Here is a 144,179-nt window from a genome sequence, read left to right on the forward strand (position 1 = left end):
TGTACTGGAATGTAGCTGAACACATGGATTTTCAATTACTTGCTTCCTGGAGCTGAGCCGTAAGCAATGTTATGAGATCTTTGAAAAGAAAAATTATTCCAAAAGAATACAACACACACAAAAATGGAGCAGGTTACAAGAAGAGGACCAGTGCAATATACAAGACACATTTCCTCCTCACCATTCCAGAGTTGAATACGTTAAAGTTGCCAAGCTGCCATTGTGTGTTTTCATAAACTTTGCAGGATGAAAACACAGAAGTTCTGCCAAGCGGCGTAAAATGATTGCAGATTGTCTTTTTCTTGCACATTCTGGATTTTCAGTGTAGTTTTCCCCGCTATTGCTAAAGTCCAAGTCATTCTGTACCATGCTGGTAAGTTTATATTATGTAAAAAAATTTAGCAGCAATTACCAAGCTTAACCTCTTAGGCTTCGTATCCTTATTTTGTCATGTAAAGATGGAACGCAAAACTAATTATGAAGTAAATTCAATAGTATCACCTGTAATATTAATCAGTTCCTTACATACACCAGACCAAAACCCTCATAACTTAGATGAGCCAGGCATAGGGGACCAGGAGCTCAAGAGTTGCAGCAGGGATCCAAGTCAAGGTATGAAACCAGATCAGGAGAGCAGGACAGGGTTGCAGGACAAACCAAGAAACAGGACTGAAGAACAATTGATGCTATTTTTCTAGAAAAAGAGGTGCAGGAACTCATCATGAATGTCTCCTTTGTTTTGTTATAATGGCAATGGTGCCCACCTGAGAGGTGCCAGAACTGAGTTCCAGTGAGTTCCAACTAAACATTTTTTGAGAGATTTATTGCCAGCAAAGTCTGCTAATAAATCTTGTGCCCACACGCTTACTCTGGCGTGAGGTTTGCAGGGTACACAATGTCTTTGGAAGCCGATTGAAGTCTGAAGGCTGTCCTTCTGGACAATAAAGGAAAAGACGTCTTGAAAGCTACAACTAGTGTTTATTGTAGTAAACAGTAATAAACACATAGATTAGTAAATACAAGTACAGTGGTACCTTGGGTTACATACGCTTCAGGTTACAAACTCCGCTAACCCAGAAATAACACTACAGGTTAAGAACTTTGCTTCAGGATAAGAACAGAAATCGTGCTCTGGCGGCGCAGCGGCAGCGGGAGGTCCCATTAGCTAAAGTGGTGCTTCAGGTTAAGAATAGTTTCAGGTTAAGAACGGACCTCCAGAACGAATTAAGTACTTAAACCGAGGTACCACTGTACAGAGTGTTAACAACATGTACAGTATACTCTCTCAGCAAACTGCCATTAAACAATCCCTCATACTCTCTAACCACCACAGACAGACAGACTCTCTCAGAGCACAGGTATATATACCTGTATATATAGCTGCTCTTGTTACAGTATAACACTGATTGGCTGAGCTCAACCAATCCTTATCTTACACCTACTCTTAACCAGGACCGGTGCTAGGGTTTCTTGCGCCCTAGGCGAGACCACCTTCTGGCGCCCCACGCCAAAGCCTGCTTTAGTGGGAGGTGGGGGTGGTGGAGAGGCAAACAGCAGTTTCTCCGCTGTAGCGGAGAAGCTGCTGCTCACCCGTCCTGCCCCCCGCCAAAGCCTGCTTTAGTGGGAGCCGGGGGGTGGTGTAGGGGGCAAGCAGCACCTCTCCACTACAGCAGAGAAGCTGCTGCTAGCCCGCCCCACCCGTCCCGCCCAAGCCTGGCCAGCGCCCCCTCCATTTTGGCGCCCTAAGCAATTGCCTAGTTTGCCTTAATGGACGTGCCGGCCCTGCTGTTAACCAATCAACTGGCTGTCTCTGGGCAGACTACTGTCTCTGAGGTAGACTTATGTTTCTGGGCATGCTGCCAAGAATACCTCACAAAAAAAGCCCTTAGAACAACCAAGGGATAAAGGAACACAGCAATACTTGGGAAGAATGTGTTGCTTGGGCAAGACTCAACTGGAATAAGACACCTTAAGATAATCTCTCCAGGAGGTTCCAGTAGACAGCATGGATTGGTGGAGTCAGCCATGGGCCTGAGGGTACTTCAATGCCAAAGGAAGATTGATGCTACAACCTGCATTTGAGTGGCTTACCAGATGCGGCATTGGCACATAGATTCATTGATTGTTGCTTCAAGTTTCTGCAACTCCAGAAACTATCCTATGGATCTCATGGAAATAAATTCCATGAAAACTAATACATAAATTTGTGACATGGGTTGGGTACCCAATGCAAGAGTAAAATATTTGTCACTGAAACATCCTGGAAACGCAACGTTCTTCCTTTATTCTGAAAAGGGAACTCACTTATTCAGAATCTACAAAGAAGAAAGTGAAATTTGCCTTCAGCAGTCGGAATATCACCTTGGAGATACACACAAACTCAAAAGGGGAGATTCTTTTGAGCAGTGTGAACTTTTTAGGAGACGTGTGAACTTTAGAAAAACCATCCCTTTTCGGGAAGTCAAGTCTTTGAAGAGTTAGCTACCCTTTCGGTGTTTATTTATAAAAAGATCCCTAGCAAGATAACACCAGAAGTGTCATGACATCTACACCTCAGAGGCTGCCGTTAATTGACACTTCTTTTCCTTTTGGAAACTTGCTGCCAGCTTTGGTTCACGGGAGTCAAGATTACTATTAATCCCTGGGCTAAGGCTAAGGAAAAATTGCTGCGCCTGGGCATAAACTAATGGATGATTAGATCTGATTTTTGAGTGAACTCTGAAATTATTGTTCAGTGACATTTTAAAGCTGAGAGAACTTCACCGCATACATCCACCTTAATTGGCGATTACATAATGTTCAGTCGACTGTCAGATTTAAATGCTTTCTCTGTCTTACTTCCATCTCCCCTTTCTGCAAAGGTGGGCTGGAGTAAGCCTAGCTCCTGTTTTGTTTCCACACTTGGAATGATGATGGAGGAGATGAGACGGTCAAGATACTTATTTGATTTAAACAATCCTCTTCTCATTTTAAAGTCTATTATAAGCTAATTTGGCAAATTTCACCATCCCACACTCACAGTCTTGCCTAGAGATGGGAAGGCCTAGAAAAAAAACCCAGAATGTGGGAATACACTTCGTGGGTGCGCTTGCACCTACGGTCATTTATATTTATTTATTATTATTTATGCACTATTTGATGTATACTTCCACGTTAAAGGTGAAAGTGAAAGGAGGATCCAGTGGGCGGCTTGCCGCTGGGATCGCTCCGCCGGGACTTTTTTGGCTCCAAGTTTAAACTGTTTAGTGGTCAGTTAATCTGCTTCCCGCCCATTTCAAGGGCAGCAACAGTGTTCTGATTGGTAAAAGTGTTGATCATGATGTTGTTTTTCTTGTCAATAAAAGGCTGCGGCTCCCCGTGCTGGGCGAATAGATAGAACTAAGATAGAACTGAGATAGAACTTGGGGAGAATTGGGGGGACTTGGGGTAGAATTGCGGAAGATCTACGGTGGGATAATTTGGGATAATTGGGGTAGCATTGCGGAAGAATTACGGTGGGAGTATTCGGGGAAATTTGGGATAATTGGGTAGTATTATGGTAGAACCATTGCAGAACTAAGAAGAGTACAGGTGGAACGGACAAGCCCAGAGAGAAGGTTGCGTGGCAGGGTATAGAGAGAAGAGACCGCCCGCACGAGTCAGCCAAAGCCGTATTAAGAGAAACCATGGTCGTCTGTCTTTATTTCATTTTAGTTTAATTTTTGCCGTTTACTAGCTTATTATTTGGCCGCCGTTTTGGCCACCTTTACTTTAATTCCTTACTTTTGGGAACAACTTAAGAGGTTGCAAGTGCTTGCAGATTCTTCTACGAGGCACTCGTTCATCCGAACAACTCACTCATCCTTCAGATTCAGCCTGGCGGACAAACTCCTTCATGGCGTGGTGTGAGCTGGGCTCCAGAATTACCGGCCGTCCCGTCCGCAGGCTTGGCCGGTGCTCCGTGCAAGGACGCACGTGAGGCGCTGGCCATAGATCCCCCAGCAACTGGTATCCCGCGTGCAGTTGACCTTGTCCTGTGCGCGGGAGGCTCCAGCCAAAGAATCCCCGCACCAGAAAAATTGGGGGGGGGGGACAGGTGGGTTCCCCCCCCATTTTTTTCATTTACCCCCGTTTTTTTCCAAAGCCGTTTTTCCCCCTGGAAAAATGGGGGGGGTGATATAGTTTGAAAATTCCACATACTTTTTTCAATTTTTTTCTGGGGGGGAAACAGCTTTGGGGGAAAATGGGGGGCTGCCCCCCATTTTTCTGGGTTTTTCCAGGCCTTCCCATCTCTAGTCTTGCCCTATCCAATGCACAGATTTGACTCGGGAATGGCACTTCAAATGTTAATACTAAGCAAGCGTTCAAAAGCATACTGGGTAAGCATGCTGGGTAATACCAATCATGGACATGGTAGGACTATAAAAGAGAAAGAAAATAGCATAAATATAGATTTTTACAATACTGAACAGATGCAATACTGAAATACACATTTTCAAAGAAAGCCCAATGAAAGAGAATTCACATCTTATTGTAAGGGAAAGAATAAGGGGGACAAAAGATAAGTCATGGATGAGGAAAATGAACAGGGGAAATGTTAATTAAAGCTAAATCCAGATGGATTCATCCTTTGCAGGGACTATATTGAGATGGGGTGATGATGCAGGTCTACCAAATACCTGCATAAGCCTCAGTTTCTTCAGTTCCCCATGATGCCTAATTTTTTCCATGTCTGCAATATGTACAACCTTTTTTGAGCCGGTTCTCGATGGCAAAAAACGAACCATCTTTCTATCCCTGGGCTATAACAAGGTAAGTACAAGATGAAGGATAAGTGGTTTTAATGTGACTGAGGAGTTCTGGATGTTATTATTAATGATTAAGAGCTCTCTGGAAATGCACATGGTGCTTTAAGAAACATTATGATAAAAAACAGGTCGTGTGTGTGTGTGTGTGTGTGTGTGTGTATTCCAGATGCAGAGAAAGAGAGAGAGAATATTCTCTGACTGAGATTCTAAAGCCAGTTTTCAGGACAGCTTACAAGAACTTTGACACATACATATGAAATATTTAGCATTGCACAGTTTTTGAAAAGGTTAAACAACACTTTATGTATTTTAATTCAGTTGCATGTGGTGGAGTTAACCATCCCTGCATTCTTTCCTTTGGAAACTCCTGGTGGCTGTTTTCAAAGTGGCTTGCAGGTTTGATGTAGGTTCTTCCAAAGCAAAGACTGCATATGTGTCAGTTTGCACTTTAATTCCCGAGTTTGCATTTGAGTGAACGTGCTAAATGCTCTTATGATGGCATATGAATCATGACCCTACTTTAAACCACAGGGAGAATGGTTTACTGACAGGACAGGGACAGGACAAGCAAACACAACAATATAACTGGTATAAATCTGCAGGTTTTCAGACTCATATTTCTATATATTTAGCATCGTGACTCTGCTGAAATCTCACAGGCATATTCACTCAGTAAATCATGTCAGTTTGAGAAGCATTGCTTTAGTGGAAATAATGACACATAGTGGCAAAAAGTCCCCAGGTATTGTAGCTGAACTGCTACTTGCCACAGTTGTCACAGCTCTGAAAAATGTCTAAGCATAAAGTGAAGCACAAAAGTACTAACTGTTTAGAAATTGCTGAACACACACACACATTTACCATGATATCTTATATTTCTACTACTACACACACACACACACTATTGTGTTCAGTTGGGTTTATGGATTATGGAAGAATATGTAGGGCAGGAACAAGTGTGGTTGAGATTTGGAGTGAAACTTTTTTTAAAAATTGCTTGAAATTTTAGTTGTTAGCATAACCTAATGTACCTGACTTTAATCCGAAAAGGTTATACCACGTTCCACTCATAAGTCCACCCATTAAAACATAAGTTAGTCTCTGTACTAACTTCACTACCTCTATTCAGAGTAGGACTAGCATTTGCAACCTGAAGGGTTTACAATCAATCAATCAATCAATCAATCAATACAGATATATAATGCTTTATATGTTCTTTAATGAAAAATGAAAAATTACAAGTGCCAAGAGAATGATATAATGCAAAAAAGAAGAAACAGGAAATAGTACCGATGTAGAAAACAAAAGAGAGAACAAAAAAAAGATATTGTGTACATTATAAAAAGGAGGGGAGGGGACTTATTAACCTTCTTCTTCTTCTTTGGCAATCACTCGTAGCTGAGTAAGATTGTGTTCCATGAACACGGTCTTAACAGTGAGTCCAGACCGTGACTGTGGAGGCCAATTCTGGATTGGGGACATTCCTCAATTCCTCAGTGGGGACATAGGTTTCTGGGTGGGAGTTGATCATGGTGAGGGTTTGCCAAGCGTGGCTTCCTCTTAGTATATTTCTTCCTTTTGTCCTGAGTTCTAGCATCTTCAAAGTCCATGGCACCTTTGGTAAAGGCTGTTCTCCAATTGGAGCGTTCGCAGGCAATTGTGTTTCCCAATTGTTGGTGTTTAGACTACATTTTTAAAGATTTGCCTTGAGACAGTCTTTAAACCTCTTTTGTTGACCACCAGCATTACGCTTTCCATTTTTAAGTTCAGAATAGAGTAGTTGCTTTGGAAGTCAATAATCAGGCATCCGAACAACATGACCAGTCCAATGAAGTTGATGTTGAAGAATCATTGCTTTGACACTGGTGATCTTTGCTTCTTCCAGTACACTGGCATTAGTTTGTCTGTCTTCCCAGGTGATATGTAAATATTTTCAGAGACACTGTTGATGGAATTGTTTGAGGAGTTGGAGATGGTGTTTATAAGTGCTCCATGTTTCACAAGCATACAGTAACGTTGGTAGTACAAAAGCTTTGTAAACAAGCATTTTGGTTTCCTTCTGGTCCTCAAACACTCTACACTTCAATCAGGAGAAAGCTGCACTCAAAGAGCTCATGCGATAATGGATTTTGGCATCAATATCAAACCTTTTGTTAACCAGACCTTAATTATAAAAATGAATTCCAAATACAGTGGTACCTCGGGTTACAGACGCTTCAGATTACAGACTCCACTAACCCAGAAATAGTACCTCAGGTTAAGAACTTTGCTTCAGGATGAAAACAGAAATCGTGCGGCAGCGACGCAGCGGCAGTGGGAGGCCCCATTAGCTAAAGTGGTACCTCAGGTTAAGAACAGTTTCAGGTTAAGAACGGACCTCCAGAACGAATTAAGTTCTTAACCCAAGGTACCACTGTATTGTTTAATTTGTCCATGACAAGTCTACATTTGTACACAACTTGTTCATGTGTAACCAGTTTGTACATATCTTTAATCCAATCGTTTGTTGTTGTTGTTGTTCAGTCGTTCAGTTGTGTCCGACTCTTCGTGACCCCATGGACCAGAGCACGCCAGGCACGCCTATCCTTCACTGCCTCTCGCAGTTTGGCCAAACTCATGTCAGTAGCTTCGAGAACACTGTCCAACCATCTCATCCTCTGTCGTCCCCTTCTCCTTGTGCCCTCCATCTTTCCCAACATCAGGGTCTTTTCCAGGGAGTCTTCCCTTCTCATGAGGTGGCCAAAGTACTGGAGCCTCAACTTCAGGATCTGTCCTTTTAGTGAGCACTCAGGGCTGATTTCTTTAAGAATGGATAGGTTTGATCTTCTTGCAGTCCATGGGACTCTCAAGAGTCTCCTCCAGCACCATAATTCAAAAGCATCAATTCCTCGTCGATCAGCCTTCTTTATGGTCCAGCTCTCACTTCCGTACATTACTACCAATCGTTAAAGGGAGCTGAATCTTTATTTTTCTAATTCAGCAACACCAATCTTTTTGTCATAGTAAGGGCACAGAGAGTCCCTTCATACTGTTCCTACAGATATATAACTTCTACTAGAATGTGAGAGAGATGAAAAGCTAAGCGAGGGTCACATTTGATGTGGATTTAATGAACAGCGTGCAGCTACACAACCTTTTCCATAATAAATCACTGGTGCAGGGAAACCCAATTACTACTGTGTAGGCACCGTGCAGAAAGGGGAGGTTTGTGTGTTCACTCCACTCTGAGCTTGGAACGGAGAGTTCTCCCCAACCCCGATTCCCTGTCCGGCTGAGATTGTGTCGCGCTGAAGGGTGGGCTTAAAAAACTTTACCTAAAATTGGCACAAAATAGCTGCCTGCTACTGACTTAAGTACACATGTACTTTGGCCCCAAGTGCCTCATTCCACTGGGATCTCTGAGGATTTCCACACCTCCGCTGTTACCTGTAAAAATCGCTAATTGAGTGGAGGTGGGGAGGGAGCGCAACGATCTTTGTAAAATTAAAGAATGTGAATTTTTTTTTTTTATTTTTTTTTTTTTGCATTTATTAAGTTTATTTACAACACATAAACATACACTCGTCAAACTCAACATAGAGATAATAATACAAAATCAAAAGATAAACAAACAACAATATAAACCTTAATTATTTACATAAATCTACGCATAACCCAAGTCCAAATTAATACTTGCATCGCTAACAAATTCAAGTACATAAATACATAAATAAATACATAAATAGACTTCCTGTCTTTCCTGTTGTGTACTCCTTTTCTACTTGTGAAGATACTTAACAATTTTTTTTTTCTTTATTTATATCCAAAACCTTCTACATTACCGAATACAGCTTCTTTTTCTCAAACTCATTTTCATTTTCATTTTTTTCCTCCAGGGTTATTCAAAGGCCGCCACAGACTTTATACCATTTTCAATTCCTTGCAGGTATTTTTTATATCTCTCCCATTTTTTAACAAACTCCTGTCTATTATTTCCTCTCAGGCTGCTGGTTAGCTGAGCCATCTCTACATATTCTTGAAATTTATTTTGCCAATCCTTAAATCCGCTCTTGCCACTTATTTTCGTATTAACCCAGCTCAGGTCAGTTTAATACCTTAAGAAAAAATAAAAAAAAGAAAAAGGAAAAAAAAAAAAGAAAGAAAAAAGAAAGAAAAAAAAAAAGAAAAAAAGAGAGAAGAGAAGAGAGAGAGAAAAAAAGCGCTAGAAGAAGAAGAAGAAGAAAAAGAAGAAGAAGAAAAGATAAGGAAGGGAAAAGGAAAAAAAAAAGGAAAGAAAAAAAAAGGGGGGGAGAAATGGGGGGGTAGGAGCGCTAAGAAAGAAAGGGGGGAGATGAATAGAGCTACAGAAAAGGAAAAAATGGAAAGAGAATAACTAAATAAGAAAGGATTAAAATAGCATAGAATAAGAATAAAAAAAAAAGAGGGAGAGCAGAAAAGAAGAAAAAAGAATGAAAAGAAAAAATAGAGGAGAAGGGGATAACAGTATAATATATTATTATTCACTACGGCATAACCAGATTTTATAACATCGAATCAACTTCTCACTAATTTCAACACTGTTCCTGAAGGAGAAACTCCAAAGTTAAGTTCTCTATCAAGAGTCTGAGGTCACGTTATCTACAACCTATCTACAACTTATAAATTTTTCATAAACCTTGAGTAGCTTGAGATGATAGGTAAATGAATATGCACACACATAAAATAAAGTAGATTTCCAATAGTTACAATTCCAGGGAAGTCCACTAGATGACCCCTATCGCATTGCTATATTCTTTCCACCTCTTCTTAGTAGCAATATAGCATCCCAATTAGTTACAGTTCCAAGGAGGTCCACTAGGTGTCTCTATAGCGTTTCTATGATCTTCCCATCTCTTCTTTGCAAAATACTTCACTTCCTTTACCCCCTACGCTTAGATTGGATGATTCAGCAGCTTTTCTTAAAGTGTTCAGGGTTAGATAATCTGCTGTCTTTAATGTCCTTTGCTGTTTTTTAATCAGCTTGCCATAAATGGTGTAGATATTGATGACCCAATGTATCTTCCCTTCGATTCCAGACGTTTCTCGTAACATAAGGGGGCTCAAGGTCCGTGTCTGAGTCAAACTATTTTCATGGCTTGGGAGTGGAAGGACGGAGTATTGCTCTTACCCTCTTACCATCACTCCTCCAGCTCTTTTTCCTTTTTAAAGTACCGTCAGTAAAAATTCACCACACTTTAGAGTTTAACAAACAAACTCTTCTCTCACGGGGTACTAAGAGCTGGATAATAGGTCCACGGAAATAACCAAGCAGTAACAAAAGCTGTCCTTTCCGATTTAAATCCTCCCTTCTCTGCGGGCGCGAGAGGCGCGCGAGGCAATGGGAGCTTGATAGATAGTATCTCAGCTTCCTCCTTGCAAGGCAGTAAAGGTTACAGTCTTTTCGATACTTTGTATGTGTTCAGCCAGTTCCAGAGATTGTTTATACCTTCTTCCGGACCCCGTTTCTACCAGGCTGTTAGGTTCTAAACACAACAGGGAGGACCCCCTCTCTGGCTTGTCTTCACACCGGACTGTAAGCAAGACCTTGGTACACTTGGTACACTTAATTTCAAAGTTATTATTATTAGCCTTCCGGATTCTTTCGTTTTTTCGTTCCGGGCTTTAATCTAGGCTAATGGTCTTGCCACGTCCCATCCAAACAGTGGAAATTCAGCCGCTTAGGTGCCTCAGATTCGGGCTTTCTCACCTGGGGGAGGGATCGCCGTTTAATGGCGCCCAGGAGCTCCTCTTTCCCAGTCCTCGACTCGGCTTCAGATGCTCCTTTCTCGCGCCGCGGCAACTCCTTGCAGGTCCAGGACACCCTCCTGAGCCTTCTTGGGGGCCGTGAAGCCCTACAGCCCCCGTTTCACCCCGTTGGTGAGTGCGCGTTTGCGGAGCGGGCAAGACGCGCGTCTGAGAGCAACCTCGCGGTAAACCGGAAGTCTAAAGAATGTGAATTTAGAGGAGTCGGTAAAATGACCAAGGTATTAAACAAGAACTTAGATATATTCACAGGAGGGCCTGCTGAAAACCTTGCCTTAAATATTTAATTCCGCATTCGGCTTCCCAGCTGACAGACTCTTATTAGAGAAATGAAATTTAGATTAACTTGGCGCAAAAAGCAAATGGATATCACTTAGGGGTTTCAGCAATAGAGGGGAGGAGATGGAAAACGCAAAGAACCATTTGCAAAAAATAATAATAAAAAGACGGCATTTTGCCCGAGGATGCATAGTTAGCAATCTTAAGAGGTCACAGCGTACATATAAATGAGGAGGCGGCTTCACTTCTTCGGATCTTTAATGAAGAAGTGTTGTCTCTGGATGCTCCTAGTCCTCTCATGTGATGCCTCCTCATCTCATTCAGAAGTTTGCCGCATGCTTCCTTCTACCTAGACAGTGGAATTACTGGATGCCTGGAATTTAAAACAGAGTAACGCTGAAGGCCAACTCATCCTAAGTTTTGTTGCTGATGATGATTTATTCGATTTTCCGCCCTGCCCTTCACCATAAGATCCCACTGTGAGTTATATAAAGATACAATAGTAAAACTTGTTAAAAACAATTTAGTTAGAAGAATTGGATGGAGATACAAACGCTCTCACACACATAGTGTCAAAGTGGTATTGGCTATAATGAATGGGAATCACAGACCTGCGCAGCAGTCCTCACAATAGATTCATTCAGAGATTACTCTCTGGCCACACATGCAGAAGAAAACACTATTCCAGGACAACGATAATAAAAAGCAAGGGTTCAGATCTCATCATCTCATATCCTCTTGCTCAAACAAACAAACAAAGTTTCTATTTTTCAAAGATGGTAAAAGGATATTTGGAGAGCTTGGATTCAAGGATCCAAAAGCAATAAGATTCTGTAGCAGCTGTTTAAGTGCAGAGACAAGGGAGGAAGTATTATGTCAATAACTTTTTGTAAATCTTAAAAGGGAGGCACACAAAGAAGGGCCTCAGAAGATGATCTCAGGGTCCAGGTAGGTTCATATGGAAAGAGGTGGTCCTTGAGGTAGAGTGTTTAGTTTCTGCTTCAAAGTACAGTAATACAATAGCTGATTCTCTCTCCCCACCCCACCCCCAGTCTGCACCTGTCCTGGAACTGTTTTAAATATGTTTTTATTGTATTATTACTCAGTGTTTGCCATCCTGGGGTACTTAGGGAGGAAGGCGGAATATTGTTTTAATTATTTGATATATAAGATATCCCATGGACTATTCTTATTACAGGGGGGGTGATGCTCCTTTACACAACTCCACCCTTTTGATGATAATGGAAAAGAGGCCAGTGAGTTGCAAGCAGCTAGGCAAGTTTACCGTATTTTTCGCTCCATAGGACGCTCCGGACCATAGGGCGCACCTCTTTTTAGAGGAGGAAACAAGGAAAAAAATATTACTAACTTACGCAAACTTACTCAAACTTACTAACTTACGCAAACTTACTAACTTACGCAAACTTACTAACTTACTAACTTACGCAACCTGACTAACTTACGCAAACTTACTAAAATTTACTAACTTACACAAACTTATTAATTTACGCAAACTTATTAATTTACGCAAACTTACTCAAACTTACTAACTTTCGCAAACTTACTAACTTACGCAAACTTACTAACTTACGCAAACTTACGCAAACTTACTAACTTACGCAAACTTACTAACTTACGCAAACTTACGCAAACTTACTAACTTACGCAAACTTACGCAAACTTACTAACTTACGCAAACTTGCTAACTTAGGCAAACTTGCTAACTTAGGCAAACTTGCTAACTTAGGCAAACTTGCTAACTTAGGCAAACTTACGCAAACTTACTAACTTACGCAAACTTATGCACTTACTAACTTACGCAAACTTACTAACTTACGCAAACTTACGCAAACTTACTAACTTACGCAAACTTACTAAAATTTATTAACTTACACAAACTTATTAATTTACGCAAACTTACTAACTTACGCAAACTTACTCAAGCTTACTAACTTACGCAAACTTACTAACTTACGCAAACTTACTCAAACTTACTAACTTACGCAAACTTACTAACTTACTAACTTACGCAAACTGACTAACTTACGCAAACTTACTAACTTACGCAAACTTACTAACTTACGCAAACTTACTAACTTACGCAAACTTACTAACTTACTAACTTACGCAAACTGACTAACTTACGCAAACTTACTAACTTACGCAAACTTACTAACTTACGCAAACTTACTAACTTACGCAAACTTACGCAAACTTACTAACTTACGCAAACTTACTAACTTACGCTAACTTACTAACTTACGCTAACTTACGCAAACTTACAAACTTACGCAAACTTACGCAAACTTACTAACTTACGCAAACTTAATAACTTACTAACTTACGCAAACTTAATAACTTACACAAACTTACTAACTTGCGCAAACTTACTAACTTACGCAAATTTACTAACTTACTAACTTACACAAACTTACTAACTTACGCAAACTTACTAACTTACACAAACTTACGCAAACTTACTAACTTACGCAAACTTACTAACTTACGCAAACTTACTAACTTACGCAAACTTACGCAAACTTACTGACTTAATCAAATTTACTAACTTACGCAAACTTACTCAAACTTACACAAACTTACTAACTTACTAACTTACGCAAACTTACTAACTTACTAACTTACGCAAACTTACTAACTTACGCAAACTTACTAACTTACGCAAACTTACGCAAACTTACTAACTTAAGCAAACTTACGCAAACTTACTAACTTACGCAAGTTTGAATAATATTTTTATGAATCTGGACAATGATTTCTTCCAAAAGGAGGAGTCAGTTCTTAAGCTTCCAGTCGCTTCAAACAGTGCAATATTAATATCTGCAATACCTGAGACTTCTCTTTTGTGGAAACAGACTTTCATCTTGCAGTGGTTGGTGACAGGTGCCCACTTGCATAACATAGTTGGCTGTAAATATAAAGAGTTGCATGAACCAACCGCATGAGAAGCTGGTCCGTAGTGCCTGGTCAAGAGACGAGATGAATTTTACCATGCGCCTCCGATCTGAAATGCAAGGCAACAAAGAGTAATGAAAATGTGCTTCCATGTGGATCTGGATGCTACAGATTACTTCTCCCCAGGGCTTCCACATGTCTCCTTCTAGTTTACAAGTAGGTACCATATGGCTGGTAACAGTTCTCTGTAGCCACTCCATATTAAACCTTGTGTAACTGCTTATTAATAGGATTGCCTGTAACTTTTCGCAGCTGCAAGAGAAGCAGGCTTTCAACATATGTTGCTTTCCTAACCACTGCATCTCTATGACAATTAAACAAACAAACCAACAGACCCGCACCTATTGAATTTTTGCCCTTTGCACAGCTATTAAAGGCACAGAACTTCAATCACGATTAACTGCGCTGCCAATGCAGCTTTCACCCAGGCAGGCAGGCAACGTTAAGCTTTAAGTGATGTAACCATGTAATCAGCTATGAACTCTGATTTTGATTACTTCAACTGCAATTAGGTGCTGCCACATCATCTCACAAATATCAACACAGCATGTGCATTATGTTCACTGGCATAAGAAATCTCTGGCATATTGTCTGCAGGAGATATCATAAAACAAAGTCATATTTGCCTTCATCACATAAAGACAGCAGGATGACTACGTGATCTCAGGTAGCATCAAAACATTACACACTTCTTGGTATATTTGCTCATTTGCAATGTGTCTCATGTGTGGGTGGCATATTGAGTCTCCTGCTTTTCTTCTCAGAAATTCAGTGATAGCTTGGCTACGTTAGATGTAGTGCAGCTCAAGAGAAAATTATTTGTCCACCAGAGCAATTTTCCCAGTGGCTAGAGTGTCTGGTCTTATAGATACCATCTCATTTTCCCCTATGGTTTCAGATGGGCCCCACAATTTAAGAAGGATATTGACAAGCTGGAACATGTGCAGAGGAGGGAAACCAAGAAGATCAAGGGTCTGGAAACCAAGCCTTAAGAGGAACGGTTGAAGAAGCTGGGTATGTTTGGCCTAGAAAAGAAAAGACTGAGATGAGATAAGATACCGTAGCCATCATCAAATATCTCAAGGGCTGTCACATGGAAGATGGAGCAAGCTTGTTTTCTTTCCTGCTCTGGGGGGAAGGACTCGAACCAATGGCTTCAAGTTACAAGAAAAGAGATTCAGACTAAACATCAGGAAGAACTTTCTGACAGTAAGAGCTGTTTGACAGCTGAAGGGTCTCCCTCGGGAAGTTGTGGGCTCTCTTTCTTTGGAGGTATTTAATCACAAAACTGTATTATTTGCACTTCTTGCTGTGATGTAATGCTCTCTTCTGTGTCTCGTGTTGCTTTTCATTGCTGTTACTCTTGCATTTTGTGTTACTTCAGTTGTATGATGTTTTTACGGATGTTGATAGGTGAGCTGTGTTGGGTTTGATGTGAGATATGCAGAATACAAATTATTTACAGACATAAAAAATAAAACTCTCTGGCTTGTCAAGAGAAGAAAAGAGCTGATGCAAATTCAGTGTCCAGCTTGTCTTACAACCGGAATAAAACGAGATCTTAAAGCCAAAGGACTGAACGATCCGTATAAATCATGGAGATGGCTCCTGTTTGTGATATCAAGCTATTTTATTTGTATCAGTCCCCTTTCTTTGCTTGTCCATGATGTTTATCAAACCAGGCCCATGTCTAAGTGTGAATCATGGCAGAGGACAAAATGCTTTATCAAAAGAGATGCCCAAGAATGGTCTGAACTAAGGTGCCTGTTAATCCTCAGCAGTAGACTTCAGCATTTTCATACCCAGAACCCACCTTTAACCCATTCCTTAATTTTTATCATATATCTGTCTGGTGGTAGTGCTGATGTTGAGACTCACATGACCTGGTAGTCTGTCCTGAATCAACCGTTGATCTAGTGCAGGCATGTCCAACAGGTAGATCTTGATCTACCAGTAGATCACTGGACGTCTGCGGTAGATCACTGGTAGATCACTGGCTCCCCCAAAGAAGCTGAACAACTGTGGTTCCCCTAAAAAAAAGCTCAATATTTTACCTCCTCCCTGAAAAAACTCAACAACTTTGACCCGAACCCCATAAAAAGGGGGTAGATCACTGCCAGTTTTTAACTCTGTGAGTAGATTGCAGTCTCTTGGGAGTTGGCCACCCCTGAAAGTGTTTGGTGGAATCTGAGTCCCATACTCACAGAGTCTTGCCTTTCCACAACAACTTCAAACCCAGGTCTATTGTTTCTAAACTGGAGGGGAGAAAGCAGCAGTACTCACGTTGCCCTCACATTCCTGCACAGACACAGGGAAGGCCTCAAAGACAGTTGGGATATCAGTTTTGCTCCCGAATGAATATGGAACACTGTAAACTTTTAAAGCAAACACAAAGTGCAACTAGTAAGTTATTAGTGTGCTGACAACAACACTTCAATACAAACCGGAGGTTTCTGCCTTTAAAAAAACCGCACACAACTACCTAACCTCTATATGGAGTGCAGTACAGTATGATGCAATTGCAATTATAGTGCAAGGTGTCTGAGCTTGCAGCTATCCCGAACGAGCTATCATTACTATAGGGTGTTGTCATGTCAGTTAAACATATATGACTTCTTCACAGAGTTGGAAGGTAAGCTCACTGGCGGCTGCTAGCAATAATAGCAACATTGCCTTTCAGAGACAATGTGTTTCTGACTGCCAGATGTTGAGGATTAACAGTATGAGATAGATATTGCCATCACGCCCTGCAGGCGAACCTCCTTGAAGCTTCTGTCTAGCCACTGCCAGCAGAGCGGATGTTGAGCTAAATAGACCATTGTTGCAACCCAGCATGCCCCTTCACAAAGGTAAAGGTAAAGGGACCTCTGACCATCAGGTCCAGTCATGTCCGACTCTGGGGTTGCGGCGCTCATCTCGCTCTATAGGCCGAGGGAGCCGGCGTTTGTCCGCAGACAGCTTCTGGGTCATGTGGCCAGCATGACAAAGCTGCTTCTGGCAAACCAGAGCAGCGCGCGGAAACGCCGTTTACCTTCCTGCTGGAGCGGTCCCTATTTATCTATTTGCACTTTGACGTGCTTTCGAACTGCTAGGTGGGCAGGAGCTGGGACCGAGAAACGGGAGCTCACCCCGTTGCAGGGATTCAAACGGACGACCTTCTGATCAGCAAGCCCTAGGCTCTGTGGTTTAACCCACAGCGCCACCTGGGTCACCTGTGTACAAAGGAACACAGATCCAAATGTTAAACCACAAATCCTATAAAACGGAGACATCTGATTTAGATTTAATTTAGATTTCTCTTTTTAAAGCATCTCTAAGAATATAATTCCTAGACAACAGTGCCACCCAGAGGCCAGTGAGTCACAAGTGCACTCCCCCAAAAGTTTATTTGACTAATTATCCTAAACAACAGTGCCACCCAGGGACCAATGAGTTGCTAGCAGGTTTATTTAAGTATATATTAGAAGAAAATTATATGAATTCCGAATAAAGCACAGTAGCCTAGTCTCCATCCTAAGCAGTATGAACTATAAGCAGCATGCAACTTGCATTGCACAGCAGTGCTGCTGCTGTCAAAGGCTTTGCATTTGAAACATCCATATAAACATTTACAGTATGGCTTGTATCCAAAGTAGCACGCAGACAGTTGTTCCATTAGCAGGAGAATTTCTGCTTTTGCAGTGCAACTTCCTCTCCTCCCCCTGCACTCTCCTAAATCTGTTCTGGAGGTTCCTCCAACCCTCTAGAGCAGGGGTAGGCAACCTCAGGCCTGGGGGCCAGATGTGGCCCAATCGCCTTCTCCATCCAGTCCGTGGACGGTCCGGGAATCGGCGTGTTTTTACATGAGTGCAATGTGTGCTTTTATTTAAAATGCATCTGAGTTATTTGTGGGGCCTGCCTGGTGTTTTTACATGAGTAGAATGTGTGCTTTTATTTAAAATGCATCTCTGGGTTATTTGTGGGGCATAGGAATTTGTTCATTTTTTCTTCTTCAAAATATAGTCTGGCCCAACACATGGCCTGAGGGACGCTGGACTAGCCCACGGCTGTAAAAGGCTGTTGACTCCTGCTCTAGAGCTTATTTAGGGAAGGTGTGGAGTGCATGTGGGAGAAGGAAGTTCAATTACACAAGTATAAATCCTTGTGCTAACGGAACAACTGAATGCTACTGGCCATTGTGGCTTAAAGAGCTGAAAAAGGCAATATATGTCGGCAAAAGAAGTGAAGGAATGCAAACGTTTGCAAATGAATGTAAAATGTCTAGAATTATAGAGCTTCAAGAGCCATAGGAGAACAGCCTTTACCAAAGGTGTCGTGGACTTTGAAGACAATCGAACTCAGAACGCAGGGGAGAAATGTACTAAGAGGAAGGCACGCTTGGCAAATCCACACCATGATCAACTCCCACCCGGGAACCAATGTCCCCACTGTGGAAGAACGTGTGGGTCCAGAATTGGCCTCCACAGTCACTTACAGACTCATTGTTAAAACTGTGTTTATGGAAGACAATCTTACTCAGCTACGAGTGATAGAAGAAGAAGAAGAAGAAGAAGAAGAAGAGGAAGAAGAAGAAGAAGAATTTATTATTTATACCCCACCCATCTGGCTGGGTTTCCCCAGCCACTCTGGGCAGCTCCCAACAGAAAATTAAAAACACAATAAAAAATCAAACATTAAAAACCTCCCTAAACAGGGCTGCTTTCAGATGTCTTCTAAAAGTCAGATAGTTTTTTTTTTATTTCCTTGACATCTGACATTCCACAGGGTGGGCGCCACTACCAAAAAGGCCCTCTGCCTGGTTCCATCCAATCTCACTTCTTGCAGTGAGGGAACCGCCAGAAGGCCCTTGGAGCTGGACCTCAGTGGCTGAATGATGGGGGTGGAGACGCTCCTTCAGATCCATGCAGACCTTTTCCTGTTACATATTTTCCTAAAGGTGTTGTCACTTGGCTTCACCCTGGGCTGCAATCCAAACCAAGTACACTTGGTTGAAGTTCTAGTCCCATCGCACTGGATGAAACTGACTTCCAAGTGGACATGCATGGGATTGTGCAATGATGGGTCTATGAAACATCTCCCCGACCACACTTTTTTAAACACCCAACCCTTTAATTAATATATATTATGTGATTTCAGTTAAAAGAAATAAAGTGATACAGAAAAAAGTAGGAAAAGTGAGAGAAATAACAACAACAAAGATACATATAAAAACAAAAATATATACACACAAAAAAGCAATATATGATATTCCCATATGCCCTTATCTGAATTGGTATAGCATTGTTGTCCTAGTGCTTATGTAAATGCTAATAGCCTACAACATCTATATATATAAAAATGTTCCCATTGCGTGCGCGCGTGACACCACCTTGCTCCGTAACTGCTGGACCAAAGCGCATCAAATTTAGGACAAAGCGTAACATGACCATCGAGGAAGGATTTAGCATAATAATTTTTTAAAAAAACCACACCTGCCATGCCTAAAATATAGAATAAAGGCAAAAAAATGGTGCACACATTACGTGTCACCAGCAACTTCCAGGCACATGATGTGTGATGCTAATTATTTCCCCCAAGAGTTAAATGATAACTGATCACAGGCAGCTACCGGAGAGCTATGAGATTCAGGTGAGGGTCAGATGACTTGTCAATCCCAGTAGGTATATAAGAGGACGACCCGGCCTGCAAAATGGTTTCCGGGGGGGGGGGGAGAGATAGTAAATCTAGGGAGCATGGGTCCACTGTGGGGAGCGGAGCGCATTTCTTGCACACAGGATTTGTGCTGCGGAGCTGTTGTGGAAAATGCCAATGTGGTTGTGTTGACAGGTGTGCAAAGGATTTGTGCAGAAGCTAAAGGTATCTGTCTATATGGCCTTTCCAAAGGCCAGATTGTGCAGTCAGCTGGGTCCTGTAAAAAGCCAGGCCGGGAGCCACCTTAAGTTGAGGCTGCATAGGCCTTGTGGTGCATGTGATTCAGATTCTATTCAGTTGAACTTCTGGTTACAAAGTTGACATTTTTCTTCATCTTTTTATTTCGAGGCAGTGCACACCTATGTTTGTGGAACTGCAAACCTTTCCGGTCATGTGTTACTCCATGTGATTCCTTATTTTCAAATCCGAAACTTGACAGCTATGCTTATTACGATCATGATGATGTATTGAATTTATATACTGTACCGCCCTATACCCGGAGGTCTGAACCAGAAAAGAGAGAGAGAGAGAGAGAGAGAGAGAGAGAGAGAGAGAGAGAGAGAGATTGCACGTTTCTTTGTCAACATAAAAATCTTTAATAAAAATCTTTAAAAAAAAAAAAAACAGAACTGAAGCGGACTCAAAAGCAGCCAGTTTGTCCTCCTAAACCATAGAGGATGCTGTGCAGAGCGGCACCCGGAAGGAGCGCGCCGGAAGGCCGCACGTGCACGTTGTTGTTTCGCTCGCGTCCGTCGTGAGGAGAGACGCGAGGGACCGCGAGGGTGTGTTGGGGCGCCGAGCCGTCCCTTCCGCGGAGCCCCGGTGCGCGCGATCCGAGGGGAGGCGATGGCGCTGAACCTCAACAATGAGGTGAGCGGAGGGGGGAGGCGCCCGGCGGGTTAAGGTTGACGGGTCGGGGAAATGAGCGCGCGCGGGGTGGGCCGCGAAACGGCGCCCTCGCCCAAGGGAATGGAGGGCGGGAGCTCTGCTGAGTGAGGATCAGGGCCCTCCCAATACACGCCGCCTTCTAAGGGACTCCTTGCAGGGGGGTTGGACTGGATGACCCTTGGGGAACCCTTCCAGCTCCGTGAAGCTCATCCCACCGCTGGGCAGGAGATGTCAAATTACAGATTTGGGAGTGGGAACTTTAATTATTGGCTTCGGCTGAATTGCTACTGTGTCCTTTCTTCCAGCAGATCAAGATAATCAGGTGACAGCAAAAACTGCAAATTTTTTAGCAGGGGCAATTAGAATAAGATCTATTATTATTTTATTATCGTTGTAAACCTCCAGAATGTATTTTGTATAGTATAGTTTTTACCTCTATCTTCATTACATTTTATTTTATTTTATTTTATTGCTATGGCTAGTGGCTTGCTCAGTGTCCGTTGCCCTGCAGATATCGAGAGCAGTGCCCATTTGGTTCTCCGTAGAGTCATAGAGTTGGAAGGAACCCGGAGGGTCATCTAGTCCAACCCCCTGCACAAAGCAAGGATTTCTTTTGCCCAGCATGGGACACGAACCTAAAAGTCTCAGGTTCTGCTGACTGAGCTATCCCACACAACATTTCCCGGGTGCCTTGTCTTCCTCTTAGAACAGCTGCAGCCCCATGCCTCTGCATGTTTACCCACAGAAGTAGACCCTGCTAAGTGCTTGTTGTTGTTGTTCAGTCATTCAGTCGTGTCCGACTCTTCGTGACCCCGTGGACCAGAGCACGCCAGGCACGCCTATCCTTCACTGCCTCTCGCAGTTTGGCCAAACTCATGTTAGTAGCTTCGAGAACACTATCCAACCACCTCGTCCTCTGTCGTCCCCTTCTCCTTGTGCCCTCCATCTTTCCCAACATCAGGGTCTTTTCTAGGGATTCTTCTCTTCTCATGAGGTGGCCAAAGTACTGGAGCCTCAACTTCAGGATCTGTCCTTCTAGTGAGTACTCAGGGCTGATTTCTTTGAGAATGGATAGGTTTGATCTTCTTGCAGTCCATGGGACTGCTAAGTGCAGTGGGGCTTAATTCCAGTTAAGGGTGCAGTGAGTTGCAGTATTGACTTTCCCTTTCGCCACCCACCCCCGAAGGGTCACATCCACAGCATACATTTAAAGCACTTTTCTAACACGGTCATGGCTATCCGCAAAGAAGCCCGGAACTGTAGTTTCTTAAGGGTGCTGACCTCATACTCCTACTATTGCCAGCACCTTTAACAAACTATCGGGTTCTCCATGGCTGTTAAACTGGTATAAGAACACTTTAAGTCTACGGTGTGGGTGTGGTATTAGTCTTTTACAGCAAAAACAACCGAGTGTCTTGTCACACCTGAAAAAAACAAATTCATCAAATTTATTATAGTATACTTTTTTCCCAACTTTTCAAAGTGCATGTTTATATTGATTAAAGGACCTGTGGTCGGCAAAAGTTTACGTCTTAATACTCCTTCTGTCGACCCAACATTTGGTTGAAACATTAACTTTGCCTTTCCTCCATTTCTGTGACTTTCTTTTCTCCTCCTTCCTTTCTTTCACACACACCTGTCTTCATTATCTTCTTTTCATAGTTAGTTTTGTGTTTCACGTTCTCCCACATCCTCTCTTTCCCTGTTTCATAGTGTTGCTGTGCATTTTTTCTGCAGAAGTAAAAGAGCAATCCAGCTCCCTTCCCTGGCGGGCTCTGCTGAAAGCACGAGTGGGCAGGCACTACTGCCAGTGATGGCCTTACTGGTGGCAGCCAGCAAAAGCCCTAAAAACAGGGAATTGCGGGAGTAGAGAAGGTGTGGAACTGGGCCTGTTAAGGATTTGCTGGTTCAGCTACTGGTTGGGTCTCTATGCTGCACCAGCATGGATTGGATGCAGTGAAAACTGGAAGCTTGTGGCCATAAATGGTAGGGCTACAGATACGTTGTTCTGCACTGCTACTTCTGCTTGGGAGTTAGACTTGCTCCCTAAGGCTTACAAAATACTTAAGGACACCAGTTGTGAAGGAGAAGGTTGGATTTCCTAGTACATGTGCATCTCTTTTGTGATTGCGTGGAACAGCATCATGTCGTTGACACCTGAAGAAGTAGGTCAATTTCTAAGACTGTAAATGACAGAGCTGCTCTGCACTCTGGTGTCCCACTGTAGATCCAGTTAGATACCTTGACATTCAATTCTTAAGATTCTCTTATTTGACAACTTCCAGTGAGATCACTTTGTCAGTCTGTTACACCAAAAAACAAAGCAGGTGAAGTAGACAAATCCATGAAAGTTTATGCCATAATAGTTTTCTTAGGCGTTAAGGTGTCACAAGATGCCTTCTTCTCTTTCATTGGGTGTTTGATATACAGGTACTGGATACTTGAACCAAGTTTACCCTTGCTATCTTTTATGCTTTTTTAATGCTAGTTTTAATAGTTTTCATAGTTGTCATGCTTTATGCTGATTTTAGTTGGTCTAGTTGGGGTTTGTGCTTTTGTTGTTTTGCTGTTTTTATTGTGAATTGCATTTTCTGTTTTAGGTTTAGATCTGACACACTTTCAAGTGCTAAAAATACAAGAAGTGGTAGAAAATGTTTAAGGTTACAAAAGGGATAATACATTCTGGCAATACACTTAATTTTGCAGTTGTTTGAATATCAGACATACAATTTAACACTGGTTAATACTATATTATTATTATTATTAATAAGTACATATTATACTGCCTCTTTATAGTCTGCTTCTCCCTGCTGTCCAACTTGATCATATAGTACCACAGCTGCAGTTTGTTGTGAGTTCCCTTTTCATATCCATGTAAAGCATTTTTGGATCGGAGATATTGTGTAAGAACTGCATGAGTGTCTGTTGCTGACTAGGAATCGGGAATAGGGAGAAATACGTATTATTTTATTCAATTTCTAAACTGCCCTTCATAATCGGTTACGACCCCAGGGCTGTTTACAAAACCAACGTCAAATTATTAAAACAATGATGTTCAACCAACAGTTATATTTTTAATCAGAACAGCAGACATCACTCATAATCACTTCACAAATTAGTTTCCCCAAAAGATCTGGGTGATGAGGTAAGTCACCAGCTGGGTGCCAATAATGATATCACCAGTCATACCTCCAAATGAAGTTTCATAGACAAGATGCCAACACAGAGAAGGCCATATTGCATGTCATTGTCACATGAGCAGAGTTAAAAGCAATGTGTCCTGCAGATCTTAATGCACAGGCAGGATAATATAGGAACATGTAGCCACAATTGAAGAAGCCATTGTGCTGTATGTGTGTGAATATTATTGATCTCATTCAAGTCTCTGAACTGTTGGGAAAAGAAAAATAATCTATTCATACATTGGTATGAAGCAGGCTTCATTTAAGTTTAGTGTTGGAGCAGGGAATGATCCCGATTTGCAGTTATGCGTACGATCTGGAAACAACCTTTTCCCAGAGACCTAAACAATCAGTGATGCATTGTTAATTTGTAAAATAGAATTTTGTTTCTTCTGGTCATGACTTTTTGGCAGAGAATAATCTAAAGAAAAAACTAAGATGAAATCGTCACATATTTAAAAAATATACACGTAAAATAGCTTTATGTGCAAAATATACTTGAAAATGTTGCTAGGTGGCAGCACAAAATAAGTAATAAGCTCCTCTTAACCACCATCCCGGCACTGCTTGTACAAGTTCTCTTGCAAATGTGCTTAATTTACAAACTGATTAAAGGCTTAAATATATGTAGTGTTCCAAACAGAATTGTGAGATGTATTCTTTTAGGACAGAATCCCCGGCCCTTCAATATTTATGTATATACTTTTAATAGCACTTGGGTATTTGGGAAATTTCAGGACTTCATACTGCTTTCCTATAGCCAGTATGGTGCAGTGGTTAAGAGCGGTAGACTCATAATCTGGGGAACCGGGTTCGTGTCTCCGCTCCTCCACATGCAGCTGCTGGGTGACCTTGGGCTAGTCACACTTCTTTGAAGTCTCTCAGCCCCACTCACCTCACAGAGTGTTTGTTGTGGGGGAGGAAGGGAAAGGAGAATGTTAGCCGCTTTGAGACTCCTTCGGGTAGTGAAAAGCGGGATATCAAATCCAAACTCTTCTTCTTCTTCTTATAGATGGAGCATAGCAAAGCCCTCTCACCTATTTTGTGAGGAATTTGCTCTAGTGGAATAAATACTACCGCTTTGTTTTTCCCATTGCATCTATTATATCTAAGACCACATAACAGTCGTCCTGAAAGACCTATGTTGGCTCCCAGTACATTTTCAAGCACAAATCAAAGTGTTGGTGCTGACCTTTAAAGCCCTAAACGGCCTCGGCCCACTATACCTGAAAGAGCGTTTCCACCCCCCATCATTCAGCCTGGATACTGAGGTCCAACTCCGAGGGCCTTCTGATGGTTCCCTCACTGTCAGAAGTGAGGTTACAGGGAACCAGGCAGAGGGCCTTCTCGGTAGTGGCACCTGCCCTGTGGAGCACCCTCCCATCAGATGTCAAGGAAATAAACAACTATCTGACTTTTAGAAGACATCTGAAGGCAGCCCTGTTTAGGGAAGTTCTTAATGCTTGATTTTGTCACTTTTTATTATTAATATTCTGTTGGGAGACACCCAGAGTGGCTGGGGAAACCCAGCCAGATGGGCGGGGTATAAATAAATTATTATTATTATTATTATTATTATTATTATTATCATCATCATCATCATCATTATCATTATTTTTATTTTAGTGAATCAAGCGTAATTGTAAACTAGGTGTATCAAAACAATTTGTGTATATTGTTCAGTGGGGCTTACACTGTTGGAAATATATTTAGGACAGTATCCATTGGTCTAGTTTACATGTGCATAAGCAGGTAGGTTCACATGTCACACAAAATCATGGCTTTGTGAGGCACGTGTTAGCAGGAACAAAGTATCAATAACTTAAAATTTGCATGCTCCCTTCTCCTCTTCCTTCCTTGCAGCTGCAACAAGGACTAAGGCGGGTTTTTTCCTGCTTACCCTGAATCCTGGAGTGTCATGTTATCCAGACCAAGGATCATACTTTATACAGTAACAAACTTTTGTAGGTTTTAAATCAGGCCAATGTCAAACTGTGGTTTCTGAAGCTCACTTGTTTAACTTAGAGTTTGATAGGAAGCACGATCCTTGGTCTGGACAGCACACGAAGTTGACTTGGTAATGGAAAGCAAAATTTAAAAGCCACCCAAGTTATCCTCCCAGCTGCAAGGAGGAGAAGCGGGAAGGATGGTGGTTTCTTCCTGCTCATGCACTTCTCAGAATACCATTTCTAGGCCATAGAAGTCAAATCTTGAAAGCAGGTTTAGAACCAAAAGGTAATTTCTTAGCCCTTATGGGTTGTAGCTTGCAAAAGAGGTCTGGAACTATGATGGCCAAAATACTAACGGATCTGAAGTATAGAACAAAAGACCTGTCTTTAAAGTTTTTCAGAAGCCAAAGTGCATTTTTCCTTTTGCAAATTTCAAAACAATACAGTAGGCTAAATACAAAATTTGCTCTATTGGTAGTTTTGTAACTGTCCAGAAAAGCTAAGTGTGCCTTCTTCTTTGTGTGAATGGAGGGCTTCAGGTTTCCCGTCCTTGACATATATTGCCATCTTCTTTCTCTGTGCCTAAGCTGGATAGAAGTCTTTAAATTTTTGAGTTGCACTGTTAGTAGTCATAGGGTGGAGTTAAGTGTTGTGATGCAACAAACGTTCCTTATATACATGCATTTCAGCTTGCCAGACTGAAGTGTCTACGTCTCATCCCCCAGCACACTGGTGTAGTGGTTAAGAGCGGTAGTCTCGTAATCTGGTGAACCAGGTTCGTGTCTCCTCTCCTCCACATGCAGCTGCTGGGTGACCTTGGGCTAGTCACACTTCTTTGAAGTCTCTCAGCCCCACTCACCTCACAGAGTGTTTGTTGTGGGGGAGGAAGGGAAAGGAGAATGTTAGCCGCTTTGAGACTCCTTCGGGTAGTGATAAAGCGGGATATCAAATCCAAACTCTTCTTCTTCTTCTTCTTCCTCCTCCTCCTCCTCCTCCTCCTCCTTCCCCTACAAAGCCAATTTCAGGGTGTGATGGCATGCAAGAGGAAATCCCCATTGCAGAAGCACCTGGTGGGACTCATTAGGTGAATCCCACCCATAATACCTAAGCAACTGAGCCAGTGGCTCTGGAGATCTGTTATGTGAGACCTTGGGGTATAGGGTGGTATATAAATTCTAATTATAATAATACTAACTCTTACAGCTTAATGCTGCAACTGGTTTCAACTAGGGATGGGCAATATCTGATTTTCATCCTCACAATATATCACCAGCTAAACACCATGATATACCAATATTTCACTGTCTAAAATAAGAATGGAGCTATTTGGAGGCATTGGCTGGCTTCACGGTTCTTCCTGCATCGTGATTTTTGCCGGCACCTGCTCTTGTGATTCTCTGCCCCCTTGCAGGAGACGGGGACAGTTGAGCCAGCAGAGTTAACAAGGGCTGCAGGAATCATGAGAAGCATTGGCTGGCTTCTCGGTTTTCCCCACATTGTGATTTTTGCATAGCACACACACACGCATTATGATTCTCAGTATATTGCCGGGTCAAAAATGATAAAACCCAATATCACGATACGGATTTCAAACCATTTTTGGACGCTCTATCGCCCAGCCCTAGTTTTAACAACATAGCCTACATTTTTCAGGTTTTATCTGTTTGGGAGGAATTTGGGGCAAACTACTATTTGCAAATGTATATATATTAGAATGGTGATAACAGTGCTATTAGTAATCAGTATATTAAAGTGTCTTATTTTATTATGTTGGTTTGACTATACCTTTGTCCTTTTCAAAGCTGGATTTGACTTTTGAATACAGATGTGCTGTTCAGTTTGTGCTATTTAATACATGGTGGCTTGAACCATGGTTCTGGATAGATATTTGCTCAGAAAAAGCTAATAATTATTTAGGGAGAGTAGCTGGCCACAAACTTCACACACACACTTCCCTCTGCCCAGAAATAGGCTGATTTCCCCCCATTATTTTCTAAGGGTAAGAATGATGAGCTAAATTTAGACTATTATAGTAAGTTGATAATTCTACACATCTACCAAGTATCTGCTTCCTAGAACTTTGTCAGTGTTTGCTAGAAGGCATTGGCAGATTGTATTCAATTCAATTTAGTCTTTTTGTCCAAAGGCATGAATGTGTAGATTGTTAAGAAGCAAACCATTCTTAGGTTCCCCTAATCCTTTCTTCATTCTTTGAGAATACGTGTAACAAGTTTGTCTCTTGTTTAAAATAGTTTAATATTCTCTAGCAAGTTCTTCAGTAAGAATTTCCTGTGATGGATTGAATTCTGCTGAAAAAAATCTCTTGACATTCTTTCATACCATGTCAGTGTTCTCAGCAACCATTCCGATAAAGCTTATGAAATTTCCAAGCTCAGCCTCTGAGATAGAATTTAGAAGAACATTTTCCCCCCCTAGGAACTCTTCCAGCAGCTATTATTCAAGTTTTGAGTTGCCACATCATCAGTTGCAGAACATTAAAGGCATACTGTGACCAGCAGATTCAAGCACATTTGCTTGCAGCAGATTATGAAGAAATTAAAAATGCAAAAGCAGCCTGCGTACTTGTTGCAAGCTGAGCAATATTAAATGAATGTAGATGAAAATGAGATTTTGCCTCCCCCTTCTGCTCAGAGTGGTTTGTGTGAAGTGCATTTGGTTGGGCCACGTAGGCTAGTTAGAGGTTGCCAGAAATAAAACATGTGGCTGCTTACTTGGGCTGGTGCGTAATAAAAAAAAAAAATGCAAGCTCAGTCATGGGAGCTTGCTGTAGACTATATTTAAAGGAGCTGTAACATAGCTGTGATGAAAACACTGACTGGTTAGCTGGTAAAGCTACAGGTGTCTAAAAGAGATATTAATTGTACCAGGTGACTTTTAATCAGAACTGGTCATTCATATTAGTTATTGCACATGACACCCCTTCATTTTCAGTCACTCAACTGTTGAGCACATAATTCATTTTTATTTGTAATTGGGATGGGGCTGTTTTTTGTGTGTCTAAACTCTGAATGTCATTCCTAAACCTGAACAACCAATCACATTGTGTATAACTAAACTGATGCATACAATTCAATTTAATTTAGTGTTTTCCAGCATACGAAGGGAAGATGCAGTGTTTCCCCCCCCTCCCCAGTCCACTTCTCAGTCTCTCTTCTGATTCATTGACCCCCCTACTGCATGTAATGCATCACAAAATAGACCCTCCTGAACCTCCTTTGTAGAAATATGAGAAATATGGCAACTTTTGCCTGCCTTCTCCTCGCCAGGCTCTGCACTATGTTTCATTTGTTTTTTTATGGTTCCCTGCTCCAGTTCTGCTGGCGAAGGCTTTGCAGCATTCGTGGTTAGAATTCTTTTTGTTTAACTTTCTGGTCCTGTCAAAAACAAGAGAGACACAAACCACAGCTTACACTCTCATGGTGTAAACACTAATTTGAACCACTGAGCTTATGTATCTTAGGACCTATGACCCTGAGCTACAAGGATCTCTTCTTTCGGCTTAAATGGAGCTACATGCTCAGTATCCGATCCTCATTTGTGTCCTGCTTTGCTGTGCTTTTCTTTAATCCATAGCAAATATTGACCATAGTCCCTCCCAACCATGACACTCTGCACATGTCTAGAGACCTCCTTGCCACTTACTGTACCCAGGCTCCACAAGTAAATTGGGACATTCTGCCCCTCCCCTATACTTCCCCAGCTCTATTTCCATCTCTCCATATATATTTTTTCACAGCTCACCATAAACTAACAAGGAAAATGAATAAATTAGTTTTGAATTCTCTGCCGTGCATTTATCTGATTGTCCTTTGCTTTTGAAACACTTGCCTGTTTGGTTTAGGTTGCCCTGGGGAAGATAAAACAACTAACAAATTCTAATTATGATGATGATGATAACAACTTGACCTCATTCATTTCTCTCTCAGCGCCACACTCTACCCATGTACAGTGTGGGAATATCATGCCAACATGTATGTCTTTTATGTCTGGAGCATTTGAAATGTGCCATTTAAATGCTTTCTTTGCATGAAGCTAGTTTAACCAGGCCTTTGGCTGATTAATAATTCCACAGCCTTTTATGTTTGCAGGTGGGTGGTTACTATTTTGTTGCTTCCATTTTGACTATTTATTTGTGCCTTGAAGGGAAGTATTTGAATCAAACAAACAAATACATGTGGGAATGTTGTAATAATGTGTAATTTATAATTTGAAAAGAATGTGAAGTGTGACGTTGGTTCTTGGTACCTTTCTTCAATGTTTCTTCCACATTAACAGGGATTTTGTCAGTCTTCAAGATACTTGTGAACAAGTTGGCAAACAGTGCTGTTGATAGTACCAGCTAGGTTCACAAGTAAAAACTTTTGATTTTTGTGACTTGGCAAATAAGACTTAACATCCAGGTCACTCCATTCCCATTTTATATTTCCTGTCATTTTAGGAGTGTCAGCTGTTACAAGTTTTGGTTATGAGACCATGTATTTGGCATAAGAAAAAAAAAAATTCTTTCTTGCAGCAACTCCATGATAGATGGTGGAAAATAGGTGGCCAGTATTAAGTATGCAAGGAATGCCAATTGCTAGAAATGGCTGGGAGGAATAATGGTACACACTACCCTAGAATGAGGTATAAGTGCAGCTGTTAACACAAGTATGCCACGCTGCAAGAGTCATTATTGAACTTATGGATAATGGATATTTCCTTCCCAATCTTGGTTTCTTTTTGACATTTAAAGAAAGTACAGAGTGGAGAACCAGTGGATGTGGAGGGGAGGTGCTTAAAACCTTTCTGATCATTACAGTATTTATTGATTTGGATGGGGGAAAGCTACACAGAGGAAAGGGTTGCAGGGAATAAGCTGTGGTGGGAACAGGTTAAGTACCAGTTGTTTTCTGCTGCTTCTCCTTGCAAATGTGTAATTCTACTTTGTATATCTGAGCCAAGCACCAAACTGGGAATCCTTAGTTGGGCGCTGATATTTAGTTCCAATCTTAGTTCTGTTTTTTTAAGAAAAAAACCACAGCGGGTAATGGATTGGTATCCATACCAAATTAGATGCACTTAAATTCCCTTTGCAGTCATTGGGACAAATTGCTCATGACTTAAGTCAAATTGATTTCAGTTCATTAACTTTTTGCTCTGCAGTTTTCTAGTGTGTTTCTTTTTGTCTGTAGCTTTCTCTCACTGTGATGATTATGCTAATTTGTAAGTGATTATACCGACTTCCATATTATAATCCAAATAAGTTTAGCCAAGTGAAGCAATTTAGTCTATATTTGGTCTTTGTATTCCATCCAAATTGGATTGGTGGCTTATCATATTTGAATTAAGGCAAGCCATGAGAATAAAGCAAAGAAGAATCCAACAAGTTTGAAAGGGAACTTACAGCTTAAGAGAATTGTGGCCATAGCATGTGTGTTCTGTATAAAGCTTGCTACAGCTGTTTTCATGTCAGTTAAGGAGGCCTGAAAAGGGGGCTAGAATCTAAAATTCAGAAATTCTCTTTATTCTCTTAGAACTGACCATTCAGAAATATTCATTTTATTTATTTGTTTTTATGCAAAATGATTTAATCTGCTAAAATACATCTACTACTCATTGAAGTGAAGGCTTTCCTTTGTATATGATTTTAAGTTTGCAATGCCTACAATTGTGGCAGCAGTTTTTTTGGGGGGGGCGCACTGCTGCCAAGTTTATCTGTGTACATTTCTTCACTCAATACTCTCTTCATGCAGGAATGCTGAACAGTAGAAGAAATATTGTTTCACAACAATTCCACAAAATAGACAGACATTTTGTAAGGAAATACTTCTCGCCTCCTTCTTAGTTTTTAAAGTATTTTTTTTTCAATTGAAGGAGGGAAATCTGCTTGTCATTGAAATCACACACCTCGTACCCTAATTTATGTCACAAGTCACTGGTTATTAGTCTCTATTTTCTAATGGTTCCACAGACCAACTTGAAAAGCAGGTGCAAAATTTGATGCTTGCTTGAGTAGCAGTTGCTCTTTGGGCAAGCAGGTGAGCGGCTGCATCTGTCATTCATCAACACCACCACCTTCCAACATGAAAAAGCATGTTGCTGTTAAAAGATGTGTCTGGCATCATCTAAACTCTCCCTAGGGGCCAGTGAAGCTGAGGATGCTGGCAAGACAAAGCTGTTTTAAGGCTAAAGATTGCTGTCAGTCCCAAGGCAAAGTGTCTGCCAGTTGCAGTTTGCAAGATGCTTAAGGAAGAGTGCATAATAACGGGTACAGAAAAGCCAGTGCTCTTAAATAGATCGCCCAGGTAAGGATGTCCAGGGGGAAGAGGAAGGAAGTGGGGATTAGCCCGGGTGGAGCAAAGCAGAGCAACTTGAGTGAGAGAAAAGTTTTACTTTACCTGATGCCAGATCACTTATTTCTTTCACTAGTTTATCTTGCTCTACAGCCCAGAAAAAAGAAAAACCCACCCCCATAGTGGTTTACAAATTGTCAGTGAGAAGCCAGTCCCAGCCCTCAGGCTCACAACATAGGAGACACAACATGAAAGGAGAATGGACAGGAGGGGAGTAGGAAAAATGAGCTCAGGCACTAATCCTTAGTTACAGAGATCTTGTGGTGAATTGCAGGAATGGAAAAATTCAAAGAGGAAGCCAAAATTTTGCCAGGCTTGAGAGAAGCCGCTCTCACATCCTGATGCAAAGGCTGTTTAGGGGCGAATTCACACTGTGATTGCTGATGGTAGCCACTGCCATGTGCAAAGTTAAGCTTTGTGCATGACGTTGAATTCACTTGAAAAAGTGACCTTGGCAACAACATCCAGCAGTTGGATGGTCACCGATTGTTGACGTCTTGTGGGCTCAGTGGTCATATGCCTTGAATCTAACAGAATTGAGGTGCAATAGGAACCCACTGAATGGCTTCCAAGTTAACATTGTTAGAATCATAGTCAAACCTGCGTTTTAAGTTGTTTTATAGATGTATATTCCATCTAAGTGATTTAATAGTGTCCTTTGGCTTTTACTATAAATTCAGTGTCAGTTTTTCTTGACTCTTTTTTACTACTTGGGTGTTCAAGAACAGAATGTAGCTCTCATCCTGACACAGGTTGGTGTTAATGTTTTCATACTTTGACCTACCCACGGTGATACGCCTTAAGCTATAGATTTGTACCGTTCATGAGAGCTCTTTCCCCTTTTGGTCAGACTTTCCTATGAATGTTCTTAAATTCTTGGCTGTGGATTCGCTTAGGTTGGACCCCTTCTCCCTCTCCAGATTTAAAGCAAGCCCCCAAAGTAGCCAAGCATAACATTTTATTCTAATGTAATATTTCTTTCCAATATTTGCCACCCCTTACAAGGTCTTTACAATGTATAATCTTTGGCTATGATCCAGCAAGTCCTTTTAATACACCCTCTTGGCATTCCATCACCCTCCGCAATCTCTAAAGCATGCCTTAAACTTCTCTGCAGTTTGTTAGTTGACTGAACTCTGCTAGCTTTCTTTCTTAAACTCACTGCACCACAGTTGTCATGAGTGGAATAATCAGATGCTTGGGATTCCATTGGGTGTAGGAAAGGAAGCAAGGAAGTGTATCTGATTAACATTCTCAACTAAGTTGAATCTGTAAGCCTTCTCGAAGTTGGGTTTATTTTGGCTGCATGGGAAAACATGATTACAATTGAGTAATTACATGAGAGCCAAATGAAGTGATATTTGAAAATGACGCAAGAATGACCTACACTTGTGAATTTGCTAGAGGAAGCATGGTGGGCACATGTACCGCCAAAGTGCTGCCATTCCAATTTTCAAATTCAGAACATGAATCCACTTTTCCTTTTTTCTTCGTTCTCATCTGGCTCTAATCCAGATCCAACCTTACCTTGCATGATGCTCCCCTTCCTCTTCCCTCCCCCTGCGATGCTCTGAAATTGCTATGTTAACCATCTTTAAGTATCTTCAGTTCCAAGCATGGATTTCCCAAACATCTGCTACATATTTCCCCATACCCAGGTCAATATCTTGCATTGTTAAGAAAATAACGTTTACATTAGAAATATTAATGTTTACATTTCAAAGCACTGCGGTCTGCGCAAACATCCCAAGCCCAATGTGTTCCCACCATGTGCACAGTTGATATCTATTTGCTTTTGCACTTTACCAGCCCCCTTGGATGAATAGGGTCCTGGCTTTTGCCCCAAACCACACAACAAAGGAAATTGCATGTAAGTGAAGAAGTAAACACTTGTTATATCAGCCTAGCAATACAGACTCGGTAGCTAGGAAAGAGCTCTTACAAAGGCAGACGAGCAGCAACGAAAAATTCAGTCCAACAGCAAAGGCCAAGGTTACTGGCAAGAGCTCCAAGACTTCAGGAGACCTGCTATGTTGCTTCAGTAAATTTCTCTGCCTCTCTGCCAAGCTTTTAAGCAGGGAGAAGAGGCAGATCAGTAGTGAAGTCCATAGACAATTACAGTGGTACCTTGGGTTACAGACGCTTCAGTTTACAGACTCCGCTAACCCAGAAATAGTACCTCAGGTTAAGAACTTTGCTTCAGGATGAGAACAGAAATCGTGCAGTGGAGCGGTGGCAGTGGGAGGCCCCATTAGCTAAAGTGGTACCTCAGGTTAAGAACAGTTTCAGGTTAAGAACGGACCTCCAGAACGAATTAAGTTCTTAACCCAAGGTACCACCTTACCGTGTTTTTCCGTGTATTGGACAAGGTTTTTTGACTCAAAAATTACGTCAAAAAACTGGGGCCATCCAATACACGGATATTGGCATGGGGGGGGGGAGAGAAGCGAAGCGTGGCTTCCCCCGGCGCAGCGAGCAGGGAGCAATCTAGGGGGTGTTTCCTGCCCCCAACTATGGGGGGGGAGAGAGAAGCTGCGCGCCGCCAGCCATCTCGGTGGGAGTGCAACTTCCCCCTATGCCGCTGGATGTGGGAAATGATCTAGGGAGTGTTTCTTGCCTGCAGCTGCATGTGGGGAGAGGCTCGACAACTTTGGGCCATCTCCCCTCATTTTCCTAAAATTGAGTCCCCGAAAATGGGGGGGGGGGGTCTTATACAAGGGGCCATCCTATAGATGGAAAAATACAGTATTTCCAGGACTCTGAGGGCAGTGATAGGATCTGCAGAAGCTGGTTGGTTTGCCAGACACATTCTAGTCCCTTCACATTTTCTTTCGGGCCACCAGATACCCAAGTCATTGCATGTAAGGTTATATATTCTACAAGAAAAGGTTATGTATTGCACAAAAAACAGCATCGTTGACGTGCCTGAGCTCATAATGATTCAGGAGGCACATACATGCGCAGTTAACAGCAGGTAAGCCCTCTCACATGGAAAGGGGAGAGTCTTTGGCTCTTTTCCCTTCTGCTATTTCCTGCAATTTGGTGAGCACAAATAGGTCTTGCAGTTACAGAATCATACTATTGTATTCATACCATTTTCACTGTATTCATGCTGTTAACCCAGAAGTGGCTTCAGCTAACACCCCACCGAAGCCAGTCTTTGAGCCAGTCTTTAACATCTAAATGCAAGGTCAGATCTAATAGGTCTGTCAGGCTGTGGGAAATCCCAGTAATTTAGTAAACTGCACTTCCAGAGAACTCTGCCTCCATCTTGTCTGGATTGGGCGTCACTTTATTACCTTTTCTCTCTCTCATTGCTGATCCAAACACGTGTTCAGAAGATTAATACCCTGAGTAAAAAGGAAAAACTAGATGTTGGAAGCATATTGAAGAAGAGTTTGGATTTGATATCCCACTTTATCACTACCCGAAGGAGTCTCAAAGCGGCTAACATTCTCCTTTCCCTTCTTCCCCCACAACAAACACTCTGTGAGGTGAGTGGGGCTGAGAGACTTCAGAGAAGTGTGACTAGCCCAAGGTCACCCAGCAGCTGCATGTGGAGGAGCAGGGACGCGAACCCGGTTCACCAGATTCCGAGTATACCGCTCTTAACCACTACACCACACTGATTGAAATAAGCTTGCTGGAGACATTGGGCAGCAGCTGATTTTTCCACATTATACTGATTTGGACTAATGTGCCAAATCAGTATAAGATAACACGTCCATATGTTCTTACGCCACAGGGTGTGTCCTCTTTCTTGCATTCATTGCCAGCAGTTAGTTGACCTTTGGTTAAATGGGTTCCTAAAAATATACTGTGTCTCCACACACAGTCCTGGAAAGAATAAATTAAATATTGGATAGGAAGTTAAAAATATATGTTTGAGTACGTAATGATCTGCTGTGATTCTCTAAATTGTGGGCCTTGCTTGCGCCTGGTTGTTGTTGTTTTTTTATTATAGCTTGTGAACTTTTCATCTATATCAGCTAACATATCCATGAAAGTAGGTGGGTTTGCCGTCTGTTTGCCAGATCTGTGACACGCAAGAATTGAACTTGTGCAGCTATTACTGCTAGGGAGAATGTATTAATAGTTGCAGACATGTCAAAATCCAAGGCACAGTCCCTTGTTGGGGAGCAATGTTGTAGTGACAAGTCAGATGTACAAGTCTGAGCACCTGATTCCTTAGGAGAATGTTGGAAATCTGGTGAGAACAGGTTGGATGAGCCTTATTTGGTCCTGAATTTTTGGCAGAGAAACATTTATATAGGGTGGCCAAAAACAACTGATGGGAACCCCAAGTTTAGTTTGAGTACTTGTTATTTATAAACTCCATTTTCATATCCGTACTTAAAAGAGTGGCTTAGTGAGTTCCGATTACAATATTTTTATTTTTTACATGATAGTTTATTTTAAGTTGTGTGCGTTGAGCCTTTTTCCCTTACAAACACTATCAGGGATAATATTTATGGACAATCATTTGCTATTACAGGCATCGTTTATTTAAATTTTGACTCTGCAGAAGTATTTTTGCAAGCCACTGCTTCCTGTTTGCACGGTAGTAAGAGGGAACCGTGGCATGACATGGTCACTCTGGCCAAATTTCTAATTCGTGACCCAGTTGGTTTCAAATATGCAAACACTTCTACCTTGCGGTAAACTGTTTTTAAAGGATTTTAGTTTTAGTACCATTTTTTCATTAATATTTGTTCCACATGTGGTGCATTTTCACAGAGGGAGGCTGTCTTTTTTGAGACTGTCACCAGGAAAAGGAAAACACGCCTTGCATATTCTCTTGACTCCTTTCCCCCCAACCTTAAATAAGAGGTCATGCTGATGGTTTGGAATTGGCTGCTACACTTATCCTTCCCTCTACTAAACAAATAGGAAGTGTCTACAGAGTCGGAATTTGAATAATAAACTACCCCTCCCGTAGCAAGTAATATTAATAAATATTTTCTCAGGTCTTAGGGGAGGAAATAGTGACATTTCACTTATTTGTTTTTTATTAAATTTCTAGCCTACGCTTCCAAGGACAGCAAGCAATATAATTTACAATTTAAGGCAATGCAGTTCAAAATAAAAACATTTAGAGCATCTAAAAACATTTGAAAGCAATACAATTTAAAATAAAAGCTGTTTTAAAACATGTAGAGCATCTAAAAACATTTTAGAGCAATCACGTATCTTCATAGTTGCTAATTTCAAGGTTGCCATGGTCAGTAGTATCCCATCCAATACCTGGCTAGAAATAGATGTTTTAAATTTTCTCCTGAAAGTCAGCAATGAGGGAGGCAGAAGCAGCTCGCCAGGGAGAGCATTCCACAAATGGAAGCACCCCCTAACCCAGTCCCTGGTCAGTGCCAATTGGGCAGCAGCTACAGATAGCACTGCCAATCGTAGAACCTGAGATAGTTGACATTGCTGTAGTCACTCCTTTAGGTACTTTGCTTTCAAACCACTGAGCCTCTTGGATTGACAATCAGAAGGTTGGCGGTTTGAATCCCCACAACGGGGTGAGATCCTGTTGCTCTGTCCCAGCTCCTGCCAACCTAGCAGTTCGAAAGCATGCCAGTGCAAGTAGATAAATAGGTACCGCCCCAGAGGGAAGGTCAACGGCATGTCCGTGTGCTCTGGTTTCTATCATGGTGTTTCCACTGTGCCAGAAGCAGTTTAGTCCTGCTGGCCACATGACCTGGAGAGCTGCCTGCGGACCAACGCCGGCTCCCTCGGCCTGAAAGCGAGATGAGCTCCGCAACGTCATAGTCACCTTTGACTGGACTTAACCGTCCAGGGGTCTTTTACCTTTTACTAACACCTTGAATTGGGCTTGGTAGCTTACTGAAAGCCAGTACAGCCCATTCAGGACTGGTGGCACACAGTCCCGTCGGGCTGCTCCGCTTACCAATGTAGCAGCTGAATTGTGCACTGAATACAGTCTCTCTAAGAGGGCATTATAGAAGTTAAATGGTCACTAAAACATAGGCAGCCGAGGCCAGGCTATCCTGGGCAGACTAGAGAAGAGCTCGGAATGTGCATTTGACTGGGAAATAGAAAAGAAGAAAAGGATTTGATCAGATATCTAGTTAAACATAATCAAATGATGGTTGACTAATTTAAAATCATTAACTTTATTGGAATAAGAAATAAGATACTTTTTAATTGTCGACTGATCTGATCTGCATGCTAATTTAAACAAATTAGCTGCAGTAGGGAAACAATGAAAGTAACCTTAAAATATGTGACTTGTTACTTTTAAAAATGTTACATACATTTTCTGTAAATATTAATGGCAGCTTTTATCTTGGAACATCAGTGTCGGCTTACAATTAAAATAATAATAATGCAATTGCTACCGCTGACTGCTTGCATTCCTGTTTCATCTTGGACCTTTATTTATTCTTATTTATTTAATTCATATACCGCCCTATACCCAGAGGTCTCAGGGTGGTTCACAGGAAAAAATCAGAATATAAAACCACTATATATATATATATATATATATGTATATACACACACACACACACACACACACACACACACACCAGGTATATATATATATCCCATGAACTGCAAGAAGATCAAACCTATCCATTCTGAAGGAAATCAGCCCTGAGTGCTTACTGGAAGGGCAGATCCTGAAGCTGAGCCTACAATACTTTGGCCACTTCATGAGAAGAGAAGACTCCCTGGAAAATACCCTGATGTTGGGAAAGATTGGGGGCACAAGGAGAAGGGGACGACAGAGGATGAGATGGTTGGACAGTGTTCTCGAAGCTACCAACATGAGTCTGACCAAACAGCAGGAGGCAGTGGAAGACTGGAGTGCCTGGCGTGCTCAGGTCCATGGGGTCACGAAGAGTTGGACACGACTAAATGACTAAACAATAACAAGGATGTCAATCAAAGCAACCCAAGACCTGGTTAAAAAGGAATGTTTTTGCCTGGTGCCTAAAAGTGTATAATGAAGTCGCCAGGTGAACTTCCCTGGGGAGAGTATTCCACAGATGAGGAGCCACTGCAGAGAAGGCCACCCTCCAAACCTCTTGCTTTGCTGTACTACTAGCTCCCAACCCCTCAGACCATTGTAGCGTAAATCCCTCACTTCTGTCCTTATTAACAAATGATCCTATAACTCTTATTAAAAACAGAAGGTGGCATTTTTTTACTTAATTGGATATTTCATTGTCATATAATAAATAGGAGGACGGTTGGCATTATTTGACTGTCAATTAACTGATGTACCAGTTTTCTGGAAGCCACTTGCTTCTGCCCACAGAGGCCTTCCCTATCTTCCCAGAGAAAGGGAGAGAGGGGGTCAAATGAGCTCCTTGTTCTGCTTCTCCCTGCAGAATTGGCACCAGCAGCTCTCCAGGCAAGTAAATAGAAATACGAAGTAAGCTGAAAGGGCTACTTTAAAATGCGTTCCAAGTTCCTTTCCTGCGTTGAGTCTGTGAGGTAGGCTTCAAAAAATACCGTCATATCCAAATCGGCTTCGATCATGGTGGAATTAAGTTAGTTACACACACGCATTTGCACATTGCCACATAGCAGCTTTTCACTGAGTTGGATCCAAACTTACGTTTTTGTGAATGGAAGAGCTTCCATCTGTGTATGGCTTTTGATCCAGCAGAGGCTTCCTATTAATGGAAGGGGACGGAGAGACAGCATTTACCAATCCTCCCTACCTCAAATCATTCCTGAGTGTCTCCAATAGAGGGTGTGATGGGCTATAGGCAGTGCTGTCAAGTATCCCGTTTTCCCCGGGATTCTCCCTTATTTCAAGCAGTTTCCCGCTGCTCTCCCTTATTTTTTATTTCCCTTAAATTTCCCGTTTTTAATGGAAGCAGCTCCTCCCCTGCTGGCTAGGGACTGGGTGGGAAGACCTCGCCTACTTGGAGAGAAAAGCCTCAGCCCTCAAAGCAGGGAGTCGTTTCCCATGCTTACAGGGGGTTGTATTCCTCCCCCTGCATCAGCCCCTATCCATTGCCACCGAGCCCCTCAGCCAGCCAATAGGGTTAGCTGGCAGGCGGAGCCTGGCTGCCTTTGAGCAGCTGCTGCTTCCTGTCCTGTTTTGATGGGATCAGACAAGAAGACGATGGGGCTCCATTGCGTGGAGCACATGACTGCCCTCCTATTTGCTCCGCTCCAAGCCCGAGCCTGCTTGGAGTTTACATTGCTGCTCCGCCCACTTTTGCTTCTGGCTCCGCCCACCACTGACATGTGACTGTCCCCGGGATAGGTGAGACTGCTGATCCCTTATTTTCAAATCCGAAACTTGACAGCTATGGCTATAGGAGAAATTGGCATGTCACCTCTGTTCATCCATCAGTGAGAACAAAGTATAGATCTGGTGTTGTTCTCTGGTTAGAATTTAGTGTTCATATACAGTTGTACCTTGGAAGCCAAACGGAATCCATTCCGGAAGTCCGTTCGACTTCCAAAACATTGAATAACCAAGGCGCAGCTTCCGATTGGCTGCAGGAGCTTCCTGCAGCCAATCAGAAGCTGCACCGGACATTCGGTTTCCAAAAAAAGTTTGAAAACCGGAACACTCACTTCCTGTTTTCGATTGTTTGGGAGCCGAAATGTTCAGCATCTAAGCTGTTCAAGATCCAAGGTACGACTGCCACATTTCAGGTTCTCGAAGCAATTGACCTGATCTCAAGTATGACACCCTTGTAAGAGAGGCTAGTGTTGCTATTTTTGGTTATTAAACATGCTTTAAATAACTTGGGTAGGCTAGCATTCCATTTTTAACTTTGGAGTGTGGTGAGTTCTGTCTTATTTTATTTAAATGCGTTGCTTTTTTTAAGGCGTTACCCCTGTCTTCGTACTTCAATTGTTTTTTTACCTATTTATTGCATGCTGACCTGATGTTGTAGGACATTGTGGAAGTGCTGTAGGAATTTATAGTGTTGCCTAGAAATGTTTGATCTAAGATAAAATTTGGGCCTGGGGCTTCTTGACTGTCAGTGCCCATTTAGTCCATTCACTGCACCAGAAAACAGTCTATTTCTCTGTGAAATGGAATTTGAAAGAGTGTTTTACCAAAGAATGAGTCAGGTTTGCATTAACATCATCTTAAATTAAATCATTCATGTGGTTAACTGAAGGAAGTCTTGTTCTGTAGAAGGCTTAGAAGAAAGTACAGGTGTTTTGTGGTAGTGTGAGTACATAAATGAACAAGTAACACAAATAAGCCGTCTTCACCTATAGCCAAGCCTAGGTCTAAGAAAATTAAACATGACTGCCTAGGAATGTCCTGGCTATTTCATGGCTTGTTTCTTTTCAGAACTCAGACATGTTTTGAGACTTGCTTTGTTCCTCAACTGGCTGGCTGTTTTTGGAAGCAGTTTTGGCTTTTAGCAGAAAAACTGAATTCAGTCTTTTGTTCAGCAAGGGAGCTAACTATGCTCAAAGCTGTTTGTAAACTTTGAGCATAATGCAAAATATGCTATCGGTGGTGGTTGTTTTTTAAAACGCATTTTCTTTCCCCCCCCCCAAAAAAACAGGTTGTGAAGATGAGAAAAGACGTGAGGAAGGTCAGAGTGCTGACAATTCGCAAACTAACAAGACATATTGCAAAACTGAAGGCAAAAAAGTAAGCTTAACAATTATTCTTTTTATGGTTTTCTGCAGTCCCAGGGCAACTGGTAGTAGGAGTTAAGGGCTCTTTCTAGCAGGAAGGTGGGAAGCAAGCCTCCTGCCCTTGCCCCTCTCTGGCCAAAAAAATTCCCTCTTGCCATGATGACATACTTCTTCCTGCAGCCACCCCAGTGGTCCCAAGTCTCCTGATTAGTAGTGAAGGTCACATTCTTTCAATTTCTATAAAGTGTTTTAGAATTTCCAGGTCAGTTTGGTAGCTAAGCCAATGCACTGTCCAAGCCAGGAATCATGGTTAAGGAACCTCCTCCTTAACCAGGGGCATAGTGTGGGGAGGGCCAGGGCGGCCGTAGCCCTGGGCACAGATTTTTGAAGGCACGACGAGGGGGCGCAGCCAGGGGTCTTCATCAAGTTCAGAGCAGTGAGAAGGCAAGCCAAGCTGCACCTGGTCCAGGCCTTGCGGGCTGGGGCAGTAGTGCCTCCTCCTCCTCCTCCTCCTCCTCCTCCTCCTCCTCCTCCTCCTCCTCCTCATGGCTGGTGAAGGGCCACCTATGTATGCCCCACCCCTGAGCCAGCCGAGAAGGAGGAAGGGGGAAGGCATCACCACCGAGAAGAGGTGAGTGGCTCTGGCAGCCATCTCCTTTGCTAACAGGGGTCCTCGGCCCTCAGGTCTGTCCTCATAGGGCAGCTTTGAACCTCTTTCTTCCACCCCTCCCCTCGCTCCACCTCACTTGCTGCCGACTCAGACCGCCGTGGCTCAGTTGGCGGTGAGGGCTTGGGCTGCCCCTCACACACACACACACACCCCGGGCGTCAACAGCCCATGCTACACCACTGTCCTGTAGCCAAGCTAAGTCAGACCTTGCTTTAGCTGCCATTCTGCACTCCTATAGTGTTCAAGCCATTCCACTATGCTCCCAGTGCAACTTTGGCATTTCCTAACTGTGGATAAGAGATTGCAACAAAGAAAAGGGGGGGGGGGAGAGAACTGCACTAGGCCTTGGTAACTATTACCATGAATTATTTTACAGTGAATAATAACAGAACATAACATATGTAGTATTGCAACATTATTTAAATACCTTCCTCTTTCAGGGGCACGGAAGATGCCGTATTGAAAAACCATAAACGTGCTGAGAGGTTACTGGAAGAAATTCATGCCATGAAGGTAACGCTTTGCATATGCCTTTGAATATCTAGTCTACAAACTGCTTAAATTACAAACATCTGTACAGGTCTTTTTTCTTTTTTTAAAAAAAATCCACTTCAAATAAATTTGTTTCAGATTTTGTATGGACTAGTTTTGGCTGTAAATAGAACATATGGGAAAGCAACAGACCACAAACGTGGTGGGAGACTATTTTTAAATTTATATTTTACTTTTTATTGGTGTAACTGTCAAGGTGCTAGACTAATTTGAGTTGTACATGTTGCCAAGCTAAACTAGCATTTGTTTCCAACAGACCAGTGTGCCTCAGTTTTTAATTCCTGAACTAAATGATGACTGTTAAGTGCCTCTGCTGCTCAGAAATGCGATGGACGTTTTGGTGGTTGACATCATAGTTCCTAGTCTTCCCACTTGCCAACTCCTTACATTTTTCTGCAATGCTGTCACTGCTCTAATGTGCAAAGCAGTAACTGACAAAATGGATTGAAACCAAAGTATTTTTTTCTCTTCTGAAGCCAGGGTATTCATTAGCATTTGCAAGGCTCTTTTACTTCTCTTACACTGACATGCTGAGCCAGTAAATGTCTGGCAGGCTCTTGAATAACAGATCTTTTTTTGTAGCAATGAATAGCTTAATTACAGTCTCTTTTCTTCGTACAATATTTATAATTTTAAATGTCAAAGTGCAAGACTGGTCTTTCAAACTTAGCCCTAAGATTAAGCTGCAGGAATGCTGTTTTGCCCTGCTAATGAATGCGTAGTTTACTGTTCTAAACAGGTGAGCTATAGTAATTTTACACAATATGCTGGTTCTTGGAAGTATTTAAGAACTCATTATTAAGAAAAGTCGATTAAACAGCTTCCACTTCGGTGCCTATAGAATTGCCTTAAAATATATACAACGGTTTTCAAAGCACATAGCAAATGCACTGGTCTTTGTATGCTTATAACTTTAAAAGAGGGGAAATAAGGAAATGTTATTTTAAGTCTCTCTAAGACGGGCTACAGCCAAAAAACAAAATAATAGCAGAACTGGGTTGGATCCAGAGTTTCACTGGCACTGGAACGAAGAAGTGATTTTAGTTTATTTGTCCTTTTCTCCGACAACCCCTACACCTCCTGAAAACGGCTCCATAGGGTTGGAGTCCTGCAGGAGCTCTAGAGACAGCATGGCAAAAGGGGAAGTCAGTGGAAATCATCTTCCATTCCTCTGGACAGAACCAGAACCCAATGCCTTCTATGAATGAACTCTTCCATTGAAGGAATAGCCACTCTGGATCCAACCCTTTGTCTTTTAGCTATCTTACCCTTTCTTCATTCCATCAAAAATGAAGGCTTTTGGTATCTGTGGAATTGCAGGGCACAACTAAGTTTTTGGACAAGCAAACGGACTTGCATTACAGAAACGTGATGGTGTGTTTTAGGTATCCAGCTCGCTGCAGAAACCAGAAATACTGATTACTTGTGCCATTAATATAGCTATTCCTATTCCCTTCAAGTTCACCAAAAAAACTCCCCGTATAGGAATTTTGGCATGTTGCTATCCTTGAAAAGGGTCAAGCCTTTGAAACTTTGAAGCACTCCTAAAGTGAACCATTGCAAGCTTGCTTTTGGAGTACTTGCAGAAAGCTTAGAGGACACACACAAAGCAGCCCCTGCCAAGATTGTCAACCTCCTTTCCCTGCTCCAGGGCCTGGAAACTTTCCTTGGCGAAAGGAGGGGAAGTGGCTGAGGCAGAGAGTGCGCCTTGGGCTCCTCTGGTTGTCTTCTCCTGCAGGTGATGGGACTGAGACTACCAGACCCAAAGTGCCCTAAAAGGCTTCTTTGCTTGTGGAAATTATGTGTTAAGTACCGTTTTTTTTTTGCTCCATAAGACGCACTTTTTTCCTCCTAAAAAGTAAGGGGAAATATCTGTGCATCTTATGGAGCGAATGGTGGTCCCTGGAGCTGAATTGCGCAGGGGCCAAAAGAGGATCATGCTTTTTATTTTACAAAGAGAAAAGGGGGTGTTGAAAGGACCCCGCTGAGCAGCTGATCAGCAAGAGATCGGGAGAGAGATAAGTCCCCGGCTCCCTTTCAGCCCCGCCCTCCTTTGTTGAATGTGCTGCAGAGGGAGGTCGTTTGTTTCCCCAGCTACATGTGACTGGCTGATTAGATTATCTGTCTGGAAACTGTAGAAAAGGCTCCCTTTCCTTTAGAAGCTACAGAAATGTGAGCTGAACCCCATAAAAACGGGGCTATTCCTCTTTGCTTTTCCCCCTTTGCAAAAGGAGCTTTGCTTTTCCCCCTTTGCAAAAAAAACTGCAAAACTTTTAGCTGATCCTCAAAAAAACAGGGCTTTTTCCTTTGCAAAAAAAGCTGCAAAACTTTTAGTTGATCCTCAAAAAAACAGGGCTTTTAGAGGAGGAAAACCAGGGAAAAAAATTCTTGTTTCCTCCTCTAAAAACAAGGTGCGCCCTATGGTCCAGTGCACCCTATGGAGCGAAAAATACAGTATCTTTTTCCTACCAGTGTTCTTGGACTTGGGGTCCAGTATCATCCCTGGCAGGAAAACACTCTCTGCCGTGGCCTGTGAAGCATCCAGTTCTGCTGTCGTCGTCGTCTTGTGCCTATAGTACATTTCAGAGTTTGGGGGCAGTTCACAGGATTTAAGGGATTGCTTGCTTCAGCTCAAAAGATTCTGTAACTCCTATTGTCAAGCTCAGGCATAGGCAAACTCCCATCCTCCAGATGTTTGGGACTACAGTTCCCATCATCCTTGACCACCTGTCCTGTTAGCTAGGGATGATGGGAATTGTAGTCCCAAACACCTGGAGGATAGGAGTTTGCCTATGCCTGGTCAAGCTTTTCTCTAGGTGAAGTTCATTATGTTTCTACCTCTTTCATATGTAAACATGACGTTTCTTTGCGAAACAGATTTTGAAATGGGATTCAGGGGCAAAAACAGCTTCAGCTTAGAAAATAAACCATTTCTTTTTTGCAACTTAACTGGCATTATATGAAATTTGAAATACAGACGGCTGTGTGTCGAGCACTCTAATCTCATGTCAAGTTGGGCTGTGAGTTTACCTGGTTTTTTTATTTTAATGTAAAATACTTTTCGGGGTTAAAACATTCTGCTAGGTGCTAACAGTTACATATGAAGAATTGTTCGGTAGTCCCTGTATATAGTACCTGATAAGATTTAGGCACTTCCGCTTTAAAAATGAATACCAGCCAGAGGGTGGTATGTATTTGGAAGTCCTGTCACTAAATTTTAAAAAGATTAAAGTTTTTCTCTATGGCAGATTTGTTCTTAAAGTATATTACTGTACATCAATGTGGTCTGGTCCAAGGAGCTTTCCCCCTTGATATTTGCACTTTATATTTATTAAAAAGAGGACTAATGGGCATATGTAGTAATCAGATGATTCAGTAATCCCAAACATTCCAAACTCAAAAGCTAGAAATATCCTCTTTGCAGGGAAACAACATTGGTTAAAAATTCTAGCTACGTGGATGAAAAAACTGGGTTAATTGTTTGCAGGAGTTCTTGAAGCTATTGGAACAGAAAACTGTTTTTAGATTCTTCAGGCTTCATTTTGCCAGAACTGTATAAAACATTTATTTTAAAATACAGGAAAGAGACAAAGAACGCTATGAACCTAGCTAGTTCTTCCTCGGTACGTGATTTATTTTACGGATGTCCAAACTGGACGTATAAGATGTATTTGTAGAAAAAGAGGATGGATTACAATAATACTGTCATTTGGCCTTCATTGATTCAATTTATTGTATTTCACAAAATATTTATATCGCGTGACATGTTACAAGTTTTCATGTAAACCCGTGACACTGTTCTGAAATGAGCATTCTGGGCCAGTGTAACAGAGTTGGGGTGATGCCCAGCTAATCCCTACTCACGGTAGACCCATTGAAATCAGTGGATTTATGTTACTTAAGTTCACTGGTTTCCATGGATCTGCTGTTAGTGTGGATTAGTTGAATGTTGCCTATGATCCACAAACCATAATTAAGAAATTGGGAACTTGCTATAAGATTCCATGGTCCCGGCAAGGAACAAATTCCCTCTTCCTGCCTTAACAGCAGTTAAGGCACACATCAGTATCAACACAGCTGACAGTTAAAGCTAAAGAAATTTCAAGAATAATCTGCCTGCTATAGTTCGAAGTTGGTTATGAATTTGTCTGCTTTCAAATACAGTGGTACCTTGGTTCTCAAAACGCCTTGATACTCAAGCAGCTTGGAACCCAAACACTGCAAACCTGGAAGTAAGTGTTCCGGTTTGCAAACTTTTTTCCGGAAGCCGAACGTGCTCCGTTTTGAGTATTATGCTTCCGTTTTGAGTGTTACGCTCAGGCCTGTCTGGTTTTGCTATTTATTTTGCGTTATTTTTGCGGCTTTTTTGTGACTGTGTGGAACTCAGGTCAGCTACTGATTGATTGTGTGACTGCAGTACATTGTTTATTGCTTTCATTTTATGGATGAATGGTCTCATTAGTAAAATTCATGTTAAATAGCTGTTTTAGGGGTTGTTTTTAAAAGTCTGGAATTGATTAATCCATTTTGCATTATTTTCTATGGGAAAGCTCGCCTTGGTTTTAGAAAGCTTTGGTTTTGGAACAGACTTCCGGAATGGATTAAGTTTGAGAACCAAGGTTCCACTGTATGGACCTTATAGATATAGGCAGTTTTCTAGATAATTTGTTTATGTGTTTGTATATCAGCAATAGTTCTTTGGAGTTGTTTGAGTGTGTTTCTTCAAAGGGTGGTGTCAAATGACAGCGCATTGATCGAATTGCCCTGTTCATTAGCTACACCTTGGATAATAGTTTTACTTTAGCCACAGAGGAAGTGGGGAAATCCTTCAACACAATAAAAATGGGGCTGAGCTATTATGGCCAGTTCTGAACAGCAGAGGAGGGGGTTCCCTTTGTTTTCAGACACGATTGAGGCAGTTTGTTATCATTAGTAATTTCTGAAATAATCGCCACACACCAATTAACAAAACTGGATATACGTTATCGCGTCCTCTTTCATCCGCAAGTTGTTTGTTCTTCTGTAACGGAATCAAGTCTTTAGGGATCAGTTGCCAGAGAGGAGGAGGAGTGAGTTATGTTGAAATGTGATCAGTCAGAGTGCTATTCGAGGATGTCAAGTACAAACTCTTACGAATAATACGATGACTGTTTGGGGACAGTACCTGAAGAAAAATACCCAAAAGAGACAAGGCCGCCCTTGGTATTTAATTGAGGTGTGATCACTCCTTGTTCTGTTCGTTGTCTCCACTCTCATCGATTTACTGCCTCCAGGACTGCCTTCCCCCACCAGCAGCCTGTTAATCTTAAAAAGGAGGCATTGTGTGTATTCAGGAAACAAAGCACTGCCTTGCTTTCGCAATACAGTGGCACCTTGGTTCTCAAACTTAATCCGTTCCGGGAGTCCATTTGACTCCCGAAACGGTTCGAAAACCAAGGCATGGCTTCCTTCACTCAATCGGAATCCACATCGGACATTCGGCTTCCGAAAAATGTTCACAAACCGGAACACTCACTTCTGGGTTTGCCGCGTTTGGGAGCCAATTTGTTCAGGTGCCAAGCTGTTTGAGAACCAAGGCACCACTGTATAAGTTTTCTTGCAACTCCCTTGCCCGCTTTAGAGTGGCTGCAGAGTTGTACATGTATGCATATTCACTGTTTGTGCCTATAATGCGATACATGCAAGACAAAGAAAGATATGGAAGAGAGTTGCATTTTTAAAAATGTTTCTGGAATGAGTTGCAAGTAGGGGTTGGGGTATCTGTGTGCTTCTCTCCTCCTAGCAAGATGCATACGTTCCTGGCATGAAGACTCTTCCTTCTGTTTTTTTGAAGTTGCCACAAGTTGCCTTTTTCTATATGTGTGCTGCTGCAGCAGGATGGCAAATTATAAGCAGATTAGAATGGCTATGGCAGCTTGAATTTGTGCTTTGTGCAAGGAAGAGGATTAACATCACACAAGAAAAGAACAAATGGCTTCAAGATGAAATTTTTATGCACCGCATTGTTTCTTCTGAAGTCAGTTCAGGGAGCAGGGTCATAAATAATGTTTGTTTTTCCTAATCATTGGGTAATGACAGCCAATACAATCCAAAGCAGCTTAATGGCTTGCCTTGTGCCCAAAATGGAATTTTAAAAATCTGCTCTGTGTTCAGACTGCTTTTTCTGCTTTTCTCTTCTCTCTGCTTGAATCTCAACCATTTTAAGCGTTCTTGCAGTTGTTATTCAGCGCCTGTGCCATGTTGGTAAATATGATTGCATGAAAATGGCTTCATTTCTATATTTAATAAGTACTTCTTGAACTTGAATTCTAAATTTGCTACCAAGTGGAGTTTAGAGTTTTCCTAAAGAATTTATAAAGCAAAAAAGGAGATAGAACTATGTACTGCCTGTGGATTTACAGCTGGATTTTCAAGCAAAGGATTTTTTCTATTTTACTTTTACAAAGTGGCATGAATATTTTATAGAATGTACTTGTAAGAGCAGTGGCTAGCTAAATTACAGTTATACCTATGTTAGTGAAATAACATAACATTTACATTTTAGGACTTCCAACTGCAATACCATTTTCTGCCAGAAAGGGTTTTAGTGGACTGTTCAAGTTCTAGGTCATGATGAGTATAGATTGGCTTTACCTTCAACTCAACACTGAAAAGATAAATAACAAGTTTTATCCGATCTGAATGTCTGATCTGTCTTTACAGAAATCTGGACAGGATGTTTATTATGAACAACATTGTAGTTCTGGAAGGGTGTACAGTCAACAAATATTGGCACAGTAGCCATTTTTATATTGAGGAAGAGCAATTGTATGATCCCTTAACAATGAGGTGGAAAATATAAATGCAATTGCAATTCAATGGCAAATGCAATTCAGTATAAACAAATGTAGAGTGAGGCATGTTGTGGCACTTACGTTGTCTGACCAGGAGGTGACTGATCAGGAATGAGACCTTTGGGTAGTAGTAGATAGCTCAGTAAAGATGTTGTTCCAGGGTGTGGCAGCTGTGGGGGGGGGGGGCCGAGAGACAACTTCCATGCTTGGGTTCTTTAGGAAAGGAATTGGGAAGGATCGTAATGCAGCTATCTATACAAATCTATGATTTGACTGCATTTGGAATATGGTGTACAGTTTGAGTCACCTCAAAAAGGATATACAGTCGTACCTTGGATCTCGAACGGCTTAGTTGCCGAACGTTTTGGCTCCCGAATGATCGAAACCTGGAAGTGAGTGTTTCAGTTTTAGAACGTTTCTTTGGAAGCTGAATGTCCGACGGGTCCTCCACGGCTTCCGATTTGCTGCAGGAGCTTTCTGCAGCCAACCAGAAGCCGTGCTTTGGTTTCTTGAATATTTTGGAAGTTGAACAGACTTCTGGAATGGATTCTGTTCGATTTCCAAGATAAGACTGTAGTAGGGTTGGAAAGGGTTCAGAAAGGGACAGTCAAAATGATCAAGGGGGTGGAGCAACTCCCCTATGAAGAAAGGTTGCAGCATTTGGGACTTCTTATTTTTGAGCAGAGTCTTCCAAACTTGGGTCTCCTGGTATTTGTTGGACTACAAATCCCATCATCCCAAGCTAGCTGGACCACTGGTTAGGGATGATGGAAATTGTAGTCCAAAAACAGTTGGTCACAGTTTGTTGTGATGATGCCCATTCTCCTTTATGCACTGTTTTATTACATTTACAGCCCATTCTGGAAGTCCGTTCGACTTCTAAAATGTTCAGAAACCAAAGTGCGGCTTTTGATTGGCTGCAGGAAGCTCTTGCAGCCAATCAGAAGTCATGGAAGCCCTGTTGGACGTTCGGGTTCCAAAGAATGTTTGCAAACCGGAACACTCACTTCCGGGTTTGCAGTGTTCGGGAGCCAAAACGTCTGAGTACCAAGGTGTTCAGGATCCAAGGTATGACTGTATTTGAAAATTAAAGAGAAAACTGCTTATGATGATAATAACTACCTAAGTACATGCCCACATATCAAAACTAGGAAAGCTTAATATTTCTTATAATTGAAATTTGATTTTGACTTTGGGGAAGATGATGTGGAACACATTTCAAGTAAAAATTAAAGGATACTATCCCAAGCGAATGCTGACATACATAACTGAAGAATTGCTAAGGAAATGGAATGTTCAAACATTGCAATTTTGGTTTTTGTGATTGCCCCACTGAATGATGTTATGACCCAGCTTTTTCCTTTTGTCCAACTTGGTTTTTGTAGCATCGATAACCAAAATACTTTCTGCAGTAGCTGGCAAAGAGCAGTTGGAGAGCTACTGCTTTTTAAATCACCACAAAATTACGGTCTTGCAAACGAATGTTTTCATCCTAGAGGAAAGACGGTTAATTATATTTCCCATATGTGACTACTGACTTGAATGGCAACCATGGGGCTGAAACCGTTCCTCTAGTTACACTGTCTAAAATGCTCATATCATAGTTTCCAGTTTAAACTTTAAGCTGAAGTCATTGCTTCCATTTTGTCTTGGAAGCCTTTTAAAATCATGAAAATAAGTTTAGGAACATGTCATTGCATTTGAAAAGTTAACTGTACCAACACTTTTGTACTTATGAAGTCCGAATCATGTCTCACTGATTTCATTGTTACTTTCCCCAAATACAACAACAACAACACTTTATTACAGTTGTAACAACCACACTTTATTACACTCGTAGAAGGAGAGAGGGGTACAATCATTTAAAGCCATTTAAAATCTAAAAAAACAAAACACTAAAAGGAGTTAAAACAGTATATATATATATATACACACATATATATATAATCTCCAAAAGAAGCTTTTGGGGACACACATACATGCAGCAGGAGATAAATTTGTGTCAATTTAGTACATTGAAATAATGCCATTGTTATCGGTAAAAATACCAGTGCATGAGTTTTCTTCAAGATTGAATTTCATCTTAAATTTTATGTAATTTTAGACTATTTTATATTTTATGAAACTTTGGTAAATAACAGCTCTTGTCAACAGAGCAAAGTGTTTTAGCAGCCTGCCTACATCCGTCTACTTTGTGTGTAAAGATATTTGTGGGTTTCTTTTCTTTACACCTGTAGACTAAGATTTCCCTGGGCCCATAGGGTTGCATTCCTTACCATAGGAGTGGGAAAACTCTGCCCGGCAGCCCTAACTAGGCTCAGCATGGGCCCCATTTGGTCTGTGCGGTAGTTTTCCCCAACCCCCCCCCCCCGCCCTGTACTTAATGTCCTTTGTGACATCATTTGCGGGACAGGTAGTGACACAACTGCCAAGGAGCAGTCAGTAGTCTTAAGGTGCACTTCACAAGGCTTCCAATCAGCCTGTCAAGAACTCCGTAGCATAGCTAGCCCCTGCCAAAAGTGAGGCTTGAAGTCATTGCCAGTCAGCTGTAAGGTACTGAATTTTACCTGGCTAGGATGGCTGTATTGTAGAGTTCCCGATGGATAACTTAGTATCGCAGCTGCCCCTGTTGAAAACAAGGCTTGAGGTCCGCTGCAATCAGCTGATCGACACTGAGTGTATGGATTGGTTGGGTGCTCCTTGAATTCCAGCCACAAAGGATAGATTGTGATGTTAGGGGATGGGCAGATGGCCATCCCTTCTGGGCATGGGGGAACCCTGGATCTAGCCCACCAGCTACAAAGGGTCCAGCCTTGCCTTATCCATTCTGTCACAACTTGTCTAAGCTGGCCATTCTCATTTTACAGAGAAGCTTGGAAACGTAACCAGAGAGATTGTGACTTGGCTCAGCCAGCTCTGTTTGAGTTGTGATTTTAGGCCAGGTCCACTGCCCAACTTTATCAGTTACACACTATTTCTGTGCCATCACCCAAGATGCACGGTCAATGCTTCTTTGTTGATTCAGTGTTGGCCTTAAATATGAACCTGGAGATACAGTCGTACCTTAGAAGTCGAATGGAATCTGTTCCGGAAGTTTGCAACAGACGTTCGGGTTCCAAAGAACGCAAGCCAGAACAATCACTTCCGGGTTTGTGGCGTTCAGGACCCAAAACATTTGACTCGCAAGTCGTTCGAGATCCAGGGTACGACTGTAGTAGGTATCAAGTTCAAATTAGTCTTAACTAATTATTCTTCCAGTTACAGGTAGGTAGCCGTGTTGGTCTGCCATAGTAAAAACAACTTAAAAAATTAAAAAATTCCTTCCAGTAGCACCTAGAGACCAACTAAGTTTGTTCTTGGTATGAGCTTTCGTGTGCATGCACACTTCTTCAGATTCTACTAGAAGGAATTTTTTTATTTTTTATTTTGTTTTGATTATTCTTCCTTTAGGTTAGGTGGAAGAGGTGTTGGTGTTGGAACTCCTTGTGGGTGAAGTTTATTGTAAAGCGGGGTGTGTGTGTTTTCCCTCCGAAGGCATGAGGATGTTTTTCCCCAATTGGCACCAAAACTTCAAATGACTTTCCCATCTGCAAAACCTGGTGTGAATTTGACCACAGTAGCTATCAGACGGCTGGAACTTTCATCACCTTGCTATGACCAAAAGGGGGGGGGGAGAAATCCCCTTGCTATTTTAAATGTGCAATTCCAGATGTGATGTGTTACTTGCATTTCTTACCAACAACCAGACAATAAACAACAAGTTTTAAAATAGAATACTGGAACGAAAGTCCAACAAACTGAATTAGCCTAAGCCATTCTCCTTATTGTAAGCATATTTTGGAAGAATTAAGAACATTTTTTTTATTTTTTTAACAAAAATTTATTGGTTTTCCACAATTAAAATAAACAAATACAACACATCATAAAAAACAACAAATACAACACAAAAGAAAAACAAAAATAAAAGAAAGAAGATACATACCTACATACATACCTAACACCTACACCGGAACACACCAATACTTCATTAGTTTAATTGTAATCTTATTTCAATATAATTAGGGGGACTTTCCCCGTTCTCTCCACTGCTTTCATTTCTAATTTACTTTAGTGACTTTCCATATATCTTAACAATTCCCTCACTTAAGAACATTTTAAATGAAACTGCATAAGGATACTCTGTGAACTGCATGTTCAAGCCTCTGCTCAATCCATTACTTGAATTGCATCTTGAATGGAGTTGCCAAAATACAGAAGTACACCAGGGTACCATAGGAGCCAACTCCCAGGGGCTGTGGGGGCTTTGACCCCCATAATGAAATATTTTGGGGGAAGCGGACCCCCACAAAGTTGATGGGCATTCCCATTCAAATGGTGTGTGTGCACTGTATCATGTGATTGATTATGCGGGGTGGGGCTTACCTGCCTCCCCCATATTTTATTCAGGTTGGCACCCCAGCATTATACAGAACATCACTAAAGAATGCAATGCTCTATATCCATTATAAATCATTTACATTTCCAGGTTGACCCAAAGTGGAAGCTGCGTGGATTGTTTTTTTTCTAAATCTAGACGATTCAAATGCAGATTCGTAATTTTGAATTTCATATCCAGTGGTACCTTGGTTCTCGAATGTATTCCGTTCCGGAAGTCCATTCGACTTCCGAAACGTTCAAAAACCAAGGCGCTGCTTCCAATTGGTGCCGGCTCCCCAGAAACAATAGCCGACAGCCGCATCGGATGTTCGGCTGCTGGAAAAAGTTCAGAAACCAGAACCCTTACTTCCAGGTTTTTGGCGTGCGGGAGCCGAAATGTTAAGAGTACCAAGGCATTTGAGAATCAAGGTTCCACTGTATTTCCTAAATAAGCATGCATACTACCTGTTAAACCAGCTGCTGTTACTCTGTATTGTAACTCTACCTCATAACTGTACATTGTATTTCTACCTAGTGTAGCCATTTACATATCACCGCCCCCCAAAAAAGGGAATTGCAACAAAATAAGGCTATTGTTGCCAACGTGCTCTGAAATAAAACTGTACAGGTGGAGAACTGTAAATGCCGAGTGGTTGAAATTTGTGGACATTGTTTACTGCACTATGCAGCTGGCGTTATTCTAGAAGGGCTGTGTTATAGGTCAACTTGTGTGTATGTGGTAGATTTGTTTTATTTTATTAACTTACAAAATCGAGCATAAAACAAAACCATCACAGAAAACAGATATGAAATATCAAAGCAGAAACAAGAAGGAGGCCAGAGACATCTGTAATGCCTTCCAGATTTTTGGTATAATAGAAATTACAACAAGTCTATAAAAAATAACACACCATTAACATAGATATCTCTTATTTTTCAAGAGGGATGAGCTGCATTTCCAGTTAGATTTTAATCTAAATTAGATTTTAATCCTGTTTTGCTAAACAGGGGGAATGGAAGACTTTAGCTAACTCTTTCTCTCTCTCTCTTTTTCCCCCCACAGGAGATAAAGCTTGACCACGTTACCAAATTAGCACTCGAAAGAGAAATTAATTTTGAGGTTGTTTGCAAAAAGGTAGGATTCTTTGTACGTTTGTGTTAAATCATCATGTAAACATGATTGCGGGAAAGAACCCACTTTCGACCAGAGCAAATATATTTACAGCCACCCCAAAGGTTTGTCACAGGGTTTAATGTCATGTTGGTGCTGATGGTGTATGTCATTGTAGATCCTTCAGAGCACTTTTCTAACGTTCTGACTTTTCAACAACAAAGGCATGTGCAGATGCCTGATTTGGTCATGATGGATGCCTTGATGAGATTTCTGCTCTCAATTACAAATGTCTCTGTCCTTCGTTTTTTTCGGTGCACTGCAAGTAGAAGAAAAAAAAAACTCCATACATATCTCATGGAGCTCACCTCCCACCTCAAAAGCAAAAGTGTTGACAATCTAAATAGACTACAGGAGTCTATTTAGATTGTCAACACTTTTGCTTTTGAGGTGGGAGGTGAGCTGGGGATTTGACTCTAGATGTTTTTGTAAGGACCTTACAGCTGATCTGCATTGTCCTATTTTATTTATAAACTAGCATTATCTCTGCGGATGCCAAAATAAATTTTATTTCAAATCTCATCTCTGGTGCAGTTGATTACATAGGTTTTAGGTACAGTTGTCTATCCAAGAAAGAGGGCAAAAGTTGCTGGCTGGCGTTTTGAGATTCATTTTGCAGATTTTACATTGGGTGACATTCAACCCCGTCAGACACTTGCACAATGGACTTCTGTTCTCCCTGAAGCCCTTCATATGTCCCTAAAATCTGCTGCAGAGGCTTGGGGGGAAATCCAATTTCTTCCTTTGGAGAAGAAGTCCCATCATGTTAGCTGGTGCGACATTGGACCTTACCTTGCTCATTTATTTTTTCTGGGATTGTTTTTTCCAGGAAAAAATGGATTCGGCTGCAAGTTCACCATTTGCAATGAAAATTTTTGTGTTGTAGGTTTGTCATTGCTTGAAATGGTCAGCATTTGTTTTAAAAATTGTATATTTCCTACGGTCAATGAATAACTTAATAGCAAGGATATCTTATCACAGGATGGAGCAATTTATTTATTATTGAGATCCATCTTGTTAGTTAATGGATATAGTTGGAAAGAGCCAAATTTCTTGTGCCTGCCAGTGTCCAGCTTACAGCTGTCTTTGAAAGGGGGGAGTTCTCAGATTTCTACCAATGCTCTAGCTTTCCTTTCAGACTTTGCCAAAGCAGAATGAGCCGATGTAGGCAGATTTGCTTACTCTGTGTAATATAATTTAAGCATGTAATGTGAGTTTCTTTGGCGGAATTTCTGCTTCTAGAAAAACCACAACATGCATACAATTCACCAATATGGTAGTTTAGGGTTTGTTGTGATCTCTTTTTGTTGTCGTTGGTTGATGTTTTAAAAGGAAAAACCAATTTATTAATACAAGGTACAGGAAGCAATGGCATTTCTCCTTTCGGTGCTGCTCAGTGCATTTCGTTTTGGCCACCACGTTTTAACTAGTATACATACATTAAAAGGAAGCAGATATTATTTTCAACGCTTGGGGAAGATGAAGAATTAGAACGTAGAATAGAGTATGTTTAAGTGGAACAGCAGATTGTGGTCAACCTAGCACAAAGTTGGCCACAATGTTCTGCACTCTCCTCCCCCATGTGCCCCCTAAATCTTTTCTGGGAGTTCCCTCAACCCCTCGGAGCAGATTTCAGGATGGTTTAGGGCCTGTCCTGGGGGAGAGGGGGAACCCCATTGTGCTAGTGCTGTTCATTACGTCAGATATTTGTGGGGTAGGGAATCTGCTTTAGAGAAGTACATGAAGGGAGAGTTTCTCTCCTGTGCCCCTCAGTAATGGGGAACCTGTGGCCCACAGTCCTTATTAAGCAGGCCAGGCTTCTCTGTTTGGGTCGTGAGGTCGTTTCAGCTAAGTCACACCCACCTGTACTATACCTGATGTCACAGATGACTGACAGGTGGATGGCTCCACCCACCTGTCAGACACGGCACCTAGTGGAGAGGAGAGGAGACTCCAGCCCACGGACTAGACCTAATTTCCCCCACCCTCCATTGCGGTGATCTTATAAGGAGACCCTTTCTCCATCATCAAAAGTGTAAAGGCAAGAGTTTACTTGGTCCAGATGTGGAACACTCTGCCTTGACCACCACTGTTTTTGTATTTATTTATTTTTAGATGGGTGAAAACAGGTCTTTCCCCAATATATATGCACCAATAGATTGACAGTTATTTGGGACTCAGTATAACTTTGGCAAGCTATTATGGCTAATGATTGGATAGTATTTTATTGGTAATACTGTTACTGTGTTTTTTGTGAGCCATTTATGCACTTCAAAAATAATATTAAAAAAAATACTTAAGCAATGAATGCATGAGAAAGCCCATTGCTTTCATGCAGTGTGCATTACAGCCACTTGAAATTTATTGATTCAGAAGTTTTGGAATCAAAATCATGATGTTTCTCTGCTGGCTCAAGGCCATTCACTTTGAAAATGTTATGTTTCCTTCATGCTAATTATACATTTATGTTGCTTGACAGAAGATGCTGGCATTTGTTACGACATTAATAACAGAACACATAATTACTTACTTGGATTTTTAACATTCTTTGCTTTATTTAAAAATCAGTTCTGTGTGCAGTCCTTAAGCCAAGAAGAAACAAACTTCTGTGAAATCTCTGCTGTCATTTTTTAGCTAAATAAGTCTTGGTATTTGTTGGTGACATCTTATACTTAATGTGTACTTTGTAGGAAGTGAGTGTTTGGAATTCTGTCAATATGCGTCACATCCTAAAGTCAAAAGATACATGTGGTGAGCAGGTATCGTTGCTTTTGTGATCTGCACATCTTCAAGGGCCAGACCTTATACTAAGATATCCCAAATTACTGCAGTGGGGTAGCCCTGTTAATCTCTTGCTGCAAAAAAACAATCTAGCCCCAGACTGTTGTAGCCCCTTAAACGCCCATATGGCATTATCTTTTGTGAATTCAAACCCACCTTGTCAATTCACTCTGCTCAGTGAGGCTTTTCTAGTAGATTAAAAGGCTGCTCTGAGTTCCCTTGACACAAATGTAGTAAGAAGCAAGTTTAATGTTTCTTCGTAAGGCACAAGATAAGATATCCTAGGAATAACCTTTATAGAGCCTGAACAGTCCCCCGATTCTGTCTGAAATGGAATTGACTGTGGGTGTTTAAAAACCACTGTTTCCTGATAAATTTCCATGGCAAACAGATGCTAACTTCAAACACAAATGGTTGTGGTTACTCTTAAGAACATTGGCGATGTGGGAATGTTTCATGAAGGTGTAAGATTTGTCTCCCTGTGACTAACTCCGTTCCTGTAATGCAGATGATTCAGCCTTGTGGTCTTCAAAAGATTTGTACGTTTGAACTATGTTCTTAAATATTTTCACAGCCTTAAGAATTTGTTGTCTAGCTTAACGTCTCCTCGGTGCCAAAGGTACACTGTCTGCCCGGTGATTTTGGCTTTTGAATGGAAATGAACTAGCTCAAAAATGGTTTCAAGAGTTAATATCCAGTCCTGGTGCCCAACAGTGTATTTTTTCCTGTTGGTCTACCCCTAAACACTGCGCAAAAGCATAATGGATAGTTTCCATGTGTACTATAGACTGCCAAATGGCATTCCCCATCGCATAGATTATTTCTTCACCACCAGGAGCCTGAGGGAAATTTCAATGAGAACAATCCATTTAATGGGGTTTTCTGTGGCCACCATACAGAACAGCTGCTACAAATAAGCTGTTTAATGGAGCTTTGCAATGGCAATGCAATGCTGAGACCCTGAGAATCCTGAGAAATGAAGGGTCCCCTCCGCTCCTGACTGCAGAGGAAGTGAGTTCAGTTCCTAAATCAACGTCTTACGAATTTTGTCTCATACACTAGTCCAAAATCCTGCCTCATTGTTGAGTCTCTTACTGATGCAAGGCATGCACTTCATACAGTCACTGTGGGAAAGACTTTAAAATATTTTTGTTTTGTTTGGCATTTTAACATCTATGAATAAGCGAGCCTAGGATAATTGTTATCCACTATGCAGCTGACTTTTTAAAAAAAATTTAAGCTAAGCTGGAGAAGTGAAAAATTAATGCAACCTATACATACAGTGGAACCTCTACTTAGGGACGTAATCAGTTCTGAAGGTCCGTCCGTAAGTCGATCCCGGTCGCTGGTTGGAAGCACCGTTGTGCGCAGGCGCATTCGGCGGCGGCAGGCTTTTGCGCATGTGTAGACAGCAGCAGCCGCTTCTGCACAAATCACTGCAAACCCGGTATTTACTTCCAGGCTTGCCGTGGTCACAACTTGGATCGGGCCCAAGTAGCGGTGGTCATAAGTAGAGGTTCTACTGTACTGACTTTGGAATAAACCCCAATCAACTTGGTGGAATGTACTTCTCAGCAAAAATACAGGGCACCAGCTTTTAACTCGATTTATCTATGCATGCAATCCTGTATCTGCTCATCAGAAGGACATCTTACTGAGTTCCATAGGATTTAGGATTGCAGCATATATGTACTATGATCTGCATACCTTGGATGCTTTGAAAAACTTGGGCCAATTTTTTTGGCATAGTGTCATGGGCATTCTTACGGGAAAATACAACTGCTACCATCTTTTGCCAGGGTTTTATGTGCAGAAAAATACTAGTAAGCTATAAAAATGTGGGCGCCACATTGTATGTTTAGTGACCCTTTCCCTCTCAACTGTAACTTTAAATGGGAGGAAATTGAATTTGTTGTAAAATGAAAGATTTTAGTGTTTTCCATTCGTGCATGAGCTAAAGGTATTCGGTACTCACACAGAAGCTATGACTGCTCTTTGGTCACGTGAAAGTGTTTCCTAGTCCTGCAGGTTGGCAAAAGAAAGTTAGATACCGTATATTCTGGCGTATAAGACTACTTTTTAATCCAGGAAAATCTTCTCAAAAGTCGGGGGTCGTCTTATACGCCGGGTGGAGAATCTGCGGTTGAGTATATCTCAAACTCTATATTTAACTGGAAAAGTTGGGGGTTGTCTTATACGCCGGAAAATACGGTACATTTTTAGAAATACAGATTCCAGCTCTTCCTGAGTCTCTGAAGATAATAGTATTTGATCTTCAAATGTTAGTGTTCTGTTGGAAGCCGCCCAGAGTGGCTGGGGTATAAATAAATTATTATTATTATTATTATTATTATTATTATTATACCACTGCCATTGGTAACCTTTCAAGCCCCTTATTACAGGATATGCAGATTTAATCTTGATAGGGTTGGTTTTCTTTTTCTCCTTTTTGTTTTGCCACTCAACAAGATGTTTCGCCCTTTTTCTAATATAGCCTAATTCTACAGTAAGAGAAAGAGCCATTGCTAGACTGACAACGCACCCACTGCTGAAGACAAAAATTGCCAATATTAAAGGTAAGCCAAAACTTGCCCAGCTGGAGCATGTACAACTTTTTATCATCATTATCATTGTCTTAAGCTGCAGTGTGTCTAGGCATTGATGACCTTCTCAAACTGAGCATTTGCAGTAGTCTAGTAAGCTAAATGTATTGTATTCTGTGTACCTGAAATAATGGGGGAGAGAGATCTCAAAAGCAGTGCATCTACAGATGCCTAGCACGCTCCTAAGCCAAATGTTTCTGGGTGTGTCTTAGATTTACAGGGCTATTCTACAACCATGTGCACTATTGCACCTATGTCTTGTTACTCATACCACCAACAAGTTGAGGGGTTGCGCTGAATCATAATTACCACTCTTGCTATTTCCATAGTTGCTAAACTAGTGAAATTAAACAATGATTCAGGGGGTTCTGGTAGAACAATGAATACATACTGTTAAAGCAAGACATGTGCAGTTCAGTTTTTATTTAAAGGCTTTGAGAATGAGACCCTGATGAACTGCTTAAGTCTGTGTGTACTTGAAAGTAATCTCACTATGCTCAATAGGACCTGTGACTAAGTGTGTCTACTTTTGCAGCCAATTTTTCTTGGTAACTTACCTTTTCATCTTGTTGCCATCTACCGTATATTGCGGCGTATAAGACGACTGGGCGTATAAGACGACCCCCAACTTTTCCAGTTAAAATATAGAGTTTGAGATATACTCAACCACAGATTTTCCACCCGGCGTATAAGACGACCCCCGACTTTTGAGAAGATTTTCCTGGATTAAAAAGTAGTCTTATACGCCAGAATATACTGTACTTGCCAAGAGAAAGTCCCATTGAATTTAATGAGAGACTTGGGGCCATCCCATGGAGCCACTGAATAAAAAGTCCAAACACTCCTTTACAATGCTTTAAACTGAAACACTTCTTCGATGTGTCTAGATCCAGGCTTAGTAGCAGGTATGACTTTGGGTACAATTGCCAAAGGTGTTGGATGCCTTATACTTGATGTAAACATTCCTCTAGAAAACTGCCTTCCCTAACACAGATCCTGTCTGGACCATGTATTCTCTACGCCCATCGTTCAGCCTGGACACTGAGGTCCAGCTCCGAGGGCCTTCTGGCGGTTCCCTCCCTGCAAGAAGTGAGGTTACAGGGAACCAGGCAGAGGGCCTTCTTGGTAGTGGTGCCTGCCCAGTGGAACGTCCTCCCATCAGATGTCAAGGAAATAAACAACTATCTGACTTTTAGAAGACATCTGAAGGCAGCCCTGTTTAGGGAATTTTTAATGTTTAATGCTGCATTGTGTTTTTAACGTTATGTTGGGAGCCGCCCAGAGTGGCTAGGGAAACCCAGCCAGATGTACGGGGTATAAATTATTATTATTATTATTATTATTATTATTATTATTATTATTATTATTATTATTATCTTCCTGCTACCAGATACCCTCTTCATGTGAGGTGCCACAGAAAAATATATATATTTTTTCTACCACTGCACTACGGGGCCCCACTCCAGCACCCTCCACAATGAAATGAGTTTACTTTAGAACCCCTTTTATCATTTCTGTGTTTGTATTTTTACCATTTATGCTGCATTATTATTATTTTTTAAATGCTTTTTTTTAGCTGCTGTAAAAGCCTTCAAAGATGCGAGACATAAGCCAGCAGGGCCCATTTCTTCAGAAGAACACAAATCGGAAGAACAACTTACCAAACAATCTGAGCTAACCCAGCATTCCAGTAGCAGTCTACATAACAAAACAATTAAACAAGCTGGAAACCAAGACAAAATAAAGGTGAAAGAGAAGCCAGGCTCTGACATGGGAAAAGAACAAATTTGTGTGAGAGAGAAGCTGAAAATGGCAGACGGTGAGGAAATGTGTGTGTTGGATGATGTTACAGTGCAGGCCGCAGAGCATCATAAATTAGCTCCTCAGGCTCAAGCAGAAAAGTCAGTATATTCCGAAGTTACAAAATGTTTGGATGACCTCCTGAGTAGAACAGAACTTGATGCATCTGATAGAGTGACAAGTGAGGAAGCTGGAATGGAGAAGGAATACTTTGATGACAGCACTGAAGAAAGATTCTGTAATCAGTCTTCTGGCTCTGATGAAAATGATAGCGATGATGACTTCTTCATTGGCAAAGTAAAGAGAACGAAGAAAAAGAAGGGAGCAGCTGATATTTCAATACCTACAGACCAGAAAGGCAAATGTATCCAGCTCCAAAAGGGCTCGCAGTCTGACACGGCCCAGGACACAGACACAAAAGGCAAAAATCAAAGCTCAAAAACAATGAAGCTAGAATCCATGTTTTACTCTTCACTGTCAGACACAAATAAGTCCAAATCAGTGAAAAGGTAAGCCATCAAAACCCTCAATCTAGTTTGCAACCTTTTTGGACAAATGTTTTCACCCTTCAAGTGGCTTTACACGCTTTGAGAAGTCTTTGCATGTTTTCTGACTAGTCTTCTCTGTTGAGTCAATTCTCGTATTGGCTTTCCCTAGAAGAGCTACCATTGTCAGATTCAATAGGTTTAAGGAAGTCATGGAAACTGAGCCTTACTGGCCCAATTGTGTGAGATTCTTATCTTCCTCAACTCCGTAGACCAACTGACAAGTGGGCAGGATCACTGCTTGTCAATCAGCTAATGTAAAAATGATGCCCAGTGAATAAAGTGGGCCTGCAGAGGTTGGGACAGAGAAGTCCCCATGCAGGAATGAACTCTCACTCATCAGCATATGGACAAAGGGGTTCAATGCAGTTTTCTTCAAGGAAAGCTTGCCTGCCCTCCACCTCATGTCACATACGATGTCAGATGTGGAGTAGGTGGGTGTGGTTTGGAGAAAGTTGCCTTGTGGGACAAATGAGGAGGCCTGGCTGGCCATATTTGGCCCATGGCCAGAGGTTCCCGCCCCAGATATAGATAATTCTCAGGTCTATTTATGTGCTTTAGGTTTCACAGATATCATGTTTGTTGCAATCAATAATGTCTTGACTTCTAAAAATATCACTTTTTCTGTTCTAGAACTGTAAAAGACCACCTTCCCAGAAGTAAAGCAAAAGGTAAGTCAAATTGATGTTGCTACTTGTATTTATGCAGCATCAGTACCAAATCTCATTTTGTATTTAAATTATAGCAGTAGTTTTTCAAATGCATTTAATTGTATTGATTTTTTTTTAAAGCATTGCACTTGTACTGGCCCTACTCCAGGTCAAGCAATCACTATGATTTTACTGAAGTTTGGAACAATGTGCTATCCTTGTTTTTTATATTTTCCAAAGGGGTTTATAAGGCACAGGAGTATCCTCTTCATATTGTATTCAAATTTCGGGAGGAATTCAGTGTTGCACTAAGAAGATCATTCCATCAGGGAAAGAAAGCACTTCGGCTTCCCCAGCCACTCTGGGTGGCTTTCAACAAAATATTAAAATACAATAATTCTTCAGACATTAAAAGCTTCCCTAAAGCTTCAGATGTCTGCAAGTTCTCCATGCCCCACCCCAGGGCCAGTTTGGGCCTCTGATAGCCCAAGAGTTTATCAGTGTCGCATAATTCAGTACTGTTTTATATACAATCAGAAGAAATTACTTTTGAAAACCACATATCTCTGTACTATATTTTGAAGTTTTGCTTGTACTCCAAAACTACATGAAGTTCCACTTTGCATTGTCATGCCTGGAAGCTTTCCATAAGATAATTAAAAGAATGTCCGTGGCTTCTGTTTAATGTGTAAATGTAACCAGGAGTGTTGCATCATAAATATGTAATAAATAATCCCTAAAGCACATAGGATAAGGTAGCAATCTCCACTCATCTTTTCCCAGGTGCCCCCTCAAATGCTGCTCAGGAGGGTTGGGAGACATTCTGAAACACCATTGGAGGTGGTGCTGGGGGCTACACAGGGAAATGGGAGAAAATTACAGCTTCACCCTCTTTGTATATTGAGAAGTCTACTGCATCCTAGGTGGGAAATATCCTATCTGTTCGCAGAAGAGCAAATCAGGATCCAGCTTCTTATCTCTGAGGCACCAACTAGAAGCTGTATACCTCTATGGTGTGTGAATTGTCAATGCTCTCAATATTCTATGAATTCTTGTGCAGGTTTTGAAAGAAACCGTCCACACAAACAGATGTCCAAAGGTTTGAGTATGAAGCAAGGTATCAAGAAAGAACAATTGGAACAGCCACTTCATCCTTCCTGGGAAGCGAGCAGGAAACGTCGAGAGCAAGTATCTCAAATTACAGCATTCCAAGGGAAAAAAATTAAATTTGAAGACTAAGGGGGTGTTATTTCTTCTTAAGGACTCTTTTCTTTTCCTCCCTTTTTATCACATCTGTTGACAACTTGTTGACACAGCTGTATAAAGACATTTTCATTTATATATTTCCAACATAAGTCTAATAGATAAAATAAATTGTTGATTTTTGAAGTCATTCGTCACAAGAGGCTTTTTTCTATAGAAACTATTCTACGTTTGTCGGGAATAGCTCCATTTGCCATGTTTTTAACTTCTTAATGGGAACTTGCATGAAAGATCATGGGTATCGACAATTGGTGAAGATGCACCTCTGTATCCAGGCCTTAGATTCAGTGGAATCCTTTTCTTGCAACTTGAATCTATTGGTTCGGGTCTTAGCTTCCAGAGCAGGGAAAAGGAGGCTTGCTGCGTTGTCCATGTGACAGCCCTTTAGATATTTGAAGATCACTATCATATGGCAAATGGGGATACCATTCTATGCACCTTGGTGGTGTTTTGTTGCTTATTAAGATGCCGCAGGGCTTGGCTGTTTTTGCTTAAAATGTCAGAGTTTGTATTGAATTACTAGTTCCGGAACAAATGTATAAACAGAAACCACTGGAAAACAGCATGTGTCTTGCAGTGTGAATAACTGACATATGCTATCCAAAAAAGGAAGACTTTACACCAGAGGTCAGGAACCTGTGTCCAAATGTTGGATTCCAGCTCTTGTCAGCCCGTCAGTATGGCCAATGGTCAGGGATTATGGGAGTTGTAGTCCCAACATTTGGAGAGAGACAAGTTCACCATTCATACTCTAAAGGAATGAATCTGGTGTTAAATTGTATGTTTACCTCCTTACTACAGTGGTACCTTGGTTGTCGAATGGCTTGACTCCCGAACAAATTGGCTCCCAGTTTGCGAACGTTTTTCGTAAGCCGAACGTCCAACACGGCTTCCGATTGAGTGCAAGAAGCTCCTGCAGCCAATCGGAAGCCGTGCCTTGGTTTTTGAACGGTTCTGGGAGTCGGAACAGACTCCCAGAACAGATTAAGTTCAACAACCAAGTTATCACTGTACTGTTAAATGAAAGTCGAAAATTTGTATCTAGAAATACTGTCCAATGATTTCATTCATTTGTATTTTGATATTCTGAGATTAGAAGGCAATTTGACAGAATTGAATGTCATTATCTATTTTCAGATCAGTTAATTCCTTTGTTTATCTAGAGTGCATTAATTGAAAAAGTAGGGTGAAGTTGTTTGCTTATAATACTGCAGGATTTGTCTTTTACATCCAAAAGGAATTATTTTCATATGGTCCTTCATTATTCTTGGGATTCAAGCTACGTGTTAACAAGCTGCAACCATTAGTGGCTCCACTGCTTTAAAAGCCTTTCTCCATTTTTTGTGCATGTTGGAGAAAAATATTACATATGTTAATGCTAGCCCAATAGTAGGTTTTCCTATCCCTTTATTATTTAGTCTCTCATTTTCCTGAATTTACAAATACTGCACAACATGCCCTGAATTTCTCTAGTTGATAAAAATCTTTCCATTGGGGAAAAACAAGTTGTGAATGGCTAAAGAAAACTTGCACACTACATACAAAGAAATAAGATAACGCCTTTTCCTGTTTTAGTTGAAAATAGAGAAACTTGAAAACTTTATAACTTGGGTAGCATCTCTTTACATGTCTCTGGACTGCCAAGAGTGCTTAGTTTTTCTTGGCAATTGATGAACAGGAGAGAATTTCTTACTGCTATAACTTATGACCCTAGCAGTATTCCTATGGGGTGTCTAGCACATCAAAGCATTTTTAAAAGTGCTGGATTTATAGCAAGCTTTTGATCTAAGAAACAAGCTATGTAGACTTTGTCTACATAGGAGGGCAATACCAGGTGAATGTAAATCACTTCTCTCATTTTCTTCTATTCTGATAAACCAGTATTTTTAATACAAGACATACAGAGAAGTAGCACCAGTTGAAAAGCACCAACATAGGAAAACCTCTCAACCTTAAAATACATTATTGAATGTTTTTGTTTAGCGGCGTTTTGGATACATGGCGGACTAGGATTCAGTTGTGGTAATACTGTATTGATACAAAAGTCTCAGAGTCTTGTATTTTGTAGAAATTGAAACATTCTGAACTCAAGGATACATTTGAACTCAAAGTAATTTTCCAGACAGGCTTACTAAAATGGTGATACAGGAAAATAAACTAGCCTACTGAAGACCTGTTGACTATCTGTCTAGTCTTGTGGCATGGTCCTGATCACGAACATCACTGTTATTTTTATCCTGTGAGCTTTGTCCCGTAATAATGTTGTAATAAAGCATAATTAGTAGCATTTTTACAAGCTTTCCCACTGGAAAGTAGAGGCAGCTCTGTTATAGACTGTTCTCCAAGCTCGATATGGTCTGTCAGCTATTAGCATTAGCAAACTCTCTGCTTAGATAAGTACTGTGACTGATACATACAATTTTCCATATCCATGTGTGGTGACTTCTATAAACTCCTTTAGCTCTTTTAGGTTGACCCTCATTTCCTAGCAGGGTAATTACAAAATTATCTAAGGTTTGTATATGAAGTATCATGTTTGTATTTTTTAGAGAACGAAATGCTTCCCCCATAGAGAAGAATGATACAATCATGTATATAGAGATTCCTCTTAACCTGTAAAAGATTTTGGTGAAAGCTGGAGAGACGTTCTGAGCATTTGAAAAACAAATTTATTCAGGTCATTTTCACATAACTCTGCAACCACAATACAAGAATTAAACAAGAATATGGAAGTGCAATGAAGAATACAAAGCTAGTGTATGAATAATTATAAATAACTTCTCAGAGAGAGATGCAAAGATTTTAAAAGCAAGGCTCTTTGAAAAAAAATGAAGTAAATATTAGAATTCCTTGCAAGAAGTTAGAGTGGCTCTTCACTAAATTTGTAACATTTGGTTGCTTATAAATTTTCTGACAGAAAATTCTTTATTTCAGTTCAAGTTAAAATATGTAAGCACCTTTGTAGTATCTGGAATGTGAAAATGATGTTTTTGATGTAAGGCACAGGGTAGACCACTTGTGAGAGTATAGTACTTCAGTTATCTCCAACTAAACCTATGGGGAGGTACAAAAAGGGTGACTGGGGGGGGGAATCAGTTTACCATTAAAAATCCCTTTGATCTAAATGTAAAATACTTGAATTAGAAACATTTTCTGAGCTATAGTCCGAATAAGGGCCTGCCAAAAAAAAAAAAGTGAAGAAAATCTCTGTCATGGAGCTGGAAGGGGAAAGGATTAGTTTCTCGCAAAGAGATGTAGCCCATTAATTCCTTGTGTGTTCCAAAAACCACAAGAAAAGCTTCCAAGCTGCCATGAATCTTCATGAATTAGTACCTTTCTTTGTTAGAACTGATTTTTGGCAAAGTGAATCTTGGCTGAGGTCTGAATCCAAAAGTGTCAGATATTCCAGTTCACATCATATGTAACGGCAGATAACCTGCTTCCCTCCGATAAATGAAAACACAATTTTGTAACTGGAAACGTTGCTAAATGTGGGATAGTGGTCCTATGAAGTTGTTCGGCCCTATTCCTTGAGATCCCACCGTCCAGCCATCAGCTTTCCTGATCCCCTGCTCTTCTCAGTAGCCACTGGCTCCCCAATACCAGCACACAGTTTTTCCTGCTGCTACTAAAGCATTTTTAAAAAGAAAGAAAAATTTCTACATATAAGCAAGCAAGGCTGCTTACACGTGTATCATGTGGATAGCAATTGTTGACGTATGAAAGGGTATTTTGCTTATGCTCATGTGTGATATTGGACATATTACACATGGATAGTTCTGGTGGATGTTGAAATCATCAGTCCTAACCAAGCCAAGGGGAAGGCACTGGCAAGCGAAATAGGCAGAAACAGGTCTTGTCAGCCTGGACAGACAGTGGTGTGGATGACAAATTTTTGTTTAAATTTCCAAAACAAATTGTAGTACTAAAAGTGGAGGAGCTTGAGAGTCTTCGAGACAATCTGAAACGCGTATTCCAAGCCATCAAACGTCTCCAAGAAATAGTCATTGAAAATGTCCTAACATTCCCCAAGCTCAATGTATAGCACTTCTTTCATATTTAATGTATGGAATGCACTCAAAATGCAGCAAGTTTTAGTTCTAACAGCTAGAAAGCGTGGCCAACAACTGAATATTTATAGGGCCTTTCAGAAAGCTAGTAGTGGGAAGAGAGACTCCCATCTGCTAGAAATTATTTCAGAGTTTTGGGGGGTGGAGAAAACCCATCAATTTCACTTTAGCCAAAGGAGGAATGATTCTTCTATCTCTTAACAACCAATTGTCAATTAGGAGTTGTAAATAATTCAAGTGAAGAAAATCTTAAGTTTGCCTATTGTATCCTGCATATGGCAGGTATTGTCATCATATAATACAGTACTGCATTGTTTAGTATGCAGCCTACTGAATATCCTGCTAGTATGGGTAATAAACCTTCATTCTTTCTGACTGCCTACAAGGTTTAAAATACAGTATTCATTGAGAACATCTATTAGCTCCTTGTGAATCAATATTTTAAGCCTTATTTTGTGATGCTACCAAACTATATTACACCAAACCTTTTTTTAAACCATTAAAGTTTGCACTAAATAATGGAATATATTGAGAAATTCCACCTTTGTAAATAGACTTATTTTTTTCTGCAGAGCGTATAGATCGGCTTCAATCCAGGTTACCCAAATTCTATTAAGGGAGAATAGTTTCTAAATAATTGTAATTAAAAATCTTTAGAGCTGTACGGAAAGAAGAAAATGTGCAAAGCAATCTGCAGCGAACATTGGAAATGGGTAATTCACTATTTCGTAATTCTTCTGAGAAAATGGCTTGCGTCAAAATATCAATAGGCATCTGGTTTAAGAAGATACTTGCCCACTAATACGTCTAAAATGCAAACACATCTGAAAAGGTATAACGAACAGCCACTGCTACACACTAAGCATGAACAGTTCTTAAAAAGTGAACGATATGTTTTGTCCCAAGGATAGAAAAGTATCATGCTGGGTGTTTAACTCTTGGAAGTTTCATTTCCCCAGGGTTTGGTCCAGATTTTGCCCCATGACCACTGATTTTTCCTCTCCCTCCCCCTTACCCTCAGTATTTATTATATGGCTGCAGACCAAATAATTGTGAAATTAGTTCCATGACCCTTTGAACACCACTGCCCTGGCCACTTGCCACATAGCAATAAACTTCCAAAGAAAATGAAAATGTAAAAAGCATAGTTTTGATACGGAGGGGTTGGAGTCTGTTAAAAAAAAGTAAAATGTGTAAGATTCCATTGGGCATATATGAACCTAAAGTAACTCTTTGAATCTCAGCCTCTTTGAATATCCTTTAAATTGTTCCTTAAGCTCATTCACAAATAGCATACTGATTTTCCAGTAGTCAGAGAAAAGGCATTTCTGTGAATGGGTTAAAACTTCCTGTAGAATTTGAAATACTGTATATAAAGCACCAATCTTTCACTGTCCTCAAAAGTTGAACACATGAATTGAGTGACAACATTCATTCTGAAAGAGGTCTTAATGCTTCAGAGTCATTAAAATTCTTTTTGTATATACTCTGGTCCTTTTTTTTCGTTTGCTTTCAAAAGTTTTTACATCCTGTCTCAAGTTTATAAAATAATTTCACCTCAAAACCTTGGGCACCATTGCATAAATTTTCTTTCATCTTAATACCTATTAAAGAGAAAAGAAGTAGTTGTTAAGTATAACATACATCAAAACAAAAGTACTAAATAGACCTTCAGATATCGTCACATGATTTAAAATTTAAGCAACATTAGCACAACAGTTTTCCTCTGCTTAAACTGCTCCTATTGATTGACCTAAAAGAGGTGAAGTAAAAGGCAAATCACTATTGACTGTACCCTTGCACAGGTCTCCAACATTAACAAGTCTTGTTAAGAGTTTAAACACTCGTGCACTTTGACAACATTTCATTACTTCCAAATGGAATTGTGCCAGGTTCTTAAAGAAAAGGGGCTGTTCCCAGAACGTCATTTTAAACTATTTCTTAGCATAGTGAGAAGCTGTGACAAATTCCTCTTGCTGCTCTGCTAATGTCACAGCTGACCTCTTAAGAATCCTGCTGTTCTAGCTCTTGGGCTCTTAGAAACTCACACTTGCAAGAATTCATAAAGGCCTGTGGCGAGGCCTCTTAAACTTGTTGATTCTGTAAACCTACTGCAACTTTGGGCTAGTGGTGACAAAAATAAGTTCAGTGGGTTGTTTGGATGAATAAATACAATTGCCTATTCTTAAGGCTAGCACTGGTGCTGGAGTTCTCTAGAATGCATCAATGCAAGCTGAAGAATAAACATAGACATTGGAGTAGGGGTATTAAAGACAAACATTGCATTGTTATGTATAGATGAGCTCATGCTAATTACTGAACACCAGAGTTGCAACTTCCTCTGAAGCACAGATCCCCACCCACAACAGATATCTCCATGCAACCATGTTAACAATCCTATCTCCCCCGGCACACATTTACATGGAAAAACAGCAAGACCAGATACAGTGACTCCTATAATAGCTGGGGAAAGTCTTGTCCAAAAGACTATTGGCAGTGCTATCCGGTGTCCAACATAATCCATCTATTTATGCAAGTGTGGGCCTGGACGATAGACCAGACCAACTGTATATGGTCAATCCCCGAGGACAAAGTCTGCTTGGATTTGTTTGAACTTCCTTAGCAATGTTCTCAGCGCTTTTGTAAGGATGTCTGTATGTGGAATGCATAAGCAGTATCCGGAAAGTTGTGTGAGCCAGAAATAACAGCTGACGCTAAGTCCTACTGCTGTAGGAATGTACAAATCCCTTTAAATCCTCAAAACAAGATTTCTAAAGAAGTATTTCAGAAAGAATCTGACTTGAGTGTCTTGTACTGGCAAGCAATTCAACACTTGCGTTACTCTTAAGTTCATTCTAGGCCATTCAATCCTATAGATTTTATGAAAAGCCAAAGAATAAAGCACATCATTTCACTATGAAGAGGTCCAAATCTGAAAGCAAAACAAATGAGTCTAAGAAAAATGACATAAACTGGCCATGTTCACACATGGTAAACCATGGTTAATGGTTTACTATTGACACTAGGATTTTTCCTGCTTTGCTCCCCTGCGCCTGTATGAATGGGAGCAACAAACTCCAATCCCTGACCTAGGATTACGCAGGAAGGAGGGATCACGTTACAAAGAAACGAAGATCAAACCTCAAACTAGCAATGGTTTGATTGGAGTAAAGCAAACCATGGTCCTTGATCTATAGTTAACACTGAGCCAGGGATTGTGTTCACAGTAACTATGATTTATTGTGATACATGAATACAGCCATTGTTACAATGACAGGAAGGGAAGCATGCATTTTATAGAATGAGCCTTTTTAGTCAATAGCACTAAACTATATGTTAGAATAATAAGCACATAACTCAGAATTGCACAATTCCCCCCTCCAAGACATTGGAAGCATCTGCTCTCACTTTTAACTTAACCATAGTTCCCTGTTACATTTGAACTCAGGAATTCCAATTGGTTTAAACCATGGTTTGTTCAAACAAGTGATGGTCATAAGCCACGGTTTGATCCTAGCTTGCTTGAACTAGCCATTGATCCCCTGTGATTTGAAAAGGAACTCTGTTAGTTTAAAAGTACAAATGAATGCTTCTTATGCTCATCATTCTACCAGATGAGAGGAAGAAAGGAGGGAGGCTTTGGGTGTGATGCTAAGCCCGGTATGGCATGTGGTTGAGATAAGACCCAAAAAAGGCTCATTCTGTAAAATACATGCTGCGCTTCCTGTCATCGCAACACATTTTTGGAAAGGCAATAAAAATGTGTAAATTCTTGTGTACAAATGTGTAAACAGGAGATTACTTACGGTGAAATTGTGCAGCCAGACGCATACGCGTGGTGACCTGTATAACGGATGTCGCAACGCACTACATTGTTGGAGTAGTCTGATTCTGGTACTAAGTAGCTTGGGTTTACACTAACCTGAAAAAGAAACGCATGCTGTACTTTGCAAGTTCATATGTCAATGTCTTATTTATTAGTTATTATTTTTATTATTTTTATTAACTTTAAAATGTAATTTTCATACCTTTAAGATGTAATTTCCAGGTTTAACATCTGTGATATCAATCCATTGGCAGTCTATGTCAGCATTGTATGTGTCGTAACACCCAGGGCTCAATCCCTAAAATTGAAGTGTAGCAGGATAGTGAAGTGAAAGTCTTAACTTTATTTTTTATATAAAAAAGTACAGTGTTGACAAATGCCAAAAAGCTTGCCTAGATAGTTAGCATTTCTCAGTGATTCATAACACCTTACTGCCACCATTACTTCCATCAAAATGATTGCTCTCCTGCTATATGAATAGAATGACCCTTATAGAAAAAGGTCTAAATTCTAGCAAAATAATTTTGCCTTCCAAACAAACAAAAGATCCAGTATTTTCCCATTCAAAAGCAAAGGAGCCATTTTCATGAAAGACAAGGATATCAATGGCTACTAGACACAATTGCTATATTCTTCACACACACACACACACACACACACACTATATTCTCCCCCCAGTTGTTGCAAGTCACAAGGACAGGACCTCCTTGTGAGCTTCCCATTAGGGTAACTTGGTAAAACAGAGAACTTACATTAGGCTCTTTCCATGTCTCATTGCTATTTTGCTAGATTAAAAGGGAGGCTTGACTTTAGGAAACATATTTTTGTCCTGAAATGACAGCTCCTCTTAAGCCATGAACTCGCAGCCCTTTAGGTCTACGTAATATGTGCGGTTCAGTTCCTTTCCCTACCCTGAAATCATTCTGAGTGGTGTCTGGCTGCCCCTACGAAAAGTACCATGTTTTGCCACAGACTGTGTGTCACTTGGCAAGGGTTGCGTACTTGCTGTGGAGAGAAAGCTCATGGGTATACTGAGAGCTGGCAGCTATGCGCATTTTTTAAAAATAGGATGCAGTCTTCATTTGCTGAGGAAAATACTTTGCAACAAGCACAGGTCTCGAAATGGCAGATGAAGCTGCAAGAATTCTAAACAAATTCATAGTAGCAATCAGATGCTATAATACTTGAGAGACTCAGTTAGCCAGTTTGCAGAAAAGTTAGGAAAGCATTCCAGGAGCTAAATCTATAGGGGCTCACAAAAAGTTGCCAGTTGCCTCTAAATTTAGTTGTACCCCTTGCAACCAATACAGTATAGGGATCAGAGCTGGAAGATATCTCAATACATTGTCTGAAACTGGTTTGAAGTTCAGATAGTGATACTGGTTTCAATGTCATTATCCAAGGGACTGCATTTCTACATCTCTCTGTGAATACTGAATAAAAGACCTTGGTAAGAGCTTCTTGTCTTTCCATTACTGGCAGCCTGCCGTGAGGAATGGGGGACAGATTCCCTGAAGCCTATATGGTGCTGTTGTTTCAGGGTCAGTCAAGACTGATGTTTGAAATCCATCTATATTCTGACAGCAAGAGATGAAAAATTATCAGCGACTACCTTACCTGCGTATGTGCTGTACACGCATACCTTCTATAGTATCCATAATCGCAGGACGTATCTTCAAGACAAAAGCTTGCTTTGTGTCCTTCAGCTACTCTCCTTTGGGAGCTTGCTTCAAGCAAGTCATAATGGCTGAATTCATCCATACTGTGGTAGTGTCTGTTAAACCACAGGCAAACTTTTTTAAATTAAGTGTTAACAACAACAACAACAACCATTATGGCCCAGCAAGACAACGTTGGCATATTGCCTTTCAACCGCTGTTAATTATTCCAAACTAATGGGCTAATATTTTGTTGCCCTATGATACTGTTCTTCATATAGCTCCATTATTCAACAATTATATTACAAATACAGCTCTTGAGAGTAAATTGTTGCATAGCATTTAGTTTGTTTAAAGACTAAGCAAAATCGTTGTTCCATAATTTCCTGCTGCAAGAAGTAGGAAGCACCTAAGTGTCTATATCGGAGTGTCCAATTGTTACCCTTGAATACTGTTCATCTGAATTAAAAAGGCTTACTTTGTATACTGTAAATTCCAAGGATACTATGGATTCTGATTCTTTTTCTATCAGCGGCCCCCCAAGTATTTACGCAAAATATTCTGAGCATTTACTTTAAACTCCACTGTGTTAAATATGTTCTAGTTTTACACACATTGCCCCAAGGCCTGTTCTGTTGCTACATTATATTTCTCACAGTAGAGTAGCTTGGGGGGAAATAGATTCAGGTAGGTAGCTGTGTTGGTCTGATGAAGTCAAAATAAATAAATAAAAATTGTCCAGTAGCACCTTAGAGACCAACTAAGAATGTTCTGGGTATAAGCTTTCCTGTGCATGCACACTTCAGATAGCTTCTTGTGTGCATGCACATAAAAGCTGATACCCAGAACATACTTAGTTGGTCTCTAAGGTGCTACTGGACATTTTTTTTATTTGGAGGGGAAATAGGTTAACTTTAGACAGCCACCTCAACGTCTTCTCTCCATTGTATTTCCAACAGAAGATGGAATCAAAGCAACACGTTTCAACACAAATGTCCCTCTTTGGGTCTAAAGGTGCCTTTGCAGGCCCTCCCAAGCTGATGTGAGTTGTGGTACCAAACATCTGGAGGGCGCCAGGTTGTCAAAGGCAGGTCTAAAATCAACGAAGGTAATATTTGCCCTATGTGTGGCCTAAACAGCTGAAAACCAAAGGCTACCTTCTGTCATATGGCAGTCTTCAGATCATAGAAACCATACCTATGTTAGCACATCTTTGAATCCTTCTCATATGCAGGAAATGCTCATTGAGTTCAAGAGCTCGGGGACCAACATCACCTTGAGTCAACCGATTTCACCCACCTAACATTTCCACTAATTACTGAATAAGTATGCTCTGAACGTCCAAAATCTATACATGGAAGATGAACAAGTTACATTTTTCCATCACATTGGAATAGCTCCTATTTATTTTCTACAGTGGAACCTCAGTTTTTGAACGTCTCGGAAGTCAAACGTTTCAGTTTACAAACGCCGAAAACCCAGAAGTAACTGCTTTGGTTTTCGGCTGCTTTTTGGAAGTCGAATGGCTTCCGTTTTGAGTTTTCCGTAAGTAAATACTTCTGGAATTGCATGCTTTGGTTTTCGAACGTTTCGGAAGTCGGACCGTCTTCTGAAACTGATTACGTTCGAAAACAGAGGTTCCACTGTATTCCTAAAGCAGGGTCGTAAACTTGAGTTCAGTGGGTAAGGGTTCAACTCCTGCTATTTTCTGCATGGCTGCAAGAGCAGGGGAAGGGAGTGGAGTGGAGTGGAGTGGAGGAAGCCACATCACAACAAACAAATAGCAAGTGAACATAACTGGAAAGTACCATACTGAGCCCTTCACTCACTGATGACAACTGTGCCACTCCCAAGAGTATCGTGGTCGGCTTGGCAAGAAATCCGATGTGCCTTGGTTTTTCACTCTCTGGGGGAATCTCAGAAGCATTCTATTATCATAGTCTCTGACATCCGACCTGTAAGCTGAGCTGCAAATATGTAAAACATACATGCGCATGAAATAGGCTTGAAATTGCTCGTTAAACACACTTTGCCTTGTTGAAATCATCTCTTGGGGCTTTTTAGAGAATGCAACATAACGAGAACTGAAGCTGCTTAACAGTGTCCAATGCAGTATATATCAGTGTTTTCCCTTCTCTACGGACCTTCTCAGGTGTTAAGATCGGTAGAGGGGGCCCTCTTGGTAGTTCCCCCACCCCTACTGTGAGAGGAGTAGACTGAGAGGGAGTTTTCTATGGCAACTCCTAAGCTGTGTAATTCCTTCCTCATAGAGGAAGGAATCTTCATTGTGCAGTTTCCATCATATGCTGAAGATGTGCCTCTTTACCCTGACCTTTGACACCTGAAATATATATTTTAGGAACCACCCTATACTATTGACTTATTTGTTTTAACTGATTTTAATATTGTATTAAATTGTTGAAACCTGTCCTGAGACCTCATGGGTAAAAAAACAACAACAATTTACTATTGTTACTAGTCATTATTATTATTATTATTATTATTATTATTCCACTTGCTATTAATGTTAACGTTAGACTCCTTGATTATGCCCAGCACATGCCAAGCTGATGAGCATAACCAATTCCTCTCTTCATACCAGAGGAAGTATGCATTATTTCAATAAAATATTTAGGATTAAAAAAAAAAACTAAGAAGATGTAGGCCATGGCTGAACATCAGATAAAACATATCCCATGCCTACTTTTATTTACTGAACTTCTTTTTAACTTCCCCTGATGGTATCCTATGAAAGGTGGATTTTCTGTTGTTTCAATAGGCCAAAATTTGCTTTGCGTACTGGGCCACCAAGTCCATTTTTTTTACCAGTTTTTTTATGTCTGATGAGTTAGAGTAGGCGTCAGTTCCTCTTCCTGCTGATCATGTCCTTGTGCTCTCCACTTCCTTCCTCTCCTGCCAATTTCAGCAGAGTTTCTTTATTTCCACTTTAAAATGTCAATATGATGGAGTTGTGTAACATTAGCTATTTTTCTATCATCCTCAAGTGCAATATACAGTACTCTTAATCAATTTGCTGGCACTACTGCAAGTGTAAAAAGCATATTACCAAATCTTGGCTGGCATTGCTATGAACTAATTTTTAGAGGCTGTTTTGCATAACAGTATTCCATCAGATCTAAAATACATTTTTCATATGTTAGTATCCTCACAGCCTCATCTTATGCATATTTACAAAGAAGTCTCACTGAGTTCAATGGAATTTTCTTCCTAGTAGATATGCATTAGTTGAAAAAGCCATGGAATATATAATAATAATAATAATAATAATAATAATAATAATAATAATAATAATCAGAAAGTAAGTGGTTTATTAAGAGTTGATTGCAAATTGCAATTATCCAATAGCAAGATTTTGCCTTAAAAAAAAAAACCAACTTATTTCACAATTTGTAAACAATGTGTTCAAGGGGGACTTGTTTTCAAAAATTAGCAAAGCACTGACTTAATGAAAAACAGACACTTGTTAAGGCAGTAATTCCCAAAGAATAAGGGCATGGAAGCCTTGTAGTTTGGTCATCCAGCTCTCAGCAGAGGGTAATAGAAACAGTATGTTTCATCAACTGAAATGGAGGCAGAACTCTCCACTACTTTTGAAATCAACTCCTCTTCCCTCTTGTTAAGCTGCCAGTGTGACATTTTGACATTTTTTGTCAGTGTGTGCTGAACTGTGGTGTAAAAGCAATGTTGTGGTTCCACACAAAGTTAGTCATGCTTTGGTCCTATTGAAAGCAACGGTACTTTTAAGGCAATAACAACCAACTTATCCCATCGAATTCAACGTGACATTCTGAATCTAATCCGGTGGGTGCCTCTTTTACAAACCCTCGTTCTAAGACTCCAGATCTTCCCATCAGATTCAGTTAGGAATCCGATGCCAACATAAACCAAGGGGCAGGAGTGACTCCTGTTTACCTTGCTAGGCAGTTCTCTTCAGCAGCGCACCTCAGGTTGTACATGGAAGTCCTCTGCACATAAGTGGATGCTTGGATGTAGTACGGATCTGGTACCAAGTCTGGGAGACCTGCAGTGCATCATGCCACAACATACACACACAAAAAAAAACAACAGATCAAGCCCAGAACATGTTTGCTAACTTCATTTTGCCTAACTTGGAGAAGTCACAAACTAAATCTTCCTAAACACTACATACAATCCACATCTCTCACACCCATGGCTGGTTTACAAGAACCAAGAGTCATTTTTCTCAAGATCAAAAGGGGGGGGAGAGAATATGAAAAGACAACGTGCCTTGCAGATTGGCAGATACTGTGAAACACAGCACTCTCCAAAGCAATTTTTCTCATAAATCTTCAAGGCATTCTTCCTCATAAGGACACCAGCTGAGGAGTACACTTAAGTCTGCCAGATCAAAATACCAGAAATGTATCCGACACCGTGGAGCTTTGCTCTTTGTTATATGGACCTGCAGCTATGCCGAAACAAATGATGCTGGGCATCCATTAGGCAGGTTGTGGTTTGAATTAACCCCGTTCAAAGAGCCTAAAAGATTAAGGGCATCTTCCAGCCTTACTTTAAAGCAAAGAGACAGAGCACTGGTGCAAGATTCCTTTGTTCATGGAGTGGGGAAATTAGGGGGCAGGAGGTGCTATAACCATAAGGCTTCTTTCTTCAAAGCGTGCAGCAGGGGTCTTAATTGATCCATGTTTCAGCTCCAGCAGTTTGTGCACAGGAGCAGATTTAATAATAACAGTGCCTCTGAGCATGTGCAGAGAGCTTTTTTGATGGCTGGTGAGGGGCTGGAGTTAAAATGCCAGTGCTGCAGTAGGACAGAACCCCACTCCCTCCAGCATAAAGGAAATGAACCACCGCTAAGATAACAGAACTTTTGCCCTGAAAAACATCCTTCCCACTCCAGCGCTCTGCACTGAATTGTACGAGAAAGTTGATCTGTGGGTTGGGTTGTCGCGGGTTTTTTTTAACATTACTTTCTAAAGTAGAGAGAAACAACCATTGTTGAAAAAAATGTTTAAGTTTCCAGTGAATAAGGGATATTCTCGTGCAATAAGTTCCAGGCTGACAACAACGCAGACACGGTGAGGGGCAAAGGGGGAGAGCTGGAACCAGATGGCGAATAATGGCAGTGGAGCCGGCCGCCTTGCCAAACGCTCCGTGCTAAACGTGCCGTCTGGCGGGGAGGGCAGGATTTGCCACGTGGCTGCGTCGGGGTTGGGTTATTGTTATTATTATTTGAATTTATATACCGCCCTATACCCGGAGGTCTAAGGGCGGATGGCAGAACAAAATCAAAATATAAAACAACAAAATATATAATCGAAATAAAAACAACTACCCAATACCCCCCCAAACCACCACGTTTTAAAAGGGGTGGTTGGTTGGGGCTTTTTTTGGAGGGCGACTGCTGTTGGCAGCCCAAACGGCCAACTCCACGTTTAGGTCACTGTAGGGGGCGCAATTCCTCGCCACGCTTTCTCTCGGAGAGGCAGCGCCCGTCGCGTGGCGAACTGCGCGCTCTTACCGTACTGGAAGTAACCGGTGCCATAGCCGGGCCGCTGCCGGCTGTCGGGCCGGGGCCGCTCGTACGTGTCGTAATAGTTATAGTACGGGTTGTCGTCCGAGTACTTGTACGGGTTGTAGGGGTCATCGCCCACCATACGGTCAACGCCGCGCGCCCGAGGGAAGTTGCTCAGAGGAGGCGCGCCGCTGCTGTTGCCCGGCCTGGAGGGGGCGCTGGCGAGGGGCGCTCGCCGAGAGCTGCTGCTGCTGCTGGCAGCGCCGTCGGCCCCGCGCCCCCTGTCTCCAGCGGGCTGCTGGTAGCCGGCTTGGAACCAGTGCTGCGCCTCGGGTCTCCGGGTGGTGCCTTCGGCGGCGACCGTTTGCGCCCTGCGCGGAGCGGTGCCATTGCCCCGGAGGAGCAACACGTGGCCGCCGTGCGCGGGCTGCTGGCTTGCGCGCCTCCGAGGCGGCTGGTACTGGGAGCCCACGCTGAGCAGGCTGTATAGCTGCCCCTGGTTCTCCCACTGAATCCTTTGCCTCCACACGGCCGGCGGCGGCGGGTTCCTTGGCGGAGGCAGCGCGCCCGACGGCGCGCACAGCAGGCAGCTCCAATAGACCCACGCCTGCAGCTGGGCCACACGCAGCAGCAGCGGCGGCGGCCGGGTGGAGAGGCGCATGGCGGCGGCGGCGGCGAGCGGGGTACCCCTTGGCACCCCGGGTCCTGGAAGGACCGTCGAGCCAAGCAACAGCCCGACGGCGCAGAAGCAGTTCTTGCAGGCGCCTGGGCGCTCTCTTCGTACACAGGTGGCAGATTTCCCCTTTGCAACAAGCTTCCCCTCTCCTCTCCAAGATTGCTAAAAGGAATGCGCTCGGCGCGGGACTGAGCGAGCCGCCTCTCCCTCTTGCTTTTGCTGGTGTCTGGAATGAAGCGGCAGCGGAGGGAGGGAGGGAGGGGCGGAGGGTAGGTGGGTGGGAGGAGATGAGGGCTTTTTAAACTTTTCTGGCACGTTCGCAAAGTTACACAAGCCCATTCTGGCAGGCGGCTCCTGCGCTATTTGTTCGCGTAATGCGCTTCAAAACGTGCCGGCTCCACAGTTCCCGGTCCGCTAAACAAAACAACAAAAACCCTCTTCGCATCTCTGCCTCCTCCGTCAGGCTTCCAGCCTCGTGCACTCCTAAGGCTGCGTTGCCACCTTTGTTTGGCGAAAAAACAGGACCAGGCGAGGCGGGGCGGTTGGTGAACCGTTCTTTCATCTGTTGCTGAAGGGGCTTCAATGCGTTACAATCTAGCTCAGTCGGGCAAACACAGCCATGTGTTGGAGACCCCAGTTGGGAGAAAGATTCCTGCATTGCAGGGGTTGGACTAGATGACCCTCGTGGTCCCTCCCAAATTCTATGATTCTACGATTACAGCCTAACAGGATGGCCCCTCTGGAACTGGTCACACACACATGGATTTGTAAATCTGTCTGTGCTTGGCTACCCAGAGTTTAAATACAGGACCTTGCCATTCAAAAACATTCATTTCGAGAGGATCCGTAACTTGGGCACAGAGAGAGAGATGGAGAAGGAGAAGACCTGAAGTACAGGACAAACAATACAGGACGTAGCGTTTTACATTGAAATATGGGGCAATCTTGTATTATACAGGGCAGGGCAGGTGGCATACCAGGTTTTGTTTTCCTCTCTCCGAGTCACATGATGAAAACCCCGCGCGTCTGGTGGAGAAGAGGCTCACTTCAAATCGAGTTCTCCCATGGGGAAGGCTCGCAGTGCCCCATAGTCTTGAGTATATCAACGGGGCAAAACGTAAGGAGCGGAGAAGGGGAGAAATTGGGTTCTCACTTCTCCATCCTTCTTTAGACAGAAGGGTTACTTACCCCAGGATATGAATCGAGATAACCTGGCCCATGTACGTAGCCAGAATTTAGGTTAGGGTCTGTCTGGCTCTGTTTAGCTGCAGATTCAGAATTAAATGTCTCTACAACAGTTGCTTTATTTTGACCCCAAGGGCTCAGGAAAATCTGTCAAAATATTTCTATGATTTCTACTTTTAATCAAGTATTTTTATTTATTTACTTGATGGGAGGGAGCAGCTGCTAACACCCATGACCTGACTGCACTTCCACCCACCCCCCCCCCACAATAAAAAAATTATTAAGTACAGACTCCAGATATTTTTTAAGTATCTGCATCAGGTTAAAGGATGTTTGTTAATGAAATCATTGAAAAGGGAGTATTGCAGACCCCTCAGTCTTTAAGCAAAGCATACCCAGCTCTGGTTTAACCCAGTGGCTAAACCACAAAGCCTAGGGCTTGCTGATCAGAAGGTTGGCGGTTCGAATCCCTGCAACGGGGTGAGCTCCCGTTGTTCAGTCCCAGCTCCTGCCAACCTAGCAGTTCGAAAGCACGTCAAGTGCAAGTAGATAAATAGGTACCGCTCCGGCGGGAAGGTAAATGGCATTTCCGTGTGCTGCTCTGGTTCACCAGAAGCGGCTTAGTCATGCTGGCCACATGACCCGGAAGCTGTATGCCGCCTCCCTCGGCCAGTAACGCGAGATGAGCACTGCAACCCCAGAGTCAGACACGACTCGACCTAATAGTCAGGGATCCCTTTACCTTTACCTTACCCAGCTCCCACAACTGGTCATAAGGGTTTGGTTTCCAGACTCACTATCACCTTGATCATTCTCCTCTGCACATGTTCGAGCTTGTAAATACCCTTAAACCTTTGTGCCCAGAACTTGGCACAGAACTCTAGAATCATAGAATCATAGAGTTGGAAGAGACCACAAGGGCCATCCAGTCCAACCCCCTGCCAAGCAGGAAACACCATCAATACATTCCTGACAGATGGCTGTCAAGCCTCTGCTTAAAGACCTCCAAAGAAGGAGACTCCACCACACTCCTTGGTAGCAAATTCCACTGCCAAACAGCTCTCACTGTCAGGAAGTTCTTCCTAATGTTTAGGTGGAATCTTCTTTCTTGTAGTTTGAGTCCATTGCCCCGTGTCCGCTTCTCTGGAGCAGCAGAAAACAACCTTTCTCCCTCCTCTATATGACATCCTTTTATGGGTGAGATGCATGGGGTAAGGTGGGGTCCAACCAAAGTAGAATAGAATGAGACTATTACTTTCCTTGATCTGGACACAATACTTCTGTTCATGCTGCCTAGACCTCTAGATCCTATTCACATGTACTGCTGTCAAACCAGGTGTCCCCCATCCTATATTTGTGAATCTGATTATTCCTGCTCAAGTGCACAACCTTGGCATTTGTTCCTATTGAGATTTATTTTGTTAGTTTGGCCCCAGTTCCCCAATCTGTTAAGGTCATCTTGAATCCTGATTTTATCTTCTGAGATATTAGCTATCCCTCCTAGTTACGTGTCATCTGCAGATTCAATGAGCATCTCCTATATTCCTTCATCCACATCATTTATAAAGATGTTGAACAAAACTGGGCCCGGGACAGAACCCCATGGCACTCCATTTCCCCCCAGAAAGACAATGAACCCTGGGTTTGGTCCGTCAACCAGCTACAAATTCACCTAACGGTTACGCTGTCAAGCCCCCATTTTATCAACTTTTCTGCAAGAATATCTTCGGGGACTTTGTCAAGGCATTACTAAAATCAAGATACATTGCATCCACAACATTCCCCTGATCCACCAAGCTTGCATCTCTATATTTAAGAAAGCAGTTTAATCTGACATGACTTGCTCTGGAGAAAGCCATGGTAGCCCTCAGTAATTACAGCATACTTTTCATGTGATAGCAGAAAAGGTGGGTGTTTTGGTCCTAATAGGCAAGTGTTTTGGTTCTATCTAAAAAGTAACACAAAGTTCTTGTCTTGATCAAATTAAAATGCAGGGGCGATGAGGCTTTGTAGAATTTGAGTGCGCAGTGTATAGGGGAGTTGGGCACACACTATTCCATTTCAACAGAGGGAGCCAACTGAACCTGCAAATGTACTCTATCCAAACATGCTAGACCTTGCCAGTATTCCAGACAAAATGGAAACTTTTGAGCCAAGTTTATCCTGGGGTGACTGAGAACAGAGAATGGAGCTCTTTGGCAACACCCCTCTCCTGTCTGCAGTTTGAAAGCATGCAGGTGTGAGCACTTACCCCTTGCATCTCACCCACAATGTGCTATTTTATATGCAGCACTGAAGCCATTCTGCTCCTTTCCTTGGTCAGCCTCACCTCTATTTTACATATCTGGAAGAAGAAGAGTTTGGATTTGATATCCCGCTTTATCACTACCCGAAGGAGTCCCGGATGTTAGCCGCTTTGAGACTCCTTCAGGTAGTGAAAAGCGGGATATCAAATCCAAACTCCTCCTCCTCCTCCTCCTCCTCCTCCTCCTCCTCTTCTTCTTCTTCTTCTTCTTCTTCTTCTTCTCCTTCTCCTTCTCCTTCTCCTTCTTCTCCCCCACAACAAACACTGTGAGGTGAGTGGGGCTGAGAGACTTCAAAGAAGTGTGACTAGCCCAAGGTCACCCAGCAGCAATCTTCCCTCTGGTCCGCTCCCAGCCCTTAAAAATGCTACCTTCACCATCACAGTCTTTTGGAGGTGCATTAGTTGGTTGCTGCCTGTAACCAGGTTCTTATTCTTATCCCCAGGAAAGGAACGTGGGTGGCACTGTGGGTTAAACCACAGAGCCTAGAGCTTGCCAATCAGAAGGTCAGCGGTTCGAATTCCCACAACGGGGTGAGCTCCTGTTGCTCAGTCCTAGCTCCTGCCAACCTAGCAGTTCGAAAGCATGTCAAAGTGTAAGTAGATAAATAGGTACCTCTCCAGTGGGAAGGCAAACGGCGTTTCTGTGCACTGCTCTGGTTTGCCAGAAGTGGCTTAGTCATGCTGGCCACATGACCCAGAAGCTGTACTCCAGTTCCCTCGGCCAATAAAGCGAGATGAGCACTGCAACCCCAGAGTTGTTCACGACTGGACCTAATGGTCAGGGGTCCCTTTACTGCAGTAGGAAAATCAGAAACCCTTCTCGACTGTCAAAACCTTATTGCTATTGATGACGATGTAATAATAATAATAATAATTTATTTATTTATTTATTTATTTATTTATTTATTTATTTATTTATTTATACCCTGTCCATCTAACTGGGTTTCCCCAGCCACTCTGGGTGGCTCCCAACAGAATAATAATAATAATAATAATAATAATAATGCAATAAAACATCAAACATAAAAACTTTGCTAAACAGGACTGCCTTCAGATGTCTTCTAAAAGTCAGATATACACTACACAGTAAAATAAGCACTATCAATCCTATACTAATATATTGCTTTCAATAAGTGTGACAACTCCTGTTTGCGGCATGTATACTGACTGCAAAGACTTCCTTCTATTTTTTTTTTCCAGATACGGCATCACACGTCCCTAAAACTTTTCCATTGCGGTTACTTGGTTTTGTTCTTCACCCTGTGTCCCTAAGAGCAGCAAACAATGAATAAGTCAGAGGAAAATGGAAAAGTCTGGAAAAGCTGGAAAACATAGCCATGAATCAAAGGAGCCCTCTGTCTTTCTAATCTTCACATAAATCTCACTAGCTTCACAAAAATAGCTTGTTGTTTCCCAACGTGTGATATTAGAAAATGTTTCCACACACTATGGGAATCCTGCCATAACTTTTTTGTGACTTTCTTGATGACTTTACTGTTTTTATGAAAACGAAAAAAGCATGAACTGAGGACACTGCTGCCCACTAATCGGAAGAGCACATTTTTACCATTTTTACCCAATGTCCTTTGTGTGATGTGTTTTTAATTAATATGGACTTTCTGAGTCACAACAGTGCTAGGTCAACAATCCTGAAGACTGAAGTATTCTAGTGAAGATTGGGTTTATTTGTTCATGCAGTGCTTCTAATCTTTGTGGAGTATTGCCAGTTGGAAGGAGATAGGCTTACTAGAACTTAGTATAGAAATCGCATCCTCTGCTGTATTTACATAATGAGATGCTTAATGCCAAAAGCAGACCAGACTCAACCTGACCACTGCCACCACCACGATGCTCGGAAGAGCCAACAAATGGTGGCTTGCACTTTCCATATTTCTCCCAGGAGATCATATGTGACTGGCTTCCTAGTGTCTGGGGCAGTAGAGTGACTTCGCCACCAACCCTCTGGCAGCATGCGCACATGGAAGTGATCACAAGAATCAGGGAATCACAGGCATCTACTGACAAAGGTATCTGTGGATAAATGCAAGGTTGCATTCTTTACAGCCAAGCCACTTTCCCTAAGAGAGATGAGATATTGCAACATGTTCTCCTCCTAGGTGTGAAGGAAACACGAGGCTTCAAAGGAGGACCATGCCCTGGAGTAGTAGTGGTAGCAGCAGCAGTAATAATAATAATAATAATAATAATAATAATAATAATAATAATAATGTATACCCTGCCCATCTGGCTGGGTTTCCCCAGCCACTCTGGGCGGCTCCCAACAGAATGTTAAAAAAGCAATAAAACATTAACATTAAAAACTTCCCTAAACAGGGCTGCCTTCAGATGTCTTCTAAAAGTCAGATAGTTGTTTATTTCCTTGACATCTGATGGGAGGGCATTCCACAAGGCAAGCGCCACTACCAAAAAAGGCCCTCTGCCTGGTTCTCTGCAACCTCACTTCTTGCTGGGAGGGAACCGCCAGAAGGCCCTCGGAGCTGGACCTCAGTGTCCAGGCTGAACAATGGGGGTGGAGACGCTCCTTCAGGTATAATGGGCCAAGGCCATTTAGGGCTTTAAAGGTCAGCACCAACACGTTGAATTGTGCTCAGAAACGTACTGGGAGCCAATGTAGGTCTTTCAGGACCGGTGTTATATGGTTTCGGCAGCCACTCCCAGTCACCAGTCTAGTTACACTGGGGGCAGACATATGTCATCACTATGCTGGTAGAACAGCTGCTACATCATATTTATTGATTCAGTCATTGAGTCAGACATTTATATCTCACTTGAAGACCCCTCTGGCACACCTGATCTGGCTCCATCATACTTTTAGAGGTAGCTAATGAATTCTACTTTAGATGCAGTGACTACTTAAAGAGTAACTAAACACTCCCATTAGAAAAGGAGCCACCACTTCTGACAGACTTACAGTTTGCATCTGGAACTAATCAACAAGACAAAGACACAGATCTACCAGGGCTGGATCTACACTGATTGTAAAAACACTGTAAAAACAAAATAAAATCCCATAATATAGCTGTCAATGCAATTTTCCATTGACGAATGGATGGCCACTCTATAGTGCCCTCCGGTGTCACATTTTTATAATGTGTTTTTAATGTTATAACTGACCGGTGTAGATTTGCCATCGGTCTATGTTTCAATACCCTGTTGCACGGCAGTGAGATCTGGCTCAATTCTAGCTGAGGAGAACACAAAAGCACCAGCTCCAGCCTTCTCTGTTTGTGTATTACCTGGGCAAAACAAGAGCAGTAATTTAGATATACATGTCCAAACCAATGTAATAAACATCCTCACTCCATTGGGATAGGAGGGGGAGCGAGAAAGAGAGATCTCTCGATGGCCTGGGTATGTCCCCAACTGTTCAGCCCGGACACTGAGGTCCAGCTCCGAGGGCCTTCTGGCAGTTCCCCTCACTGTGAGGAGTGAAGTTACAGGGAACCAGGCAGAGGGCCTTATCGGTAGTGGCGCCTGTCCTGTGAAATGCCCTCCCATTAAATGTCAAGGAAATAAACAACTAACTGACTTTTAGAAGACATCCGAAGGCAGCTCTGTTTAGGGAAGTGTTTAATGTTTGATGTTTCCTCATGTTTTTAATATTCTGTTGGGAGCCGCCCAGAGTGTCTGGGGAAATCGAGCCAGATGGGCAGGGTATAAATAATAAATTATTATTATTATATCATTATTATATGTGCATCAGTGAATGCATACAAAGCAGTACATTTTGCAGTGAGATAGCCAATGCTAAGAAACTCTTAGACTGCCGAAGGTTCATGATATAAAGCTGTTTGGCAAGCAATAGGAACATCTGCTCTTGTAAACCCTGTGTTGGCATACCCATTTATGACCAGAACAAGCATAGGCGTACATTAGATATATGCCAGGTCATCTTATTGGTCCACGTAGCCCAACCTGGTCTACTCTGAGTAGAAGCTGCTGTCCTGGATGTCAGGCAGAGGCATTTGACAGAACCTACTAACTGGTGTTTTAAATTGATTCATGGAATTGTTTTATCTCTGGGGGATGTTTAATTAACGTTTTCCTGTCTTTTTGCATTCGTGTTCTGTTGTTTTTAATAATGCAGGCTCTGTTTTGGTTAATTATTATTTTGAAGCTCAGAATCAGCATATATTATTGTGTATGAAGATAGTATTAGAAGCCTGGGCTTCGCCGCTTCAGCATCACATTCCCTTTGTTTTTTCATCCATATGCTACACATTACAAATGCTTTGAAATTTGCTTTGTTGATTTAGAAGAAAGATAAAGTAAATTAAATAGGATGGAATAAGTCAGAGGGGGGAATGTTGTCACTGATTTTTCCATTCCAATAGCTGATAAAGAGAGCCCATCTATCTCAATAAATGGGTTGTTTTGCTGATCAATTAGTGCTCTTTTCTGGTAGGTTATTTTGTTCCTTAAGGAGACTTCCCATATATTCTTCAGTTAGAGTTTTTATTTTGCTTTGGAAAAGTTGAGCAGTCCAGATTTTTTAAGCTTTGTGGAGAAAGTCGTAAGCATTTGTCAGTCTGTATTTTCAGCCTCAGATTTTAACACACATAAAAGTCTTGTTTCGGCATTTCTCGATATATTGTGGCCTATAATTTATTGTACTACTTAAAGTACTAAATTACAAACATTGCTTGTTTCCTTATAGTTGTAGAAGATACAGATATAATCCACTATTAGCCTTCTGTATCTCCAGCAGATTATATTTGTCTGGTATATCTTATTTGACTGCTGTGGGGTGAGATACAACTGGGAAATGGATTTAGATATTTTTCTTTATGTTAGCACTTATCAGTAGTCTTGGTACTGTCTTAAACAGCTAATTCCACTCTGTTGTACAGAGAGGTTGTAATAGTTTAGATCTTTATCCTGTTTCCTTTCATAAACTGGCTGTATTTGGGTTAGATCTCTTTTAGAAAGCACTGCATATTTTTCACTGATTCATTTCTTTGGTGAGGAATTTACAAGGAAGGTTTCAAATGGCATATATAAGCTCTAGGCACCCAATATTGGTTATTTGTTTGATGATGTATCTTAACCTGGGGGTGGGGATAGAAGAGTGGTGATCTGATCTGATTGAATTTGGGGCTGAATTGATTGTAGGAGATAATATATCATTCACTGAAGCAATTTACATAATACAGCATTTCCCCCCAGGCTGAGACGTTTATACAGCTGCAAAATCTGACGCCTGCAAATTCATTTATTAGAATTGAGGCTATAGTTGAAAAGCTTGAGCTATCTTTTGTGAAAACTTATTCTAGAGAACCTTGAACAGAGATTTGATGGAGGTTAATAAATTTGGGTTTGAAATGTGCCTTCCTGGTCCATAACATAGGGTCCTTGAGGATAATCTTACTGCAAGAAAGTGACGGGTAATATGAGATACCCCCAAACCTCTCATATATATATATATATATATCAGTTCCCTTGGGATGTTCTGTGTGATTTGTTGGTCTAAATGAATTTGTTTCATTTCTTTTGCCACTCTATTACACTGTTTTGTCCAATTTGGAAAAGAAATGTTGATAGCAGAAACAAAGATGTTTTTGAAATATAGTCATTGCGATGCTGGAAATCCTTCCCACCAGGGCAATGGATAATTCTGCCAACTTCCAAGTTATTTATCTGTTTGTGCTACTAATATCTCAGTGAGGTTCTATTGTTTCTAACCTATCATTGTGAGCTGTCTTACTTTGTACAATGACTGCGCTTTTCTCAAAGTTTAGCATGGGGGAGAACCTGGGATATAAATCTGGGGCCAGTCCTATCATTAGGCAGAATGAGGCAACTGGCTCAGGTGGCAGATTATCAGTGGCAGCAGCAGGAACTCCTGGCTGTTCCTCCTGAGCCCCCTTCCTGCTATCCCTCTTGGTTGCAACATGAACTATCCTGAGCCCCTGCGACAAACCCCACCTCTCAATTACTAAAATTGTGTCCACAAGGGTACAGGGGTGAAACCAACCCCCCTCCACTTGGTTCACCTCAAAACAAACCCCTCTTACTTCAAGGGCTTAATAATAATGAGAGTCTTTTTCCAGCTTTCGTGGCCTGATATCCTCACTACTCTGGGTTACTTAAATGAGCAACCTCTTGCCTACAGTAAAGGTTCTCCCTCAGCTCGGATCCCCACTGTCTCATTTTGCCTCAACACTGGCAACTTCGTGGCACTCTGGGTTTTCACCATCTAACCCTTTTCTGTGTGACTCTGGGACACAAACTATCACCTCCGTTTCCTCAGGTAAGTTTTGCCCTTTCTTCAGTCCACACCTCTGTGAGATTTGATACTCTGCTGGACCAATAATGACGATTCCTCCTTGGCACCAAAAAGAACTGAACTTTATTTTCTTGAGAACATAGTTGTTTTAAAGATTCATGCATTCACAATCTTAGTTGCGGTAATACAGAAACATCTTTCGATTTATAGTTCCATGTTAAACTAAACCTAACCTAAACTGCCACTATCCTGGCCCCACACCCTTCTTCTTCCCTGTCTCCACACACACCCTCCCTCTTCTCAATTGTCAAAACGGCTGTTCCCTCCTTTTAAACCGGGGACCGCCCCGCCCCCAAAGGATGAACTGTCAGTCAAGATGAAGGTGGATTAACTCCTTCTGAGCTGGGAGGTAATAACTCCTCCACCCTAGGGCCAATCTGTCACAGACACCAAATAAGGTAAACGTAAAGGACCCCTGGGTGGTTAAGTCCAGGACGGTTAAGTCCAGTCAAAGGCCACTATGGGGTTGCAGTGCTCATCTTGCTTTCAGGCTGAGGGAGCCGGCATTTGTCCACAGACAGCTTTCTGGGTCATGTGGCTAGCAGGACTAAACCGCTTCTGGCGCAACGGAACACTGACGGAAACCAGAGCACACGGAAACACCGTTTACCTTCCTGCTGCAGCGATACCTATTTATCTACTTGCCCTGGTGTGCTTTCGAACTGCTAAATTAGCAGGAGCTGGGACACAGCAACGGGAGCTCACCTCGTTGCGAGGATTCGAACTGCTGACGCTTTTGATTGGCAAGCTCAAGAGGCACAGTGGTTTAGACCACAGCGCCACCTGTGTCCTAATATTGCTAATATTGCTGGTTTTCTCAGTGGTGGCTGGTGCTAGCCCATCACCGGTGTTGATTCTACCGTCATCCAGTAGGCTTCTGTTTGTGAAATTGAGAGGGGGTGCCATCTCATCCCTTAACCCAGGTAGTGAATATCTTTATCAGAATCATGTATATTTGTTTTGTATCCTTTCAACTAGAGATGCCAGGGATCAAAAACAAATACCTTCTACGTGCAGAGCAGAAGCTGAACTGCAGTCCTTCCTCAACAGCACTGCTATTACCCAGTATACATCTCCACCCCCATCGTTCAGCCCGGACACTGAGGTCCAGCTCTGAGGGCCTTCTGGTGGTTCCCTCCTTCTGAGAAGTGAGGTTACAGGGAACCAAGGAGGGGGCCTTCTCGGTGGTGGCACCTGCCCTGTGGAATGCCCTCCCATCAGATGTCAAGGAACTAAAGAACTATCTGACCTTTAGAAGACTTCTGAAGGCAGCCCTGTTTAGGGAAGTTTTTAATCTTTAATGTTTTGTCGTGTTTTTAATATTCTGTTGGGAGCCACCCAGAGTGCCTGGGGAAACCCAGCCAGATGGATGGAGGTATAAATAAATAATAAATAATAATTATTATTATTATTACTATTACTATTATAAATACTATTACCATTATGCTAAAGATTATAGAGGTCAAGTGTCCATCCAGTCCTTCTGGTTTAGTTAGGTCTCCTCAGTCAGAAAAAAATAGTTATTTAAGAACGAATCCACCTTCTTATAAAGACTGATAATTTGCCATTTTTTGACCTACCTAGAGGTCAGACTTGTAGCAGCCAATCAATCCCACTTCTTAAGCCTTTATGAACCCAATGTTGCAATAAAGAAAATGGTATGAGAAACAAAAAGGCCTTTAAAACATGCAGACGTCACCGGAAGGAGAATAATTTCTTGATGAGGTTCTTCAATAAGATGCAATTTGGCTTGATGCTTAATAGCAATTTGGTACTGACCAATCAGGGTTATTATGCAAATTCAATATGAATGTACAAGACCAAGTAAAAGGATTTTGCCTTCAATGTTTTATAACAAAGTGGTTGATTTATGAAGAAGAGCCCTTTGAGTGCCTCAGAAGATGGAAAACATATTTCAGTTTCAAAATCCAAAGCAGCAGGACCAGAAGCTTAACAGATGCATCTGAGTCTCACATTCCAGATGGCAGCTATAGAGAGAAGAGTATATTCTCTCTATAAACACATGGATGTTCAGGTAAGCATTTTCCAAATGTTGTGTCCCCATTAACTATGAAACCGCTTACAAGAGATTCTGTGGGAAGCGATTCCTAAATGGAATAAAATGAGCAAAGTAAAGAAATAAATAACTGGTAATGCTTATGCACAAGAACAGATCAACGCAAAGGATAAACTTTCAAAAGCAGGCCAATAATTCTAATGTATTTCTTTGCTGAATTGAATGAGATGAATAGAAAATGTGAGCCCTTGCAACACTGTATAAGAACTTCCTCCTTTAAAAGTCCTATGTTTTTTCAAACAGTTCTGACCATTTGTACTGCACTGATGTACGTGGTAACACATATGTACAGGGCCGTCTCATCCATAGGGGCTAGTGGTGTGCCGCGCCAGGGTGCCGCCCCCCCCAGGGGTACCCCTGCGAGCCCGCCGGCATACTGGGCGCCCCCTTCCCAACCAGCCCCTGCCCCCACGGGCGGGTTCTCGGCCGGGCGCTCGCGCGCCGGCGGTGCAGCCGTTCCCGCCCATTCCGGTCCCGGGCTTTGGCTGCCAGCCGGCCGCCCTTGCCTCCTGTCCCGGGAGCACTGGAAGGGTGCGCAGAGCCCCACGCCGCTCCAGCCCTACACCCCTCATCCCCCGCTCACCCAACCCCCCTCCCGAGGGGCGACAAGCGCGGGAGGGAGGCGGCAGAGAGGCGGCACGGCGGGGGCGCCGGAGGGATCGCCGCGCCACGGCGGCCGATCTCCCTAAGACGGCCCTGCATATGTAGTAGCACTGAAATCAATGGAATTGATAAAAAATAATATAATAATAATTTATTATTTATACCCCGCCCGTCTGGCTGGGTTTCCCCAGCTACTCTGGGCTGTCCCCAACAAAATATTAAAAACATGATAAAACATCAAACCTTAAAAACTTCCCTAAACAGGGCTGCCTTCAGATGTCTTGTAAAATTCAGATAGTTGTTTATTTCCTTGACATTTGATGGGAGGGCATTCCACAGGTCGGGCACCACTACTGAGAAAGCCCTCTGCCTGGTTCCCTGTAACTCCACTTCTCTCAGGGAGGGAACCGCCAGAAGGCCCTCAGATCTGGACCTCAGTGTCCGGGCTGAACGATATGGGTAGAGACACTCCTTCAGCTATACTGAGCATACCTGGGCAGATAATTGTAGTGAGAATAAGAACAAAGAGCCTTGAAGTTCTGCTGCTTAAAACGGGAGAGGGCAAGAGCGCTGCACTGCCTGCTGTATGACACCTGCTTTTCAGCCAGTTTCATTTCAGACATTGATAAAAGCATAGCAGATGCTCTCTCTTGGTTTCAGGATATTCGCTTCCAAGCTCTGGGGTACAGGGCTCAGCAAATACCCAGAAGTCTTGTGGATAGTTGGAGACGCACCATAATGCAGGGAGCATTAAAGTCTGTTGTACCTTCAGCAGGGTATGAATAACAACAACAACAACAACAACAACAACATATTATTATTATTATTATTATTATTATTATTATTATTATTATTATTATTGCTCTGACCAAGGCAAAAGCAGAATCTATCACCAGAATGTCACTTTGACCAATACAAACCAATTTATAAATATCCACTGCACTATTAAAAGCTTCCTTAGTGTGAAATGTAAAACTGCACTTAACAAACACATTAAGACATTCAGTTGCTTTCAGAACAGAGTTATATTTCCTTTCATCACCTTCCTTTTTCTATTTTCCTTTTTTTAAACTGCTGGGTCTTGGAAAATTATAAGTTATGCTGCCTGTCTAAAGGGAGTTTCCTTCTGAAGGAAAACAAAGAAAATTACAACCCTGGGTCCAGTAGAACTATTTATTGTTGTTTACGTCTGTAGAGAGCCTAGAAGTAACACCATGTCCAGCTTTGTTCATTTTATTCTGGAGAAAATGTTAACAATTGTAGCCCCCTTTCTGTTAATATATTTTTGAGATCTCACCAAAAGGTAAAGAAACTTTAAATAACTCCTTACAGAAAGGGCAGGGATTGGGAAAGAAAGGGAGAGGGATGTGCTTATGTTTTTGGGACAGTGGGTTCCTAAAAATGCACCAAATACTTTTGCTAAGTACAAATTCTTCCATGGAATTTAGTCTGGGACACTGTCCAGTAAAACACTTTCTTCCACATCTGCTCAAGAGGAAGCTCCCAAGAGCAACCACTGGGTTGCTTTACGTTCTTGCATCTAGAGAACCTGTCTTCACATATATGCATTAATAATAATAATAATAATAATAATAATAATAATAATAATAATAATAATAATAATAATAATAATATGACAGGGTCTTTTAGTTCACAGCCAGAAGTGAAACTTAGTATGAATGAACAGGGAAGACCAGGGAAAATGTGAATTGTTGAAGTGAGGACAAGGTTTAAAAAACAAGCAAGCTAAAAAAGGGCACAGTTCTGTAGTTCCTGCTTTGCAAACAATCACAATTTCATTCATTGGGATTCACCGCCCTCTCGTGGTTCCGGATTGTAATATTTCTATTTGAAAGGAGGTTAACAAAGCTCACGTGGAGCTACAATGAAAACAAATATAAGGAAACCCAGTCTAATTCACAAAACGATTGTGGTCGCCAGAGCTTAAAGCAAAGGGACATATGGCTTTTCTAAGGAGTTGTGGCTAAGCTATTGAGTTCATCACATGGTAGACTCCTCAAAGTATTCTGCATTCACATGGCAGTTTATTCCATTTCCCCAATCTTCCCCTAGCTCTTAATTTCCACGTTATAAACCACTGAGCCTAGGGCTTGCCGATCAGAAGGTCGCCGGTTCGAATCCCCGCAAAGGGGTGAGCTCCCGTTGCTCGGTCCCTGCTCCTGCCCACCTTAAAGTTCGAAAGCACGTCAAAGTGCAAGTAGATAAATAGGTACCGCTCTGGCGGGAAGGTAAACAGCGTTTCCGTGCATTGCTCTGGTTTCGCCAGAAGTGGCTTAGTCATACTGGCCACATGACCTGGAAAAACTGTCTGCGGACAAACGCCGGCTCCCTCGTCTTATAAAGTGAGATGAGCGCCGCAACCCCAGAGTCATTTGCGACTGGATTTAACTGTCGGGTTCCTTTACCTTTTTATGACATAAAAACCATTTGCAGAACCACAGTGGAATATAGTGCAAGTTTAGTGCTCCGTTGCATCTTATTTGCAATTGATTTTTTTCTTCTTCTTCCTGGAAGCATATAACAGTGAAAAGAGTGCTAAACTTGTGCTATATTCCACTGTGGTTCCGGAAGCGACTTTTACATTGTGCCAAAGCTCGAAAATAATGCGGAAACTAACAGCTAGGGAAACATTGGGGAATCAGAATAAATCCTAGAGCAGGGACCATGCTGTGCACAGTTTGCAGAGAGACTTAAATCACAGCAGATGTTCCCATTGAATTTCTGCCCTGCTCCACAGAGTACTTAGCATTATGGTTAATCTAAGCCTGTTTTCGCCATTTAGATTGCTCTCTCTTCAGTAAGGAATTATTCTTCAATCAGGTACAATCCAATTAATGCCCAGTAACTTCATTTCAACAAGTGCTATGGCTTCACAATTGCAGAGAGCCATTGGCAGAGAGCTAACGCTGAAGGCTTCCAAGTGAGTGAGGATTTTAAATGCTGCTATGTAAGCGCTAACTATATCCTGGTATTTTTAGTTTCCAGCACCTGGGGCAGGCAGGTGTACAGAACTCCTTGGTCCTAAATGGGATAACTGTGCCCCGAAGGACCAGGTGTGCAGCCTGGGTGTCATTTTGGAGTCACAGCTGTCCATGGAGGCGCAGGTCAATTCTGTGTCCAGGGCAGCTGTCTACCAGCTCCATCTGGTACGCAGGCTGAGACCCTACCTGCCCGCAAACTGTCTCACCAGAGTGGTGCATACTCTGGTTATCTCCCGCTCGGACTACTGCAATGCGCTCTACGTGGGGCTACCTTTGAAGGTGACTCGGAAACTACAATTAATCCAGAATGCAGCAGCTAGACTGGTGACTGGAAGTGGCCGCCGAGACAATATAACACCAGTCCTGAAAGACCTACATTGGCTCCCAGTACATTTCTGAGCACAATTCAAAGGGTTGGTGCTGACCCTAAATGGCCTCGGACCAGTATACCTGAAGGAGCGTCTCCACCCACATTGTTCAACCCACACACTGAGGTCCAGCTCTGAGGGCCTTCTGGCGGTGCCCTCACTGTGAGAAGTGAGGCTACAGGGAACCAGGCAGAGGGCCTTCTCGGTGGTAGCGCCTGCCTTGTCGGATGCCCTCCTATCAGATGTCAAAGAGATAAACAATTCTACGACTTTCTAAAGACATCTGAAGGCAGCCCTGTATAGGGAAAATTTTAATATTTCACGATGTTTTTTATTCTGTTGGAAGCCACATAGAGTGGTCGTGGCAATCCAGTCAGAAGAAGAAGAAGAAGAAGAAGAAGAAGAAGAAGAAGAAGAAGAAGAAGAAGAAGAAGAAGAAGAAGAAGAATAGAAATACTAACAACCACTTTGTTTAATTAAACTGAGAAGAAGATGCTGAAGACTGGACCCTGATGAACAATTTTAAAAGCGACAGCATATTAGTAGATCTTAGAATTCTGAGGGCAAACAGTCATACAAGAAGCGTTGGAAATTATATATGAGTTTACCACAGAAGGTCTTGACATGCTCCCCTTGTCTCAATTTAACTAGTCAAATGAAACTGAAACGCTATTCAGTTAACTGCCTAGGACACTTCAATGAAACGCTGGAGGGAAAACTGAATTCCTAAACCTTTAAAATGACAAAATTCAATAAAATTACAATGCCATTGTGATTAGGCAATCATCTATAGCAATCTGCAGTACTTCTGGAAGTAAGGACACTTTGCTGTGAAACAAAAATTGACATACAAGAGTTGAGTAATTAAATTTTCAGTGGATGTTTAGATAATTACTAAATTAATCGCCTCTCAGTAATAAAGGTTGAGTGAGGACTGCAGATGTCAACTCTAGAGCACCAGCTTTCTTAGAGCACTACAGAAACCAATGTAGATGTTAACTAAGGCAGGATGGAAAAAATTGTCATACAGCATGTGTCCATGGCAGTGCTCAAACTACAGAGTGGGCCAGGCCCCCTAACCTTTTGCAACAACATCCTTCCCTACTGTTCTACAAAGGCTACAGGAAGTGTGATGATTTGACAAAAAACAAAACAAAACAAAAAACACAGACGTAGTCATGGGTAGATCTTGTGAGTTGGGTTGGGGCATTGCTTAGCTTAGCGGGTCTTGTTATTAGTATTATTACCCAATTTTTAAAATGGTTTACAAGGGTTTTTCACTGCTTTTCAACGCGAATGTTTCAAATTTGAGGTTTTTGCTGTTTGTCAATTGAAAGGTATGGTGTGGGAGATGAAGCACGCCAGGTAAGGGGAACATGGCACAGGTAGTCAGTGACTGTGTTGTGTGCCAGCCCTTCCTCTAACCTGGGGAATTGTGGTTGTTCTATCAGCCAGCCCTCGGGTCTGCAGCTGCTGCTGCTGTATTGAATTATTATTATTATTATTATTAGTAGTAGTAGTAGTAGTAGTAGTACTTTTTTCTTTAAAAAAATGTTTAGGGGTACTCTCATTTTCCTACTCATATTGAAATACTGCCCCTCAATGAGGCCAAACTTACCGGTAGATCCACAAAATGTTTAGGGGTATGTGTAACCCCTGCGTCCCCCCAGAAAAAATGCACTGATTACTATTATTATTTTATTTATATACTGAATTAATATACCGACTTATACCCGAAGGTCTCAGGGTGGTTCACAGAACAAAATCAAAATATAAAACCACAAAATATATACTCAGAATAAAAACGACAACAACCCAATAACCCGCCCCCCACAAAAACCCCACATTTTTAAAGGACATGGGATGTCCATAAAATCAACCAAAGGCCCGGTTAAAAAGGAATGTTTTTGCCTGGCACCAAAAGGTGTATAATGAAGGCGCCAAGCGAACTTCCCTGGGGAGAGCATTCCACAGACGGGGAGCCACAGCAGAAAAGGCCTGTTCTTGTGTTGCCACCCTCCAGACCTCTCGAAGAGGTGGCACACGAAGGAGGGCCTCAGAAGATGATCTCAGGTAGGTTCATATGGAAAGAGGCGGTTCTTGAGATATTGCAGTCCTGAGCCATTTAAGACTTTATAGGTCAAAACAGCACTTCGAATTGGGCCCGGAAACTAATTGGTAGCCAGTGCAGTCGGACCAGGATCAGTGTAATATGCTCAAACCATCTTGCACCGGTGAGCAACCTGGCCGCTGAATTCTGCGCTAGCTGAAGTTTCCGAACCGTCTTCAGAGGCGGCACTATGTTGTATAACACATTGCAGTAATCTAACCTTGAGGTTAGCAGAGCATAGATAATAGTAGTTAGGCTATCCCTGTCCAGATATGGGCGTAGCTGGGCCACCAGCTGAAGCTGATGGAAGGCACTCCAGGCCACTGAGGCCAACTGAGCCTCATGTGACGGCAAAGGATCCAGGAGGACCTGCAAGCTACAAACCTGCTCCTTCAGAGAAAGTGTAACCCCATCAAGAGCAGGCGACCTCCCACCCATCTGGTCTAGGGAACCACCCACTAACAGTGCCTCAGTCTTATCTGGATTGAGTTTTATAATGTCATGTATTGCTTTATAAAGTTGTAATGTTTTAACAGTCGTAAGCCACCTTGAGAAACGCATATGCAGGATATACATTCTTGAACAACAAGCAAAACAAAAATGTATGTTTAGACCAAGAAAATAATTCTTTTTATGGAAATACGACAGATTACGCACACTGAGGAGTTTGCGCAAAAAACAGAGGTTAGCTTTGTTCATTGTTGCAGTATGCTTGTGACATCATAACATCATCTTCTTTTCTCTGAATGGCTCCTTGTTACTTGGAGACACCTTTCCCCACAACCATTTGATCTCATGTATTCTGAACAGATGTTAGGTAAAGGTAAAGGGACCCCTGACCGTTAGGTCCAGTCGTGGACGACTCTGGGGTTGCGGTGCTCATCTGGCTTTATTGGCCGAGGGAGCCGGCGTACAGCTTCTGGGTCATGTGGCCAGCATGACTAAGCCGCTTCTGGCAAACCAGAGCAGCGCACGGAAATGCCGTTTACCTTCCCGCCGGAGTGGTACCTATTTATCTACTTGCACTTTGACGTGCTTTCGAACTGCTAGGTTGGCAGGAGCAGGGACCGAGCAACAGGAGCTCACCCTGTTGCCAGGATTCGAACTGCCAACCTTCTGATCGGCAAGCCCTAGGCTCTGTGGTTTAGACCACAGCGCTACCCACGTCCCATGATGTTAGATAGCCATAATTTAGGATTGTCAACAATAGAGGCTCTGGAAGACACAATTCGTGTACGTTGAATGTATCCATATTCTGTTACTCACTCGGCTTCCTCGCCCTCCACTCGAAACCACGGTTCTCTCCCCCAATAGAGACGTTCATCTTATAATGCCCAATCTCTGTTTTTGAAATCGAACCTCTTTAATATAACCCAAAACATCAATGCTCTTGTTTTTAACCACATTTTATAGAAACCACAGTGTGCTTCAAGAAGTGCATAGTTAAATGTGATACCCTAATTTTTCAGCTGGTTGCACCTAAAGAACGTTGCTGTTCACTGTAACTGTGCTCTATGCATGTTTCCATTTATACATATTAAGCTTAGATGCCAGTGGCTTCCTAAAAGCAGAACCTGATCTTTCCTACTCATCATCGCAACAGAGTGCATTTCCCCCTTCATCTTCTTGTAAAGACAATCCTATAAAACACTAAGGGGCAATTAAGAGTTACAAGCCCCAAGAGTTTGGTCTTAGCTTTCAAGTAAGCATTTGCCTTCAAAATTCCTTCCAATAAATTATTTTTTAAAATGTAACCTTAACCACATGGAGGCTTTTCTGGGCTGTGCTACAACCCATCAGCCTGCTTTCCCCAACCTGGTGCCCCCCATCAGCATATGCTGGCTGTGGCTCTCGTAGCCCAGAATATATCTGCTAATAATAGGGCTGTGGTTCTTTTTGAGTGTCTAATAATAACCTTTCCAACTACTGATATTCATACAAAGGTTGCACACTACCCCCAATCTCTACTAAGAGGTAGCAAGAATCTAGCGGGTTCTAGGTGCTCACCCAAGGTGACGTTTCCATTGGGAATCAAGTCATGGTGGAGACTGTTGTGCCTTTAAGAAAAAATATTTATTTTGCACCAAGAGCTTTCAATGGAGGAAGTGCAGAGTTTGCAGCATATTCATCTCAAGAGGGACCTGTTGCTCCAGCAGTGCAGCACTGGGTTCCCAAGGCATCCTGAACGACATACTAGGTGCTGTATAATACAGGACTGTTCCGTATTTCAACATGGCATGCCATGTCCTGTATTTATTCAGTGTAGGATGCTTTTTGCCCTGTATTTCCATTCCGCTGATACTCTCTGTCTCTCTGTCGCCAGGGCCGTCTTCACCCAGGGGTGCAAGGGGTGCGGTGCACCTGCGCACCGAATTCTGGTGGGGTGTCCGATGCTGAAGCTGCCTAAACTCTTAACCGCGCCCCCCGGGTGACTGCAGTCGATGGGTCATTTCCATTCTCTTTTGCGTAAGGGCTGCAGAATCAACGTATCCAGCAACGCCCCCTAGTGGTGTCTTTCATTTTTGCATGATCTCAAAGACAGAGGGAATTATCACTGCTGCTTTTTTCCCCTATTAGTGGTTTTCACTATTCCCCACCTTAAAAGTTCAACAACTTTGACCTGCTTCCCCCCCAAAAAATTGGCGCTGGGTGGGTTTTTGCACCCCGTCACCACATATGCTAAAGACGGCCCTGTCTGTCTTCCCTATACCCTCCAACACTTTGAAGCCAAAATCTGGGGCACCGTCTTGCCAGATGCCATTTTGCCGTTTTGGGTCGGGACAGCATGGCAGCCATTTCGCACCATGCTCCCCCCCCCAAGGGCTATATCGTGCACTGCACCCACAAATGTGCATTTGGGGGCCCTGTGCAAAATTGCAGCCCCCCGTATGTTTCTTTTTTGGGGGGGGAATTGCACTGCAAAATTGCATGAGATCATGGCAACCAAAATGGCTGTCATGCTCATGCAATGAAAAAATGGGATGTCTTGGTCCAGGACACTTGTGGGGTATGCAACCCTCCCCCTCCCGTCTTGTCCTGTCAAAAGGTGACAATCCTAGCCATATCTTTGCCTTTGTCCCAGCATGCCAAAATGGATCTGACCTTCAGCCCCTGCATGGGGGGGAGGTTCTATTTCTTGCTTCCCAGAAAATCCCTCACTAAGCAACTCCTCTCCTCCTTCCTGCTAGTTTTTAAAAGTGAGAATTTTCCTGTGTGACATCATACCCGCGTTGTCCTGGAAACCTCCCCCTTAAGTTACCTGTAGGGTCTTTTGTCTTGTAGATAGCTTAATAGCAGGGCCACCATCTTCCTCTGCCTCTCTGTCTGGCAGGAAAACAAACTCAGCCTGTCAGCTCTGATTATACCCCAGCGTCCAAGAATCTAGAAGGGGAAATCTGGCACCTAGGGATCTGGGGGATCCCTGTTCCCCCATGAACCTGTAACAATATTATTGTCTTGATTTCAATTTGTGACTTAATCATTCTTGCACAAATACTGCTATGTAAACTGTCTCAATCACTGTTTGTAGAAAGATGTTTCAAAAACTTAATTTATTTTGTACCTACATAAGGATGAAAATATTGATAAAATAATAAGCCCTCCATGCTACAACATACTAATAAATGGCTTCCTCTTCTTAGCCATTTAAATCCTTTATTCTCATCTCTACTCAAACATCCTGCTTCTACCTCCTACCAAATGCTTCTTCCGAGAGGAAATCAGAGATGTTAAAATCAACAAGGGACTGCAGTGTTTATCAGTTTATTGCTTCAATGAATCAATTTTTAAAACGAGCCATTTAAAAGCAATGTCTGCATTAATGGCATGTAAACAACATTGTAAAACTTTGATGGTATAGTACTAACTATCCTATTCATTGTTTTCAGAAAGGTTGCAGATGCGATGAAGGAGCGTTACAATATTTCAGATACAGTAGATGAGGCAGCACACACAAATGACACTGTACATAAATCAATACTTTGTTTGAGTGATAAAAGACTTATATTAAACATACTGCCATAACCCTTAATATAAAAGAAAGCAAACATAATGAATGATACAGTCCCAAAAAGTCTTGTTGACTCAGCTGGAGGAAAGCATTCAAATTATTCAAGGCTGATGTAATTTTAGCAAATGAATTAATCGGGGTAAGTTGCCTTTTATTGTAAGTCAACAGCAGGAAGGAAGAAATTATGACATCAATTGTCCATAGGTCCTGCATACATTATTTGGCATTATTCTGTCTGTGGACAAACGCCAGCTCCCTTGGCCTGAAAGCAAGATGAACGCTGCAACCCCATAGTCACCTTTGACTGCACTTTACCGTCCAGGGGTCCTTTACCTTTACCTTACTACATTTAGATTCTCCTATAAACCCTGTGTTAAAACAGGGGCACCGGTTGTACGTTAATCTTCAAGGCATTCACATTAATGTTTGAAGCCCTAAAGAACTTAGGTCACAAATACCTGAATGGTGACCTCCTTCCCTAAGACCCTCTCAGGTACAGTTGCCATATTTCAAGAGGTAAAAATCTGGACACAAAAAGTTGCACTTTTTTCGGGCAATCGCCCAATAGCCCTGCCGCCGCCGCCGCCCATGCCAGAACCAGAGCCTGATCCAGAGCCTGGGCTGCCCACACACATTTTTAAAAAACCAAAATCCAGGACATTTGCTTTTAAATGCCCAGATGGTCATGTAGGATCCCCAAAAGAAGACATGTCTGGGAATTCCCGGACATGTGGCAACCCTATTCTCAGGTGTGATGATCAGCAGAGAAGGGCCCTCTTGGTATTTCTGTTGCCCTCAGATGCTTTTGGAAGTGGCAGTCTGGAAGAGGGTATTCTCTGTAGGAACCCCTAACTTGTGGTATGTCTGGCATTTTCATCATGCAGTTAGCATTGTATGCTGAAGATGTGTCTCTTTACCATAACCTTTGACACCAGAAATCAATGTTTTCAGGAATCATCCTATTCTTATTTTGTTTTAAACTGTTTTTAATACTGTATTTTACATTTTTGTAAACCTGCCCTGGGACCATATGTGAAGGCAGGTAACAAAATAATAATAATAATAATAATAATAATAATAATAATAATAATAATAATAATAATAATAATAATAATAATGGAATACTGTCAAACTAGCCTTTCAACTGTTTTTGAAAGGATACTAACGCACGATTAAAATCAGCAAGAATTCTGCTACTGCATTCCATGGAAATAGGATTTCTGTGTTTTACAACACACATTTATTTAGAGATAGAAAGACACAAAGGCAAATAAAAAGTACAATCCTTATTTGATTGTCGAACTTCCTAAGAGGAATTTCCAGGCAAAACAGAACCTTAACTTTAAGTGCTTCAACATGAAATGCCCTTTTAAAATAATAACAAAACTGTTTCTGTTTTAGCCCTTACCGCAGCTCATCCCAATAAAAAATATCCAATAGAAATGTCATTATATCTCAGTAGGGAAATAAAATGCCCAGCATATGGAACTTAAGGATATATGATGGGAAACATCTTGCAGCTTGACTTTTCAAAAGAATAATAATTTGCAGTATATTGTGCCACCTTTGAATGGATCCAGTTTTTAAAACAGGCTCGTTTGATTGTTCATTTCAGTTTCTTTTAAGTGGCGACCTTCACGCAAATCTACATGGAAACATTTTGATTCTACTCCCATTTAAATTACGACAGCCATGTTGTATCTGTAATGTCCTCTCTTTGAAGCATTATTTGTAGACAATTAGAATGCACTGCAATTTCCTGAGTTTTAGTATTCGTCTTATCCGCTAATGACAGAAAATCTTCTAAGATAAGCGCTCCCTTTCATTGGGTTGAAAGAACTGTTTGTACAGATACTAGGTACCTAATTTTTCACATATGAAATTTAGAACTCTTTGCTTCACCATATTGTAAAGCATGCCACCTCCCTCGAAGGGGGAAAAGATGGTTGTGATTAAATGAGGGAGCACTGCCCAGTCCTCGTTCATTGATCACTTTCACTTCAGTGACAGATTGATTCCAATATGACAGTTCCAGACAGTGCAAGTATGAATTGAAATCCTCCCGAAATACGTTTTGCGGCTGCTTTCATTTACATGCTTTGAGGGCTTAGCCCTGGTTTAGCAGTCTGCGTGAGCCAGGAGCTGTGGAGTCAGTGCAGCCGTCTGGACCAACTACCTAGCAAATGAAAGACCTATTCTTATGATGGTTTAAGTATATGTTGATAGGAGTTTATATGGTGCAGAATCCCTTTGGTGCGTCTCTGATGCATACAGGCAACCCCCGATTTGTGTGGTAGTTACCGGTACATTCTGGGTCATGGTGCGCTTGCGTGAAATCATGCACAATTGAAACATGCCATTGCACCCCTGCCCCGCCCCATTCCGGCCCCCACCCTGCCATTTTAGTGGCGTCTTTTATTACATTTCCAGGTCATTTCGGGAATCAGTGCTGTGCCCGTATGTGCAATCTCACACATACAGTGGTGCCCCGCTAGACGAATGCCTCGCTAGACAAAAAACTCGCTAGACGAAAGGCATTCGCTAGCGGAAGGCTGCCCCGCAAGACGAAAAAGTCTATGGGGCTGCCTCGCAAGACGAAGAAAAGAAAAAATTTCGTCGCGGAAACCGCTACTTGCATTGGTGCTTCGCTAGACGAAAAAATCGCTAGACGAAGATACTCGCAGAACGAATTATTTTTGTCTAGCGAGGCACCACTGTATTGGTTGTGTCTAAACAGGGGTTGCCTTCCTTCAATTCATACAAACCAAACAACTTATCAGAATCTCATTAGCTAGTACATGCTTAAAGCAACACCAAACATACATTACACAAAAACGCACTTACATCATTATTATTATTATTATTATTATTATTATTATTATTATTATTATTATTATTATTTATTATTAATATTAATATACTGCCCTATACATGCAGGTCTCAGTGCAGTTTACATACACATAGGGTCCTTATAGATAAAAGCTGGAGGTTGTATGATAGATTAGAGCAGGTTTCCTCAACCTCGGCCCTCCAGATGTTTTTGGCCTACAACTCCTATGAACCCTAGCTAGCAGGACCAGTGGTCAGGGATGATGGGAAGTGTAGTCTCAAAACATCTGGAGGGCCGAGGTTGAGGAAGCCTGGATTAGAGCATGGAAAGTTGATCTGTGGCCCTCCAGAGGTTGCTGGACTACAACTCCCATCATTCCTGACAGTTGGCCACAGATTCCCCATCCGTTGACTGGAGGCATCATGTTCGTAGTGTAAAAACTCATTTGGCCCAACCCCTTTCTGTTTAACTTGGGGACCCCCCCCAAAAAAAACCAGATTTGCATGTATGATTGTGAGTATAGCACAAATTGAGTAGTTTCTGGCAATTGTGTAGACTAGAGCAAATTCAGTTGCCTGTTCAGATCAGTCCTATTTCTTGTCAGCAGCAGTTGTTTCGAGCATCAGAGTTCCATTTCTCTAGAAAAAGATGTGCCAGAATCCAGCATGAACAGCTCCCTCATTGTATTAGAATGGCAATGGCGCCCACCTGAGAGGTGCCGGAACTGTGTTCCTGTGAGTTCCTGCTGGGAAAAGCCCTGATTTTACCACTGCAGACAGTGTGACAAGTTTTTGACAGAAGAAAAACATCAGCATAACAAAAATTGATGCCTTCTTGCATCCCTCTTACCTATTATGGTAGCCTATCCATTTGCAGACATTGTTCTTACTCCATTGTCTTTCTTTCATATCAATCTTTCTGACTTAAAAAACAACAACCCAACTTTTGAGCCATTCCCTCTTCTACATGTCCTAACAAACTAGCGTATCTTTTCTTGTCCAGTGTCACATACTGATCTTGCTCTACTTTCTGTTAGCCTTAAATCAAAAGATTTTTGTTGTTGTTAAAACAATGATAAAATTAACACCTTTTGGGGGGGGGTGGGGGGATAATTTGTAGTTTGAAAGGGTGATAATGTCCAGACTTTGGCACACAAAGCAGAATTTTGACATAAGCCAAAAGATCTTGTTGGTTCAGCTGCAGCAGTGCTCAGATGGACAGAAATCCTTCAAACTTCAAAGGAAATGTGGCTTATGAGCATTTCAAATGTGTTTTGGTTGCAATGTGATCATCCCGATCTGCTGGGTAGCTTTATTTAATATCCTGTCCACCTTCCATTCCAAATCTGTGATGTCTAGAAGTGACAGCCCTCCTTATTGTAACCCTGGTTGCAATATCTACACATCTGTGTAAGCAATGGGAAATGAATGCACACAAGACAGTGTCTACAAGAGAAAGTCGGCAACAGCAGATGAAACATCGCAGATTCAAGGAGAAAGTTCTAAAGTAGACAGGCAGCAACTGAGAATAACTCTTTACAAGTTCGAGCAGTTGTGAGTCCTGCAGACAGCATTATTGAGCACTAGCTACAATTCTGTTTTAAACTAGCATACTGGGATATATAGCAGAAAATTGGTAACCCCTTAAGAAAACAAGTAACCCAGCCAGGTAACAAAAGGATTAGTCACACAGCACACCTCTCTCTTCTTGACTTCCTTCATTGTTTGACCAGATTCTAAGTAGGACTGCTCTGCTAGCTTTTCGGCTAGCAGAAGCACTGGATCATTCCCCCATATGGGATAGATCCACATGTACATATTTGTAACTAAGTCTGCCTTCAGGGATCCAAATGTGAACTGATGTAAGATGTAAGTAAACTTATTTTATTGACTTTGACTAAGATTGTGGCGTCTTTATTCTTTTTAAGAGGGATTCAGGGGAACTTACCAGGAACGCCAATAAAGCGAGATGAGCGCCGCAACCCCAGAATCATCCGCGACTGGACCTAATGGTCAGGGGTCCCTTTACCTTTTTTACCAGGAACGTGCAATTCAATCTGAGACAGATTGAATTGTATAATAGTGAGAGGCTTACACAAGCCTGCAACCAGCTATCTGCTGTGCTGTTTAAAGGGGAATGTGCCCTGCTAAGTAAAGGAAATTGCTAACACAAGTTAGGAAGGATATTAATAAACAATATATCCTCTCCTGAACATTCCCACATGTTTCCCCTCAGTTTGAGGGAAGGCTACAGCATTATCGGCTGCCCGGTCTTCTTCAGCATGAGGGTAGGCAGCTCAGATCAGCAGCGTTATCAGCTGAGATCATTGTGCAATATCGGTGGTACCTTGAAATCGGGTGCCCTGCTCTCCCTCACGCAAGGAGCTACATATCGCTGCTTATTGCTGGGTCAAAATCATCATCGCGGTGTGATTTCAAAACTGATTTTTGCCAATATATTGAAAAATTGCACAGCGCTGCAACAGACCATAAAATTTGTAGTTACCATGTGAAAATGACAAAACAATTAGTGATATGGCAGAAGAAGAAGAAGAAGAAGAAGAAGAAGAAGAAGAAGAAGAAGAGGAGGAGGAGGAGGAGTTTGGATTTGATATCCCGCTTTTCACTACCCGAAGGAGTCTCAAAGCGGCTCACATTCTCCTTTCCCTTCCTCCCCCACAACAAACACTCTGTGAGGTGAGTGGGGCTGAGAGACTTCAGAGAAGTGTGACTAGCCCAAGGTCACCCAGCAGCTGCATGTGGAGGAGTGGAGACATGAACCCGGTTCACCAGATTATGAGTCTACCGCTCTTAACCACTACACCACACTGGCTCTCTGCAAGGGGTGGGGTTGCAGACCCCCTGGGTGCGTTCCGCAGACCTCTAATTGGCAACCACTGCCTTAGTTTGCTTGAACAGCGAACTAGTAAATGCAGATGGTTAAAATAATTTTTGCTTAATGTATTTGGGATAAAAGAAGATGTATACAGAGAGAAGAGGGTCAGAAAAAGAATACAGCTGTGTGGGAGACAGGCCAGAGTGGTTTTTCTCATGGTGGGAGGCTGAGAAAAGGGAAAGGCTTTACTAGGTGAGAGCTGCTAAGACTCATGTCTTAGTGTGTGAATTAAAGATCAAGATAGAACGGTGATGGAAGCTATATAGAGATGAATGTTTCTTTTTTCCTTCTCTTCTCCCCCCTTTTCTTGCTCTTCTCTCCCTCTCTCTCTCTCTCTCTCTCTCTCTCTCTCTCTTTCTCTTTGTAGTATTTTCTTTATTATTTTGTATTAGATTCGTTTCATTATTATTGTATTATCTGTCGCAAACCTTTAATAAAATTGTTTTTTTAAAAAAAGAAATAGTTGAAAAAGATGGATTGACAGAACGTTGAATCTGATTGATTGAGGTAAAAAAAGGAGATGATGGATGAGGTGAAAAAGCAAAGCCCTCTAGAGCGTAGCTCATAATGGCAGAGAACATGGCCAGAGGTTCTTTATGAAGAGAACTGGCCAACACAAGGCCGTAGCATTCGATCTAGGAAAAACTAATCAGTTCACAACAACAGACGATAAGGCCTGGTAGTTGCTAACAGGGGTCCTCAAACGTTTTAAACAGGGGGTCAGTTTGCTGTCCCTCAGACACTGTTGCATAGCTGTTAACCCTCCCTGCTGTTCCCCACTGTTGGGGTCCGGACTATAGTTTGAAAAAAATGAACTTTTATACCTCCCAAATAACCCATGCAATTCGTGTTTGGGCAGCACAAGTCTACCTACTACTATTCTACTCCTTCCCACACCACTTTTATTTTTTGGGGGGTGTCCAGCAACCAGCACCCCAATATTCGGGAAAGAAGTCTCCCCCACTCCCAAGCCCCCTGCTCCGCCGGCAGCTGCACCTGGGCATTCAGCTGGTTGAGCTGCTGCAGGTCGGCACTCAGCATCCGACACGTTCACTTCCCCTGGCCGCCGTCGGCCAGCTCCTCCCCACAGCGCTCTGTCCCTGCCGGTGCAGCCGCTTCCACTTCCACTCCCCGGGCCACTACTACTCATGAGTAAGCCTAGCCGGGATGTCTCTGCCGAGGAACGTGCGCAGGAGTTGGCGGGTTGGGGGTGGGTGTCAGGCCTTGCGGTCCTGCCCTGCCGTCGGATTGGGTCTACTTGGAAATAAGCCCCATGGGTTTTCTTCTGGCCGCTTACTTCCGAGGTGAGGGTCACTTGGATCATGTCTAGTCCACAGAAACGCCTCGCCTCACCGGGTTTAAATCGCCACGCGGAGATTGACTGAGTGGGCGGCAAGGCTTCCGGTTGGCTACAGTTTCGGCCAGTGGGCTGGATTTATGAGCCTGGCGGACCGCATCCAGCCCGCGGCCCTTAGTTTGAGGACCCCTGTGCTAACAGATCCACAGCGGGGAAACTGCAGCAGTCCTAAATGCAGATATTATGGGGAAATATAACAAATGCAATTCCCAGCTGGGGCAGGAGAGGGAACTTCAGTAACAAAACAATTTTAATTAGATCTAACAAATGAGTCACAAAATGAATGAAACTTTTTGACAACAATAACAGAGAGAGTTAACTATTCTCTTGTACCCTGGGCTTCAGCAGGATTGAGAAGTAATAGCAGCAGCTTATCATACATCAAACCACCAATGTGTTTGCAAATTATAGATTGGCAGGGGCATCCAAAGCGTTTCCCCCAAGAATGATTCCTACACGGCTAGGAAAGAGTTTCATGACTTTCTGTGTAGTAGGAGAATCAGCTATTGTTCGTACACACTTGTTAGTATTTGCATTATGTTCTTGCCTCATTGCATCAGCTCTGGTACATGACTATGTTTAAAATAGACCTGTGTTGCTCAGCAGCAGAAAACAAAACATTGTTCTTGCCAACACCATTGGCAAACTGGAGATAATTTAAACTGAAGGCGAGGGGGGTGGAATTAAACCCAAAGAGGTGGTCTTGTCCTTTCAAAAATCCAAAAAGTGTACAGTCACTGTCAACCAACATGTTCTTTTTTCTTTTTTCTTTTTTAAATAATTTTTATTAAGTTTTCAAATTTACATTTCCAAATAAACATTTTACAAACTTCAAAATATCCAATGACTTCTTTTATTCTCTTTCCATGGTTGATTTTACATGCCATACATCCCTGCATATTTTGCTATAAGCATTCAAATCAGTTTTCCACTTTTACATCCATCAAAAAATATTTACTCTGCTGAATTTGTCTTAGTGCTGCCAGCGTTTTCAGCTGTATACAGTTATTTTCAATATATTCAATAAATGTTTTCCGCTCTTCTTTAAATGTGTGTCCTTCTTGCTCTCTTATTCTATGTGTTAAATCCTCACGTTCTGCATATTCTGTCAACTTAAGTTGCCAACCCTCTTTTGTTGGGACCTCGCTCACCTTCCATTTTGGGGCTAACAAAACATGGGCCGCAGTTGTTGCATACACAAATAGCCTTTTCTGACATGTAGGAATTTCAGTCTACGGTATTCCCCCCTCCCATAAAGAACTCTGTTGTTGTTGTTGTTGTTGTTGTTGTTGTTGTTTTGGGGGGAGTAGTTTTAAACATTTTTTTCAATTCATTATAAATCATTTCCCAGTACTTTTACCTTTTTGCATGCCCACCACATGTGAAAAAAGTTCTCTCTACTTCTTTACACTTCCAACACATATCTGATTCTGTTTTATAAATCTTAGCCAACCTACTCAGAGTTAAGTACCATCTATGAATCATTTTCAAATAATTCTCTTTCAATGAATAACATGCAGTAAATTTCAGGTCGCTTTCCCAGAGTTTCTCCCAGAGGCTGAGATCTATATTGCATCCTAGATCTTCTATTGCCCAGTGTGTCATTGAAACTTTAACAAGCTCGTCTTTTGTTTCCCATTCTAGTAGCAAATTATACATTATTTTGTAAGAGTTCTTTTTCAGATTGTGAGCTTTAGTCCACAAATCCATTCTTTCTATCTAATTTAAACATGTTGTGTAACTGATGATATTGCAACCAATCTGTAACTTGGTTCCTTAAGTTTTCTGTTGGTTTCAGTTTGGGTTCCTCCCCTGTAAAATCCAGCAGTACCCTGTAAATCACCTATTGTTCAACCAATACATTCTTACTACTTCAGCTTCAAGATAGCCTAGACACACCTTGTGTGTGTGTTTAATTGTAAAAAAACATAATGTGCTGCAATGTGACACTTTTCGATGGATTCAAAAAGCTCCTGCCAACCTAGCAGTTCGAAAGCACACCAGCACAAGTAGATAAATAGGTGGCGCTGCAGCGGGAAGGTAAATGGCATTTCCATGCGCTCTGGCTTCCATCACAGTGTTCTGTTGTGCCAGAAGCGGTTTAGCCATGCTGGCCACATGACCCGGAAAGCTGTCTGTGGACAAACGCCAGCTCTCTCAGCCTGAAAAGCGAGATGAGCGCTGCAACCCCATAGTCACCTTTGACTGGACCTAACTATCCAGGGCTCCTTTACCTTTACCTTTTACCTTACCTGACCAAAGTGCCCACAGTAATCTCCTTGAAACCGAGGAGGCATCCAAAGGAGGAAATGTAGTAATTGGTGATTTCAATTACCCTCACGTAGACTGGCTAAATGTTTGTTACAGGACCAGTCACAAGAAAGAGGCAACATTTCTGGATACCGTAAAAGACTGTGCCCTAAAACAGGGAGTAGTGGAATTGAGCAAAGAGCAGGTAACACTGGACTTAAATTGGATTCTTCCAGTCTGTAGCTATTTTGCAGGTAGGATCTCATACTGGCAAATTCAGGTTGCACAATTCAGGTAGAATTGCTGCTTTTGTGCTGCAAAGCAAAAAAGAAAACCTGCTTCTTTAAAAAATGGACTTTTTTGCAGTAAGAAAAAGTGATGAAATAACATTGCTTTGCACAACGTCATATAACTTCACTGACTTAAGGTAGTAGCCTCTTCCACACCTTTTCTAAGTGAATTCTACGTGTTAAGTGTGTGTTCATAGCAAGCCTGAAGTTCTACCTGAAGTTCCTTTGCTCCTTCTCTCTGCAGCACGGCCCATTTCAATAATTCTGCAGAAGCTGGAGCTGGAGAAAGGGAATTTCCATTCAAATCATCACATTTCCCCCATGATGAACTTTAGGAAAATTTCTACGTTCACTTCTAAATATTGTTCCCGCATACACCTGTCTCCTACACTTCCCAAACAATGCAGTTGACCAATCAGCTTCAAAGGAGCACTGTGAATTCACATTTGTTGATATGTAGCTAGGCAACGGGCCAGTGACAAAAGAGAACTTGCCATTTCTGTAGCAACGCAAGATGCTAACGTACTAATTTCTTAAATAAGAAAGGATATGCTAAGACCTGATGCTTCGTTTCTGCTTATTCCTCGGTGTGCACAAAGGAATCATTATGTGGGAGTTTAAGTACTGAGATTTTAAGGTAAGAACAAGGAACAAAGTGAAGAAATGTAACTGCCAGGAGGTCAGCTCAATAAAAAAAAAAGTCCCTGTTTTGGATGAGGTTGAACTATTGATCGCAGTGAACCTCTTTTAATAGGTATAGCATGTTAATAGCATAGGATTTATTTTATTTAACCAATATATATATATATATATATATATATATATATATATATATATATATATATATATATATATATAATGCTTGAGATTCCTGGTATTTTAATAAGATTGCTGGTATCTATCTCATGAAGTAATATAGGAAAACTATTTGCAGGCTTCAATTCTTCGGCGATCAGCCTTCTTTATGGTCCAGCTCTCACTTCCGTACATTACTATGGTTTTCCCAGTAGTAATGTACGGAAGTGAGAGCTGGACCATAAAGAAGGCTGATCGCCGAAGAATTGATGCTTTTGAATTATGGTGCTGGAGGAGACTCTTGAGAGTCCCATGGACTGCAAGAAGATCAAACCTATCCATTCTTAAAGAAATCAGCCCTGAGTGCTCACTAGAAGGACAGATCCTGAAGTTGAGGCTCCAGTACTTTGGCCACCTCATGAGAAGGGAAGACTCCCTGGAAAAGACCCTGATGTTGGGAAAGATGGAGGACACAAGGAGAAGGGGACGACAGGGGATGAGATGGTTGGACAGTGTTCTTGAAGCTACTAACATGAGTTTGGCTAAACTGCGAGAGGCAGTGAAGGATAGGCGTGCCTGGCGTGCTCTGGTCCATGGGGTCACAAAGAGTCGGACACGACTGAACGACTGAACAACAACAACAACAACAACATGTTTTATTAATGATCAAAAGGGAATTATTATTATTATTATTATTATTCACTTTGCCACGCCAGAAGCAGCAAAACCAGCTCCTAGTAACTTTCAGTGCCAGATGTAACAAATAGAAAGAATAAAGCGTTCTACTAATTATTTTTAAGAGTAATCCTGATCATATTAAATTAGTGCAAAATACAGAACTTCATTTTTGACCACTATGTAACCTGAAACATACCATTGCCTTTTCAATGGTAGAAAAGTTATAATACAATCACATTCGAATGCCATGAAAATATAAGCTGATAAACAAATGTTTCACCATATTCACAGTGTTCATAATCATCAGAATTAGAACTAACAGCTCTTTGAAAGCGAACTCTGACAATTCTGGCCACTGGATGTAATTGTAACGATTTCCAGGGACACATTTTTGCTAGAAAAGCAAGATACCATGTATTTGAACATCGTGCTAAGTTTCCCCTATTATTTGTTTCATTTTATACTGCCATGCATAACATATCCTGAGATTATTAAGAAGACTAGTTAAATGATTATTTACAGTGTGTATATTTCCTTTTATATTGCTGTGAATATTTGGAAATTATTAAGAGGACTTCTTAAATGATTATTTACAGTGTACACAGCAAGCAGATCCAACACACACACACCATTTCTTCGTCAGATATTTAGCAATTAAGTCTTTGTGTTTTTAGTCTGAAAAAGAACAGTTTGGCTTCTAACCAGATTAAATTGTTTATTTTTGGCAAATACGGATTTTCATTTAATATACCAAGCACTATCTTGGTTTCATCCCTTAATGAAAGTCTCAGTGGATGGAACTATAATATACTTCTCTCTAAAACAGGAGTAGGCAACCTAAGGCCCGTGGGCCGGATGCAGCCCAATCGCCTTCTCAATCTGGCCCATGGATGGTCTGGGAATCAGCCTGTTTTTCCTTGAGTAGAATGTGTCCTTTTATTTAAAATGCATCTCTGGGTTATTTGTGGGGCCTGCCTGGTGTTTTTACATGAGTAGAATGTGTGGTTTTATTCAAAATGCATCTCTGGGTTATTTGTGGGACCTGCCTGGTGTTTTTACATGAGTAGAATGTGTCTTTTTATTTAAAATGCATCTCTGGGTTATTTGTGGGGCCTGCCTGGTGTTTTTACATGAGTAGAATGTGTGCTTTTATTCAAAATGCATCTCTGGGTTATTTGTGGGGCGTAGGAATTCGTTCATTTTTATTTTTTTTTTAATATGGTCCAGCCCACCACATGGTCTGAGGGATGGTGGACCAGCCCATGGCTGAAAAAGGTTGCTGACCCCTGTACTAAAACATCAGATTTTAATGAGGTGCTGCTTTCTGAGGACCTGCAAGACAAGAAACAAGGGCAAGGGGATAAACAAAAAACCTAGCCCTTTTACAGTGATTAAAATTAGGAGCAAAGTAGAAGTTGCCCGCAGTGAAACTGTCAAGGCTTAGTGGGGATGGCTGAAGATATCTCTGCACCACACGCGATCAAATTCAGAAACCCTATAAAAACAAGAAACATATCAGGAGACTCAATCAGTGACCTCCATGATGTAAGAGGCATGTAACATGGATGGTTAGACCTTTAGATGTCATCACAGAGGTGGTGGTTGTTGTTGTTGTTGTTGTTGTTGTTTTTATATTTCTGCCCTGCCCATCTGATTGAGTTGCCCCAGCCACTCTGGGTGGATTCCAAGAAATACTAAAGCATGATAATGATAATGATAATGATAATGATAATGATAATGATAATGATAATATTTATTTATACCCCAGCCACTCTGGGCAGCTCCCAACCAAATATTAAAAACACAATACAGCATTAAACTTTCAAAACTTCCCTAAACAGGGCTGCCTTCAGGTGTCTTCTAAAATTCAGATAGTTGTTTATTTCCTTGACATCCGATGGGAGGGCGTTCCACAGGGCAGGCACCACTACCGAGAAGGCCCTCTGCCTGGTTCCTTGTAACCTCACTTCTCGCATTGAGGGAACCGCCAGAAGGCATCAGACATTAAAAATACCAAAATGGAGAGAACAATGGCAATTCATGTGATCCACGAATCCCTACTCTGCCGTAGAAGAAACACAATAGCACTTTGAGTCATCCCCTCACCCTAGCAAAACTGCATTCCTTCCTTGATGGAACTTCCAAGTCAATTCTGACAATGGCCAATAGTGTCACACTTGTCCTTTTTTTTTTTTGTCTAAACACTGCTTAAAAATAAATTTTAACAGCATGTATAAGAGAACAATATACAGCTGAACTTTGAAAGTCAAACAGAATCCGTTCTAGAAGTCCGTTCAACCTCTAAAACATTTGAAAACCAAAGCGTGACTTCTGATTGGCTGCAGGAAGCTCCTGCAGCCAATCCGAAGCTGCGGAAGCCCCATCGGACGTTTACCGGCAGTTTCCAAGAGAATGTTCAAAAAACGGAAAACTCACTTCCGGGTTTGCGGCGTTCAAGAGCCAAAACATTCAAGAACTAAGCTGTTCGAAAACCAAGGTATGACTGTAATTATTTTGATGGGTCTAAATAGAGATTTCAGTCTTCCTCAGCAACCCGCAGCAAATGATTAAAATAACTACAGGCCTTTCATCAAGGCCTTTTTGTATCTTTAGCTACATCCCATGATCTGAAAAATCAAAGCAGCAAAAATGAAGTTATACTGGGCTGGGCCAAATATATTTTTCCAGAGAGGAGAGGTACTAGCCAATGTTTGTTTGATTGTTTGCCAATGTGGAAAATCTGGACCTCTGAAGCTTGTGAAGTCATAGTGATGTATTTGCTGATAAGCAGCAAGAAACAAACAATTTTCCAAAAATAAAAGGAAGGAATCTAAAGACAGCAATACAAATTTTTTACAGTTAAAGCTGAAGAGGTTTTGTTTGTTTGTTTGTTTGAAGGTGCTTCTGTGCAGTGATATATCATGATACTCCTAAAACACTTTAAGAACTTGATTGTTCTTCCATTCTTTAGTCTGAAGGCAGATAAAGTGAATCCCCACTTAGGCAGGGTTTACGTTCTAGTGCCACACAAACATAAGTGAAATTCGCAAACGTAGGGAGCACCCTCTAAAGAGCCTTTAAATTATCTCTCTGCTCCTCTCTCTCCACTCCAGATCAAAAATACTGCAACTAAAATATCCACAACTGGAATTGAAGCTCTGGGGTTGGCAGGAGGCTGGTGGAAGTGTGGGAAAGCTGTTGCTGCTGCACTACAATGGTGCTGTGGTCTAAACCACCGAGCCTCTTGGGCTTGTCGATTGGAAGGTTGGCGGTTCGAATCCCCGCGACGGGGTGAGCTCTCGTTGCTCTGTCTCAGCTCCTGCCAACCTAGCAGTTTGAAAGCCGACCAGTGCAAGTAGATAAATAGGTAGCCCTGCAGCGGGAAGTTAAACAGCGTTTCTGTGGGCTCTGGTTTCCATCACAGTGTCTCGTTGCGCCAGAAGTGGTTTAGTCCTGCTGGCCACATGACCCAGAAAGCTGTCTGTGGACAAACGCCGGCTCCCTCGCCTTTAAAGTGAGATGAGTCCTTTACCTTTTTACTTTTACAATGCTGTTAGGCACGGAGGCTGAGCAGCCTAAAGAAAGCCCCGCTGAATTGCCGGTCTCTTCTCTGCCCTCACTGAAGCCTCTTTCGGCTCTGGGGAGGGTCTCCCCACAAGCCATGGGGACCCTTCAGCTCTCTCCCACCATTTCCTGATACAAATGTAATTATTTCCCAGCGCCATCCGTATACACAGTCGCGCACAAGTAGAGGGGTGCCTGTATTCTTTTCAAGGGGCTTTCCCTAACAAATTTCCCATTGAATAGAAATCAAAATGGACTGGAGCACTGTGGCTTATCTAATTACCTAGCAGGCACGACGATGTTTTTTCCCAACCCGAATCTGTGTTAAAAGGACACAGGACTGACAGATGGATTTCTGTGAAGCATTTATACCTGGTGGGATCCCGAGAGATGGGGAGAGAGAGAACCTCTGCTCATGAAAAGGGTTTTACAGATCGATGGAGGGAAAAACTAAAGAGCCCTCATGTGTGTGTACATGAGTTTTATTTCCAAAGACATCCACGAAGCAAACAAAAGAATCCTTTTCCTGTGGAGTTTTCCCTCACATCAAATCTATACATTTTAGCCGACTGTCATATTTCCTCTCGCCCCTCAGCACTTGACCGAACCATTAGGATTACTGCTTAGAGAAAAGGCTACTCTTGGAGATTAGTGAGAACCATATTGTGAGAGACTTTGAAAAGATTAATGGAAATTTAAACCACAGGAGAGCTCTTCCTCATAGATTTTTTTTTAATGTAGATGAACTAAATTTGGATTAGTTGCTCTTCGGTTGTGAGATATTACATATGAAGTAGTGCCTTCTGGCAGCATCTAGATGAGCTTCTGTATTTCTATGCATTGTCTTATTTGAATCCAGATAGTCCATTACATTTAAATTTATTTTCATTAAAAGCACATGGTTTATGAATTAAGGCCATCGCGGAGGACTGCCGATGGCTCAAGCATTGTCCAAAAGAAGAATGATGACCCATATTTGGCTACCGCTCGCTTTTGTCTTAACGTTCAGAAAGAAAGCTACACTTTGTCATGCCTTTTATAGAGAAAAGTTAATTTACTTTTAAAAACCTTATACGCTTTCTAGTTGACGGGGAACATGATGGAAGGTTTCAGATTTACGGATGTGAACTTACAGGACATTTCCAACTTGGCGGAAAGGAAAAGAGACCAAATGGTGTAATCCCCCAAATAAAGCATAAATCTATTATGAAACGTATCCAGCAGAGATCTTGGAAGTCCAACAAGAGGCTATATTGTTAGCAGGTTGTTTATGGTTTCTCTTCTTGACTGATTCATAGCTTGACTCATTCAACATTCTTTACCCCAGAGCCTGCATTACTGCTTGAAATTATTGTAAAGGGGAACAGCTTGATCATCCATGATACACATCTATCCATGGAAAATGGACTGGAGGATAAAGCCTTAGCTGGGTAAAACACAGGTAATGTTCCGAGATATTCCTTTCCCATGACCCTCTAGTAAGCGTTGCCTTTTCTTTCTCCGTGACTTGGAAAAGGTTTCACTTGCTCACAATTATCTGGGGCCTCCTATAATATTTTTTTTTGGGGGGGGTACATTCAAGTTGCATTATTACTTACTGAATCACTTTTATTATTTTACCATTATTACAACTACTACAGCAGCCGTCGAGGGCAAGAAGGATAGTTCGCCATGGTGTGCAAATGCTTTAAACATATCATTCGCTCCCTGACGATACTGCAAAGGGCAACCCACTAGAAAACACTTAAGCCACACATTCTGGGGTCTAGCTAGCAGCATCAATGGAATTGCTGTGGGGAACATCAGAGGAACTAGCAGTGCTTTCCATGACAGGAAAACATTGCAATTTAGTAACACCGATGTATCAATTTGTAACAAAAATTCGAGGAGATCAAAATTAGAGTACCGGTATATATATACAGTCGTACCTCATGTTGCGTTCGCTGCGGGTTGTGAACGGTGTGGGTTATGAACGCGCTGAACCCGGAAGTACTGGAACGGGATACTTCTGGGTTTGGCGGTTCGCGCATGGGCAGACACATCAAATAACATCATGCGCATGCGCAGAAGCGCCGAATTGTGACCCGCGTGTGCGCAGAAGCAGCGCTACCTGTTGTGGACTGCTCATGATGTGAACGGGGCTCCGGAACAGATCCCGTTCACATCCAGAAGTACCACTGTATAACAGATATATTATATATTATTATATATAATATACATACATACATTCTTTAATTCGACCGTCAGTCAGAAAAAAATACATTTGTACAGAATTTTAAAAAAAACCTCTGAAGGAACTTTGAAGGGAAAAAAAGGAAAAACATAACCCACAATGGAGCTAAACAGATAGCCCCATATCAATATATATATATATATATATATATATATATATATATAATATGTTACTGTGGAACTTTTTGACTGTTAGTTGAAACAACTTCACAGTTATATGGTTTATGACGTCCCATTCCATAACAACAACAACAACAATTTTTTTATACCCCACCCATCTGACTGGGTTGCCCCAGCCACTCGGGGTGGCTTCAAACATATGGTATATAAATACATAATAAAACATTCAACATTTTTTTAAACTTCCCTGTACAGGGGGGTCTTCAGATGTCTTCTAAAAGTTGTATATACAGGTAGGTAGCCGTGTTGGTCTGCCATAGTCAAAACAAAATAATAATAATAATAATTCCTTCCAGTAGCACCTTAGAGACCAACTAAGTTTGTTATTGGTATGAGCTTTCGTGTGCATGCATGTATCTGAAGAAGTGTGCATGCACACGAAAGCTCATACCATACTAAGGTGCTACTGGGGAAAAAAGTTGTATAGTTACTTATCTCCTTGGCTTGGGGGTCGCATAACTCCATAGACTCCAATATTTCTCCAATGCAAACAGGGACATCCAGGGCTTCTTCTCTTTTTTTGCAGCTGGAACTCACCGGAACTCAGTTCTGGTACCTCTCAGGTGGGTGCCACTGCTATTATAAGATGACAAGGGAAGCAGGACTTTCCGAGATAAAATAAGAAACCAGGACAGTTTCTGTAAATCCAAGACTTTCCCTGGAAAATAGGGACACTTGGAGGGTCTGATTTATGAATTCAGGCAAATGCAACAGACAAATGTTTTAGTAGCTGCTGTGCCTTCTCAGTGTTAAGGACAGGATTTACTTTGTCTTATTATTACAAGTGTTTTATTTCTTTTGTCTTGTGCAGAATCAACTTAATGTAACACATGCGGCTGTACAATGTGGCAACACCAATAGTTATTGCTATGAATGCTGAATCAAAAAAAAAAAGTTTGGAAGAATGACAGTGAGGTGACCGACAAAAAACCACGCAAAAGCCCAATCCTATACATGCTTACTCAGAAGTAAGCCCCACAGTGGTGAGTGGGGCTTACTCCCAGGTAAGTGTGTACAGATTGCAGCTGAAATGTTATATATGCAGAAATGCTCAACATAAAAATTTGGCTACACTAGTTATTTTACTCTCTTTTTTTAAAAAAAAAGTTTTAAAACAATTAAACATCTGCCTATAGCTTACCATGTTTTTACATACATATTCCTCCTATTTTTTCCCCCAGGATTAAAAAAAAGACACTAAAAAAACAGAAAAACAGAAAAAAAAACACCACAAAAAGGCAACATTGCTGGGACCTCAGTGTTAGAACTTTGCAAATGTGCTCGGATCTATCACAGCTGCCCTCTGTTTTAGGATCTTGTACCTATTTATCCCAGAGAGCTTCGTTGTTTTTAAAGGAACAACAGGTCAACCAAAAGACAACCACCAAGTCCAAACAAGAAACACTACATAAATCCAGACATCCTGTTAATGGAACATTGTTGACTTCATGGAAACGGCTTTAATGAAAAAGACTCTGAGCAAACACAATAAAACACTCCCCAGTGCTGGGAAAGCCCTCGCTAATATCTCCACCAGCTCATCTTTAAGACAGGCTTCAAAATCCACTGTTTCAGACCCTTCCATGCTTTTGTCAGGAGTGGGTTTAAATTCTACCCTTAAAACAAGCACTGGGAAGAAGAGGCCGGGGACTGTGGTGGTATCAAAACGATCAAGTACTGGGTGCACGTCTCAGGATCAGTGGGATCGGCCCGTCATTCCCCCGAGAAGACCTGGCTTCAGGATCTGCCATATCTGTGGCAAAGAGTTTGGGTCACAATCTCTTCCTATCCACGAGCCAAAATGCCTGGAGAAGTGGCAGATAGAAAACGATAGGTTGCCCAAACATCTCAGAAGACCACCACCCGTTAAACCTCAGGCCCTTCCTGGAATATCTCTCGGTACGATGGCTGAAAACGCAGCAGCTACTCAAAGTTACAAGCTCCTACCCTGTGAACACTGTGGCCGTACTTTTCTTCCAGATCGTCTTGCTGTGCACCAAAAGAGTTGTAAACCAAAAGCCAGTTCAGGTCCTTCGAGCTACAGCTCGCCTAAATCACATAGATCCACTGGGCCTGCATCTTCCACCTCAGACAAGGTAAATTAGAAGGCATCACACCTACCAAAAAAAAAAAAAAGCAAAATTGTTTCCTGTGCAAATTCCACCTTGACATTCCAGTGCCGTTGAAGTTAATGGTAAAACCTTCACTATTGACTTCAATCAAGCTAGGAGATCATTTCAGAGACTATAAATGAGTGAGTAGCCTTAGACAAGCCTAAGGTGACGCCTGGGTCACTTTCCATGTTCTGAATAAGTTATCAGCAGAAATGCAGACTTTGTAGTAAGCACATTGCTTGTGTAAGAAAAACACCACAACCATGGTTTTTGTAGTGGTGGTAGCAGTGATTTAATTAACATGAACTTCAGTGTTTATATAAACCATATTAGACATTTTTTTTTGTTTCTAAAATGCTATAGATAACGATGTTCAAGTTTAAGGCTGGTGACTTAACTCAAGTTTGCGACGCAGCACAAATATAGGCAAGCAGATGGCACAGATTTTCCACTTAAACTCATGTAGAAACCATAATTAAAACAAAAAAAGCACTTAGAGCCATACCGATATATAATTCTACTTGTGAAAGGACCCATGAAATCCTTTTCATATATTCTGAATGTTGGTTTAATGGCTGTAGACAGATGCTTGCAGTTCTTGTCCTATGGAGTTTGCAAGGAATCCTTCACCTCAGCTTGCCCTCTAATTGTGATTTATTTATGGGAATTCGGGGGATAAAATATATTTGTCAAGCAGCCGATATGAATAAAAAGGCTGCGAGCATCTGCTAAGTGCTATAAATTCGAAGAATCTATTCCCTTGGAGTACAGGTTTTTACTTTGCATCTCTCTTAGGTTGAATTAACACGTGCAAAGTCAAATAGCATTAGATACTTTTGCGGGAGTTACTCATTTGTACACAAATAGTGTACAAATGGACATTACATGAAGGACACTGCTGAGTGAATTCAAGAAGGTGCCGCAACGTTGTTTGTTGCTTAGCTTTCTAGTCAGAAAGAAGTAGTAATTCTTCTTGTCGTGAGCCAAGGCAGAGAGGACTAAACTCTGGCCGTGTTCTCCGTAGCAACAATTCATGATGTGTTGTTATGTTTCATATATTCCTGGTCTTCTCTTTGTGTTTATTAGCCACTTTTATAACAAAGAAAGGTCGATTCTAAATGAAAGGAGAAATGGGAGGGAATCTGGAAGACGAAAGAAAAAGAAAACAAATAATCTGAGTAATACGATATCCTGTAATTTTAAATCTGAAAGTGACGAAGAAGGAAACTGGACTCAGATATTAACCACCTCCCCCATTTTTAGTTGCTGTAACCTTCCCCAAAATTTGGCCCAAGAATCTACAGAGAATTCACAGCTATCTATAAATTACTGGCGATTCTTTATGTAATTAGGGGGCAATCGTCAACCAGTTCAGGGCACAGAACTACATTCAGAGTCCGTTTCTTCCACCCACCAACCCATCTTGGTGCATGTGTTCATACAAAGTTCACGTAGTAGCAACAACCTAGGATAGAGTTGTTAAATTTATTTGCTTATAGTAACTATTTTTTAATGTAAGCTTTTTAAAGTATGGCAGGTTTAAAAAGGAGTTTGAGGGCTTTCAGGAGGGGCTCTTGAACAAAAGACTTACTGAAGTATTTCACTGTAGGCATACTACTGAATTACGGCATACTACAATAAGAATTTGTCTCCCTTGGCGTATTCTTGCAATACTTGCATTTCCTTTGTTTCTTTTCTCTGAACCTTCTCCTGGGATTAACATCTTCATTGAAATCAGCCAGACAAAACATTTGGGAAGGTGGCACAGCTATATTATAAATCTGAACGAACTTCAAACCAGTTTAAACGTCACGGCTTCCCATTAGAGGATTCGGAGAATTTCAGTGTTGCGAAGGAACTTGGTATGCCCTCAAAAAAAGATAGGTTCCCTTGGAAGAAACTATTACCACTAAATGTGTGTCAATCAAGTTTGCATTTGTAGTATAGAATGCTGAAGAAAGGGATAGACACTTACAACCAAACTCTCTTGAGCCGTACTTACCCAAGTATTGTTGGCTAAGAAGAACATGCTCTGTTCATCAATGGAGGTATAAGATTGATAGGCGTGAAAACAGGTCAGTGGAAACTGCCGTTGGCCTTCCTCTATAAAGTTGGACTGAAGGGGACAAAAAATTAGAAAGGGAAGAGAGTGATAACACAGAGATGGAAGGGAAGTGGGGCTAGCAAAGATCCCGGTTTGAATTGAACAGAAAACATTGGGTATGTGTTCGCACATACACATTTCAATCCCGTTAAGAGCAGGACTGAAGAAATGTCAGACCATAACTTCCACAGTGTTGGAACGCCTGTTCTGAAAGACTCTCTAAAAGGGTCCCTCTGTAAAGAGAGTTGACAAGGTCTGTTCATAAGAATAATCATTGCTGTTCCCCTCAATTAAACAGGGCACAGTGCCCATAGCAGGACAATAAATTTGTCCCATTGTCTTGTTATGCTAGACCTCATTTTCTTCTTGTTCCCTCACCAAGTGTTTCCTGAATGGTAGAGTCAAGCCAGTTTGCCTGTAATGGGTTTGTTAGGCCAAAGTTGTTATTTTGTAATCCAATTGGTACTGGAATGTATGGGCTCATTTGGACTAACCAAGCCTGATTATATCTTCAGTAAACAGCCTAAGCCTCATAGACTTTGGCTGTGCAAGTCAGTTTTGATAGCCCTGTTCTCAAATCCAGCTTAGGACTGTATTGCTGCAAGGGGAATGTAAACAACCCTTAGAAAGATAGTCTCAAAATCCAGTTCTATGCTGCAAAGAAAGGGGGCACAGTTATTTTGTAGGGCATATTTCTCCATTTCCTGCGTAAATCACAATTGCATGTTTTTGATGTCTTTTTCATTGCTCTCTTTGTCAATATATGGTAAAAAAATTCATTCTGAAATTTCATTGGTTGTATCTTGACTATCCGGTACTGCCATCTGCTGTCTTTTCCCTGTTCTATGTCTGTTTCCAAAATAAAAGCATATTTTGGCCTGCTGTCTTTTCTCTGTCACTGCACAGAACCAAAGGTCCAAATCTTTTTCTACTTCAATCTTCGCCAACCTGGTGCCTTCCAGATGTTTTGGACTCCAACTCCCAATGGCCGTTTGTTGGCCGAAATATCTGGAGGGCAAAGTCTGTTCTATGCTGTCATTAGAAGCTGAGCCACTGGATCCATGTTTTCCCGAAATGTGAAGAGTGGTGCCTGGGGGGGAGGGGTGGCAGACTTTTGAACCCTCTGTGCTTCCTATCCTTATCTCTGCACTTAATTTCCAGCATTATTTCATTGTAAAAACCTTTCGTCAGGAGAAAAATAGTGTTGCACACCACCCCAATCCTTTGGAATGAGGGTCAGTGGAGACTGTAGTGTCTCTATGATACGTGGTTTATTTACTCATATATACAACCTGAGCCTATGATGGAAGGATTCACAGCATTAACACACCAAGAGGGATTGGATTCCAACAGAAATCAGGCATGGCCCTCACTCCTTGGCTTTGCAGCCTGCTCCTTCCTTCCAGCTTCTAGCTCACATCACTCAGCTCCCAACTCTTTGTCTTTCTAACGAACAGACAAGTTGAGGGAGGGGGGCATACCCATGTGTCCTCTGGCTCAGAGCCACTTCCTTTGTTACCTCAACGACCCATACTTATGCCAATAGTCCAGCTATTCCAGGAACTGAATTAGAAGGGGCCCAGGCATACAGCCTACCCCCCAAAAAAACCCCACCACTCATAACAATAGCTTTTGCGGTCATTCCATCCAATATGTCCAAAAGAAGAAAGCAATTATAAGGGCATGCTTGGCCTGGTTACAGTGGGAGGCAAGTTGAATTATGTTTGCTTCTGTGTGTCAAAGAAAGGTGAGGAAATTGTGGTATAACATGCAAAGCCAGAGGAAAAAAGATTCAGCAGTCAACGGAAAATCTTTCTTTTCAGGTCACGTACTGTATTGTTCCATCTCTTCCCTCTTTGTTGCTGCCCCTGGGGACAGGAATCGGGGTGGGGACAGCAAGAGGAAGACTGGGGCCTGGAAGCTCTGGGGCTTGGCAGTGGGGCACCTTGGAGGATGCAAATGCCTGACAGCAATGCCAACTCCAGGTGCTGCCAATGGTTTAAATCATGCCTTATTGGGGTAATAGCATGTACAAGTTATCAGAACGGAGACTGAGAAACAAATAAACTCTCCTATTCTCCTTCTACTGAAAGGGAAACTTCCAGCCCATCAAATTTTCTTCAGTTTTCTCCATTTTCCCATTCTGCCCTGGCCCCTAACAGTTGGGGATTCCTGTAGAAGAAGAACTCGTGCCTTGCATTCATAAGATTCCAAATTGGCTCTTGAAATCTCAGCTAAAGGGTCTTTCGTACTTACACTAGGAAAGATCACATACGTAAACCCCCTCAAGAATTGTTTCCAGTCACAATTGTGGGTACTTGTCTAGGTAGACCGTGGTCCAGCTTAGTAGAAGTCATTAATCATATCCACCAAGTGCCCTGGGAAAAACGGGACACCCTGTTTTTTCACGTGAGATCATGGTGGCCATTTTGGGTTCCACGCTTTTGCACCACAGTCTCTCACGACAAAAATTACTGTTTTCTGGGGTGAGATCACAGCACAGGTCACATGACTCTCCCGGAAGACACACATCCTCGTTTTTAATTTGAAAAAGTTCCACGGTATGTCATTTATCATACTGTTTAAACAAGCACCCTCTGCAAACCATTATCCAGAAATAAGCTACACCTTTCTGTTTGTTTTTGTTTTTGCAATAACCCAAGAAGCTACGAGTCCCTTTCTTACCAACATTATCTTGAAGTTTGCCTGCCATGTCCAAAGTACATTTCAAAGGACTATTTGTTCCTAAAGAGTCCATTTGAAAGCGCTTAATATTAACCAATTCAAAACTAAATATAGTAACAGGTGTGAATTTTCTGCCAAGAATTCGCAACTGAATCCATATTTTGCGGCACATTCTCAAAATGTGTTATAAAGCATAAACACCCTGCATCTCCATCCTCCACTTTGTCAGCGGGATTCTTTCCAACAACACAGGCTGCTTGGGTTTTAAATGACTTTCTAAAATCAATTGCCTTTCTTTTAACTGAGCTTGTTGTCCACAGCCTGCATTTGTACGGCGACCCCCAACCGTTATTTGCTACATTTGCGGCCGAGAGTATGGAACTCAATCCATAAGCATCCATGAACCACAGTGTCTGAAAAAATGGCACATTGAGAATGATCAGCTGCCAAAACACTTAAGAAGACCCGAACCCAAGAAGCCAGAGGTCGTATCCATAGGAGGTAAGTTACCATCTCAAAAGATCAACACAGAGACGGCAGGAGAAGGGGCAGCATAAACATCCGTGAAAACCTTGCACATTAATTTCGACTTTAACCGAGCATAGCTATGCCATTTACAGTGGTACCTCTGGTTACGTACTTAATTCGTTCCGGAGGTCCGTTCTTAACCTGAAACTGTTCTTAACCTGAACCACCACTTTAGCTAATGGGGCCTCCCGCTGCCGCTGCGCCGCCAGAGCACAATTTCTGTTCTTATCCTGAAGCAAAGTTCTAAACCTGAAGCGTTATTTCTGGGTTAGCGGAGTATGTAACCTGAAGCGTATGTAATCTGAAGCGTATGTAACCCAAGGTACCACTGTTCTAAACCTGAAGCGTTATTTCTGGGTTAGCGGAGTCCGTAACCTGAAGCGTATGTAACCTGAAGCGTGTGTAACCCAAATACCACTGTACCTGGTTTCAAGTCTTCTCTGATTTGTCAAAACAATGGGATTTATAGTGTGGAATTCAGCGTCTGGCTATTACAATGTTCTGTCTACGTATGCATATCAGCTTGCCAGCCAGAACCAGGGATACCAATATTTTTTTGGGGGTGCACACCATTTGAATGGCAATGCCCATCAACCTTAGGGAGGCCCAGTCCCCCAAAATATTTTATTGAGGGGGGCCAAAGGGACCTCGGCCCCTTGGAGATGGCTCCTATGGCTGGAGCAATTCCCCCTCCCGCTGCTTGCTGTTCTGGGGGTTCTCCCAAAAAACACCGCCCCCAGCCAATTTTGAGGGATGAGTGGGGAAGCCCCATGATGCAACTGGAAGCCCTTGCACAGTGCTTCTGCTGGCAGGGGTGGTGAGGTGGATCCCGGCCTATATTGCCGAAGGCCTATTGGTTATATTCATTCACATGTTAGCCTAACGCCTGGAGCCACTAAATTCTGTGGCATGTGGTCTTCCATCAATAGAGGTGTCATCAGGAAGCACTTGAGAGCAGAAGTTTGGGATCTGTTCAGAAAGGGGCCCCAAATGCAACAGGACTGGACTGGCTAAGGCAACGTGTTGAAGGGAGCTTAACCACATCGCCATCGAAAGAGCGCACACCCCCTGCCACCAGACAGTTATGTCTAGAGACTAAAATTACCTAAGTGCACCTCTGCCCAGCACTGACCTTGAAAAGGTAGCTGATAAGATCACCTCTGGAGAGGGCTTACATTGAATTGGTATAAGCTTAAAAAACGTGGCAGTGTGCTGTAGGAATTGCTCCTTCTGGTAATAATGACTTTACAGAGGCTTAGAAGCAGTGCTTTTTTCAAGGGGGGGGGGGAGATGGTGCTGGTACTCACCAGCAAGCAGGGATACCGGCCAGAACATGGGGAGGGACATTGCCTGACACCAAGGCTGGGCAGTGAGGATGGGTTAGCTGCTTGATGTTCCCTCACCCATCCACTAATAATAATAATAATAATAATAATAATAATAATAATAATATTTATTTATTTATACATACATACATACATACATACATGCATGCATGCATGCATGCATACATACATACATACATACATACATACCCCACCCATCTGGCTGGGTTTCCCCAGCCACTCTGGGTGGCTCACAACAGAATATTAAAATACAGAATATTAAAAACACAATAAAACATCAAACATTAAAAACTTCCCTAAACTTTCTAAAAGTCAGATAGTTGTTTATTTCCTTGACATCTGATGGGAGGGCGTTCCACAGGGCGGGCGCCACCACTGAGAAGACCCTCTGCCTGGTTCCCAGTAGTTTCACTTCTCACAGTGAGGGAAGGTCTTTGGAGCTGGATCTCAGTGTCCGGGTTGAACGATGGGGGTGGAGACTCTCACAGTGAGCTGAGTGTTGCTGCCCAGGTGAAGAGGCCTCTGCTGCCCGGGTTTGGGAAGGAGGTGGCAGGGCTCCAGGACACTGTCAGAGCATCACGCCTCCTTCACTAAGCTGGGCAAATGTTTCCCGGGCTTGGGGGATGAGATGCGATGCTCTAATGGGGTTGGAGAGCCCTCCTACTACCTTCCCAAAGCCTGCCCAGCTTTGGGAAGGAGGCAGCAGGGCTCTGGGACCCTGTCAGAGCATCGTGCCTCCTTGCCCAAGCCCAGGAAGCATTTGGCCAGCTTAGGGAAGGAGGCGCGATGCTCTGAAAGGGTCCAAGAGCCCCCCCCAACCTCCTTCCTCCCCCCCCCCAATGGTGGCAGCGCTGCATACCGTTGTGTACCCTTCACAAAAAAAGCACTGCTTAGAATTGGATGGTTTTCAACTTTCCTCGTTCTAGCATTTGGAAGAGGAACACCTAGAATATAAATTCAACAGAGTATATAATCATTGATGGATATAATAATGGATAATTGATTTTAATGGTTATAGTAAAATATGCAGGGATGTAAGATATGTAAAATGAACCACGGAAAGAGAAGAAGGGAAGTCATTGGGTATTTTAAAGTTCGTAAAATGTTTATTTGAAATTGTAAAGCAGAAAATGTAATAAAGATTGTCATTAACAAAAATGAAAGAGGAACATCTAGATAACTAGATGTTGGACTCGGCTACATTGGCAAATTATGGTGCTGGAGGAGACTCTTGAGAGTCCCATGGACTGCAGGAAGATCAAACCTATCCATTCTGAAGGAAATGAGCCCTGAGTGCTCACTGGAAGGGCAGATCCTGAAGCTGAGGCTCCAATACTTTGGCCACCTCATGGGAAGAGAAGACTCCCTGGAAAAGACCCTGATGTTGGGAACGATTGAGGGCACAAGGAGAAGGGGACGACAGAGGACGAGATGGTTGGACAGTGTTCTCGAAGCGACTGGCATGAGTTTGGCCAAACTGTGGGAGGCAGTGGAAGACAGGAGTGCCTGGCGTGCTCTGGTCCATGGGGTCACAAAGAGTTGGACACAACTAAACGACTAAACAACAACAACAACAACAAGAAGAAGAAGAAGAAGAAGAAGAAGAAGAAGAAGAAGAAGAAGAAGAAGAAGAAGAAGAAGAAGATTGGCAAAGAGAAATCGTTTTATACAAGTTGTTTATGCATTCTAACTCTGTGACACCAGATGGCGCTGTGGAGTTCCGTTTTTGCCAACCCAATTTCTCATACAAAGTTTGCAATGTGTTTAACTGAAATGCTTCTTTGATGTGTATCTAGATCCAGCCTTTCAAGCCTTCGTATAGATCAGGGACGCCGGAACAATGTTGCCAAGCCACAAGCTGTTTTTGTAATATTTGCATTGCCCCACACTGTTTGAAAGCAACTCTGTCGATCATCTGGCTGCACATTTGTAACATCCTTCGCTACCAATAAATTCAGTGGGTGCTTCTCCCACAGGAGGAATACCTTTTTAAATGAAAAGCGGAGCAAACCAAAATGATACTTAGAAATGTAAGCCGGTTTCTCATGATTACGGTGATTAACACCAAAACAATGGAAACCGCAGGGGTATCCAAAACTTTGGAGAACTAAGTAACAAAATTTTAGACAGGTTTTACAACTGCATCATTCACCCAGTTTTGCAAGGCCTCTGAATACTAATGAAAATCTGTGGCAGATTCCACACATACATATCAAAAGTCAACTATGGGTTTCTCCTGGAATTCCATATTAGCTGGAATCACCCTGAAACTCTATGAATTGCCTTATACAAACTGGTTGCTATTTTAAAATGCTTTGCAACGATGACAGGGAGTCCATTCTCTGTATCAGCTACAAATAGGGTCCTCCATTAAAAGAGGGCATGTGTTGCGGTGCGACCGGCAACCCGGCCCAGTGTTGTGGGGGTAATTGGAAATCATGGCCACAACCCCTGATAGGTCGGTCCCGTGTTGCTGGGGTGAAATCTGACCAATGGGGCATCATAAAATACAGCAACGCAGGACCTATTTAAGCCCATGCGAGGCTGCTGAGCTTCCTCTTTGGGGCCTTTCGCATCGGAACACCCACCCACCACACCCTATATTTAGGGCTTGCGCTTGTCCTTGCTATGCCATCGTGTGTTGTCTGTCGTTGGGACAGGGGTACGGCAGCAATTTTCCCTACTTGGCTGATTGGCCGGTGCCATTTGGGTTTCGCATGCCATGTAGCAACTAGTCACAACTTGCAAGTTGTGGATAGGCTCTGGTTCAGGTGATAGGAGTGGCACATGATGTGGCCACGCCTATGCAAAAGCAGGATATTCCGGTACAGGAATCCAGGGACTCATTGGTTTGTCGGTCCCCGAAAGGGGTCCGGCTGGTGCCCGAGTCCCGGGGACATCAGGACAGCTGATAGGTACCCCTACCAGCAGCTGTCCCTGGTGTTCATCCTTGTATGTCCTATGAACATGGCTCTGGGACAGCGCTGCCTGCAAGGGTGCAGAGACATAGTCGAACCTGCTTGGCAGGGGGTTGGACTGGGTGGCCCTTGTGGTCTCTTCCAACTCTATGATTCTATGATTCTATGAACCAGAACCTATGCAACCACTCACTTTGTTGTAATCAATAAAGTTGTGGCCTAAATTCTGCCAAAAACCAAACCAAATATCTGTCTCTTGTGTGAATTTATTTGGGGAGGGTTAAAGGTCTAAACAAGCAACTATCATCGGTGGAGGAAAGTGACTAGAAAAGAAAGGGTTAAGCCTCCCCATCTCCATCATAAAGCACTTTCCATATATATATATATATATATATATATATATATATATATATATATATATATATATATATCTCAATGGAGAAGTAGCCGTCAGGCTAATGCGGCTGCAATGTAATATGCAGTTTGGCCCTGAATGTTCCAAAGTATATAGAGAACACATTCATTTCCTGCAAATGAGAAGAATACTTGCTTCAGCCAAAAAAGGAACACCAGTTGGTGAAAAGGAATATTAGGAACAGACGCATTAAGAGATCTAAGGCTTACTCTCATATGAAGCACTGAATGTGAATCACATTACAGCTCTCTGGGTTCTTATGGAAAAATCTGTATTTTTACTTGTCATATAAACAATGGAGTCACGTTGTGTGTGTGTGTGTGTATAAAAAGTACTAGTTTTAAACAGATTTGGGCTCAGTCACTTGCATGCAAAATATAGATAAAGCTTTCCTGGGCTCCCCACCCCCCCAATCCAGAGCTCAGTTCCGGCACCTCTCAGGTGGGCACCATTATAATAAAACAAAGGAGGTGTTCCTAGTGAGTTCTGGCACCTATTTTCCTAGAAAAATAGCACTGGTTGCTCCCTAAAGTACTATACTTTTTGGCAAAGGAAAACTATTCGCTGTTTCAAATAAAGCTCTATATTTTTTTTCACTATGCACTGCCAAGGAGGATTATAAGGTGTGGATGCTGTTGGTGTGAACTTATACAGTTGCTGTACAACCTCAGCTCAAGGTAGCTTGGTGAAAGGTAAAGGGGCTTGAAACCCATTTTAAGTCAAAAAGAGAAAGCAGGGGTTTGGATGCAATTTGGCCCATTTGAAATGCCCCGAATCTCTTGCCTTAATTGCAGACACTGCTCCAGCTGCAATAGTTGGGTGGCGGGGTGTGTGTGTGTGAAAATGGACTTATGGATTGAGATTTTTGCCTGCCTGGGTCTTTGTGTGAGCTCCCATCGAAGTTGCAATGAAAGCAGTTTTGAAAAATAAAACAAAATTGGGTCCCTGACCGTAAGAACAACACTGGGAGGGCACGATGAAGTATATAGAACACTCTGTGCTTTCCTCTTCCATCTCTTCGGTCAGTTCCCATTGGCTCATTAGGCAACATTTGTGAGAAGGCCAAGTGGTGAAACTCACTGATATTTAAGTGTAGGGAAATGTGTTAATAATTAGTTAAGAATGTGTAACACAGCACATGCTGAAATGCTTTCTCCGTACATGCAAGATGATTCAGTTTGTAGTTAACTTTATTTGACCCCTGAGACAATAAGCAGAGTTTTGGTGGGTTTTCGCTCTCATAAGGACTGTGATTTAGTTAAAACTGAAAGGCTCAGTCAACAGGTATTTCCTGAAAATATTTTCCATGCAAGTGGAGTATGGGCTCTCCAGAATGAAAACTGATATTTTTCTCTTCTTAATTTTCCAGCCAAAGGTTACTATGATCTGGATGCCTTAAACGAGTCTGCCTGGCAAAGTGCCCAGGCCCAGTTAGTTCCATGCAATATTTGTGGTCGTACCTTCCTGCCAGACAGGCTGATCGTCCACCAGCGCTCATGTAAGCCGAAGACACCGAAATAAAACGTTCCTCCTTTCAAGCCAAAGTTTTTAAAGAACAAGACTCTTCTCTGACCTACAGGGCAGAGGTCTCAGCAATGAAGAATCATAGCGCTATGTCGAATCAAGTTCCAAAAATGACCTGTGTGCAATTAACTGAATATTGATTATGTAGGTGAAATATGGACATGCCATTTCTAAACAGTGTTTTGCAGCAGTGGCATTGACCACGTGGTCCATAAGGATGATGGGAGTTCAACTTCTCCGGCATTCTTCAGAGCAGATCGTGGCCTTAAGACTTCACAGTGAATACCATTGTTTCTCAGTCACACACTGTTATGAAGTGGCTATGCCTTTTCAGACCCAAGAGTTAGTAAATCATGTTTAAGAATACTTCTTTTTACTGAGGATGTTTCCGTTAAAAGGTCCTATCTGCAGCAAAATGAGGACAATAAAAGCTTTGGTAGGCTTCTTCAAAAGTGGGCACTCCATGTGTTTTGAAGACTAAATCTCCAATCTTGTTTCTCAGGTATTGACTCTGTAATGTTAGTGTTTACAGGCACCCAATCCAGTCTTGTCTCCATAATATGAAGGAGCTTGGATAATGGTCACATTTTCTTCCAATCCTTGTGACAAGGCTTGAATGTCAGCTATGAGGCTCTCGTACCCAATTTCAGTCCTGGCACCCATCTTATTTGCAGGATATGGAGAATCTCGGAAGTGTGTTCCCTTCCCCCAAAGAACTGCAAAGAACTCATGGCCCAACCATGAGGCAAGGTGAGGTGACCGCCTTGGGCGGCAGGTTCCACAGTGGCAGGACATGTGGCCTCCAAGGAATGCATTGCTTACTACTGTGGTGGCAGCTACAGCTGCATCGTGCTCATTGGAGGCCAGATCTGCCTCCTCCTCGGTAGCCCCTGCTGTGCCTTCTCTACAATGGCCTCTCAGCATACAGGAGGCACTGCTGGTCCCTTCCCACCCCTAGAGAGGAAAGGGGGAGAGGCTGCCCTCTGGGGTCTGTACCCATCACACATGATTCAGAGCAGCCCCTCTCACGGCAGCCTTTGATTCCCACTTCTACCACCTGGTAAGGTTGATTTGAATCCCTGCCCCTGTTCTCGACCTTTATTCCCCAGTTGTTCCCAATGTAGAGCTCCACTCACTCCTTCTTCCCGAGCGGGTTTGAGTCAGGGGCGTAGCAAGGGGCGGCGTTAGGGGGTGGTCCGCCCCATGTTCCATAATGGAGGGGGTGACAAATTATCAAGGAATAATTACTGCCCTACTAGGGCGGTTCATAAACTTTTTTTAAAAAAATAAATATATCCTGCTCCGAAGGTCTTATCTTACTATACTAGGGATTATATAGCTATATATGAAATTTCATGCATATAAGTTAATATCTTGACCCTCCTCCACCAAAATAGCTGTTTACTTGGCTGTTTTCCTATGTCGTGAAGGCTGAAATTTCAGTTCAGTGGAGCACTTACTGTTCCCAACCCTAACCCTGTGGAAAACCATCTAATTAGACTTTAATTTGATTTTGAGATGTTTTAAGGAGGTGATTTAATTATTGTTTCATTTTATACCAATGTTATGTATCTGATGTTAGCCACTGTGAGCCCGACTACGGCCGGGGAGGTCGGGATATAAATAAAAGTTTTTTTTTTATTATTGCTTGTTATTATTCCTTTGTAAGAAAATATGAAATAACGTAAAACCATTTTTGCAGGGGGGGATCAATGGGGGGAGTGACAAGAAATTTTCCACACCAGGTACCATCTGACCTTCCTATGCCTCTGGTTTGAGTGCAATGTTGTGGCTCACCTCAGGAGCCAAAATGTCTTGGGCCAGCCCTGACTGCAGGTCCTGCCCATTTCTCTACTTCCCAGATGGTTCACAACTCACTTTACAATTTGCTCCATCTGTCTTCAACATCTCCATGTTCATGCCGTCACTGTCTCCCATAATCCATGGGACTAGGGATGGAAGACCTCACCCCAGATGTCAAATAAGACTCTCTATCTGGTCCTCAAAACTCTCCCCAGAACTCTCTGGCCATCCTTTGCACCCCAGGAGTTTTTGCCTAGCTGGAGTGTGTCTTTGAACTCTGTTAATGGCTCTTGCTTGTCTGAATGGAAGCTAGAGAGGAGTGTGAGCAGAAACTAACCTGTTGTACAGAGGATGAAATCATTAACCATTCATGACCTCTTCCCTATTCCAGCTTCCTACAATCCAAAATGTTTCTCTATGTCCTTAAAATCTCCACAACTTGTTCTCTCTTGGAGCCAAACAAATACTACTGATAATAAATAATATTTATATTATTGCTCTTTCTAAGCATGCAAAGAAGTTTACATATGTGATATCAGTCAATCCAATCCAAATCTTTATTACGGTCATAGACCAGCATAAGATATCAGTCATCATTACAAATGAAAAATCTGAGTTTGGAAGAGATTGGCTTGGCTATGACTAATATGCAATGAATTCTAACCATGGTGACATTTGAACTTAAGAGATCTGACTTATGGGCCTAGTTTTCATAAACAGTAGATGAGTGATTAAACTGTTTCTGGAAGAAACAATCTCAGGCTGCAGCTGACGGCTCACATGACAGAAAGCTCCATCATGAAAAAATATTTTTACACGTAGAAAACTAACTTGTCAAGCAGAAGTATAACCTTTGTCCTGGAACTTAGTTTTCTATATGCATAATTTCATGTGTGTATGGAGCAACATTGCACCATAAAATTTCCCCATATAGTCCACACACAGGTTTATCTCTCCTTTTGCTGTTTGTGATAACGAGGCTGTAGCTCATGCTTTTTAATACCCGATTGCATAATCTATATAGGCTTATCAGGGGAAAGTAAGCAGAGAATAAGGCCCACGGTGGAAGCTGAGACGAACCTCCACTTCGGATTCTCCCCTTGTTACTAAGTGAATTTTTAATAAGGTGTTATGGGTCAAATTACAATGCACCCCACCTGTCCCTCTGAGGTCCGTCTGTTATTTCATTTCCCTTTGATTAATAATCTGGGAATTTCTTAGTAACAGGAGTTTTCCTGTCCAGTTGCAGTGGCCGGTTATATCCTCTGCTCTGGGCTTCAGGGGTTAACCTCTCCTTTGCCTACAGTTCGGCGCCTCTCTTTATTAGATCCCCTCACTATATCAGTTAGCTAAGCCCTCTTAGCAACTCTGTGGCAATACCAGGGTTTCCGCCCGCTAGCCCCTCCTGAGGGAACTCCAAGACACAAACTATCACCCTCAGTTTAGTTTTGTCCGTTCCCTGAGTTCACCTCCTCAAGAGCCTATATAACTCGCTGGACCAAATGAATGACGATATTTTCTTAGCTCAACAATAAGAGGTCTTTATTTCTTACATAGCATAACGGTTTCAGTGATGGTTCATAAGCTTAGTTTCATAACAGTGTAAACTCTTTCTTTCAGCAACATATACACATCTTCAACAATCCTAACCTAACCTAACCTAAACCTAACCTGGCCCCACACCCTCCTTCTTCCAGTCACCACTCTCCCCACACTAACGGTTCCTCCCTCCTTTTAAAGAGCGGAATGTCCCGCCTCCCAAGGGGTATCTGTCACTCAAACTGGGGTGCCCATTAACTCCTAAAACACCGTGGGTTTCTGAACATCCCCTAACTTAGATCTGATTCATTACAGAAGCCTTGAGTCTTTGCGGCAGACTTGATGCAGTAGACCAGACTGGGGGCATCTGTTTACTTTGGATATGGAAATCTTGCTTTCATGGCATGCAAGAAGGTAAACTTGTTTAAAGGACACTTTAAGCAAGTTTGCAAAATTGAGAATACATCTTCTCATTTCTCATATTCGGGGGGGGGGGGAAATGTTGTTACCACCAACTCACACTGGGCTTTACACCAACCACATCACAATACAGAGGAATTATGACTCCTAGTAATGCATTCAATATATGTGGAATCTTGTTTCCCGGGGGCAAAAACCTGAGGATTCGTTTTGAAGAAAGCACATTTCCAATTGATACTTAACAGCTAACAGATTGGCAGTGTTAATTTGCAGTCTGTATTTGACAAGTCTAAGCAACAGAGAGGACTTGGTGTTTTCAACTCTCTCATATTCTGGTCCCTTTTCCAAGTCTCCCCTCCTCTTTGGAATGGCTCAAATCAAGTTCCATGTGTCTCCCCCTTTATCTTCTAGATCCAAATTTTCTGGAATAATCTTATCAAATCCAGGCCTTCAGGGGGCATCTCTATCTGAAATTGTTGTGCAAAAAAAGGAAACTATCTGGATTTGAACGTTCTGCTGATAGACGGTGGGATGAGTCCTGTCAGTGAAAGCTTTGCACTATGTGCCTTTCCCCCCAAAATGCTTATTACGGGATCAGGAGAATCCCCAGAACAGTGTACAGGGGGAGGAGCTCTGGGATAATTCCATTTGGCAAGCAAAAATGCTTACCCTGATGGGTAAGAGTTCAGAACAGGCATATTTGGATTCTGAGGACCAATACATTTTGCTGCCTGAGGCAAAGGACAAGATGGCACCTCCCTGCACCACCAACACCCCCCAATTCAAAGTACAGTGGTACCTCCAGTTGTGGATGGGATCCATTCTGGAGTTCTGGTCGGATCCCAAAGAATTCGCAACTGAGGTGCCTGTTCTGCGTATGCGCACGGCACAGTAGTGAGCTTCTGCGCATACACATGGTGCGTAGAGCGCTTCTGTGCATGCGCACGGGGTGAAACCTGGAAAAATACTTTTGGGTTTGCCGCGTGCATAACCCAAAGGATGCGCAACCAGAGGTGTGCGTATCCAGAGGTACCACTGTACTGCACAAAAGCTGACTGGACAAGGAGCTGAATCTTATGTCAACATTGGCAATAGGTCAGCATCCTTCAGATCACCTGTGTCACACATCACCCTGATCTTCAGCGAAGGGCAAGAGCTTGGAAGCTCAAAAATAAAAGCTGGAGGGGCAGCTGCCATTGTCCCCCCCCCCCATCATCTGCCACCTGAGGCAATTGCCTCACCCTGTCTAATGGTAGGGCAAGCCCTGCTGACAACACACAGCCTTGGCAACAGGAGTGTCAAGGAAGCCCTGGGCAGCTGTTTATATTTAGAATTATAATGGCTGTTACTGTATTTGGAACAGCTCTTCTCCAGTGAATGTTGATGTGAGAGGGTTAAAAGTAGGAAGGAACCAAATATGGTTTAACAGACTGGCAAAAAGCAGGGAATATATACTTTTTTCTGCTTTAAAAAAGTGTTTTATGAAGTGGCCAGTGAAGTTATTCGGAAATATGGGGCGAAATCTAACCTACGCTGTTAAACAATACCATGAACCACCTGAACTGCAGGAAAGAACTGAATCTTGTCTGAGTTTTCACCTAAGGTCACAAAGCTGGTTGTGGGTATTTTATGACAAATTTGACTATTCCGAGAGAATTGTCACCAGCATCTGTGCCTCCAGATGAAGTGTGCTGGAGGTCCCTGTACAATTTGAAATTAAATGAGATTCAATTGCTTCTCGTTGCCAAGCTATCATGTTTCACAATTTACTTTGTAATGAAAACAAGAAATAGTATCACAGGTTATTAAGTGTGTGTGTGGGGGGGGGGAGAGAAACCCTTTTCAAAATCCCTAAGTTTATTCAAATAGTGTTTGAAATCCATATCCTTTGAGGGAAAAGATTTTCAGATCAATCAACGGCACCTTAAATTCACAGAAGAGGAAACATGTTCAATTTATTAAATCAAAAGGTCAGTTCCTGTACTGAAGTTCTGCACTGCGTAAACCCAAAATAACACTTTGATCATCATGACTTCACAGAAGAAACCTCAGCCGGCAAAGGGCCTTTTCCAGTACTGAAAGTACCTTTGGCTATGCCCAAGATCTGAAGGGAACAGGAAGTACAAGCCTTGCAGCTTCCTCTCTCCATGAAACATAAACCCACCCAGAAGAGAAATTTTATATCTTCTGCGCTTGGGAGGTTAAAACTGAATTCAATGAGTTAAATTCATGGTCAGCCTTCAGAGTACTGTTGTCAAGGCCCCGATCCTAAGCACCACCAGCAACAGTGTGCCAAAATTCAAAACATTACTGCAAAATGAACACTGAACACAAACTGTGCCAGTTTTTGTAGTAAGTTTGTATGATGACAAATGGTAATTTTTTATGATGTCGTTAGGGAACACATTGAAACCAACGTTTTTTCCACAGTTAATTTGCTTTCCAGCAGCATAAGCTCAGATCCGATTGGCCATTTTCATTTATCTTTCCCCTCTATCTTTTTTTTTAAAAAAATCTCCATTCTGGAGGAGTAAAAGAAAGAAGGAATTCATTATCCTTGTTTCAGAGATGTTGGCTGTATTGTGACCCATCGTCACTTTTTTCCCCCTTCATCATCACACTTTCCATGTGCCAGACCCATGCAACTGATTTAAATTCCATTTTTTTGCCAGAAAATGCAAAAAAGAAAAAAGAAAAAAGTATTGAAAACCATTCGGCATCTTGCGAAACATTTTGTTTAAAAAGCTGTCTAGCTTGCTAGACTCTCTTTCTATCCATGCCAGAACTGTTAGCAATTCAACAGGCAGGTTGAAGTTGCAAAGCCTTTGTGGGACCTATATTAAACAACTCCTTCCACTAGCTTATCCTTGATCCTCTAACTTTTTTTTTTTTTTTTTTTTTTTTGGTCCTCTGTGCAAACATGGTAGTTTGAGGGCAGCTCCTTCCATTTCCTTCCTAGGGGAGTGCCTCCTATTTGCCAAGTTAATCGTGCATTAGAAATAATATTGCAATTGTTCCAGCTACAGGTAGGTAGCCGTGTTGGTCTGCCATAGTCAAAACAAAATACAAAATAAATAAATAAAAATCCTTCCAGTAGCACCTTAGAGCAGTGCTGTCAAGTATCCCGTTTTCCCCGGGATTCTCCCTTATTTTAAGCAGTTTCCCGCTGCTCTCCCTTATTTTTTATTTCCCTTAAATTTCCCATTTTTAATGGAAACAGCTCCTCCCCTGCTGGCCAGGGACTGGGTGGGAAGACCTCACCTACTTGGAGAGAAAAGCCTCAGCCCTCAAAGCAAGTGGGAGCCATTTCCCGTGCTTACAGGGGGGTGTATTTCTCCCCCTGCATCAGCCCCTATCTGTTGCCGCCGAGCCCCTCAGCTGGCCAATAGGGTTAGCTGGCAGGCGGAGCCTGGCTGCCTTTGAGCAGCTGCTGCTTCCTGTCTTGTTTTGATGGGATCAGACAAGAAGACGATGGGGCTCCATTGCGCGGAGCACATGGCTGCCCTCCTCTATGCTCTGCTCCGATCCCGAGCCCGCTTGGAGTTTACATTGCTGCTCCGCCCACTTTTGCTTCTGGCTCAGCCCACCAGTGACATGTGACTGTCCCCGGGATAGGTGAGACTGCTGATCCCTTATTTTCAAATCCGAAACTTGACAGCTATGCCTTAGAGACCAACTAATTTGTTCTTGGCATGAGCTTTCGTGTGCATGCACACTTCTTCAGATACACTGAAACAGAAGTCACCAGACCCTTATATATAGTGAGAGAGTGGGGAGGGGTATTACTCAGAAGGGTGGTGGGAATGGGGGATTGGCTGATAGGTGTGGAAAACCTGTTGGCAACTGTTAACGACTGCAATTGGAAAAAGCAAGGGGCGAGATGGCTAAAAATAGCTTTCTCATGTATAATGAGATAAGAATCCAATGTCTTTGTTCAGACCAGGTCTCTCCATGGTTTTAAGTTTGGTAATGAGTTGCAATTCAGCAACTTCTCTTTCCAGTCTATTTCTGAAATTCCTTTGTATTAAGACAGCTACTTTGAGATCTTGTATAGAATGTCCTGGGAGATTGAAGTGTTCTCCTACTGGTTTCTCTGTCTTGTGATTCCTGATATCAGATTTATGTCCATTTATCCTTTGGAGTAGGGTTTGGCCTGTTGTTCCAATATAGAGAGCTGACATTCAGCAGTAAAAATTATAAATATCTTTATACTTATCTTCTAACGAACCACATGTAAAATTCTGGGGCACCCACACATGCACATTTTTATTCTTATAACAACCGTGTAGGTTGTTCACCTTCATTACTGATATGCCAAACAATAGCAAACATTATCTGGGCAACTTGCTTGTAAGTATTAAAACCATAGGATACAAAGAGAGGAATTCAACATGGTGCTTAGGAGATATTCTCTGCTCTGGGCTGTTATTGTTGCTGTTATTGGGGGGGGGGAGGGTGATTGAATATTTTTTTGGGGGGGATACAAAGATTAATATTGAATATCTTTTCATCAAGGCTAAAAAGCTAACCTAAATGAAAACGCAGAGCAGAAATAGAGAAGAGAAAGTCCTCTCTGAATCTCTCTGACATTATAGGTCCCAGGGCACTGTGCACTGGTTTGAATTAACCCATCTTGTTCAGTTAAGAGGTGAAAGACCGAAAATCACACAGCAATTTTGTTATTTGTTGGAAAGGAAAATAATCAGTGATAATTTGAGTCCATCCATGTCATTTTCTTCTTCTGCAATCACTGTATATTCATTGTTGCTATCGATTTGTGTTATGTACTAAGCTTGGACCCTAGAACAAAAGGCAGGTAGGATCGTAGAATGCAACAACTGATTGGCTTGCAGGAAACCAATCAGGCTCCAGGAGGAAGTTAATCAGTCTATTAGGCTGGTAGGATCGTAGAATGCAGCAACTGATTGGCCTGCAGGAAAAGACCAATCAGGCTCCAGGAGGGAAGCAGAATCAGCCAACCAGACGGGACTCTTTGTGGTAAACAACGTATATAAAAGCCTGAGGTTTGGGGGGCAATTGAATCACTGTTTTACAAGCTGCAATAAAGAGCATGAAGTCACTACAGGACTCCTAATATATTTCAATTTGCATTTAAAAAGTTGTCCGTCACATTCAGAGAACTCTCTGGAGCAGCCCAACGTGCTTCGTTTTGTAAAAGGAAATAGTGTAAGGCTTGGTGTTGTCCAGAATCTCATGGGCACCTACAGAGATCTCTGGATTCTGGCCAGAAATTAGTAAAATAGTTGTAGATGCCAAAATGCAGCCCTGTGTATAATGCAGCCCTGTGATCGTATGGTCAAAAGTAAGTCCCATTAAGTTAAACAGAGGTTCCTCACAGATAAGTGGGCATAGCATTGTCACTTTAATCTCCTAATATTTTTACTATACCGGTCAGAACCTACTTGAAGGCAGGAACGGGGAGCCTGGTGACCTCCAGATGTTATTAGAATGCAATGCCCATAATTCCTCATCGTTGGCCATGATGGAAGCTGGGATCTCAACATCTGGAAGGCCATTGGTTCCCTATGCCTGCTATAATGGGGGAAAGCAGTATGTTGCTCTTCAAGAAAATAATTTAAATGTAAATATGGCTGATAAGCATGATCAAATAGCAACTGATGTTAATCAAAGCTTTTTAAACGAGGAGCCATATAATTCATGGGGTACTAAATCAGATTGATACACTGCTGCTACTCAAAATTTCTGTCCGTTGAGGGAAATTGCATGAGAAATTCATGATCCAGCTCCAAAGATGGCATATATATATATATATATATATATATATACATACACATACACACACACACACACACACACACATCAAGCATAAATCCTAATGCGGCAAAGTAAGAAATGGAGTCACACAAACAGTAGAATACGTAAACCTGTGGCAATTTTTAAAAGGCATACATATTTCAGAATCGATCATATCTGTCTTAAATGTGATTTCATCTTTACTCCCTGCTTGATTTCTTAACAGAGAGACAAAATTGGGCAGCATATGGCGAAAAACGCATCAAGCTAGAAAATGTGAACACCGTATAATTGCTTTTAGTCACCGAAGTGGAAAATGACATTAATGTACATGTGTAAACACACCATGTCTCATGGATTGGCCTTTGTAATCTTTCTGCCTTGCACTCATTTTATCTTCTGGGAGATTTAATATGTAAATGTATTAATAGATGCCTTTAATCCTAATTTAAACATTTTTCTAAAAAATAATAACAACCCTGTCATAATTAATTTAAAAAAAAAAAACCAGATAATGCAGAGGTTTACAATGTCATCTCTTTATCGCGTGGATTTGTGCCAACTTGAATTATCACAATATTTCAAAAGTGTCCTGAATCTGAGGTGATTGGGAGAGAAATTCCAGAGTCCACCATGTTTGAGGGAGGTCTTCTGGAAAGAATTACCGGAAGCAATGAAGAAGCACCTTTATGAAGCTGACTTCGAAGCCTTGTTGATAATTAATGGCAACAATCAGATCTTTCCAGGGCTAAATGGACAGTTCAACCTTCTAAGTTGCCTGCTTAAAAGTAAGCCCCACTGGGTTTAATGCGTTTTAATTCTTTTGATACCGGTGTATATGATTGAAGCCTTAGTGAGCGCCATAAATGTTGATGGCACTTCAAAGGGCAAGAAACACAAAAACGCACTGGTTTTCTACCTCAAGATTTTACAGTCTAAATTTCAACAGTGGGGGAGAACAGAGCAAGGAAGGGAAGAGAATGGGGTGGGGTGGGGTGAGCATTCGAGTGAATGAATTTCACATACCCAGGCTTCATCTGGTGGCAAACACTAAGAGATTAAGCCTCAGGCTGCACCGTAAAGTTGAGTTTTAAGGAGATGAGATGTGCAGGATTGGCATCATAGAATTGTAGCGTTGGACCCCAAGAGTCATCTAGTCCAACCCCTTGCAATGCAGGAATCTCAGCTCAAGCATCCATGACAGATGGGCACCCAACCTCTCCTTAAAAACTTCCAAGGAATGAGAGCCCACAACCTCCCAAGGGAGACCGTTCCACTGTCCAACAGCTCTTGCTGTCAGAATGTTCTTCCTGATATTTCACCGGAATCTCCTTTCTTGTAATTTGAGTCCTACCCTCCAGAAGAGGAGAAAACAAGCTTGTTCCTGCTTCCATGTGACACCCCTTGAGATGTTTGAAGTTGGCTATCGTATCTCCTCTCAGTGTCCTCTTTTCCAGGCTGAACATAC

General features: G+C 42.0%; 3 protein-coding genes and 1 long non-coding RNA gene across 6 annotated transcripts; 3 read left to right on the top strand and 1 right to left on the bottom strand.

The window, feature by feature from the left end:
* The first annotated feature begins 20,286 nt into the window (after positions 1–20,286).
* On the top strand, positions 20,287–64,747 carry SRFBP1 (serum response factor binding protein 1). 2 transcript variants are annotated; one of them, XM_033163985.1, is made up of 8 exons: positions 20,287–20,381; positions 41,402–41,490; positions 42,588–42,660; positions 55,012–55,083; positions 60,395–60,476; positions 62,080–62,812; positions 63,482–63,519; positions 64,559–64,747. In XM_033163985.1, exons 1-8 carry the CDS (start codon positions 20,358–20,360, stop codon positions 64,735–64,737), a joined length of 1,290 nt encoding a protein of 429 aa, XP_033019876.1. In that variant the 5' UTR covers positions 20,287–20,357; the 3' UTR covers positions 64,738–64,747. The 2 variants fall into 2 exon arrangements, with proteins under 2 accessions (XP_033019876.1, XP_033019877.1); XM_033163986.1 differs by lacking the exon at positions 55,012–55,083.
* A 2,665-nt stretch (positions 64,748–67,412) lies between these two features.
* LOX (lysyl oxidase) lies at positions 67,413–80,777 on the bottom strand. Of its 2 annotated transcripts, XM_033164126.1 has the most exons (7): positions 79,834–80,775; positions 78,249–78,357; positions 76,145–76,282; positions 74,275–74,431; positions 72,860–72,955; positions 72,638–72,753; positions 67,413–70,435 (listed from the first exon to the last, which is right to left on the bottom strand). In XM_033164126.1, exons 1-7 carry the CDS (start codon positions 80,486–80,488, stop codon positions 70,429–70,431), a joined length of 1,278 nt encoding a protein of 425 aa, XP_033020017.1. In that variant the 5' UTR covers positions 80,489–80,775; the 3' UTR covers positions 67,413–70,428. The 2 variants fall into 2 exon arrangements, with proteins under 2 accessions (XP_033020017.1, XP_033020018.1); XM_033164127.1 differs by lacking the exon at positions 67,413–70,435 and having other exon boundaries at positions 72,634–72,753; positions 79,834–80,777.
* A 31,672-nt stretch (positions 80,778–112,449) lies between these two features.
* Positions 112,450–120,422, top strand: LOC117055157. Its single transcript, XR_004427582.1, has 3 exons — positions 112,450–112,728; positions 118,456–118,569; positions 120,352–120,422. It is a non-coding gene; the product is annotated as an uncharacterized LOC117055157 (long non-coding RNA).
* A 345-nt stretch (positions 120,423–120,767) lies between these two features.
* Positions 120,768–133,626, top strand: LOC117055156 (zinc finger protein 474-like). Its single transcript, XM_033164542.1, has 3 exons — positions 120,768–121,636; positions 126,764–126,944; positions 133,020–133,626. Exons 1-3 carry the CDS (start codon positions 120,989–120,991, stop codon positions 133,169–133,171), a joined length of 981 nt encoding a protein of 326 aa, XP_033020433.1. The 5' UTR covers positions 120,768–120,988; the 3' UTR covers positions 133,172–133,626.
* The last annotated feature ends 10,553 nt before the right edge of the window (positions 133,627–144,179 follow it).

Source organism: Lacerta agilis, chromosome 11, assembly GCF_009819535.1.
Source record: "Lacerta agilis isolate rLacAgi1 chromosome 11, rLacAgi1.pri, whole genome shotgun sequence".
NCBI classification, from domain to species: Eukaryota; Metazoa; Chordata; class Lepidosauria; order Squamata; family Lacertidae; genus Lacerta; species Lacerta agilis.

What these genes read in the sequence shown, in the direction of transcription:
- SRFBP1 (XM_033163985.1), top strand. Translation starts at nt 20,358, where the DNA reads ATGGCGCTGAACCTCAACAATGAG. An exon ending in CGCTGAACCTCAACAATGAG is followed by an intron (nt 20,382 to 41,401) that starts GTGAGCGGAGGG and finishes CCAAAAAAACAG; the next exon opens with GTTGTGAAGATGAGAAAAGA. An exon ending in TCCCAGAAGTAAAGCAAAAG is followed by an intron (nt 63,520 to 64,558) that starts GTAAGTCAAATT and finishes ATTCTTGTGCAG; the next exon opens with GTTTTGAAAGAAACCGTCCA.
- LOX (XM_033164126.1), bottom strand. Translation starts at nt 80,488, where the DNA reads ATGCGCCTCTCCACCCGGCCGCCGCCGCTGCTGCTGCGTGTGGCCCAG. An exon ending in GAGTGGCACAGTTGTCATCA is followed by an intron (nt 74,432 to 76,144) that starts GTGAGTGAAGGG and finishes GTGGTTTAACAG; the next exon opens with ACACTACCACAGTATGGATG. An exon ending in CGTGTACAGCACATACGCAG is followed by an intron (nt 72,956 to 74,274) that starts GTAAGGTAGTCG and finishes CTTCAATTTTAG; the next exon opens with GGATTGAGCCCTGGGTGTTA.
- LOC117055156 (XM_033164542.1), top strand. Translation starts at nt 120,989, where the DNA reads ATGGAAACGGCTTTAATGAAAAAGACTCTGAGCAAACACAATAAAACA. An exon ending in CATCTTCCACCTCAGACAAG is followed by an intron (nt 121,637 to 126,763) that starts GTAAATTAGAAG and finishes TGTTGTCCACAG; the next exon opens with CCTGCATTTGTACGGCGACC. An exon ending in AGAGGTCGTATCCATAGGAG is followed by an intron (nt 126,945 to 133,019) that starts GTAAGTTACCAT and finishes TTAATTTTCCAG; the next exon opens with CCAAAGGTTACTATGATCTG.